Source organism: Poecilia mexicana, unplaced genomic scaffold (genome assembly GCF_051168715.1).
Source record: "Poecilia mexicana isolate PSO_F unplaced genomic scaffold, ASM5116871v1 scaffold_2, whole genome shotgun sequence".
Classification (NCBI taxonomy): Eukaryota; Metazoa; Chordata; class Actinopteri; order Cyprinodontiformes; family Poeciliidae; genus Poecilia; species Poecilia mexicana.
The window spans coordinates 40,578,548-40,722,726 of NW_028263371.1; the positions used below are offsets into that span (position 1 = coordinate 40,578,548).

At 39.2% G+C, this 144,179-nt stretch overlaps 7 protein-coding genes and 1 pseudogene across 8 annotated transcripts; 4 read left to right on the top strand and 4 right to left on the bottom strand.

Annotated features, from left to right (window-relative positions):
- The first annotated feature begins 1,500 nt into the window (after positions 1-1,500).
- cog3 (component of oligomeric golgi complex 3) lies at positions 1,501-19,800 on the top strand. Its single transcript, XM_014990106.2, has 23 exons — positions 1,501-1,712; positions 1,967-2,113; positions 2,197-2,258; positions 2,496-2,661; positions 3,064-3,138; positions 3,371-3,463; positions 3,674-3,799; positions 4,552-4,632; positions 4,724-4,767; positions 4,880-5,006; positions 5,850-5,941; positions 6,117-6,256; positions 11,929-12,089; positions 12,699-12,807; positions 12,897-13,015; positions 13,155-13,244; positions 14,089-14,209; positions 14,499-14,587; positions 14,736-14,870; positions 15,207-15,282; positions 15,423-15,550; positions 17,776-17,874; positions 18,042-19,800. Exons 1-23 carry the CDS (start codon positions 1,545-1,547, stop codon positions 18,069-18,071), a joined length of 2,478 nt encoding a protein of 825 aa, XP_014845592.2. The 5' UTR covers positions 1,501-1,544; the 3' UTR covers positions 18,072-19,800.
- A 24-nt stretch (positions 19,801-19,824) lies between these two features.
- Positions 19,825-27,967, bottom strand: LOC106919617 (uncharacterized; annotated as a pseudogene).
- A 2,338-nt stretch (positions 27,968-30,305) lies between these two features.
- LOC106919600 (uncharacterized) lies at positions 30,306-41,888 on the bottom strand. The gene is made up of 14 exons (XM_088016452.1): positions 41,614-41,888; positions 41,460-41,511; positions 39,177-39,179; positions 37,668-37,789; positions 37,481-37,554; positions 36,463-36,558; positions 36,177-36,335; positions 35,834-35,991; positions 33,564-33,610; positions 33,332-33,447; positions 32,625-32,704; positions 32,354-32,509; positions 31,200-31,428; positions 30,306-31,024 (listed from the first exon to the last, which is right to left on the bottom strand). The coding sequence occupies exons 1-14, from the start codon at positions 41,879-41,881 to the stop codon at positions 30,788-30,790; spliced, it is 1,797 nt and encodes a 598-aa protein (XP_087872578.1). The 5' UTR covers positions 41,882-41,888; the 3' UTR covers positions 30,306-30,787.
- Positions 41,889-42,790: 902 nt separating this feature from the next.
- Positions 42,791-47,079, top strand: ednrbb (endothelin receptor type Bb). The gene is made up of 7 exons (XM_088016456.1): positions 42,791-43,216; positions 43,365-43,477; positions 43,691-43,895; positions 44,095-44,235; positions 44,329-44,462; positions 45,722-45,830; positions 46,447-47,079. The coding sequence occupies exons 1-7, from the start codon at positions 42,800-42,802 to the stop codon at positions 46,600-46,602; spliced, it is 1,275 nt and encodes a 424-aa protein (XP_087872582.1). The 5' UTR covers positions 42,791-42,799; the 3' UTR covers positions 46,603-47,079.
- A 7,676-nt stretch (positions 47,080-54,755) lies between these two features.
- cnmd (chondromodulin) lies at positions 54,756-62,218 on the bottom strand. 2 transcript variants are annotated; one of them, XM_088003967.1, is made up of 8 exons: positions 62,116-62,218; positions 61,791-61,934; positions 61,500-61,580; positions 61,241-61,381; positions 61,000-61,113; positions 60,736-60,889; positions 59,482-59,651; positions 54,756-56,619 (listed from the first exon to the last, which is right to left on the bottom strand). In XM_088003967.1, exons 1-8 carry the CDS (start codon positions 62,158-62,160, stop codon positions 56,392-56,394), a joined length of 1,077 nt encoding a protein of 358 aa, XP_087860093.1. In that variant the 5' UTR covers positions 62,161-62,218; the 3' UTR covers positions 54,756-56,391. The 2 variants fall into 2 exon arrangements, with proteins under 2 accessions (XP_087860093.1, XP_014845574.2); XM_014990088.2 differs by lacking the exon at positions 61,500-61,580.
- A 2,708-nt stretch (positions 62,219-64,926) lies between these two features.
- pcdh8.2 (protocadherin 8, tandem duplication 2) lies at positions 64,927-68,889 on the bottom strand. Its single transcript, XM_014990111.2, has 3 exons — positions 65,729-68,889; positions 65,419-65,617; positions 64,927-65,240 (listed from the first exon to the last, which is right to left on the bottom strand). The coding sequence occupies exons 1-3, from the start codon at positions 68,180-68,182 to the stop codon at positions 64,927-64,929; spliced, it is 2,967 nt and encodes a 988-aa protein (XP_014845597.2). The 5' UTR covers positions 68,183-68,889.
- A 21,270-nt stretch (positions 68,890-90,159) lies between these two features.
- Positions 90,160-91,144, top strand: LOC148160871 (ADP-ribose glycohydrolase OARD1-like). Its single transcript, XM_088016459.1, has 4 exons — positions 90,160-90,493; positions 90,593-90,651; positions 90,736-90,848; positions 90,946-91,144. Exons 1-4 carry the CDS (start codon positions 90,301-90,303, stop codon positions 91,067-91,069), a joined length of 489 nt encoding a protein of 162 aa, XP_087872585.1. The 5' UTR covers positions 90,160-90,300; the 3' UTR covers positions 91,070-91,144.
- A 40,761-nt stretch (positions 91,145-131,905) lies between these two features.
- On the top strand, positions 131,906-134,940 carry pcdh8.1 (protocadherin 8, tandem duplication 1). The gene has a single exon (XM_088003968.1). It carries the CDS (start codon positions 131,938-131,940, stop codon positions 134,380-134,382), a length of 2,445 nt encoding a protein of 814 aa, XP_087860094.1. The 5' UTR covers positions 131,906-131,937; the 3' UTR covers positions 134,383-134,940.
- The last annotated feature ends 9,239 nt before the right edge of the window (positions 134,941-144,179 follow it).

Genomic DNA, 144,179 nt, shown 5'->3' on the forward strand with positions numbered 1-144,179 from the left:
TTTTTTTAATAACAGCTTTGGAACTATTTAGATTTAAGAAACTAAAAACATTTGTCACTACATGTTTATTTAAAAAAACAAAATATACCTCTGAGGCAAAAAAAAAAAAAAGAGGCACATACAAAACTGAATTTATGCTGCACATGTTTTTAAAATGTGCAGAAATGCTGTTTCTCATAAAGTATTTATTGGCGAGTATTTGTTTCTCTTCATGAGACAAAAGGATGTTCCCGCATGAAGGAAAAAAAACACTTAATGTTTTGCCTTTCAATGTAAAAGACAGACCAATCACAGACTCAGCAGCTTTAAAATCTAGGGCAGTGTGTGTTGATATCAGAAAACCTTAAAATTACATTTTCAGAGAGACTGAGTACATAAATGGCCCAATTTCTATGACGAATACGTGAGAAAAATTTCCCAGGGCTCCACCTACTGGATTTTTTTTTTGTTTTTTTTTTGTAATAGATACTGTACATGGCGAGAGACTCTAACTGTGAGAACAATTCTATGACTATATAACAAAATTAATTAACAGTATTAATAAAAACATGCAGAGAGAAAAACAACTCATTCAAAATATGGATTGAATGATTAACCAAACAACTTAAAGTGACAAAATAATAGATAAACAAAGAGGACTGTGTTTAATTCTAAACTATTTTCCTAAATCTGGAAAGTCTTGCTTTGGACAATTATGTATAATACTCTGTGGGGTCTTGAATAGTTCAAACAAACAAAAAAACAATGGATTATAAACTTTGAAACTGTGAAGACATTGCACATAGTAAATATTGTGACACACAAGTGAGTCTTTGTTACATTTCTATGCAAATGTTGATTGGAGTGATGGATTCTGTAGATGTGTCTGCTGACTTTTAAGGTTGTTTGAAAATTGACCAAATTTTGTTTTTGAAAAATATAAAAAATATTGCATGTTACACACTGCTTCCTACTTAGAAGATTTTAATGTCCAGCATTAACGAAAAAAAAAAATCTTGATTTATTTTGCTTACTTTAAAGTGAGTCTGTAACTTAACTCTAGGTAAGAATTAGAGTATAAAGTAACTTATTTTCTTCAAAAATATTTTGTGGCGAAAGTAGCTCAGAGTAAATTAGCCCACACTTCTTGATAATACTATGATTTTCCATTCGCTGGCTCTGCACCATTTACACGCCGGAGAGGCGCGAAACCGGTAAGCGGAGTTTGCACTTCGTACGGCGTGTCGAACAGCTTTTGTCACACTCAACAACGGCAGCCGGCAGGGGTGTGTGATTGATATAAAATCAATAGAAATGTTTTCATTTTAGTGACGGATGCCAACTGTCAGACAGTCCCTTGATTTCAGTTGATGCATTCTGTACTTAGGAAAGCAAACTACACATGACCCGACTTTTTACCGAGTCACTTGCCGACTGACTGGAAAAGAAGAGACCCACTTTCTTCTTGAAGCCTATTGGTGTTGCCTTTCACGAAGCCCCGCCCAAACTCCCGGAACAGGAACCTGTTCGTTGTTGCTGCTGACGTTGGTGCTGTCTCAGTGACGATGGCGTCCACAGATCTGTCGCTTCTGGATCTAACAGACAGGGAAACCCGAGAGAAACTTTCTTTATGGGACCGCCGCACGGATGCCACGGCCCCCCTGACGGAGAAGCAAATGGACTCTGTCCTGGAGATCCGAGCTGCGGCTGAAACGCTGTCTGTTCCCTCGGAGGTGAGAGGAGACTCCACACAGCTAGCTGGCTAACATGGATGCTAACTCCACTCCTAAATGCCTGGAGAAGTTAACTTTACAATTACTTTGCATCTGTATGAGACTGAATTAGTTCTCGTGTATTTTAGTGCTGCATTCAGTTGACTTTAGCTTAATTTAGCCTATCTGATAGCCTGCTTTAGTTATTGTTTTTGTACCAGGCTATCCTCCAAGTTAGCTGAAACCTTGTCAGTGACTCCTGTATTGTTGTGCAGCTGCCCATTGAGGACCTGTGCAGCCTCTCGTCTCGGTCCTTGCAGTCCCCGTTCACAGCAGCTGTGCCTGCTTCAACAGAGGACGTCCTTCTCAAAGGTTTTCAGATGCTCGAAATGGAAAATGACAGGATAGAAACTGCACAGCAGGTAAGTTTAGCCAGTTAAACTTTCCCTGCGGAACATTGTCTATATTACTATGGTGTGATACGACGCTGTTTGCTTCCCTCCAGTTCTTTGCCTGGTTTGCCAAGTTACAGACGAACATGGACTTGGATGAGAGCGCAAAGTACAGGTGCTGAAATACAAAAATTTAAGATTTTATACAGACCCTAAAACATAATCAACATTATTAAAAATATTTAGTCCTTATGTGCATTCTGTATATACTCTCGTTTTGTTCTTGAAGTGCAATGTATTTGTAAATTCTGTAAGTAACACATCACAAACTCTGTTAAACTACAATGAGTGTAACCCACATAACTTTGTCTACTTTTTCAGAAAACTCACAGCGTTCTTTGTTTTCATTTAGGAGAACCAGAGATGATTTGAACAGCTACCAAGAACAGTGTGATGCTATTCTGAAAGATGTGAATGCAGCTCTTGACCATTTGGATTCTCTTCAGAAACAGTACCTGTTTGTGTCCAATAAGACCGGGGCATTGCATGAGGCCTGTGAACAGCTGCTCAAAGAACAAGTAAGGGAAAATCAGTTGTTTTCACTGAAACCTTTTAAATGGATCGCTTGCCCATAGAGTGTCTGTAAATTGCATTTCAGTTGTTTTTCTACAGTTTTTGAAGCTTGAAAATCCTAGTTGTAAATGTATTATTACGTGAATAAAACTGAGCTGAAATTGTGTAAATGAATTGATGATACTCAAAAGGTGAAGTCTTGAAAGTACTATATGCTGTGAAGATCCACAGTGTCACATGGTGAAAGGATGAAGAGAAAATGTTTTGGTCTGCTGTTCTGAGATCTTATTTCTAATCTGTTTTCAATATAAGTTTCAACATGCTTCATATTTGTATGTTGGTGCACAAACTAAATAGGAAGAGCACTTTTCCTAACCTGTTTTAACTGTTTGTTTTTCACTTTGCAGTCAGAGCTTGTTGACCTGGCAGAGAGCATTCAGCAGAAACTGTCATACTTTAATGAGTTGGAAAACATAAACACAGTAGGCTGGGCTTTTTTTTTTCCCTTTCTGCATATTGCAAAAAACATACACTGCATTACACAGATCATATTTTAGTTAGTCACTTAGGTGTGTAATACTCTTCATTAAAAAAAATTAAGAATATAGTCTCTTACCCTGTTTAATCTCACAGACAAGACTAACTGCAATAACAGTACAAATACTTTGCATTTAAATGACTTTAATCTTTGCTTATTTTTTTATTGTTTTGCAGAAACTGAATTCTCCAACTTTATCTGTAAATAGTGAAGGTTTTATACCAATGTTGTCCAAATTGGATGATTGCATAGAATATGTTTCATCACACGTAAGTAATGTGTAGTAATTTATATTTATAAAAATCCAGAATCGTATGCTTTAATCCATGACTGCATGTAATAGTTGGTGTTTCAGTGGTCTTGTGTTACATAGTAGATGTATTCAGTGATTGTGTTCAAAATCCATATTTTAACCAAAAATGTCTATTTTTAAGTGATCTACACAAATTAATTCTAACTTTTTTTTTTTTTTGTTACAGCCAAATTTCAAGGATTATCCAGTTTATTTGGCTAAATTTAAACAGTGTCTCTCTAAAGCTATGCACTTCATGAAGGTCTACATCGTAAACACTATGCAATCTCTTACAAGCCAGTTAACAAAAAGGGTAAGAATAAATGATTAACTTAAAAGTGATCTGTGATTGGAATGTAAGCCTGTGTGTTTACCTCCTTAGGTGCTTACTAGATTTTTTTTATTAAGTATCTTTTTTCTTGTAGACATTCTAGTTTTGCTTATACTTGCATAAGATCTTCTTTTTTTGAAATGTGGACGATGATGCCAACAAATATAAAATATATCGGTTTCCTCACCTTTTTTTCTTTTTAAAAAAGGACTATTTAAAAAAAAAACAACTATTTCCTTATTGTTATCCATTCACATATAAGCACTGTTTTTTAATCATATGTAGGTTTTGCAATCTTAAAAAAAATCCAAATTTATCAATTTCATTATAAGGCTTTAAAGAGTTTTTACTTATTTGCATCTTAAAGTTGAATATATGTTTGTTGCCAGCTTTTTGTCCTCAGTATAAAAAAATTAAACCTTTTTTTTGTTTTTGTTTTTGTATATTCTTATATACTGTGAGGTTGTAGCGTAAATGTGCCCTGTCTTCATAGTTTGACACTTGGTAGGTTTTAGCAAACTCTGTTTATTGCTACATGTAGTTTGTAACAATGACAGTGAAACGGTTCAAGTTGTGTAATATTTATCTTGTATGAAAATGTTTTTTTTTTTTTCTTTTTTTCCTGTATAGATGAATGCAAATAACTTAAAATGTTCACTGCTGAAACTTTAAAGGTATGCAAGTTTTAGGACATTATTAGTCATGTCATACTTTGTTTGTTTTTGTTTTCTTAGGATCCAATGGGTCTCACTAATGCAGATAATGCATTTACACTTTATTATGTGAAATTTAGAGCTGCTGCACCTAAAGTTAGAGTGAGTATATTTATTTCCTGAATATTTTCAGCCTGTTATATTTGGTTATTTTCTATAAATTACATTTTACTTCTACATCTCCTCCCTTCAGTCTCTGATTGAACAGATAGAGCAGCGAGCACAGAAGATCCCAGAGTAAGTATTACTATTTGTTTATCTTCATCAAAGCAGTGGCTTCATGCTACCTTTTATAAACATATTTTCCTAAGACTCTAAAATTGACTTCTCTGTCTCCTAACCTGAGCAGGTACCAGCAGCTGCTAGATGAAATCCACCAGTGCTATCTTGACCAGAGAGAGCAGCTGCTCAGTCCCTGCATTACATCCACCATTACTGACTTGACCAAGCAAAACAGCAAAGACCACTGCGCTCTGGTAAGGCATGGAGAGTTCAAAGCCAGAGGTGCCCTTTAGATATTGGAAGATGACATTTTAGTTTACGTGGAAAGGACAGCATGCGGCCCCAGGGACATTTTCTGGAGTGTTTGAGGAGGCAGAAAGCCACGCGCCGGATAAATTAGCATGACCTCAGATTGTGTACAGCAGGTGTCAAGAGAGTTGATCTTTTCGTTCAAGTAAATTTATCAGCAGAAACACAATCCTGTTAGAATATCCTCCAACATATTTAATTTTCAAACTGTGAGTGAATATGCCTGACCTAGAACTTGGCACAGAAATAGATTAAATATATATTTTTTTCAATTTGCTTAGCGCTGAATGCCTTTCAAAAGTACTCGAGTTATTTCAACTCTTTTTTATACATGTCCTCACATTACAACAACATATTCTAATGTATTTTATTAAAATTTTACCCAATAGATTGGAGAAAAAAAAAATAAAATAGGCAAACACTGCAGCTTCTAGATGTGAAGAGCAGGTTCACTTACAACTGTATTTGATGCCAAAGGTGGCCCTGCAAAGTATTGAGTCAAGAGGGTGAATACAAATGCAAAGCACATTTTTTTTGTACCACATTTATGGTAAATGCCTTGTACTGGCCCCTCTGACCACCACCAGCAGGCAAGGCAGGTGAAGTGATTTGCCCAAGGACGCAACGACAGATTCAGGCAGAGGAAGAATCGAGCATTTTCACCACGTGTTATCATATAAACTATAATATATTGATGTTTTTGCTTGTAAAATATTTTAATAGGGCATCTATGCTTTTGCAATGACCTGTATTTGGAGTTTATGAACATGTGCTAATTGTGTCTACAGGTCCGAAGTGGCTGTGCCTTCATGGTTCATGTGTGTCAGGATGAACATCAGCTGTTTAATGAGTTCTTCACCAAGCCTACGTCTAAATTAGAGTGAGTAGTAGCAGCTGAACATGGACAGCACGCTACAGTAAGCAAGTAGGCAGGAACTGTGTGTTTGCTTAGGGCGGGAGCTCTTTAAAATCCACTCTAGAAACTTGAAATTGGTGATTGAGTGTTGAAATCAACGTTTTAATATTTCACTAATGTAATTTTTAATCTCTGACAGCGAACTTTTAGAGAAGTTGTGTTTGTCGCTGTACGATGTTCTCCGGCCGCTGATAATCCACATCATACACCTCGAAACCCTGTCTGAGCTGTGCAGCATCCTAAAGAATGAGATGTTGGAAGACCACGTTCAAAACAATGGTAGGTTCGAGCTCTTTCTCTTATTAAAACTCATCATTAGGCATACTGTGCTCACGATTTGGACTTAGCTACCTGCATGTAACGGGAAATAGAACATAAACATGAGGGGGAAACAACCTAACCAGATTTAAAAACAGCCTTAACCCTCCTCTGATGGTGTTCAGTGTGTTCAGTGCATCAAGCGTCACCTAATCAAACAATTTGTGCTGCTGCAAGTGGGCTAGCTGAGAGATTTGACATATTGTGGCCTATTGCCTCTGCTGACTGCTTCACCACAGCACTTTTCTGACCTTTGAGGCTAAAATTACCAACCGTACCCATGTCTGTGATGTTAAAATTTCTTGAATGTGTTCCATGTCCACAAATGAAGAAACATTGCTAAGCAAAAATATAGACCCTTGTACTTCTTTCAAAGAAATACAGAAAATTAAGACTTAAGACAACTCAAAAGCCTTCAACTTTTGAGTCGAAGACAGTCTTTTAGCATTTTTACAGTTACATTTAAACCTTAGTGTCATCTGCATAGGATAGCATTCTTTTTTTTTTTTTTCCTTTCTGAGTCTGGAATTGAGGGCAGCAGGTACAAAGCACATTATACAAAGGAGAATCTGAAAATTATTTAGAACAGTGGTCCACAACACTCGCCCTGAAGGCACACTGTCCTGCATGTTTTAGAGGTGACCCTGCTCTGTCACGGTTGATTGAAATGATTGCTTTACCTCCTCTGCATGCCATCAGCTGCTGCAGAAGCCTGTTAGTCACCCATTCATTTAAGTCAGGTGTGTGGCAGCAGGGGAAGTCCTCAAACATGCAGGACAGTGGGCCCTGAGGACCAGGGTTGGGGAACACTCACTAAGAAAAACACCAAAGTTTTTTCCAGTCAATGAAAAGGACAGGATATTCAACAATAGATTTGATGAAGGACTTTTGCTGTGATGTTAAGTCTTTAGCAGTTCTGATATGTTTGTTGTGCTTCTTCAGTTAATTGCTTTTAATCTTATGGAGAAAATTGACGTTTTTCCCCCAAACTTTACTGAGTTGCTCTGTTTGTATTTTGTGGTGTTGTTTTGAACAAACAGAACACAACGTCTAAGAAAAAAACATCAGATGTTAGTCAAGTTGTTTTGAATTGTCAAGTATTATTAAATCTTCACAAAGAGTTTTATTTCTGGGAAAATGAAAACATTCTTTATAGCAGAGGTATTTGTTCTTCAAAACTGCAGTCCTTGAAATCTTTATTTTTTCCAGTTTTTTATTTCAGCTAAGTTCCAACCTTTAATCAACCATTCTTAACAACTTTTCTTAATTGCAAATAGTTTGCTCAGTAGTTTCAAAATTATAGTTTTGTGTTCTTTTTTTCCTGTACATTGCCATAATCTATTTAAAAGTTGTTGCTGCTTGATCTAAATTAGGTTGGATATTATTGATCATATTACATCCAGGCAAATTAGTTGAAGAAACTTGTGGAAAAAATAATCAATGTTTGTCACACAATTTAAAAGATAATTTAGGAGATGCATGTAAACGTTTAAAGTAGAAGAATGTAAATTGAAATTAAATGTTGGTAACCCTAACAGACCTAAAACAGGAAAAGTGTTTGTTGTTCGACTGGAAGGGAAACAAATCTGACATTTTATAAAGCATATCTAAATGTAACTCATGTTAACAAAAACAATACATTATCTTGAAAAAAAAAATGGTTATTACCGTTTTGAATACCATTTTTATGGACATTCAACACCCCCCTAAAATGAAATGATTCAAATTTATGGGCTGCTCTGATAATTCCCTGTCATACCTCTTCATAAATTTTAGAAATAACTGTTGCCAAAACATCGGCGGGAAGGAATATTATACTGCTGCTGAGATACTTTACACATATAAATCCCACTTCTTCCTCAGCAGTAATTTCAGCTATAAAACACCCCAATACTTTAGTTGTAGCTTTTTCCTTTTTGACTTTTTACTGAAATACCATTTTAAAAGCTGCAGGGAGATCAAGTTGGTCTTTCCGACGCAACTCCCTCTTCCTAGCGCAGCAGATCGATAACTCTTGAGGTCTCTGTAGTCAAGCCAATATATTGGACATGTTAGACATGAAAACCACAGGTTGCACTGGTCTTGCACACATTAGCCTTCCCCCCCCCCCTGTTTTTCCCTATGTAGTAATAATAATAATAAATAGTTGAACATGAAGGTTACCTTTAACTGCCGTGACATACAGCTAAGACAAAAATAATGCAATTTCATCCACTACTTTATATTCCAATATATATTGTATGTAGAACAATTTTATTCTCGCAATAAACCTCGAAACTTGATTTCATGTTACAGGTCAACGCAAAAGATTATTTTTGAATTATCAGTGCATTATTATGAAGTGGAAGGAGAGGCTACATAGTTTCTTTTTAGATTTTGTTCAAATGACAATGCAAAGCTAACTATAGATTTGTGTTGCTTTACTGCTGAGTCTTTACATATAAATAATACCAACTGTCCCTGAATAAAAAGCCAATGCTATATCCCCATTATAGGACAGTGTAAAAACTTTTGAGCTTCAAGAATTTCAAAGTGTCGTGAAATTTGTCTCGTTTATAAAATGTTTGGTTCCCATAGTTGCCATGGGGAGTCCCTCCATCCTAGGAGTGAGGGATGATGAAGGGGGCTGTATTTTACTTGCTTCCTGTAAATAATTTTCTGCTACCATTTTCTTTTAATTAAATGTACTTCAGGAATAGATGGATTCTTTCATGATCGTTGTGTGTTTAGCTTCCTGACCCGAAAACATCTCCACAGCATGATACTGCCACCATCATGTTGTTTTTAATATGTGGCTCTTGACGTTAGTTGGTTGCACTGGAATCTTAATTAAGTCTAGCAGGAAAAGGTGCTTTTTAGACCTTCCTGAAAAAAAATTGCAAGTTTTGTATTATTTTCATTTCACAATGACATAATACTTTGTATCAGTCTGTTGCGTGAAACTCCAGATAAGATCCACTGAAACATGGCTGTGAAGTTGTAGCTGCTCACTGGGGTACGGGAGCTTTAATATGAAAACTGAGACATAATTTACTTAAATAATTTACATCTACCTCATTTTCACTAAACAATATTGCTGCTGGTGCACCCTCTAACTCTGAGCCTGGAAGCAAAATAATTTTCACACAGACGCTGAACTAAACTCAAAGAAGAGAACCAAGGGCTCATTTAGTTTCATCCCTAAGAGATATTAGTCTAAGCAAAGGCTTCCCCCATTAAAAGCCATTAAGGCACTATAGATTGAAAAAAAAGAGACAGCTGTATGACTGTTTAAGCCACTTCAACGTCTTTGTTGTAGCTTCCTGCCAGAGTGGCGTGCATTTAACTACACTTTGCTGAGGATAAAGACTGTAATACCCGATTGCTCATTTCATATTCCACATTTGCTCTGCACAACACTTTGCTCAAATAAAACACCTCTGTGGCAGAGGAATCTAAAGTGTAAGTGAGTGTAGATTTATCAGGTTTTCTCATGCTGCTGTCACAATTACCAGTATTCCGCCCGCAGCTATTTTCTCAGTTTTCAAAGCTCTGTGAGTGTGTGTGTTGACACGGTTTAATGGTTGCACCCACATCTTTAAAATCGTCCCTATTTTTTTGTGTGTGTGTTGCGGCAAATTCAGTAAAAGCGACTGTTTTTCAACATTTACCTCATTGTGAAGCACTTAAAGTTCTGGGAGGAACATGCTTTAGAAAGGATATTTGTTTGTCTCTTTGATTTCCATAAAAAATATTTGCATTTATACTAGAGCAGAATATAATTTTAATGCACAACACCATAAAACATCCAGCTGTTTGCAAGTAGATTACTGGCTACATCTACTACGATCATTGTTAGCCTAAGCAGTTGCAATTATATTATAAACAACTTAATTCAATACAAACATTGATTAGGCTGCAGGCCAGACATACTACTGTCAGAAAAGTCTTAGTTTAACCTGTACAGGAAAAAAAATTAGAGGGGCATGAATGTTTACTGCTGCTGAGAACAAACTTACCAGAGACAAGGGAAAAGTTAAACATTGGTCAACTAAAATATTTAGCAGGTACAGTCTTGACAGGATTGCACTGAATACCCTACAAAATGCCCAGAGAAGTAAACACGTATTTGATAAAGGAAAAAAAAAAAAAAAAACTTTCGTAATGCTCTTGCAAGTCTAAAGACTCTTGTGGGGAATCTTTAGAGTCTAAACTGATACAGAGTCTAAACTGTTTCAAAAAATACAGTTTAGCCTCTTTTTTTTTTCCTTTAGAAACAACCTCAGGACAGACTACCATAATATATTCAAATGAACCAAGACTGTGGGATTTGTTAGACTTGGCTGGTTACACTGAGCCATGTTCTGCTGGAGGTTCTTTCTGTTAAATGGTTTTCTTTTTTCCTCAAATCCTTATTCAGGTAGAAAGATCTTGTTTCTGGTTTTATGTGCTGACAGACTCCTCACATTTTAAAGACAGAAGTTGTTTAGTCTTTGATTAACTGTATAACAGTCATAGTTTCAATGTCATAAGTGACTCCTAACATAAGACTTTGTGCTGCAACAATAGGAACTGGGTGGAGTTTTAGCTTGTTGGAGCCCAAGGGTTCAATTAATGTTGTTGCAGTTCAACTAAGTAGGAAATTGTTATGGAGAAGCTTAAAGCCAGGGAGCAGCTGAACATCACTAATGACGAGTGACGTACAGAGTAGACAGAAGTCTGAACTACACATTCACAATGACACAGCAGTCAACAAGCTTTTACCTTTGAGGGTAAATGTCACAGCTTTGGTTCTACATGAAGAGATTAACGTTTATCCCGAAAGGTTCTAAAATTACATCTTTAATTCACTATTTGGCTGAGCTCTGTTTAACTGTGCCACCAGGAGCTGATCTTAGTTCAGTTTGGTCATGTTAAAAACGGTATAAAATTGACAGCTCTCTTAAAGGTTAATGCCACTCATAAATCTTTCTTTCTCATCATTTGTCTAGGCAGAAAACTTCGATTTGCATCACAGTCTAGTGAATTTGATTGTTTTGCTCAACATCCATCCATCCATCCATTTTCCTTCACCCTTGTCCCTCAGTGGGGTCGGGAGGGGTGCTGGTGCCTATCTCCAGCTCACGTTCCGGGCGAGAGGCGGGGTACACCCTGGACAGGTCGCCAGTCTGTCGCAGTGTTTTGCTCAACACTCAGATTAAATTGTACTGTATGCAATTGGATCAAAATCTGAACATATTATTGGAGTGCATTTGAATAATCCGAACTGAACACCAGCCGGCTGGATTCTCCTTGATTGAATATAATGTTTGTTTTAAGTTCCTAGGCATCATGTGTATCGAAGAAATGGCAATAAACCTAATTGACTCTGAAGATGAGCTTTAGAATTCAATTATTATATCATATTAGTATCGTATTGGGAATTTAAACAGCTTTTATAACAGCTACTTGTTGGAGAGAAACATTGCAGTGTTTTATTTTACGTTTGTTAGTGAATGATTACATTTTGGCGTAATCTTTGGTCTCGTGATGTGTTGCATTTACATTTTGATGCTTTAGTGCGAACCGAAGCTGGCCTGCAACTTTTAAAATGTACATACAAATTTGTTGTGGTTTTGCTGCCGGCTAAACTGACCCCATGTTCTGTCTTGTAGCTGCTCAGCTGGGCGCCTTTGATGCCGTGGTGAAGCAGATGCTGGAGGACGTTCAGGAGAGGCTGGTCTACAGGACTCACATTTACATCCAGACTGATATCACAGGTTACAACCCAGCTCCAGGTGATCTGGCTTATCCTGAAAAACTGGAAATGATGGAGGTGAGTCTTGTTTTCTGAAATGGGATAGCCTTTATTTATTTATTTATTTATTTTAAACGTCTTGGCCTTAGGCCGTATTGGAGGCAAACATAATTCATAAATGCTGTGGTCCATTTCATTTCTTTTTGATGAATAGAAATGATTTTAGCATTTATGGAAGCAGTTTTATGAAACTCTGAAATGAGTTGGGCTGCAAAGCATTTTCCCCTTCTTGCCTCTGTGGTATTGTGATGTCTGCGTGGTTTATTCTCTGTCGTTTTATTTCTCTCAGATGCATTTCATTTTATGTCAGTTTTCATGAAGAAAAACTGACATCAAGATGAAGAAAAAGAAGGAAAAAGAATTCTAACTCCAACTTCTGTTTCTAGTTACTTTTTCCTTAAAACTCTTAACCCCTTATTTAGGTTGGGAAACCTCAGGAGTGAATATCTTCACATTTCACGCGAAAAACGTTAGATTTTGTCTTTGACTGCTAAAACTTACATGGATTTGATTGCAGACGTTTACTTTGGTTAGCTTTAAAAAGCCGTTACTGACTTCTTCCCAGAACTGTATTTTCTTGTGTTCGCTGTATCGACGCTTGTCTTTTGCTCTTCTCGTCAACAACAGAGAATTGCCCAGAGCTTGAAGGAAGAACAGATGAAGCAGATGTCACAAGAGTCTGTGTTTTCTGATGTTCAGCTTGAAGACGCCGATAGAAGAAGAAACAGCAATGCAGGTCTGTTTTTTCAGGTTGTGATATTATTTTCCCAATACTGACTGCTATAATTTACCTGATGTTGTCTTCTCATTTTTGCACCAAAACAGGCAATGTGGAACCCTCCCGACTTCAGACATCTGTGTCTCCCGCGGATCTGCACGGCATGTGGTACCCCACTGTCAGGCGAACCCTGGTTTGTTTGTCCAAGCTCTACAGATGCATTGATGTAAGACTTCCATGTTTATGGGAAACTAATTTAAAGTGCTGCAGGATTTGTAGTGTTTACTTTTAGTTGTTGTTTTTTTTTTTCCATTTCATCTACTTGTTTTTTTTAACACCAAGTCTTTGTATTTTTTTTTTTCTAGAGAGCAGTATTTCAGGGTTTATCTCAAGAAGCCTTATCTGCCTGCATCCAGTCGCTGCTTAAAGCCTCTGATATCATCCTTAAAAACAAGGTTGGCATGTTCTGTTAAGTTTATTATGTGGTTATAGGTTTTTATAATAACATCAGCTGACGAAAAAAAAAAAAAAAACTTTTTCTTTCTGTGAACTTTGAAAGTTTGATGATGAATGTTTCACTCATAGCGTAACCTTTAAAATAAGCTGCTTGTGAAATCATTGGATTTAGCTACTGTGTAGTAAAATCCTTTAGATTTAGTTATTTTACGTGATTTTATGTGGTGCTTTGGTAAATATATGTTTCATATCACTTTATTTAAATGTTTGTTTTATTGATTTTTTTATATACATTTTTGTCAGAATTTTTGTTTATTTTGATTTTACTTAAATGTTGCTATATTTTAGTTTGTTTACATTTTTGATTTTGCTCATGTTTTTGTTTTAGCTATTATTTTTTTATATAAAGGAAATTATTTATGTGTTTAATTTAATAATTTAGACGTTCTGAAGCTCCGCAGAGAATTCAGCAAACCCATCCTTTATTTATGGGCTTTTCTCACCTCCAAATTTGCTGTCAGTATCTAGTGCTCAGTGGCATTTCAAAATCTTCCACTTTAAATTAAAGCAGCAGCATTAATCTCAGGGGACATGTTCCCACCCAATATTGTTGATGTTCCTTTTTTTTTTTTCTTCACAAAAGCTTTACTTGCTGACTGAGCAACAAGTGATTTTAACCCCCTTATTTGTTGCAGTGATATTCATATTCTGGCTACGGTTAATCACCAGCTAATGATCAGCCATTTTGCTTATCATCCTGTCTTTTCATATTCCTGTGTCTTTTTGTGTTCGCCGTAGTTCAGACAGTCAGCAGATGTATCACTGTGCTTTCCCTTCCTGCAGACTCAAATAGACGGGCAACTTTTCCTGATCAAGCACCTGCTGATATTGCGTGAACAGATTGCCCCATTTCACACTGATTTTGCCATCAAGGAAATCTCACTGGACCTGAAAAAAACGCGAGGTAAGATAATTAAAGGCAGAGGGGAACGTTGGTGTTCAGCTCCATAAAGCCAGTCATTACATTTTCACGCTCATTAAGCAACTTGTGCCTATCACATGCACCGGTGGCAACAATTAATGCGGAAATTGTAATCCAGCAACATAACGTACATTAACCGATGCCTCTCAGGGCAAGAGTGGCTCCTCCTATCGCCCTCATCTCCGTCAACTGGCTTGTTACATTTCCCGGCACTAGATGGCACTCTAATTCTGCACCAACTCAGATTTAATCTCTCTTGCTTTGTTCTAAGATGCTGCCTTCAAAATCCTGAACCCCAAGGCTGTTCCTAAATTCTTCCGACTCAATAGTCACAATGCCATACTTGAATTCCTGTTGGAGGTAGAGTAATTTTTTTTTTCTTTTTTTATGTCTCCCTTCACCTTTCATACTAAACATACTATTCATTTTATGTGCTTTGATAGCACCCCGCCTAAGGGAGCTCCTGCTTGATAGCACTAAATCCTTTTTTTTTTCTATGACCCCCCAGGGAACACCAGAGATAAAAGAGCACTACATTGACTCAAAGAAGGATGTGGACCGACACCTGAAGTTCAGCTGTGAGCAGTTTATCCAGCAGCAGACTCAGATCTTTGTGGGGAACCTTGAGGAGTTTCTCACCAAGGTAACAGTTAGAGCGAAGGCAGACTTAGCCTCAGGCTAAAACACCTCAGTTCGACCTTCATTTTTTCTCAGCTTTTGATTTATTTATTTATTTTTTGTAATCATTTGTTTATTCACTTGCCACATAAGGTCTTAATACCTAAGTGAAAAGCTTCTAAAGAATGTTTCTGCTGTTGTCAAGGTTTTCTAATTCAGCTAAGTGTGAAATAATGCCTTTTTTAAAATATGTCTTTTGTTTAAATTGGGGTAAGTGTTTTATTTATTTCCAAACAAAAACAGATGAGTTGACAGCTCTGCTATTTGTCAAGCTGTAATGCTTTGTTGCGGCTCTGCTCAGGTTTCAGCTCTGAAAACGATGGCCGTCCAAGGTGGTCCCACCTACAGCCTGTCTCAGCAACCTTGGGCTCAGCCAGGTAAGATTTGTCTCAGGAAAACACCATGAAGCAATTCATCAAGGCCCATATGGCAAATGCTAGAGGTTATGCCAGTGTTTTTCTTTGTCTTTTTTTTCAGCATATACATTTTTTTTTCTTCCTCTCCCCTCTCTTTTCAGCAAAGATCAACGATATAGTGATGGCCACATACCGAGTGATGAAGAGCAAGCTGCCGAGCACTTTACAGAGCATGTCCTTGTACTTGGCCAACAGAGACACAGAGTTCATCCTTTTTAAGCCTGTTCGGGTGGGTGGCAGAAAAGCACGGGGTTGACATTTACTGGATGACTTGGTTTCTTTTTAAGTCATTATAACGGCTTAAAAAAAGTTATTTGCTTCGTTTTTACTGTCCGGTTTTACCCTGCTGTCACAGTTCAAGTTTAATTTAAATTTCAGTTAGCTATATAAGATTATATTATTTACAGAGCGTCATCAGATTGCTGAAGTTACAGTACTTCTCTCTGCGATTGTAGAGGACACTGTTGTGGTTTTTATGCATTCATTGTGAGTCAATAGTTGATCCAACTACAGTCGGATGTACAAGTCAGAATTTTCTGTGGATTTTCTTAAATCCATGCAGTAAAAAATATACTTGCAGGCTTTAATGTGCATACGCACAGAGCAATATTTAGCAAATGTCCTTTAGTTAATTGAAGATAAATCACAGGTGTTTTGTTGGCCAATCTGGGTCCTGGTTCAAATGTTTGGCCACACTTATTCAAAACAAGTTGGTTTCCAGAGATAGCCTTGGCGTTTAAACAAAATGCATTGAGGTTGGAGCCATTCTAGAACATTAACGACAACAGAGATCAGCCGTGTCGGTCATCTGCCAAGAAAAATGTGCCCCATTCTTTCCCATCAAACAGTCCACTTTGGCTGCATCTCGTCGCTTGTCAGCACCCAAGGCTATGAGGCAGAGCGCCCAGCGATCCTTTCTGAACCTGTTCTGTTCAGAAGCAGTGATGCTTCACATTGGACTATCCGAAGCTGGAGTCCAGTGATTTCTTTTTTTTTTCTGCAAGCACTTCAATGCAAAGCATATTAGGTGTGTTAAATGCACCACTTGATGCACATCAACTGATAAGATGCATCACTTTGCTCCCAAAATGCCTCCTTCTTTATCCTGCTTCATAGGCATCATTGAGCTAATAGTTTCTATAATCAAAGGAAAGGAAAATCTATAAATCTTAAGATGGAACACCACTGTCACTGTTTATAGTGCATCATGTTTCACATCAGGATGAACTGATAAATGCTCACCAGAAAAGATGCGTCTGGTCTGAAGTTAAACTCTTAAGCTTCACTGCAGTTTACACTTGCCCACATTGGCAAACTAAATGCCTTCTGCTGTAGTTTCAGACAAGAAAGGAGTATACTTGTTTCTACATGTAAGTCTGAAACAAGTATACTTGTTTCTTGTCTGAAGAAACAATTGTTGCAGAAATGGCAACAATTAAGTCAAGGAGGCCATGGCGGTGGCAGAATCATACTGTGGGGTAATATGAGGTTGGACACAACTGGATGTTCCAACAGGACAATGGTTCTTAACAGGAACATTGGTCTTTGAATAGAAGAAGCAGGCTAACATTAACCCTCTGGAAGCTCTTAACCTCAAAGTTATAGACCCTGCTTTCAGGAATCCAGCTAATTTAAATTAACTCCACCAGATTTGATGAGAAACAAGGTCAAATGTGGGCTAGAAGCTTGATGATTGCTATAAAACATGTGGTTTCTCTACACCTTGCTCAAGGGCATTTATTCAAATATTTGTAATGATGTATTTTTATAGTTAAGCTCGTATGAGTAATTTTGACGCACGGTCTCTGCGGGTTATATAAAATCGAGTATAAATTCAGTCGTGGGCACCCTTAGTAGACAAGTCTTTATGCCGAGTCTATAAAAATATTATTTAAGGTGGTTGGGGGGGGAGAAAAAAAAGAACTGTTTAAATGTATCATTAAGAGCACACAAATTAATATGACATTAATTCTGAGTGTTTTTGAAGCATTTACTGGCACTATATATAATTCTGTTGTTGTGCAAATCTTTCTGTCTTGTAAACAAACCTCTTATAATGTTAGGTCTTATTCGTGTCCTTATTCATCCATTCAATCGTGGAAATTAGCTGCTGAGATAAGAGGACCGTTGTTGAATTTTTGGAGAGACGGCGACAGCAGCTCTTTGTTTGCCGTCGACTCTCAGGATAAGTGTTTTTGTTTTAATGTGGCACGGAGATGGAGCCTCTCGCCAAAAATTTTGTCAGTGTGATTGAACTCTAATAGAGAAATATTTGTGCTGCCTGTGTACTGTTCATCAAGGTGCCAGGTGAGGCTGAATGAGAGAAACAAAATTCACTGGTTGACATGGAAACAGGGATAGTAAGGGGACAGAGGCCAGATGGAAATGTGGTTTAATTTCCCTCCAGCACTCAGTAATAGGATGTTTTTTTTTTTGTTTTTTTTTTCCACACAGAATAACATCCAGCAGGTTTTCCAAAGACTGCACACTTTGCTTCAGGAGGAATACAGTGGAGAAGACCTTCAAATCATTGCATGTCCATCTATGGAGCAGGTACAGCTCTGTGGGATTAACACAACCTTTAGGGGTTTTAGATATTTTAAATAATGATGCTCCAGCTTCTGAAAGTGCTTCAAGCCAACTTCAGGAAAGATACATTTAATAAAGTGCATCAGCTCAGGCCCAGCGAGTGCTCATCACTTTCCACGGCTTTATTTCAGATTAACCTGCTGCTGTCTGTGAATAAGTAATGTTCGGTGAATCGATGCACCCTCTCGATGGCGGCGTGAAGCCGGCGCTTCAGTCATGACCGGGAGGCTGAGGGGGCGGAATGACCAGAAAAGACCCTGCACCTGTGCTACCTGCTGGGACGGGAGTGCTGGATGGATGTTTTAAAAAAAAAAAAAAAAAAAAGTATCAAATGAAGGTTTGGGTACTCATGTTGAGAAGGACTTTTCAAGATCAGCCTGTTGTGCAAAAAATTACAGGGGCTTAGGGTTACTCCTGCTTAGAGTGGTGGGTTTATTATCACGGTTGCATCTCTTAATGTGGAACAGTTTTGGTGGTAATATAAAGATGGGGTATGGATTTAAAAATGAGGACATGACCGACTTATTAAAGTCAGTTAGCAACTGATGGTCAGTAAGTCACGGTCATATGCCCAGTTCCCTTCTGTGGTTTGGAAGGAAAATGCTGCAAAAATATTTTAGTTCTTTATTTTACCATGCAAAAGTCTTTATACAACGCCTTGCATAAATATTAATACATGTTTAAACATTTTCACATTCGTCACATGGCATCTACTGACCTTCAAATATTTTGTTGACTGAGACAAGGAAGTGCATCACTGTGAAGTGGAGGGAAAAATTATACATACACAACTTGCATATTTTTCTTTAAAAAAAAAGGTAAAAAGCAGTAAAATCCACCATTTAGCTGCTTCATAAATGTCATTTATAAAGGAGCTGCAAGAACACCAAAAGAAGTCCTGTACAGTTTGTTTTAAGACATGGTAGGGATGCACCAAATCTGTATAAGCTATTGTGTTTTAAATGAGCGCAACAATATATATATATTTTTTTCCCCACTACATGCAAAATATCCTAAATACTCAATCCCTACCATGACTCATAGCGGTTGCAGCATCTTGCTGTGAGAAGACCCGAGAGGGGAGGCAGAGTTTCGTCTTCTAGCAAAACACCAACTTTAAACATCTAGCAGGGCCAGTGGTGGAATAGCTAAGAACAAAGCATCTTCATGTGTTACTGGAACTAAATCCAATGTATAACCTATAGCTTTAAAATACAAAAAAGAACTGCTCACACATGCTCCTGATTCAGCTTGAACTACTTTGTACAGAAAAATTGGGTGAGAATATCAGTATCTGTATGAGCACTAGTGGTAGAAATTACAAAGGGAAAATAAATGCTTGTCATACATTTCAGATTTATTCTTACAAAGCATGTTGATGTCTTTTTCCTTCCACTTCACGATTAAACAGAACTCTGTTGGTGCATAAAATCTGTTTAATGCCCCAAAGTTTGTTGTTACAAGGTGGAAAAAAAAACTGTGAAGAAGGTGAAGGAGTATTGATACTTTTGCCAAGGCATTGTTAGTCTCCTTCTGTGTAGCCAAATGATGACCTGTACCATGGGTGAGTCAGGTCCGACAAGTTTGTTCTCTCTAATCAGAGCAGAGACGGATGTTTTCACAAACCTTCTCACCTGCGACCTCCACTTTGAATGTTTTTGTTGTTTAGTTGCACATTTGGAAAGCAAAACTGAAAATTTGTGTTTTTATACTTCTTTTATAACTTGGTAAATTCAGCATTTACTCTCACACAGTATGATATTTTGCCCTTACATGAAGAACGGATGTGTCATCAGTGTACTCTTTGCTTTGGTTTGTCCCATGTAAATTGATTTGTAGAGGTCTTCTATTTATGGACATTCTTAATAAAAGAAGAGGTTATTAATGTTACTTGGCTTTATTTCTAAAAAGCACTTAGACGTTAAATTCAAATTCAAGGGACGCCGCGGCTCAAGTCGCTTCACACAAATGAGAAAATCCTATTGAAGGACATCGCCAGCTTTGGGGGGTCTTCTTGGCAGTGTTGCCGTTTCACTGGCAGCTGCTGCCTTTCCATCTGCAGGATGAGGGTCGACCTTCGGTGGAGTTTCACTGCTTTGATAGGTGGCGAGGGACTGGATGTTCTGGAGCAGCGCCTTGATCTCTGGACTCTTCTGCTTCAGATAAGACTTAAGCGAGTCATGCACTGGCGCTGTTTGCTTGCTGACATGTTTTGTCTACAAAAAGCAAATAAAAAAAAAAAACTAAAAAATGCAAAAGCAGAAGGGGTGATTTAGATCTGAAATTGGGGTCACGCAACAACTTACGATCACACTAGCCTCTTTGATGACCTCCACGCTGTGTTTATTGGAGTTGAAAAGAATGCTGATATCTTCCTGGGATTGGATGTGGACTTTAAGGAAAGGGCTTAGGGTGAGGTGGAATGGCTGGCAGGGGGGAGCATGAACATGTTGCTCATTCTCCTGCCACTTCCAGCGTTTCTTCACATCTCCCGTTTCACTGTACAACGTGCCTCCTGTTGAAGTAAGATTAACCCTAGCGTAGAAAGGGAATCGCTTGAAAGATCTTAGTGACTCATGGATGCAGATTTTTCTGCAAATAAAATAGAAAATCTTACCAAATGTTGCCATTCTCATGAAAGCAGGTCTGCTCACTGCTGGTAAAAAGCGCCTTAATCTGTGGCTCATCGACTTTGTTCTCCAGGACCACCACACAAGACAAGTTCTTTGAATGCGACGTTGCCGCGAGGATGGCAAGTCTTCCCGATGGGTAGCTTTCCAGGATGATTAAGGAGACAACGTTCTACTCGTATCAAAGCGGCACTTTATCGCCAGGCCTCACGTGAGAGGATACCACACATGTCCAGTTCCATCTTGAAAAACCAAACAGAAAATGTTGCCATTTTTGTAGCGTCTGATAAATGGCACCGTCTGTTGATGCAAAGAAGGAATTGTCACTCATTCTTAATTTGTCCATATTAAGAATAAGTATAAATACAGATGTGTGAAAAGCCGTAGGATAAATTCATGTTCAGTTGGAGATGCATAGAACAGTAACAGTCAGAGGGATCTTATTTGAGTGCACTGTAAAATGCTGTTAAAAAGTATGCGTCTTTTTATAACCCCACCAGGGCCATAATTGTTTGTACCCCTAACAATCTCGTTAAGGTAAATGCAAATAACACATTTCTTAATTTTTCACTCTACTTTTAGATTGATCAGAATGTCTAACTACTAATGCATCTCACATGGCAGCCCATATGCTTGTTCCTACAAAGCACCGCCTATTTCACAGAGCTTGCAGTCTCCGGCCGAGATTCTGCCTCACAGAGCAACCCAACCCCCCACTCAGCTCCCGCAGACTAGCGGCAGCAGCGATTAGCAAACACCTGGTGGAACTGTTAGTCTGCTGAACTTATCAGATGAACTACTACTCAGCGCAATGCTCTTAAGAACGAAACATTATTGTGATGATGTGCTGAAGGCAGTGTGTTGAAAAGGGCAGGAGCTTCTTAAAGAGACAGAAACCCAATTTCAAGGCGTGACACTACAAAGTAAAATTTTTTGTAAGTCATCTTTGCTACATGCAGCATTTTTATAACAACTGAAGGTGGTTACTTGGCTTTGCTATAAAATGCCACCAAGCGCCTGGAAAATACATAACACCATCCCTTTACGGTGTGTTAGCGTGAGATTGTGCTAGTGCTACAACAGATACATTCACCTGAAGGCTTTTTACACATTTTTACTGTGATTTGAACATTCAACATGTGACATCACCTTTAGTCTCTCCTTCCTCACATTGAAAGAGAAGATGCTGTTGTAGCTCATTTCTCTTTCACCCTCCAATGTCCCCTCTTCTGTGGTGGACGACTCGAAATCCAAAAAATCACTTGAGGTGACATAACTGTCTACGTGTCCTGTAATGTTAAAGATTTAACAACACAGATGAATTAAAGGGAATGATGGTAAAACCTTAATCTGCTTGCAATATGGTCCAGCAGGGGTCACCAACACAGTGCCCGTGGGCACCCGGTCGCCCGAGGGGACCTTGTCAGTCGTCGGTGTTCTGTCCATCTGTCATACCTCATCAATCCAGCATACCTCGTGGTAATGCGCATGCGCACATCAATGTTACGTTTCTTATAAATCGGTCATACCTATAGAAGTTTCATTTTGTGTGTTTAATTTCTTGGAAGTTTACGGTAAACAAAATATTAAAACTAAGAACTTCTGATCACATAATAGCAATTAACCATATCATCCCATGGTAAATCATTACTGATAACTATTGTGAGTAGTCCCATTAACATGATTAGACTGCATGCAATCATATGTATCATTGTTTTAAAGGACAAGATAGAAAAATGTCAACAATGTCTTGTTTGATAAAGACAAGAACATTTGTCTTTATCAAACAAGTAGCCCTTTGTGTTACTCTGTACCTGTGAAGTGGCTCCCAGTCTCAAAAAGGTTGGCGACCCCTGATTCAGAGTATGTGTAACGGTCTTCATGTGAACCCTCTTTCGACTTCAGATCATGCCGCCTGGGGGTGTGCCATGGAAAATTGGAATTCAGATACTGACAGGTGTTGAAATTTAATTGAAAAACAAGTTTAGTCACAGAAGGTAGTAACAGACTAGCAGTACTGACCTTTGATCTTCCTCTTTGTCTGACTCTCCATCAATCACCCCCTGGAAAAAACACAAGATCTTACTTATGGTCTAGTTTCTAGTGCAAATATCTTTGTATTTGTGAAATAATACAAAATTAACTTACAGGTAACCTTTAAGCAAGGCATAAGAGCCTGTTTTGAAGTTGGTAATTTCGTAATACTGATGAAAGAGCAGTAGCTCAAGTGGCAATTTTTTATCACTTACGTGAAAAATGTGGAGTTGGTACTTTTTTTAATTCAATATCAAGCGATTATTTACTTAAAACAATTTCATGTTTCTTGGTGAAAAGTTACTTGTAAGTTAATGTTGTCTTACTCTAAGTATTGTGTATTATATTCACAATATAATTTGCGCTTGAAATTACACCAAAAAATACTTGCTAACATTTTGTGTTTTTGCAGTGGAGCTTCATGAGGCATTTTTTGCCGCAGAAAAACTAATGAGAAAAAAAAATGATATAAATATCCTAAATTCTGTTTTCATGCAAAACTTCAGTCAAGGCTGGCCAGAGGCACAAGCAGATTTTGTGGTGGGTTAGGGTCCACTCCTGGCTGCGGGGCCAGTGGGAACTTAACTTTTGCTCAAGTTCAGGAGCGGTTTATACATTCACCAGCAGTGCATAAATTAGATATTTTGAATAAAATCTATGTATAATTTCATTTTATTTTTTATTATAATGCGACATATTGCATTTGTTTGATTCTGATTAAGCGTCACCCTTTGGCAACAGCTTAAGTTATGCTGCTCAAATGTTTTGACGCGTGGGCCACAATAAGTAAAATAATATTCATTTCTTGTTAAACAATAAACATGGGGTGTTGTAATAACACAAGTTTTTTTTTGTTTGTTGCAATAAGAACAGATTATGAGTTTTACTTTTTCTTTTAAAAAACATCCTGAATTTAACTAAGTGTAATGAATTGATAGATTTTCACATTTCTGTCATACTACAAAAATGGCAGAACAGGGTGGAGTGGAATGCTCTGTTATGAAGTGCCTCATTTACATTTAAAGAGACAGTACCAAAACGAGTTGGAGTTAAACTTTATATAGGCCACAACTGAACGATTTAAATGTAATGAAGGATTTTAAAGCACGATGTGTCCACTTGAAATGAACTAATGTGACTGACAACAAAAAAATCCTGTCATCCAATAAATTAACTCTTCAAAATTCTTATTTTCCAGGTTCAAATTTCAAGATTTGTTTTCTTCAACGTTTTTAATTAATTCTTTTTTTTATTCAGAAAATGTAATTACAGAATATTAACACAGTAGTTTGTTCCGCACTGTAAAGTTCACAGGTAATGACGTTTCTTACTTGATACATTATATTGATACAAACATGTCTTATCGTTGTGTTTTACAAATAGTGTCTGTTCAGTTTTAAGAATAATCTAACTAGTTGTGTATAAATAGCCAGTCTACGCAGGCCCCCTTTTCCATCCTTTGAATGCATTTACATGTGTAACCTTATTCTGATTTTTTCCAGTCGGCATTTAATACTCATCCTAGAATACCTGAACTCTGGAGTTCTGAATGTGCCAAGTCATGAATAAAATAAAATATAAATACTCAAAGAGCTGCCTGAGTTCTGGACTCTGAAGCTGTTACTGGGCTCAGTGTGACCTAAATACTGAAACTGGGCACATTGACAGTCTCAACAGTAATAACGAAAAGGATTTTTTTTTCCTTTAAATTTTTATCTGACACACCATTTCAGCTTAAAGTAGAGCTGAGGGTGAAATGAATGTTGTTAATTTAACCCACATTTGTTCCTAAAATAGACTGTGACACAAAAACTTTAACAACGCAAAGGCAACTTCTCTCCTGTTTTTTTTTTAACTACAAAAGTGTAGATAATTTAAAGCGAAGTACCAATTTTACTTTTGTAAAGGTGCTATCGGAGCAAGTGCAGGAGATCTTTAAAGTCCGTCTTGTCTGTCCTCTGCTGACTTTTTAAAACATTTCAGATTGGTGCAAGTAATTGACTAAACCGACGTTCCCATCCCCTGGAGCTTTGCTGCAAGCGCGGACAAAATGCTAAGAGGTTTGAAATAGAAGGTCTGGGATTTTTTTTAGAGATTCTACTCATTTCTCGTTGTAATACCTCACAATAATATAAATTCTGCTGTATATGTGAACGTTTCATTTCGTCTGTCTGAATGGATAAAAAGTCAGGTGGTGTGGATTTTAATACTGCTGACTGTTCCCCCCCCCCCCCCTTTGTTTTAAAAATCAGTTCAATTCCAAGTTGCACACACTGACAGGAGCTTTTGTTCCTTTTATCATGAGTGAGCCTCCATGTCAACAGTGGCCTGAGCTGCACTCTCTCACCTCTTTTAGCTCAGCACTGTAGGCTATAAGAACACTGGTCACTGGAGGGTTTTTTTTTTCTTCCTTTTTTTGAACTGCTGACTGTTCTCTGAGCAAAAATACCTCCTTAGTAGCATGGTGGTAATTCAGGCATACATATTACCACAAGACACAAAATGTTTTGCTCCACTTTCAGCTTGACAAATGGTGTAAAGCTAGCCTTGGCCATGTCCTTCCTACTCTACTCCGCTTGATTCAAATCTCGCTTTACAGCTCAGTCTGTAAGTGTAAGATTTTTTTTTTTTTTTAAGTTTGACTCAAAGAATACAGTTTGTGTACTTGCATTTAAGAATTTGAAGGACTGTAGCTGTTGTTTTGTATTTGTGAAAGACTAAAAAAGAAACTAACTAAAATTACAAAACTACAGGCTTTTTTCTCTCTGACTTCAACTTTACAGTCGCATCAAAAATACCTCCGTACTACACAAAGTAGCACATATCTGTGAAATGGAAGGTAGATGAGTCGTGATTTTAGCTGCTTTTTTGCAAATTAAATCTGAAATGTGTGACATATTCAGTCTGTCTGAGTCAATATTTTGTAGTATAACTACCTTTTTCTGGCAGTTGCTTATGAAACGACTAACAATTTTGGAGATGACATCAGGCAGCATCAGTTGGATTGAATTTTATTTTATTTAAAGAGGGTCAAATAGAAATGAAAGAGGATTTTCAGAAATTGATTCAAAGGAAAAAAACCAAACAAGTAATTTTGTTTTTCCTTCGCAATTTTCCCTCAGCTTGGTTTTGATGACATACATACAAAATAAAACACTCCTTTTTTTTTTCTTGTTATTGTAATATCCCGAAACGTGAAAAAGTTAACAGCTATAAATACTTTTACATGAAACCGTGTTACTATGCAATTGCAAATCAATTAGTATTAAACATCTAATTCAATTTCTTACAGTTCTTTTGTAGATGAATAAGTGATGAAAGGGCTAATTTGTCACAAAACAAATCTGAATTAATTGCCTGTTCCACAAATGGATTCGTATTTAAACCAGAAAAGGAAAATGAGGAGTTTATAAGTGACATTTTCTTCTATACCTTGTCAAGATTAGTTAAGGTCTCTTCTGTTCCTTCTTGGCAGGCTGTAGGAGAGTGGGGAGTTCCCTTGCTGTGCAAATCCAACATTTCATTATCTGGGGATATCTTCAGCTCACTCTGAAGTGAAAGGAGAAAAAACAAAGACTCTTCATAATTTATTAAATTCTTTGAGGTCTTTAACTCGTGCTTCATGAATAAATCAGAGCCGCGAAACTCCTTGTCTCTGGATACCATGTCATATCAGCTTTCAAAACATAAAACTTACAATGTGACAAGGCTGTGAAAGCTCAAGTTCAGTTTTACTTTGGCAAAAGAAGAAAATGTCTCTAAACAATACCAAAATATTTCAGATATGGCAATAAAGCCAAGATTTTTTTTTCCCTCTCCGGCTCAGGATGTCCAGGCAAATCTTTGACTCTGTCAGTGACATTCGCAGGCAGACATATTTTACAAATCTGAATACCTCATCATCAGCTCTCTGCTCCAAACTGTCATAATGATCTTCTTTACCCTTAAGCAAAACATATTTTGGTTTATAGTCTGCAGACAGAAAAAAAAATAAAAATACTAAGCATCTTTAAAAATGTACATTCATTTACCGAATAGGATTTCTAAGACAGAAGAAAAACTTACCGAGGTCCTCGTACGTCTGTGTGCCAACGTTGATTCTGGTGACAGTCCTCCCATCATAAGTGAGGATTGTGAGAATGTCTGATGAGGTTTCCCTGGAACCAGTTCTTCGTTATCACTTTTTTTTTTTTCAGGCCAACAACATTCAAAGCATAACTCAAGGACCCATACAATAAAATGCAGTTGTTTATTCTGTAGATTCAGTCAAAGTAAATTGATTCACTTGGGGATGAAAACAGATTTAAAATTGAAGACAAATACTGTATTTATATACACTGTCTAAAATTATCCTTAGTCATGATGTTGTCATGGGTTTGCAAGCTTCTAATAACTTTACTTACATCATTTTATGTAATTGGAGTCACACCTTTGGAGACACCTCAAACACACTGCTTCCTTTTCTTAACATCGTGGATATTTGGCAAGATGCATGGGAAAAACCATATGCTATCACAATTTTTGTGTATGTATGTATATATATATATATATATATAAATAAGTTTTGCTGTAACAGTCGTCATTATATTTGAAGAGAAAGTAAGGAAGCTTGCAAAGCTGACAGCACCATCCACATTACAAAGTAAGGAGATTATCTGTGTTTGTAGGGTGTGTTCATAAAATAGATGCCATTATGAGAAAAGAATATTATATGGAAATGTTGAGAAAACATCTCGAGACATCAGGAAATTAAAGCTTGGGTATAGATCAATCTCCCAAAGTGACAGACCCTAAGAATCCCACAAAGCATCTTAGAAAACAGCTCAAAAACAAAAAAAAGTCGTTGTTTTGTAGTAGCTATCACAAAGTCCTCATCTTAATCTTAAAAAAAAAAAAAAAAAAAATGTTTGGCCAGCGCTGCAAAACGTGAGTGGGAATGACGTCCTGCATACCTGACTCTGTCAAAGACAAGTTCTGTCAAGATAACTGAGCCTATAATCCAGCAAGTTATTTAAAAGGCTTAAAGTTGTTCAAAAATGTTTGATACAGCACATAGTACAGTTTAAAATGACATTTTTACTAAACACTAGGTCAATATATGTAAACTTCTAAAAATGAAGAGGTTTTAAAAACTTCCAAAAATATTCCAGGCTTTAGGAAGCCTATTGTTATCCTCCTAACTCATGCCAAACAGGAAAAGTGTAGCCTAATTTAATGTGAGAGTGAGCAAAATATGATTATGGCATCTCTTTAAAGCGTGTACGTGAGTATCTGTTTTAGCGACTCATATGCAATAGATAACATAGCATGCAACTCTTGCTTCACTAAATAAATAAATCGATTTAAATCAAGCCTCATCACATGTCGTCTGACCTGCTCGGGTTTGGCTCCATATTAACTCTCGTGCATTAACTCTAGATTTGGGTCAGTTCTCTCCAGACGTCTGTTTGTTTACAGGTCCAGGATTTGTTTTTGTCTCCATCTCAGTTGATTTGCCTGGCGAGCCGGGTGTTTGCATCATGTCTGTGATAGTCTTGACTCATTGTGAAGCAGGGGTGAGCAGAGAAACCACAAAAAGTTGCATCAGGCACAATACGGTCAAATAAAAACAGCCTGTTTTGCCCCCTAGTGTAACTTAGCAACCAGAGAACAATAACGGAGCTGCGTGAGTGTGTGTGAGTGTGTGTGTAGCAGACACAAAGAGAAATGCACACAGAGGTTCCTTAGAGTAGACTTCTTTTACCTGAAATCTCATCATCCTGTTGTGGATTACCTTTGCACCAGTGGTGCCCTGAAGCCTCATGTAGGTATATAAACATTTGGAATAAAATTACTGTATATTCAGTTCTTTGAAGGATTTACATTTTACTGCTCATTATTTTCGGTTGGGCTCAGGTTTCTGCCATCGGTAGAGATCCACCTCAAATCCATATAACTGTAACGACAAAGATGTCGTAAATCAGGAATACATCATTGGTTGTTAGGGTGATGGTGGTGTTATTTAATGTCTAACACATTAATTAACAACCCTAACCTGACCTAAGGGAGGTAAAAATACCAGAGTTATGGATAAAAAAAATTCAGTTCCTCTAAAGTGGATCACGTCATCTCTGAAACTCCCATAGCTGTCAATGAAATCTCCAGTTAAAACAATCGTTTTTTTTTTTTCTCTTCAGAGTTTCTTAATTTTATTTTTGAAAAGTGTCTAAACGAGAATGGCAATCAAGTGTGTAAAAACAATGTAAGAGTAAAGTGTAATAAAGTGTAAGTGGGTTTACATAAATGGTAGACATTACGACTAGCCCACGAAAACTTCAGAAGGATTTCAAAAGAAAAATTGTTTGCGATTTAACGGATAGTCTTAAAGACTGTGCCTTTCATGTATTTTCCTCTAGAGTTGGGTCGTGCAGCTGTGAAAAAAGCACACCCTAATTAAGTTCTAGCTTTTTTTTTTGAGACGAACTTAATTTTTCAGAAACATTTTCATTTGGACTTCATCTTTGTTTAATAAATAATGACATGGTGTGTGGTTTTTGCACACTTGAGGTTAGCATATCCTTGAACTTATCAAGGGTGTCCTTTTTTCTAACCATTACTGTATATGTGCTCACCATCAGTATTTGCGTAAGCTTAATTATTTAAAGAGTCTGGGAAGAAAACTAATTACCAATCTTTCAGTGAGTGATGTAAAATATTCATTTACAAAAGCCAGTTGCGTTTCGTCAAACTAGTTCTGCAATAATTAAATGAGATATTGCTCATATTTAGCCTCTTTCCATCTAAAATTGCCATTTTTAATCAGGTACTTCATTTTATTTATTTTAAAGACGCAGCAATATTAATTCAAGAGGGTTTTTATCTGTCTTCCTTGTAAAATGAGTTTTTCACACTTCAGCCTTGTTAATAGAAATGACTTATCACCGTAGTCTGCCTATAACAAGACAACTGAAACGTAATACAGTGAAACAAATGTTAGCAATGACTTCAGGCAAATTAAAAGCGCACTACAATTAATTTAAGGCTGATCTTTTAAAATCTTAATCTGTCAGTGCAAATTTACTGGAATCTTTAGTCACAATATAATTACAAATTGAGACAAAAAAACCTGGTGTGCTGAAACTCAGGACGTGCCTGTTTTATAAAATTATATGATGTTAATAACATTTTTATTCATCAAAAGAATCTCTGTTTTCATTTTGTTCTATGATGAAAAATACAGACATTGTTGGCATCTCTTATAAAAAAACACTAAAAGTCAAACATAGCAATGAAGGAAAGGGGCATTAAACATTTGGGTTATTAAGCAAAGAAAATGGAAAAATAATTTCTCATTATAGTTATGTCTTTGCTGATTTCTTTTGAAGTAAAATTGCAACAGATTGAGCACAGTAAAAAGCAGCTCAAAACCGGTTTTGACAGGTTTTTACAGTTGTCTCATGTAAGGAGATCACTTGTTCAGTTTGTGCCTTACATTGTTTATTCTCTAAAAAATGTGAACTGATGTTTTCAAACTGAAGACTCGGCTGTAATATAAACTGAACCTCACCTGACTCCGGTTAAGACTTGCTTGCATATTAAGCCATCGTGCTTGTCAATTTGTGCAACTCTACGCTGGAACATGTTACAGAAATAATTAGAAAACCAATGTTAGCTGCACGCTGTTTGATGCTTACCAATTTGTGAGTTACGTGAATTTTGTCAGCAGCTTTCTTTTGTCTAGAAGTGGTAGAAATGAGCATTACTTGATAAATTGATAGCAGGAATTAATTGAGCAAATTATTTCCTACCATACATACCATAAAGTATAGTGTGTGTGGTATTTACATATTATACACTAAATTGTAAATATCTTGTTTTAACTTTACTATTATGTTAAACAAAATGCCATGTTATGGCAAAATGGTGAGTCTCATCCAGAACGTAGAATGTAGATGTAGATTAAATAAAAAGACAACTGCTTTTTCATTTAAAAAACAGAAAAAAATGCAGTATTTTAAACAATAAAAAAAAAACAATTGTGCTTTTTAAACATATTAAATTAATTAATACATAATCAATAGATTTTTATGTATTTGTGTGATTGGTGACATTTTTGCTTTTGTCACTATGGAGAAAAAAAACACAAACACAAGATCCTCAAAAGATTGAACGTACTGAAATTCTGTAAACTCTGGCACTGTCACAAATCATAAACCGGGTTTAGTATTGCTCCTTTAATTTGCACTGGGCTGTGTGTTTTGAAGTGCCTTCTTTTTTTCCACTTGCTTGGTAAGCTTCTCCAGCCGGGCGATGAAACGGTAATGTGGCTTTATGTTCTGCATGTTTGCCAACGGGTGGGACATGCAGGTTTGCATCTGGTCAAGCAGACAGTAAATCCTTGTCTTCTGCATTTGGATTTCTCTCTCCAAAATGCTTTGGCCTAGCTGTGCATGGCTTTCTGGGCAAGTGAGCTGTATTTAAGATTAAAAACAAAAAAAAGAAGAAGGATAAAAAACAACTTTTTCTTTTAATGCACTGTTTTTTCATCAGTAAGCCATGGCTGCTGTGCCTTCATCACACATTTCACAGTGAAGAAAACACCTTATCAAAACATGTACAATGTGTTTTGCATCTGTGCTGCCCCACCTCGAGCTCCGAGCCAACGCTGAAACGCACATGGTTTTCCTTGTACATGAAGTTAACATACACACACTCTTGTGAATGTATGTGGATAGAGATGCATGGCCCCATGGCGAAGATGAGGGGCTTGAATGGAAGGTTGTGCACATGTGGGTCAAAATACAGCCAGTTCCAACGCCTCCTCAACTCGCCCGTCTCCCCGAAGCAGAAACCTCCACTAGAGGTTATGTTCAACCTTTAAGAACATATAAAAGCAAAATCAGAACAAAAAAAAGCAGACTATCTCTCAAATGTGTAACTATTAACCAAATGCCAGAAGAAAGATTCCTTACAATTATAGTTTTAGTCTGAAGTTCAGCACAAATATCACAATGTCAATGATTATGTCAATCACTCTTTTATCCTCCGTGGTAACATCGTATCACCACTGAGTTGAAAGAACTGGACACATGCAGGCTCACATAAATTCCTACGTCCCAATCCATATTTTGAGTAACTTCTTGACTGATCGCTTGGCAATAAAGACATTGCACTTGAAACACTACTTGTGGCTGCGCTTTTAATAATGCAAATCAAATTAGCAGCACACAAAGAATCGAGACAAATGTGGCTGAGTAATCAAAACGTGAGACCACCACCAAACCCCTTCTTAAGAAAAGTCGGAAAAATCCAAAGCCCACTGCTGGAGCTACAACTAAGCCCCAAAGAAACATCAGAGGATTAACAACACCAGTGAGAGTGAATCATGTATGGTTTGGGGGTTTTAGAAGTAACACATTATCTGGGTATATCCTTTCATGATCAATAAGTACTTGTTACTAGATGATATCTTGATTTTTACCTCCCTAACCTCATTGTTAACAAACCACATACAGTTCCCGTGAATGTGCTTTCATTGATTTAAAAGAATAAAATTATAAAAAGTCATTCCCTCAGATTTGAAAGAATAAGGGAACGGTACAACAACCGTAACCCATCGAAGATGTAAATATTTTTTTTGGCCACATTTTTTTTTTTTTTTTTTTTGTTCACCTGCATTTGTTCTGTAACAGACTGTTTACATGTAAAGATACCACAGCAGAAGTTGGCAGCAAAGCACATTTTGGAAGTTATGTAGAAGTTAATTTATGCTTCAAAATAATTAATCAAGAAACAGTTACCATATCAATCCATTGGAACGGTAGCACGTAGCGCAGCCTTTAGGTGTGAAAATGCCTATCATTCTGGGCTTCTTGTCCTTGTCCTCAAGGATTACATAAATGAAGTGAGGATATTCTGCTGGGGTTATTACGATGGCTGGATTCCCAGAAGGATAACTTTTTTTTCCTATTAAGAACCATTAACAATGTACAAACTCTTTCTCATAGGTAATTTATCTTCTTTTCCTTTTCCCTTTTTTTTTTTTTTTTTTTACCAGAACGCAAAGGATACAAAACACCACCTGATCCATCGGCATACTTGATCAGGAAAACAGGCCCTTCTTTGTACAATTTCTGTATTACGCTGGTTGTCTGCAACACAATACACAGTTTTAGTTTTCTAAATATTTTACAATATGACAATCAAAATTCGTATTTAGCCCTTTCCCTCATTTTGATTTTTTTTGTTTTGTTTTGTTTTTTTCCCACAAATTCACTTTTGATTAGACACAAATTACTGGATAACACTTTATTTGAAGGGGTGTGCATAAGACTGACATGACACTGCCATAAACATGACATAACACCTGTCATGAACATAAAGAAGTCTTTATGAATGTTTTTGACAGTTGTCATGAAGTGCCATTCGGTAAATAATTACAGTTTTAATGCAAAGTTGCTCTAAAAGTTGCATTAAAAGTCCGGTAAAAGTGACAACTTTGCATGATTTTGTAAATTATGATAATTTAATGTAAAGTTGGCATTTTTAATGGACTTTCAATGCAACTGTTAGAGCGATTTTGCATTAAAAGTGTCATTATTTACCGAATGACACTTCATGACAACAGTCATAAACATTCATAAAGACTCCTTCATGTTCATGACAGGTGTTATGCCATGTGTATGAAGGGTCAGTCTTATGCACACCCCTTCAAATAAAATGTTACCAATTACAGTTTTGGAAAGACTAGAGCTGTAGCATACATACAACATACATACCCTTGGCTCATCAGTTAGCTCTTCTTGCGACCTTGACACAATAATGCTAGATCCCTGCGTTTTCTCTGGAGAACTAAGAAGGTCGTATCTTACATCCTTTGACATTGGAAACGTGCCTGAGCAACAAAAGGGGAACATCCATTCATTGTATTTCTTTAGTAAGAGGTTTAGTATGCAACGTGCTTCACAGAATCTTGTTGGCTTCTTTTTCTAAAGAAGTTTACTTGTATACCTGGGGTCTCAAATCGTCTTTTTCTCTGGTGATGCAAACGTTTCATCCTACATTAGAAAATCCAGATAGTTTACACAATAGATGTAACAGTGCAATATAAGCGACTACTGCATACTGTAAAAAAATAACAGCAACCACTGCATGGCGGTGGTAAAAGATTTACCATCACTTGATGGCCTTTATAATGTTTTGTGGTAGATCAACACATAGTAATGCATAGTAGTGGAAACAAAGGAATAGGATGCACAGTTTTGCCTTTTAAAAACACAAATCTGAGATGGTCAGTGTCATGGGCGTAGGTTTGGGTAGGGACGGTAGGGACATGTCCCGACCAATATTCACGGGATATGAAAAAGTCCCGACCAATTTTTGCCATATTGGCTCAAAGAACGTGGATCTACGATCTTTGATTAGCAGCAACAGGCGGTGCGCGGAACGGAAGCTTCTTAGTTTGACATTTATTATGAGCCTCCGAGACCGTGTCGGAACGGTGCTGTCGGGGGGGTGGGGGGAGGGGGAGTCAGTTGAATCGTCGGACGTTCTTTGATTAGCTGCAAAAGGCGGCGGCTAGCTGGGCACACGCGTCTCCTTCTGAGTCTCCGAGACCATGTCGCCACCAAAAAAGAAAAGGACAGACATTAGAAGTTATTTCGCTACGTCGGCTGTAAGTACAGTGAGTGGACCCATAAGTTAGATATCTATCACGCAACGCATTTGTTGTAAAGTCCGGTGTTTAGTAAGGTCAGCACTGAATGTGAGGTAGAATAGGTCTGTTAATTATGTAATATTTTTTCTTTTTTATTTTATTATTGATTTCTTCTTATCTGCAATTGTGTTTGCTGTATCCAGAGGATATTTCTTTTGATCTTACTTGTAACGTTTGCTGAATTTTGTAAAGGAAAAAGTAAAGTGTTCTTGAACTGATCTGCTGAGTATGACTGTATCTGGTTGTATACACAAGATGTATGATATGGTTATGGTTGGGGGGAGGGGGTTATTAAGCCAATGTGGTTTGCTCCCCCTTCTCAAAAATGTTCGGTGCTCTTGGGCATTTCACTGTGCTGCCTGGGGGGCGGGGGGGTGTCAAGGTCCCCACCAAAACTTAGACCAAACCTACGCCCTTGGTCAGTGTGTATTTTTATTCAACATCCTTTCAGTTAATATTTTGTTGAATCACTTTTTGCTAACGTTACAGCTGCCAGTCTTTTGGGGTGTACTTGCACCAGCTTTGAAACTTTTGCCTGTCCTTCTTTGCAAAAAAAGGTTAATCTCACTGAAATTGGATTGGCAAACTCTGCTACAGATCCTTTTCTAGATTTAGGTCTAGACTTTGGCACGTTCAAACACAAAATTGTGTTTTGATCAAAACTATTCTCATTCAATTCTATAAGTATAAAAATCATTGTCCTGTTGGAAATGTAATCTCTGGTGCCTGTCTCAAGTTTTTGAGTCTCTGGCAGCTCAGCTCCATCTATCAACTCTGACAACAGCATAATCCAGTCACCATCTAATATTGGTCTGATGTGGAAAAATGCCAGTCTTTCTTGCTAAACCAACAAAATGGCTTTTTTTTTTTTTTTTGCCATTCTTTTAGAAAGGCTGAATTTGTGGAGGAAATTAATAGTATTAGTTGTGGATCTCTATGGTGCAGTATTAAAGCCAAAAGTTTAGATGTTTTCTCTGCGTTTATGAGATGCAACCTATCACATGTAACTTGAAAGAAAGTTATGTGTAATAACTTCATTTTGCAATTTGACTGCTTTGAAATTGCCCCCTGTTCTCTTTAAAAAGCTCCCGCTCTCTCCCTTCAGCTCAACGCCCCTCCATCATGCCGTTTGTAACTGCTCTTAAGAGCTTGGGACTGAGAAGCAGTTTGCATGAGAAGCTCAGCAGATACTCATTTCCACCAGGTGTTTGCTTGCTGCTGCTTCCACCAGTCTGGCAGAAGTGAGTGAGGAAGGGGGTTTGCATCTGCAAGTGTTTATGAATGCCCTGCCATGGGGAATTATATATTGTGACGTATAGCTCAGAAAAAGTTGATTTCACAGAATACCCACCGCAAAGGCCACCCACCCTCTTGAAAAAAATGTAAACCCATGTTGGCTTATCACATCAACTCTCCGAAAAATGCATTCAAGTTTATGATTGTAACATGGTAAAATCTGAATTAAAAAAAAGTGAGGATTAATAATTTTTTAAAAGGTTCTGTACGCTCTGCAAACAGTACCGTCTATTGAATTGCAGTATAAAGAGAGTGCTGTACCACTCACAATCCTCTATGTTCTTCTTCTTCAGTCTCCCACTCCTGTCTGTTCATAGACATACATTCATCCACCTCAAACGGTATACCAGTGTATTTCCGTTCCAGTCTCTCCTTTTCCTTTTGCAAGATTTCTTCAAATTCTTTAGCTTCCTCATAATAGAGGTCCTGGATAAAACAATTTCAACAGTTTTTTTTTTTATTTTATTTTTCCTCATTTTTTCCACTGCTGGTGCTACTCACCAGTGAACCTTGTCAAACAACAAATGAGGCGATCCTGTCATTTTGTAAAGGTTATCTGCGGTGTAATCATTTCTAATGAATTGATGTAAAGTAAAACAAGGCACACTCACTCTGTCTAAGAGGACCTCCTCTTTCTGTGATTTGATGATTGAAAGGGACAGTAAACGCTGATAACGCCGATTCTGCTGACAGAACTCACACAGAGGTTTGCTAGAAGATTTTTTACGAAGAACTTTCTTCTTCCTAATCTTAATTCCTGGAAGCTCCAGCTAGAAGAACAGATTCACAATTACCTTTCACCTCTGATATTATAGCCTCCACACTATCACTGAGGGAAAACAACAAAAAAAGAGACTGCAGCTGCTTTTTCTAAGCACTAAATTTGCTTGGCACCACCTGGAAAACACGAGGAGCGAACTTTGGCTCTCGCCTGCATGCTATGACACGAGGGAGTCCCAGATGAAGACCATCATACTCCCCCTCTCCTGCATCCTAATGTGAAACAAAAAACTTCAGCAAAAAAATCGCACATTGATTGCTGATCAAAAATGACAACTAATCTGAATCAGTGATGTCCAAACGTTGTGCAACATGGGCCACGATCAACAACTTGACAGTAATCAAGGCCACAAGGCTGTAAGAATTTTTAATAACTGAGATTGTAAAATCACTTTTTTTATTTTCAATTACCTTTATTTTTACCCATTCGATATTTAATATTTAAATCCAATGAACTAATCAGTCTGATGTTAATATAAAAGGTTATTTGTAGGTCATTGTGGAGCCAAAAAAACAATAATAAAAACAATATCTTTGCCATTTGCATTACTAAAACACATTTCCAACATATTTTCTGGGTTTATGTGTTTTGCTTGATGCATAGGTTTAATAGACAACTGTGCTGAAGCCTGCTTTGAGTGTGGTTCTGCTAATTATCGAATTAAACATAAATGACAACAATTTGGTAATTAAAAGATGTACAATGCATACATTGTGTATCTCATTTTCTAATTTCAGAGAAAATCTTGCCCTGAAAATTAAAACTAAATGTCCATCTGCATCAACAGCTTTTACAAGTGGGGCAAATTTGTATCATTGTTGAATCGCAATCGCTGGTCACAAAAATTCATTCCAAGGTCTGCAAATGGTCCATGGGCTGCACTTTGGACATCACCGATCTACATCAGTAACTCAAGCGGAAGGTAAAAAAGGAGACTGTTGTTAGGAAGAGAGTAATTTTGATTATAGTGAACTAAAAACTGAATAAATACAGAAAAAAAGTACCGATTGATCTCAAAATACAGAGGATTGCATACAGATCTTATTTATTCATGCATGTTTATGTGAACAAAAGCATGCGCTTTTGCTTGACTTGTTTACATAACCCAGATATCTTTTGATTTGAGCAGCCTACCTCCAAATACACCATGACAGCGTCCCTGTACATTTCATCTTGCCACATCTGGAGAGTCTCCGCTTTCTTTTGAACTGCACCACGGAGAAATAATTAGGAATCTGACAGATGTCTATAAGTCATGGGAGGCAAAAATGGGGGTAGGAACAGGTGACCCATTCTCACCAAAACTGATGACACAGCTTACCTTGACAGCTGCAAGAGAAGCACTGCTCCACCTTCTCCCAATCTGTCTGCGTTTCAGTGCTCACCAGCGTAATAAATCTTCCATCCAGTGAGCAGACCTCCATGAAATGCGGTGAGTCTGGGCTGCATGGAAGAACAGAGGGATAAGATTCAGCTACAGTTTTATTCAACTGTCTGAAATACTTCTGAAGCATACAAAGTACACCTTCTGCTGATACAGATCAGCTGCAGCGGTCACTAATGACGTGTTCTGTCTACCTCAGAAAAAATAAACATCTTGAATGTATTTGATCAAACTCAATCTATTTTCTACGTTGATTTAAGTCTGGTCACATAGAATTGTTACTGGTTAAAATTGAGACAAAGCTAAACTACATGTCATTTTTGTTATTACTATATTGGCCTAGGAGATTTCAAAGTGTTGCAGTTTTTGTCTTTTCACACCAAACTCTTTCATGTCGTCCACGTGACATTTTCAGCTGATTATGCATGAGTCCATACCCTTCTGGAAAATTTTTCTAGCCAACTTTGACAAACCACCAGTGATATAATGTGCTCAGTCTGCTTAGTTTCCTGTAATATTTTTTTTCTCCTTTCTGAAACGTCAATAAACCATATGCACCAAAAGGAGGTCAGTTAAAGTTATTTTGGTTTGACCCAGGAGCAGAAACATGGTCAATGAAAGTGCATAGACAGAAAGGATATCAGTTTTCTTTATTTATTGGAGTTCAGGGACATATTGTATTATTTCAGACATGGGTTCCTTCTCTATTTGCACTTTTGCAGTTTGATCTGTTTATCTCAGACTTGGATATGAAAAAAAAAGGCAATTGCTACAAAACATTTTGTAGCCTTCATGTGTAATCTTATAAGGCCTGGAAAAGGGAGTGTTGTACTCATTTAAAAACTAGTTATTTTTTTATTTTCATATGTAAAGAACTTTGTTAGTTCACGTTGACATTATGGGAGGATATTTTCAAAAGTCCCCTTTGGGGAATCAGAACCTCAATAAATGAAAATAGGACATGTTGCAAAATTTTCTGAAATAAGATACACTTAAATTAAGTAGATATGTGTTACTTTCATCACATTGAAGTATCAGAGGCCAATGTGTGAAATATTGGGACAAAAATAAGGACATTAAAAATATGAGATATTATTAGTTTTTATATAAACACTATAATATAAGAATAGAGTATTTGTGTATTAAACTCTTAGCTACAATAGTTGATCTCAGCAAAGTTCCAATGGTTTAGTAAATAGGTAAGAAACATTTTGAGGTCAAATCAAACATTTACAAAATTGTATCTGCATTTTTTTTACCAATATATGGTAATTTTGTTCTATCCTACTTTCTGAATATTTTTACTTGAAAACCTAAACCTCTATATAACACTATAGATTGACTGAGATTCTGATCCTTGTTTGGACCTTTCTCTTCAAAATAAAATATTAGAATCTTTGATCTAACCAATGTGCAGGTCAATATTATTCATTGGACTCAATCAACCTCCTTTAAATGTAAAGTCAGAGAAATAAAGTGTTAAAACATTAGTTGCCAAAGGAGGCACGTATGACCTGTTGCACCATTGGTAAATACACATACCCAATAAAAAATAAAATCCTAAAAAGCCTGTTTGAACAAGCAGTAAATGACTACCAGATAACAAAGAAAGGCTTATAGTTCAGGTAGAGTATGGGGGATGACTAAAACGCTGGTAAAGGACTATTCACATCTTGGAACACAGGTGTGGGCAAATAAAAAAAAATGAAGACAAAGCCAATGTGCAAGAAATGAACAAGAGAAAATACAGTACAACAGAATGCAAAGCAAAACAGAAGTAAAAAAAAAAAAGAAAAATACTATCTTTAAAAACTACCATAACTATATCTTTGAAAATTTACAACAAAAAAAAAACAACTTATTTTCATTGTACCAGACACATCACTCATTTAATCCTGTATTTAAAGCTACATTCAACTGCCAGCTGTCAGCTGACTGGGCGCTCCAGGTTCGGTTTACCGAGAGAGAACGCCTGACTCCCGGCACATCGTTTTAAAAACTACCGCCAGCTTTCCCCAATGAGTGGATATTACACTAATATTATTCAGTCTAATTCTAGTTGTAAAACACTAAATGTTACTAAAGTATTAAATCTATTCCTGAGAAAATTAATTTTATTGATTAAAATTAGGCCTTAAAACATAATAGTTTTATTTAAATGTAATGTCTTATCTGAAATCCGAAGGCTATATTTGAAAATGAATAACTTATTTTATTCATTGCTTGTAGAAATGTGCTACACATGTTTGGAAGTTTTAGAATCAAACTAGCAGACTTTTATTTTTTATTTTACTTTTTATATTTTTTACTATAGAACAGCCTTTACTACAAAAGGTGAAGAATAATACAGATTTCTGGAGTAACCTATATAGCTGAAAAACAAACTACGGCTCCGTTTTTTTTTTTTTTTTTTTTTTCCTTTGCCGCTCTCTGAGCTTCACTCTGTTACGGTTGCTAGGCAACATGAGTTACGCTGCGGTGGAAGCGAGACAGCTAGCTGAAGGCTAGACCTGTCTGAATTCACAGTTTTTCTCTTCCGGTCGTCGTTTATTCTCGTCGGTCTTCGACGGGTCCTTCGAAGGATGCAGACCCTGAACTCTCCTCTCTTTGGGCTACAGCCAATCACCACCAAAGAAAAACAAATGACCCTCCTGGATTGGTTAGCCAATAGCATGCCACGTAGCATTGCCCAGACGTATTATGCCCGCAGTTCCAAGACTTCATTTTCTTTCGAACATTTTAGATCATATTCATAAACGATTTTAGATATGGTGAATGAAAAAAAATCATAAATAATGTGGTGTCACATTCCAAAGAAAAAATATGTGAATAGGTGAATGCACAAACACTGAATCTTGAATTATTATTATTATTTTTTTTTACAAATTTCCATTTGCTAAAATAATTTATTTGTCCTGAAAATGTATTTTCATGTATCCTTAACACACTTACTAAAAAGTTTGAAAGTTTAGTTCGAGAACACATCTTCAACTTATGGTTTATTTTTACTGACGGGCTGCACATTTCCTTTTGCACTGTACCATATATTCAATTACTAAATTTATGGATAAAATTTGTTACAAATTTGTATTAGTACAACTGCTAGTTTTTGCAGCTGTACAATTAACAATTTAATTCCATGGCAACTCATCTAGTTCAGCTAGAAATGATTTCTAACTTGGATCTAAATTCCACCAATAAGTTTGATCTTTTATGGCAAATGAGACGGTCATCTCTTGAACAATTAAGAAAACTACGTAAATTAAAGTATCAATTTTAAGATACTTTTTAGTGATTCAGATCCTTCTTAAAAACCTGTGGAAATAATCATTATTAGCATTCCAGCAGTCAAACTCGTTAAAATGGCTGAGCAGGGTTCTTTTTTGCATGTCTCCATTGGTATTTTTGTGACAATTCTTCATAATAATGAGCTCAGGTTTTTGATTTTAGATGTGAAGAATTGGGATCATGTGTAATTGCAGAACAGGTATCTAAAGCCCTTTTTGCAATATACAAGACAATTTGAATGCATTTCACTCTGAGTGTTTCTTAGACTTTATAACTTTTAAGGATTTTTAAAAAAAAGAGCAGTTTTAAACAGGTTAAAAAAGTAAATCTAATGGTGTTTAAAAACAGATATAGGAAGACGACAGTAAACAATACATATAGCCATCAATGAGCAAAAGAGAAAAAAAGAAAATAAATATTTCTACATTACTACTTTCTTACAGTTTCTCTTCTAACAACGCTGTACTTGAATCTTCTGGTTCTCTTGAGTGGCCTACCCGCCAAAGAAACAGAAAATTAGATTCATGTAGAGCATAAAGACAGTCTGACTCCATATATTTGTCATATTTTTTGCCCCCCCCCATTTCCAACTCACTTTCTTCAATCTGCTCCTCGGAAGAAATGCCAGCACGTACATTCTCAAGGTCATTTGTCACCGGCGAAGCACAGATCTGAGCTTCGGAAGGGGAGCTGGAGTAGTTGTCGGCTACGTTATTAACAATGGGGCCTCTCTTGTCGTCACATGTCTCATGCTCCTCCAGGCTCTCCGAGTTGTCATAAAGCTGTCGAGAGGAGAAGTCACCTTCTCTGGGACTCTCAGGAGAGGAAGAGGCAGCTTCTTCCTGGGACGGAGACAGACTCATGTTTTCAAAACGTGATATGTCAAACGAAGCAGAGTCTCCAGAGAAAGCTGACTGAACACGGTACAGTTCCGATCCCCTATCCTATTTGTTTTTGTTCAAGCGCCGTTGCCTGGCAGTATCTGTGCATCAAGATCATCAAAAATGTCACATATAGTTTCAAAAGATTATTTCCCCCCTTCTGTTCGTTACTTTAATCTACAGCGACTTGAAAGAGTGTGTGGAATGCTTTGTAGCTTGAGGACAGATTTCTCGCAAGGTTGAAATACACATTTTGGAGCACTTTGAGAAAATTAAAGAACTTTATTTCAGCGAGTATTGGACACCGAGTTCTCCAAAAAAAAACAAAACAAAAAAAAACAGTAAGATGGAGAAACTGTACAATTTTATACCCACTGAAGACTGAAATGATCTCACTCCTGGATAACAGACAGTACACTTCACCACCACCCTTTCATTCAGAATGATGCATCAAGGGGAGTAATTACAGTCACTACTGACAGATAGATGAGTAATGCTGACAACAATACTTTAGTCTATAAAACCCTGATTTCTCTCAGTTGGATATGAACGTTCGTAACAGGCACGGCAACAGAGCGTCGTCTTTTGTGTTAAATATAAAGTCTATTTTTTCTTAAGGTTTTACAGCGGCTTGCTTCACACAGAGTGTGTACAACCGAAGGTAGGCTGAAATAATTCACTGTATCACACTATTTCAGCTCCGTTTGATCATTTCTTTCTGCCTTTTGATCAGGAAATTAAATTAATCCTTTTCCATTACCTCAATGGCTTTGCTGCAAATCTAAAGGCAATATATGCTAATTATTGCATTTCTTTCTCTCTCTCTCTCTTTCTTTTTTTTTTTTTTAGCCCAGATTTAGCAAAAACCCCTTCAGGATTTTATTAAGGAAATCAGAAACAATGAGGACCGTGACTCTCCTTCTGTGTTTTGGAAATATATTTGTAGCATTACAGGCCAGTGATCAGCATTCAGACCCACTCTCTGTAATCACGGCGTATGAAACAGCTTCCCCCAGTCTTTCAGCACTGGAAAAACAGCAATCCAACATCTCGGTTCTTCCAACCCAAGCAACGGGAGGAAAAAGAGCACAGCCCCCCATGTGCTTAGAGTCTGCTGGAATCAGAGGCGCCTTCAAATATGTCAACATTATGGTCTCTGTGGTGGTGTTTGTCGTTGGAATAGTGGGAAATTCTACTCTGTTGAAAGTCATATATGCAAACAAAACCATGAGAAGTGGACCTAACATTATCATTGCGAGCCTCGCCGTAGGGGATCTGATCCACATTGTGATAGATATTCCAATCAACTCATACAGAGTGAGTTATTTGCCGTATGCTGTGTAATAGCATTGAGAAAAACACATTGCACCCTTTGCTGCTTTTCTGCATTCTGTTCTGTTTGAAGACTTCGATCCTGATATCCTTCTTCTTTCTCTTAACCGAATTGTCCTCGTCTTTGTTGCAGCTCCTGGCAGAGGATTGGCCATTCGGTTTAATAATATGCAAACTTGTCCCCTTCATCCAAAAAACTTCTGTTGGGATTACTGTGTTGAGCTTATGTGCCTTGAGTGTTGACAGGTAGGGAGATAAGCTGCGCTGTTTTGTCGCCTCCGTGAGAAGAGTGTTTTGAGGCTACAATCTGCATTTCATCAAGCAGACACATTTTGTTCAGCTGTAGTCCTTGAAATGCTCTTCAGCTAGAAAAAAATGGAAAAAAAAAAAAAATAATTGTTCATTGCCGCAGACAAAAAAAGTTCCCCAAGCCATGACATTTTCTCATTGATTTTGCAGATACCGTGCTGTTGTATCCTGGAATCAAATCAAAGGCATCTGGGTTTCTGTGCGGACAACGATTGAAATAATCCTGATATGGGTTTTTTCCATCCTGCTGGCTGTCCCTGAAATTGTCGGCTTTGATATGATAACAATGGACTATAAAGAGAAGCATCTGAGGATATGTCTGCTTCACCCCATCCAAACCACACAGTTCATGCAGGTAATGCCGTGCTGTTCAGCAGCACAAAGTAAACAGAAGATTTCAAATTTTGTCAAATGCAAGCCTTGAAATGTCAAGTATGCTTTTATTGGTGTCCCCGTTGACCTATAAATACGCACGTCAGTATGGTACTGTTGGTGCTGTCCCGTTGCCACGGACAATGACGGTTTTTCTGCCATGTGTCTTGTTTAATTTACAGTTTTATAAATCTATAAAGGACTGGTGGCTCTTTGGCTTTTACTTTTGCATGCCACTAACCTGGACTGCAGTTTTCTACACGCTGATGACCAGAAAGATGCTGAGAAACACAGAGAATACATTAAGTGATCACATTAAACAGGTTATAAAATTATCCTCTAGTTTCAATCTCATTGTGTAACCTATAGCAGCATCCATTTTAATTTGAATGTGTGTTAAATCTTTCCTTCCAAAGAGACGAGAAGTCGCCAAAACTGTCTTCTGCCTGGTTACCGTGTTTGCGCTGTGCTGGTTACCCCTGTACCTCAGCAGAATCCTGAAATGGACCATTTATGATGAGAAGGATCCAAACAGGTGCCAGCTACTTAGGTGAGCATTGTCATTACTTTTTTTGAAACTTAAACTCTAATGGAGTCACTCACAAAATTATTCATAACCTATAAAATGTGTCGCATTTTGTCACACAACCACAGAATTAAAGGTGAAAATAATGAAATATATACATTTATATGACAGAACAACACTAAGTCATGCCTAAATTGGAAGTGGAAGGAAAATGATCATTTGTTTTCAAAATGTTACAGATCTAAAGGGTGTGGCAAACCTCCATAGGCAATGCAATGTTTCCTTTAGAGCTGTGTCTCACTGCTTTAGATATTTAGACTGAATGTTTTGCCCAATGTTCTGTGCTCAGTCTTAGCTACAGATTTAAATCATACCCATAGCACGATGTTACCACCACCATGTTTTACCATGTCATCTTTGAACCACACATGTATCACACTTTACTCAAATCTAATATAAACCCACTACATAACTGAGACCAGATTATTTTAGAAGGTCTTTGCAAGAATATTTTCAAAGCCATTCGCAGTAACGCCTTCAAACTTGAATACACATTATTTCATAGTCCAACATAATCTAGTAGAAAACTGTTGAAAGTAAATAATTCATAGTTGTTTTTTTAACAAGTAAAAATCTGAAAAGTGTGGCATACATTAGTATTAAGCCCTCTTTAGACTGATACCCCTTAAAATCTAAGACGATCAGAAGTCACACAGCCTGTTTAATTTGAACTCAGTGTAAATACACCTATTTTGAGATACTGAAAGAAACAGTATCATGAAGACCAAGGATCACAGCAAGCAAGTTGGAACAAAACTGTAATAAGGCTCCAATGAAGTTTAATCAGGAATAGGTCATAAGATGACATCTCGAGGTCCAAACTTTTCTTAGAGTAATGTTCAATCCATTATTCGATGAAGTAAAAGGTATGGCAAACCTACCAAAACATGGCTAAACTGACAGACCAAGCAAAAACTGTACTTATCCAAAGAAGAACCAGGAAACTCATGATAACTCTGAAAGAGCTCTAAATATCTACAGTTCAAATATAAGAGGAAAGTGTTTTGATTCGCTGAAATCTTTTCACATTTAAAACAACCTATTTTATTTTTCTTTCATGTCTACTCTGTAATTTATGTTGTTTATTCCAAGCAATCTCAATAAATACTGTTTAGTTTGTGACTATAGCATGAAAACCTACAGAGCAGTTTAAAGGGATATGAAATGAAATTCTCATGCAAGGTACTGCAGGTCATTTTCCTAAAGTATGCATTCCGTTCCAGCGCCTTCCTCATCCTTGACTATTTCGGCATTAACATGGCTTCGCTGAACTCCTGCATCAACCCTATTGCGCTGTACATCGTCAGCAAAAGATTCAAGAGATGTTTCAAGGTGAGTGTTGCCACGGTTCAGACAAGACTTCTATATGTTAAGAACATCGCAGGTGTCTGTTGAATGAGCTGTGAGTGTGTCTGTGTGTGTGCGTGTGTGTGTGGGGCATCGTAATGGAGTCATGTCTGTAAAGACTGCTGCTAGACTGCACACCTCAGGGGGTAATAAGTGAAAATGACCTGGAAAAACATTATCAGGGAAAAAAAAAAAAGAAAAACGTCACTTGGCAATCTACCAGATAGTCTGTGAATCAAACTGACGCGCTATGAAGAAGAAAATGTGACTTGCAGGCATTTTTTTAAAGATGAGCCATTTAAAGCTCTTTATTGTACTACAAGCGCAGAGGAAGATATTGGAAATATTCACAGATTCATTTTGACTCACATTAGGTTACCACAACAGTTCACATCTAACATTTGTTTTTTTTGAGGGGGGTTGCTACACTGCTAGTGTTGTAGTATAACTAAATAAATAAAACAGATCCATTTTATTATAATATCCACCTCTCTAAACTAATTCAGTTTTGTTTTGTGGATCAGCTCTACACGACAGGAGTAAGATGTTCTCCCTGTGATGTTGACGTGTGCTAGCTGAATTTTTCCATGTGGTCCTCCAGGCATGTCTGTGCAGTCTGTGTCTGCCTCTTCAAGCCCGTGCCAGCGATGAAGCGCAGTCTGTTTTGAAGTCCAAAATGCAGGATCAAGCCTCAGAGCAAAGCAGCAACATCAAAGCTCACAAGGAGCCTCCACCTGTTAACACCTTACTGTGTTAACAAAAGTCCAGTGGAACCGTGAAAATACTTTTTGATCCTGTCTATAGTTCTTCAATAAATAAGTGTGGCGTTCAAAACAAATACCAAGCCGGGGCCTCCTGTCTGCAGCTCGACAGCCTCCGACACGCCAACCCGATAACGCAGGGAGCCTCTGAATAACGCGGGGCACTGTCTTTTGTAATGCTGTCGTCAGCTGAACATCTGCTTTGGCGTGAGCAACCTGGAGTGAGACTGTTCGCACTATTATTTGCCCCTGAGGCTTGACTCGCTTCCAACCATTACATCAGGCTTCACCTTGTACCTTTCCTGTATCATGCATCACACTCCTTAAATCACTGTTTTGGATGCAGTGTTGACTTGGCACCCATCAACATGTATCCCGTCACAGCTTAAGGCTTGCATGCATGAATAATAATATATGGATATGTATATATGTATGTTTGTGTGTACGTTAAGAGGGATGTGAATTCAAAATGACTTCCGAGCTCTCTAATCACTTAAAATGCTCCTTTCATTCCAGTGTTATGAGCAGTATGTGAAAAGTTTACCGCTGTCATTTCCTCCTTGAACCTGGAGAAAAACATATCAAATTGGTGCCACGAGTAGATTCAGTCTCTGCCACTGAAAGAACTGATTGATGGTGGCCTATTTTTAATACATTGTTAAATGTGTAATGCATGGAGACACTTTACGAAAGACCTGAGAGTGGGGAGGAAGGAAAACGAAGATGACAGAATGAGGTCAGGAGAAGAGAGAGCGAGAGAAGGAGGGATGGTGGTGGGGGAGGGGGGTGGAGGAGTTAGGGGGTCGGAGGAGGTGGGGAGGGTTTAGCACCTGATAGGTCTTCCTGTCACAGGACAAGGCAGGCGCAAACAGCGCGTCGCTCCCCGAGCTTATGCTATATCAGTCTGCGTGCAGGAATGCTGATTAAAAGTTTATCACGTCTCAGTGAACTCTGCAGCTTGAATAAAAATGTGTGAATACTGGAGATGTTTGTGATGCTTACACAAAAGTGTGGCTTGTGATTTTTCTTTTTCTTTTTTTTTTTTTTTTTTTTTTTTACTGTAAACTGCATCTAAGCTTCTATTGAAGTGCTTTTTGATTAAAATCACAATTTCAAGTCTGCAAGTTCGTCTTAGAAAAAAAAAAAAATCATTCCCCTTTTAATTCTTTATTTCTCATGAAGTCACATCATGAAAAAATGAAACTGTCTGTTTTATATTTATATTCAATATGTCTGGTCCTATTCAATTAATTTCTCTGTGTTGTTGCCATAACTCATTTATCTGAGTTTAATCTCTGAGTTTATTCTCATGCTCTGTTCCTTGTGTATTTGAATTTATGTCTCCTGGATTATTGCTGGACTTTTTCCCTTTGCTTTGTAGATTCTTCGAGTTTGAGTTCATCTTCTTTTGTAATAATTAAACTCTTTTTCCTCAGTTTCCCTGTTTTCTTCCCACCACACATGTTCCACTTTCCCTCTGAATAGCTTGTCTGGGTCCTTTGTCATTTTGCACACCTGCCTCAGTATTGAAAACTGCAGAAATACACAGCCCAGTCTGAAACAACCAATCAGAACCTGAAGGAGGGTCTTAGCACAGTCAATTAAGTTTGTGTATGCGCTGCTCACCCTCTCCCCCTGGCTCTCTGCAGCTCTACAGCTTCTTCCGACACCTGAGCTTGTCTTGAATGCTCAGGCTTGTTAGGATGGCCACCAATGATAAATGGTTTTCATATGAATTACTTCTCTGCCATTAGCACATTGAGCAGCGAGTACATGTGGATGACCTACAGCGCCAAGACCTTCCTCCTGGCTCTTTATTGGTTGTTTCTGACCGGGAGTGGCGCATTTCTGCAGATGGCAATAGTAACTCAGGGAGGAGATGGAGGAGCTCAATTTTTTTATTTATACATTTATTTATTTTTACAGATTATCTGTCTCATAAAATATAGTCATAACTTAGGGACAGCTTTAACAAATATTTCAGAAGCATATTCTTTTCTAAAATACTCCAGCTTTCAGCTGCTGTTCGTATTTTGGTCATAATGCTGTGAGAATCTCACAGCAGGCCATCTGGATATTGATAAGGGTTCTTATTTATACAGAAGCAAATCTGTGTAATTTTTCAGCCTCTGTACACTGACCGCATACCACAAGCTCAAAATACGGTCTAATCTTAAGGCTAGTTTCAGGACGATGCTGTGAAATGCTCAGCTTCTCTGTGCTAGCGGAAACGTAAGCTGGAAATCCACACATGGAGCCGTGTGCTATCATGTCCCCGGCAGAAAAGGCTCACAACTGCAAGATGACATTGACACAATCAGGCTCTGGTATCCAGAGGGTGACGTCAGCGTCAACATCAGCCAGGGAGCAGGAGTCTCAGACCCTCTTTAGTAATCTCTGTACGCACAAGGCTCACATGCGGCTCCCCGTGGTGCTGCCCAGGCTCCCCAGACTGTGGATTTAATTAAACAGTGTGAAATTAATTAATCAGCGGGGTGGCAGGTAAAAAAAAAAAAAAAAAAAAAAAAGAACTTCTCACTAGAAGTGCTCACACAACCAAGACAGGCATTTTATGTGCACTGACAGTTATTAATTTGCTGTATGTTTTATTATAGTGTGGCTATAAAGAGATGCCGAAATTCCGAGAGATTAAAAAGCTTGGCATGGGAAAAAAGTCATGCAAATTATCAAAATAACAGCTCCCCCCCCAAAAAAAAAAAAAAATCAAAGTGCAAACCTGTGTTTGATCTGTTCTATCAATTAATTAAAAAATTCACTCCTGTATTATAATGCAGTGCAAATTAGATGGAAATGAGATAAAATATTCATTTAGTTATCTGGGGAATCTGCCTGGAGGGCTTTTTAGTCTTCAGTCTGGCTCCAAAACGCTGTCCATATGGCAATTATGTACAGTAGTGTTGCAGGAGAATTGGTCTGATGCCTGGTGGCAGAGAGGAGCCTGCCTGTGACAAACTGCTGCTAGGATCTGATGTGAGTTGAGGGAGATAATGAGGCTGTTGTAAGTCTTAAGTATAGAGCCTGCCCCGGGGGTGACATATCTAAGCGTGCAGGCTCCCTCATTGTTGCATTTGCTGCTGAGGATTAAAAAGACATTTACTTTCTTCTTCATAAACTTTGTCAGTACTTCCTGCGCCTCTCAAAGCAACTTTTACTTTCATCTGGCAAACCTCTTGACATTGCTTTGTGAGTGAGCTGTTACGTTCTTCCCGGCAGTTTGTAGATGTGAAGTCCTCATTTGATTTTGCTTTGAGCTATCTATAACTTCATTTCAATCTACTCTGGAAAAGGATGATGTGCAACTTCTGGGAAACCTATTTGAAGGATTTAAGTTGAAATGAAAGTCACCGTTTGATAGCGAGTCTCACAGCAGTTATTTGTTTGGCATGTTTTAAAGGGATAGTTCTGGATTTTCACAGTTGATGGGTAGATTATCCTCTTGGACAACTTCATTTGTTGCAAATCCAGATGGGTTGGACACAGAGGCTGAAGAGTTGGAAAGATTGGTCAGGTTTCTATCACTTAAAGGGATTTTTTCAAAGTGAGTTTGGTGTCCAAACTATTTGCCACAGAAGCCAAAACAAATAAGTTTATAGTTCATGTGAGCCACAAAGCGTGAATTTTTTTGTCATTAAAAATCAAAAAACACAAATTTTGTTGACTTCTTACTTCTAAGCAATAAACAAAACATTTTAATTAAATTTAGATCTTTGTAGAAAGGTGATTTAAAAGTGTTTGTAGCTGTTAAATATGGAAAAAGTCTTGTAGAAATTGGCATTGCAGCACAATTTCCACATTTGTGCTATTCCTGCATTGTATGGACATGAAATCTGTTTCCATTGGGAGATCAGAGGTGGAGCGTTTCCCTTTACTTGCATTTTCTGTATGAATAGTCATAAGTTTGCAGAGGTTTCTGCCTAACATAATGTTTTGCAATAAGACCAAATGATTCAGCTTTGGTCTTATCTGACCAGAGCACTTCCATGCTTTTACTATCCCCCCTGCGTGGTGTGGGACAGTTTTATCTGTGAGATGTCTGCTGTGTTCCTGGGTCTTCTTTATTCTGGTCATGCACTTAAAAAAATCTCTGACCTCTACTTGAATGTTCACACTAACCACTGTGACAGTTTTGAGACTGAATGTTTTTCAGTATATTAAAAGTAGCTTTCGATCTTGGTTCCTCTCAGACTAGCTGGCAGGTTTCACTTCTGGGGCCATCTAATGTGGATTTATACAAACTGCTTATTACCTTTTATCAGAGACAAATTTAAAATATCTCAAACTACCCTTTCAATATTATTTTATGATTTGGACATAATTTTTCATTACAAATGCACAATATTCTCCCGTTATCTTCTCCAAGACCACATCTCGTGTTATAATTTAAATATAACTGCCTTACCTTATTTAGTACAACTCTTGACATCCGCTGCAGGTTGCTGCAGCACCACCACACTAACTGTCACACACACAGAGTCTGTCCTTCGCAGAGCAGTGGTGCAAATTCCAGTACTGTGTCCAATTTACACCCACACCACAGTACAGGTTTTCTATTTAAGTGTAACAAGGACACCATGCAACCAAGTGCAATACGCGGAGAGGAAAAAAAAAAATCCCTGCAGTGTGTGCAGAGTAATTGCCATAATGTTTCATAACATTGACAATAATTCACTGAAGTCAGGCAGGTCTATAACCAGTATTTGGAATTTTAACTCTGCGAAATAAACAAGTCACGCCTTTTTTTTTTTATGCAGTACTAGCAGGCGTTTGATTAAAAACCGTTTGGGACTCGCATACAAAACAGGAGGTGGGGTGTTGAGAGAAAGGCAGAGAAAGGCGAGCAAGTGGCAGAAAAACTTCAGAGGGACCTGCAAATGGCAGGCAGAGTACTGGGCAGAACTGCAAGTGGTCACTCAACCATGGGATTAAAAAGCATTTAAGCCTTGTAGCAGAACAACCCTTCATCCAGCCATGTATTTCTGAGCATTCAGGAGAAAAGAAAAGACAAATGTTCCCTAGCTTGGCTTGTTTCTGCTGGTGCAAAGCTGCGGGTAACAGGTTCTCCAGTGCCAGCATCTATAAATGTATTGCGGTGCTTTTTCACAGACAAACATAATGAGCAAGCCTAAAAGGGTTTCTGTGTTCATCGTTAGGGTGCAAAATGGACTGTCAGTACTATTTATTGCATTCATGTCTGGGTGTAATGGAAAACATGCAATCAAATGTAGGACACGTCGGCTAGAGTGGTTCACTTCTCACTCCTGTTCACACTTTTTGTGCCTCTTGGGCAGCAACGCTCAAATTTATGACAGACTACTGACATATTTACACGGAGCTCTCGTGACTGCATGGCTGTGATTAGCCCTAATTCTTCCAGCAAAAGATCAATTCCCCCAAATATATCCTATTCGGCGTTAGTGGCAGGAGGATGGATAGGTGAGGAGAGGTTTCACCATCCACAACGCACCCCGCCTGCCCATGTTTGTTATGATGGGCAATGATGAAAGCACAGGTGGATGCGAGAAAGCGCCCCCTCCTCTGTCAGCTGAGCGCATTCCTCATCTGTGGCGTCTTATTAGCACAGGAGCTGAAGGTTTGCAGTGTGGCTGCTGGGCACAGTGGGTCGGTGCTCACAAAGCTCTGTTTGTTCCCTGGCCTGCAGGGCTCCCAGGGTAAAGCTCAGCTCCAGAGGGAGAGACAAAGAAAAAGGCACCACTGTCTCGCACACTGAAGCCGATCTCCAACACATTCGTCTTTCTACTCAATGGGGGTGCATTTCTCCTTTCAGGAGACAGAGGGATGGCAAAAAGAGACAAGTTCTTTCGAAACAGGGCCCCGGGATAAAAAAGGAAAAAGAAAACTGATGTTGTTCAGAGCATTTCTTTTCTTCTTTTTTTTTTTTTTCCCTCGGTTTAAATGCCACATTGAGTTCTTGCTTGTGGTGTTGGGATCTGTCTTTCTGATTTTTGTTTTCCATCTCCTTTTGTCTAAAGTTAGAGCTCTTTGTTCTGTGCTGCTTTGCCAACAAATTAGGAGTGAAACTGAACACCCCCCCCCAAAAAAAAAAAAAAAAAAAAAATCCACAAAACAAATGTTACTCTTTGGCAAAATTCAACAAACACAAAGTTTGATGTTTTTTATTAGAAATTTGCATGATTGACTAGCATAACATAGTCTACAAACATAAAGGGGAAGGTAAATGCTTTAAAGAACCAACTTTTGCTGAAATCTTTTGGGTTATTAGATTTGCACATCAAGTGACTGAATATTTTGTTCCTTATTGTTTGAAATGTAGCTGAAGCACAGTCAGATTGAATGGGATCTGAACAACATATTTCAAGTATTGCAACAGATCCTCAATTAAATTTAGGTCTGCGCTTTGACTTGACCTTTCTGTTGCATTACTATGGTTTAAGCTAAACTATGCCATTGTAGCTGTGGTGGCAGATTTAAGGTTTTCGTTCATGTAAAAGGTGAACTTTTACCTCAGTCTCATATTTGCAGCCTCCATCGGGTTTTCTTTTCGGATTGACCCTTTTATCTTCCCATCAAATCTGATCAGCTTCCCTGGCTGTGCTCTAGAGAAGATTCCCCACAGCATGATGCAGCCACAACCAACCACTCTTAGATAAAAAAAAGGCAGGTTTGTAGATTGCATGAAAAATAGCGGTCGAGATTCTTCCAATTGAGCTCAGGATTTTTGCAGCTCCTCCAGAGTTACAAGGTGTTGCTATTCTGATTAATATATAATCAGTTGTTGGCATAGTTTTGATGTCCACCTTCCCTTGTTAGCATGTCAGTTCTGTGGTTCAAACATAGTTCGTGCTACTTTGACTGTATTGTTAAATCAGTTTTTTTTTCTAAGTGTTATTTTAATCTCTTCTCAAAATTAATTATTACAGTTTATGAACCTCTGAGAAACTAAGGATGGTACAAAACACTACTTATTAAAACATAAAAAATGGAACATATTAACTTAAATTTTATGGTCTCCTCTCTGCTCACAAGTTCATTTTAGGGTTAATTTAAGATTTTACTCCTGATCCTTTAGGCCTACTCTGGGTTTGTGCCAAATTCATCTCTGATCTCTTAACACCACGGCTGAAACCTGAAGTCACAAGGCATAGCTCTTATGACCATACCACGGTCCCGAATAAAGACTAAAGGGAATGGAGCTCCTTTGGTCAGATCACCAATTTAGAAAAAAATATTCTCCCTGAGAAGATCAGATCGGCCAAATTCACTTTTTAATCCCTTTAAATTGTTTTTTTAAGGAGACTCTTTCTATGGACTTATAACTGTTAGGATTATTTTTTTAATGTAATTTGGTCACAGTGATTTTATTTCTAATAATCAAATATTTCATTGCATGATTGTATTTGATCATGTTTTCTCAGCAGGTTTTACCATAACCTGTTTTCTACTCAGTTGCTTCTTTCTCATGTTGTGAAACACTGTGACTTCTGTTTTTTTGTTTTTGTTTGTTTGTTCTTTTTAGGTGTAATACAAATAAAGTTTGTGATTATTAATATTGTTTATCAATGGTTTCCTGTTAGTTTAAGTGGATGTTCAAAGCTTGCAAGATTGTCCTACAGCCCTAACTCTGCTTTAAACTTCTCTATAACCTTATATCCAGTCTGTCTGCCATGTTTTATCTTCGTTGATATTCTCTGATAAACCTCTGGGGCTTTCACAGAGCACTTGTGTTTATACTCTGAGTCTGCTCACTGATCAGGTGACTTCTGATGTTGATTGCATTGAATTTTATTTAGGAGTACCAGAGTAAACTCTCTGAATACAAATGCACGTTTTAAGGTTTTAAGTATAAAAGTGTAGTTTCCTTCCACTTAACCGTGGTTTATATTTCTCTATCACATACAATTAGAAATACGGACATTTGTGGTTATAGTTTGACAAAATGGGCTAAAGTTTGACAGTAGACAGTGCAGCACAGTAAATGTCCATCCATCCATCCATCCATCCATCCATCCATCCATCCATCCATCCATCCATCCATCCATCCATCCATCCATCCATCCATCCATCCATCCATCCATCCATCCATCCATCCATCCATCCATCCATCCATCCATCATCTAACACGCTTATCCTTGCAGGGCTGCGAGGGCGTCTGGTGCCTTTCTCCAGCGGTCACTGGGTGAGAGGAGAGGTACGTCCTGGACAGATTGCCAGACCAAAGCAGCACAGTAAATGTGTTTATTGTAATTACTTTGTCTTGTTAAACTTGTTAAAAAATATAACTACTACACAATAAAGTTTTTTTTTTCTTTTCTTTCTTTTTCTTTTTTTTTTTTTTACATTTCCCCTCATCCTCCTCAGTTTTGAGGAAAAATATAATATTCCGGTTAGACCTACAAGTGATGTGAGGTCAGACGTTTTACTGTTGTGCTCCAATCTGCAGTCCAAGTATAACTCCATTATAGAGGAGCCTTTAAAACAGGAGCAGTGTGACACACAGCAGGATGATTTAGTTTAATGACCATGGCAGTGACAGCACTGTGATGGAAATTGGACTCCCCTTGCAAATTTACATCACTTGAGGGTACTTGGGGGCTCTTTTAGCGGCTGCACTCGAGAGCACGAGCCATCAGGAGGTCCTGGATATGTCATGCTTGTCACCTTCCTTTAAGTGTATCTGCAGACGTGGGAGAGGGATTAATATTATATAGCCTACGGAAGCACGGAGGCCGCCTTATCAGCACTGCAGATGTGATAAGCACCTCTACCCGCGCGAAAACCAGGAAAAATCTCCAAGCAGAAAAAAAGACAAGCATCTCTTTTGTGTTGCCTCCTCGCACTGCTTCAGAGTTTCAATGCAGCTTTAGAGGCAGATATGGAGCAATTTCACATCTGTTGTAATTTGATGTGCCTGGATAACCCTGTGTGAAATCAACTTCATCACAACGTAGCTGCGTTTAGTTATTTAAAAAGTTGGCGTACGGCTTTAGAGATAACAGTCAGATCACTTTTGATTGTGAGCTATTCACGCAAGCAGTTGTATTAACAAAACCAAAAGAGAGACCAAAGAAAATAGAAAAGAAAACTTTTGGGGATCGTAATTCCTACCTGTTTTATTTGCAGTCGCCTTTTAGCAAAAAAGAAAAAAAAAAAAATAAATAATTTATTAAATGAAACTGTCATTTTGATGGAAATGTTTTCCATCACTGCCACAACACTCAGCCCGCATTAGCACACGTCAATGCAGATGTCGGCACACAAAAATTGTGTTGCCCTCAAACTGAATCGGAGCTGTAAATGGAAGTTACGGCAACTGTTGCTGTCACTTCAGTTTTTATCAAAATAAAAGAAGAAAACACCCGGTGGAACCATGGAAACAGCGTGTGACACAGAAAAACATCAACATCAAAGCAGGCGTACTGTAATTAGAATTTATTGAAAGCCTGCTCAGTCAGAAAAAGGGGCATGATCTTGCTGAGCATTTTAGATTTGGTCCCAAGCTTTTCCACTAAACACAGTACAGTGCACTACAGCTTTAGCATGGAGCTATGAAAAAGATGTGCTTGTTCGTGATTCTGGAGTCGCATCTATAGTACGTATTCAAATTTTACAGAACAAAAGAGGAGAAGTATGTCTAGGGAAGTAGAGATTTCTAACATTTACTGAAAACTTTTTTCACAGTATGCAAGTGGCGCTGTCAAGAGCAGCTCAGAAAAGCAGTAAGGTTTAAGATTTTTGGCAATTGGGAAAAAAAAAAAAAAAGACACTTCTCTTTCTGAACAAGAAGGCTACACGACACCCAAAATGCGTGCCACCCACCAGCGACAAGGCATGATCACTCGACAGGCCACCTGGCACCCTCGGTAGTTGTAGGGCCAAGGCCAGTAGCCTCGCAGAGGCTCACACACTCGCTGACAGTGAGTGTAGCTGCGCTGGCATTCTGAGCAGCAGATTCCCTGGTGGTCCAGCATGCTATCAAAGGTCATGGCGCTCTCCTCTCTGGCCTCTCCGCTGCGCTGTGGTTACATGAAAGAGGATTAATATACAAGAGGAGCACATCAGATTTTTAAATCTATATTTCAATTCAAACAAGTTCTAAATATTTTAATCATCTCAAGAATGCAGACTGTTTTTTGTTTAGTTTTGTGGAAAACGTTAATTTTTATAAACGGTGGGAATTTTCTACATCGGTTCAGAAGCTCATTGAGTTCATTTGAGTTATTTGCCTTCAGTGGATGCTGACCATGTATGCATTTGTATGTCCAGTTCATACAAAGTCATACAAAGTCATCTTCCTCAGTCAACACATTAATGTAAAAAACAACAAAAAATAAAAACAACAAAAACAAACATTAATTAAATATTTCATATCCTGCTTTATTTTATTTATACGTTGCACCGCCTATCAATTCTTACTGGTTTGTTCTAGGCAACCCTATGAAAATTTTCTCGAGGCGTCACAGTTTTGCCTTACGCAACCAAGTGAACCTGAATGGTGGCAACAGAGCATTGTGGGTACAGGTTTTACAACGTTACATCTTTGTGCCAGAAGCTATTGCATATGCTTTAATGCGTTGTATTTATTTTTTTCTTAGGGATCCACTGCACTGCAGTTTTTTATGCACTCTAGTTCTGTGACATTCGGTTTACAGTGTGAGATATATAGTGTTCTCCACTCTCATTCAATTATTGTTATATCCCAATTATTATGTGAGACACCTACAAATAGTAAGGCTACTCAGATGCAAAAGTAGTACAGCATGAAAAATAAACATTCTCACAACATCTCATCTCACTGTGCTCATCAGAGGACAATTGGAAATGGGCACTTCATGATAATGTTCCAGCCAGCTAGAGCCAGTTTTCACACAAACAGTCCCCACTTGGGTCCATTATGGAGTGAAAGTAGTTTCCAAATACCTGTGTGTGTGTAAAAGTATCAGTGCATGAGTAAAAATATCTGTGTGTATGTAATACTGGATTTGTAACTTGTGTAAGCATCTTTGTGATTAACTTTGGATAGTTGTATCTGTGAAACATAATTAGTAAAACCATGAAAAGAAAGTTTGTGTGTAACTCCGGGTACTTGTAAATATGTGGTCACAAATATGAAGAAATTACGAATACAAAATAAAAGTACGCACACACACAATTAAACAATTTCTACAAATATTAAATTTCTGCACACAAACTTTTTAACTACAACCTACACAAATCTGATAATTACAAATCCAAACCTTCTCCTACGCCTACAAATGTTAAATAAGTACACACGAATCGCCTGGCACACACACACACAAACCTGCATTTCCGCACAGATCCGGTTACGAATGCACAAGGATTTTTGAGACTCATCTCTTGCTTTAGCACAGCCCAGATTTGTGTGTAAGTTGTGTGTTTAAATGTCACATAAATTTTGTTCGGAGTCCAGTGTTTTCTGCTCTTTCAGGCTCAAAACTTGTAAATTTTACTAGAATATAATTTTTCTGCTTTCATAACACTGGCTTGTAGCATGTATGCAAATGATCCAAAACGCCAACATCCAGCTGATGTGGTTTACAAGTCTTGTTTTCAAATCCAACATGACGTTTTAATGTTCAATCTTTACAGCTGAACAATGTTTCAGTCAGCATTCAGTCAGCCTGAAGATCTCTCAGATCTACAGGATCTTCAGACTACAGAGGAGACGATCTGTTTAACAATCACAATTAGCTGCAAGGTTGACATTAGCATGTTAAATTCAGCATTGACGTGGAAATATTTGCATTTGGCTGATGACGTTTCTTTTGGCGTTATAAATCAGCCCAGATTGCATTGCAAAGTGTTGAGTGAGGTCTCTGTACTACTTTTTTATGTATCAGGTCACTAATTTCAAATGTGAAAAAAGTGGAATAAAAATATATATATATAAATATATTTTTCATTTCTACAAATTTAGATCAATTATGACGCATTTAATGATTCTTACAAGTGAGATTTGTGAATTTTGTCTCCCTCAACTTAAGAGTCTTCCATGTTTGGATTGTAAAACTTCTAACAATTGCAAATTGTTGTGTAATTCTTATAACTATCACAAGATGAAGCCTGAAACAATGTATTTCTTTGTATATTCAAGGGCAAAAGCAATATATTGACCTACAGATGTTTCAATATGCAAAGTTCTTTGTGCCCTTCTTATTGAAAGATGACCAAATGATAATAAACAAAGACAGCTTTTCTTTCTTCTAATTTGACTGTGTTTAAGATAGATGCCATCCAGAGATGCCCATATGGGGTTTGAAATAAGGACTGGAAGTTGGGCAAAGTATTGGGGCGTAATAATGGATGGCATAAAGAAAACAGAATTTGATGAGCAAAATGTTATCAAACATCATTTTTCATCCTTGCCATCCTCAGCCAGGGTTTGGGTTATCAACAAATGGAACAATGAGTTTGAGAGAAAACCGGAAAGTCTTTTTTGGAGTTTTAAATCAATACAGAACATACTTTGTGGTGTAATAAAACAGAATATTAAAAACAGAACACAGCACTTTCTATGATAATTTAATGAGGAACATATTCCATAGTAAAGTGCCACAGGAGCTAATTCTTTGATTTCGGACTACAGTTAGAATACACTTTAAGACTCCTGTCTCCTGCTGGTGAAATACCGACTGCTGATAACTGCCACACTGAAACCCACTTCACAACATCTAGAACCGTCCTTTTTAGCACTGCTGTGATGAAGTAATTTATGAAAAGCAAAAATTCGTTTCAAAACAACACTTTAAGGATTGCTCCAAGGCCTTGGATATGCCTCTTGATACCTTAATCAAAAATTAACCAGCTGTGGAGACTTGTTCGCTGTAAACAATGTTGTTGATGAAAGGATCACTCACATGGTAGGGGTTTTCAGGATTGTACCCTGACCCCATAGCGGACTGTCCTTCGTCCACAGCTTCCTGCTCACCGCGCCTCTCCGGGTCCCTCTCCTGAGTGGACGCCTTGATGTCCTGCATGTCCAACTGCCGTTTGGCTCGTCGCACGCCTCTCTTTCTCCTCTCCCCATCTGTTACTCCGTCCACAAGAGGCAAGAGTATTGGGTCAACATCCGCAAGATGCCATACATGTCCTCAGAGCTCAATCCTACATAGCTGGAGCTGTCTCAGATGTCTTAAATAATTCACTTAGAAGCAGAGATATCAAGCAGTGCTGCGTGTTTCAATTTCATTCTTTTTTAATACGAGACTTTGTTATTCCACTCTAAATTTAGTGTATGTTCAACATGTTCAAGTGTTTCACTAGCTTCTAAGCTAAGGCAGGAAATATTACAAGTGTGTCAGCAGATAAGAAAAGCAATCACAGCTAAGATTTTAATGAGCTATGAAGAAAAGTAAAACGGCTCAACTTAAAATAGATTACAGTGTGTTTTAGAACGGCAGTTTTTCTTTCAGTGGGATCAGGTCAGACTCTGTGGCTGCCTTGGGGCCCCTGAGAGCCTCCAGGTTTCAAAAATGTTAAAAATACCCAAAGGACATGTTGACGAACACAGATATACAAGCTGACGCCAATAATTTAGAATATAAAGAAAAAAGTTCATTTCTTCTAGTGATTCAATTCAAAAAGTGAAGCACATTTAGATTCATTTCATACAGAGCAATAGATTTCAAGCGCTTATTTTTGTTAATTTGAACTATTATGGCAAATGATAACCCAAAAATCAAATTTATCAGACAATAAAAATCATGCAACACAGCAAAGAATGATCTGGGGTTACCAGGTCACCTTTTTCTACCACACGTTTTCCTTCCAGTCATCTCTTCATAAATTTGGTTGGATACTGCACCCTGTGAGCAGCCAGCTTCTTTAACAGTGACCTTTCCTGGATTATCGTCTTTGTGCAGGGCGTCAATGACTGGAAAAGTCTCTCCATGACTGCGTAGGCTATGACAATTTGTTTTCCCCTTCTGTTTCCTTCTTTTATTGATCTATAAAAAGATTTAATGTCCTAGGAAACTGAACGTGGGATTTTAATTTGCTGTTACCCCCCATTCATCACAGTTAACAGAAATCTACCACAAATTAAATCCTGCTTAAGGCCTCCTACAACCATAAGCAGAATCTGGAAAAAAAAAAAAATAAGTAGGAAGAACCTTTGGGATAAATGGGTTGGAGCCAGAAAACGGGAAGTTCCCCACAAAGATCCAGAATTGTGTTGCTCAAAAATGTGGTGTTCTTCAGCGACTGCTTTGCTGCAACCCATATAAGGAACTCCTCATCGAACCTCACAGGCATTAATTCATCTGTCTGACGAGAGAACAAACACAGACTCTCTGAATTTACTCAGATTAATGCTGCAATATCTCTCTTTCTTTCCAAATTCTCAACGTGGCATGTCAAAGAACTCGCACACGTACCAGGTCAAACATCAGCGTGTCTTTGTTGTGTGCTCCCAGGAGCGAGAGGTTTGCTTTGATATGGGATTTTATATAGCACTTGTCTCCTCCGAAGAAGCGGATTCCAGTTATTCCCTGCACCAAATCACAGAGATGCCATGTTTACATTCACAACTTTTGCTACTTGGCTAAGCACACAGAAGGTCTCAGCTGAGCTCTGGGAGTGGGGAGGGGGAGCGAGAACAAGGACAAACTTACTCACAATTTGAAAGTCATGAATCTCCACAGCCTCCCCAGCTTCGCTCCCAGTTTGAAATCTCTGCAGATTGTTGTCAGAATCAATTTTCATGGAGCCCTCTCTCACCTTCCCATTGATGTTCAGGCTGTAGCGAACGCTATAAACCTGGCAGCATTCAAAGCGACATGTTAAAATGACTGATTAGTCGAGTTATGCAAATCTCAAAGTGGCAAACACAAACAGCAGAGGCAGGAGCAAGCTTCATGTCGCTTGTGTTATTTACCCCCTCGTAGACATTTCCATGGAACAAAATCCTCTGTAGTTTTAACACACTGAGAATTTGAGTAAAGCACCACGGGAGATGCTGTTGCAGACCCCAATGAGGTGGTTTGCCCCACATGTGAGCTCATTAGAACACAAATAAACATTATGCTGTTGCGTATAAAGTGTGGAAGAGCACAATGAATCAATTTGAGCAGCCTGTGTGTTGAAGTCGGAAGGAAAGATTTAATTTTACAGTTTGAAATGCCGCACACTTGTCAACATTTTTAACATATAATCCCAATTCACTTACGTTTTTATCGCTGGCTTTCCACGTGCAGAGGGAAACCACAAACGTGCACAACATGAACGCTGCACCAGCGATAAGGGCCACAACTCCAAATCTCAGCACATGACTGACTCCAGCAGAAGGTGGTGCGCTGGATGTGCTGCGACCCTTAAATTCAAGAGCAAACAAAGACACACACACACACACACACACACAGCAAATGCTGAACAATGACTGAGGCAAGACTAACACTGCTGGGTAAAACTTAAGACTTTACAACGTTGACAGCTTAACAAACACGTCAAAGATGTCAGTAATGGTTTTGATCAAAAACCAGAGCCTGTCTTACCGCAGCGCAGCAGGATCCACCAGCTGAATTCTGCACTTTTTCCATAATCCCTCTCTCTCGTGCCTCTGTAATTCCCTCTCTGGTTGCTTCTCTTTATGGAAGTTGGGTTATCCGCCAGAAGGTTTTCCGACAGGTATGTGTGAATGATGTAAGGTTAATATAAAATTGCAAAATTCTTCATCAGAATGTTACTTGGGTCCTCAGGTTTCCGCAAAGGCAACAAGTAGCCAAACGTCTGGTGCCAAACGTTTGAAAAAGAAAAAAAGAGATACAAAAGAGCTTTGACGAGGTTGAGAAACATATATAAATAATAAAAATTATACTCTACATTTCTTAAAAATAGCATACTCCATTAAAGAGAAATGTGGAATTGAGTTGGATAATTGAACAACATGACAGATTGTGTATTTATATTTGCACATATCGAATAACAGCAGACTATTCAGAAAAAAGTGAAGAAACATGTAAACAGCAGAACTGTAGAGAACTGTGAAGCTTGTTAGACAAACTGAGAATTGTAGAGTCTGACAGCTCAGGAAGGACCTGCAGTAATGCTGCTTTGTACATCAAGGATTCAGCATACTGTCACCAAACAGAATTCCAGTTCAATTATACTTGCACATCTTTTTGAGTACTTTTTGAGTAACACAAACCTCTAACAAATTATTTTTCAAGATTTTGACATGGTTAGCTTTATCCATCCCCGCTCTGCCCAGCTTCATTGTTCCTGCTGAAAGAAACATTCCCACATCAAGAATCCACTTCCATATTTGTGGAGTGTTTGACCAATAGTACTTGCAACAGATTTGTGTCTGAAAATCTGCAGCTCCTCCAGAGTTACCGTCTGCTCTTGGCTAATTCTCTGATTAATGCCCTGAGAAGCATAAAACTGACACCTAATCTTGTCAGTCCAGGTGAACCTCATAGGTTTACAGAAAAACAATCCTTCTTTTCAGTGGATGAATAAAATGCTATGTCGTCTCTGTTCCGTCCACAAAACAGAGCTGCTCTTCTTTGTTTGGCTTTTTTTTTTAGTCACTGGCTCCGACGCTGCTTCCCCAACAGATGGCTAAAGATGAGATTAAACTCACTAGAACAGCCTCTGAAGAAATGCAACATCCTGCTGCAAAGAAAAAAGGACCTAAGCTTCTTCAAGAAATACAGTCTGCTCAGTTCAATTTGGTAGGCAGGGTCACTGCGGTATTTCCAGTATCAGCCAGGAAAACACATCCATATTCCACCTCGTCCAGTTCTTTTCCCGTGATGTATAGGGTGTTCGACGTATTCATGATTTTCCTAAAATCCAAAAAATCAACTCTCTTTTATGTTGCTTGTTTGCTAATGATCCATAACAATTAACAAAATGTATTTTTACTGAGATTAAAGTACACACAATAACTAAATAAGCAAATGGTCAGACGGGATTTCATACAGGTGTATTACTGTAAAGGGTCTAAACAAATTTTCAAATTTCTGATTTACAAAAAAGAAACAAAAAAAAAACATCATTTCCCTACCTTACAAATATGCTGTACTTTGTGTTTGTGTACCTCATAAATACCCACTAAAACACATCGAAATTTGTGTTTCTGACATGACAAAATGTGAAAAACTTCAAGGGTATTAATACTTCTGCAAGGTACTGAATAGTAATCTTGTCTCACTTGCGTGGAAATTAATCTACTTAGATTTGTGTTAAAATGCGATTCAGTTTTATCTGAAATTTATGCAGAAACCAGGAGTGCAAAGCACTACCTTGTCATACATTTTTTATGTGCTTGCTGCATATTTCCTTAAGTTGTTTGCCAAAATGTCAGCAGGAATGGAAACTGGCACTATACCTGTAGTCAAACTTGTAAATATTATTATTCTTAGGTTTATTTATTCAGACAGCAAGCTGAAGACGCTACACACTCTGAATACGTTACACACAAGAAGGAGAGATTCTTGTTTAATTATGAGCTTTCTGATTTCAAGTTTTATGGTCAAGGTTTCTCGGTCTTTATTATAACCTAAAAGCAAGTAAAAATAGCAAAAAAAGAAGAAGAAAAAAAAAAGATTCAAAAGTGCTGTGCTCCTGTTGCTTAGGAACAGATTAAATTATATTTTTTGGATAATTGGTAAGCTGGGAGGCAATCACACAAGGTGAGGGGATTCTTTGACCTTTGAAAAATATGCAATTGTGGGAGAATTTGAACAGCAGTGCCATATTTGCATGCAAATTGGAGCGGCAGACTCACCACATTGTGCACAACGAAAAGACAAGGAGATTGGTTTTCGCTCACTGTCAGTTTAGAACCACATTATATTTACTGCAACTCACAAGCCTTTGAGGCAAATGAACTGCATACAGGTGGTTAATTGAGGTTGTATTACTATAAAAATCTCCCAATTTTTTGTTTTTTACATTTCGATTGCTATTGAACAGCAAAACAGTGTTGATTTTAACTCTTTATTGTGCAACATCATGATAAAATCTACCACAAACATGGCTGATTGTTTTCCACAGCAGAGAGGCCATTTTTCGGCCTAAATGTCCAAAAGTCATGCCCTTAAATAGTAACACATGCTTTTAAAAAGTCATAGTAAAATTCCTCTTTACATTGAATCATTATGAAAAATATATTATCGTTAAAAAATCTTGCATATTACACATGATACAATGAACAGTCATATATGAGCCAAAGGACACACACGACACGCTACTGAACACGTCAACAATCCAACATGGAGTCAATTTGGATTAAAGATCTGTACAGTACAAAGACTAAATGTCTTTTAATTACAGTGTTTGAAATGTTTCATGTCCTTTTAAGAGTTTGTGTACTCGGGGATGGATATTTCATCCGTTTCCTGTATCCTAGCCGGTGTAGGCGGACCGACGAGGATGTAATCAAACTCCTGGTGTTGGACCTTTTCATACACGCTCTGCAGACCGCTGGTTTTAGGGATATGGGGCGGGTAGTAGTTTTCCCTCCTGGCATCCCGGGGAAGCGTGGCGGTCTTGGAGAATGTGGACAGGTGAGGTCCGCAGGCCAGGCTTGTATTAGGCCTCGTGGCTGATGGGCTCCAGCAGCGGTCCGAGTGTCCAAGCACTTTGCATTCACTGGTGCACGCCCAGAGACCTGAGGAGGGGAAAACACAGCAAATAGTTGATGGATCGTCTGAATGTTAGGTCAGGAGAACTCAACTGAAATTTAGTTTGTATCTGAATTAATCATAGCAACACTTGAGTACTGATGAATATACAAATTAGATGCGACGGGTTGATTAAGTTATTGCTTGATTATCTCTGACACTCACTGTTCATTGGCGGTGATTCCTTTTTGTGGACGTCTGCACTGATGTCAGAGTCGCTGTCGTTGAAGTCGCTGTCCCCTTTCCCACTGTCTTTCCCGCTAATCTGGGGGTCCCTCGCTGAGATAGTCGTGAACGAGTTGCCTTTCCATATTGTTATAGGCCTCACGGTTTCTTTCCCATACCCTGGCAGAGTGGAATAACCCTGCAAAGATGTAAATCACATTCATTGTTAAATCAGAAAGCTCAAACAGATAAGGCGGTCATTTTTAAATGTAGGGGGCTTGGGGAGAGTGGGGGAGGGGGGATTTCTTACCTTTAACTTGGCCTCCATTGGCCTGGCGTTCGGCTCAAAGATTCCTGTTGTCTGCCTGCTGTCCTCACTGCTGGTCTCTGTTGTGTTGCTGCTGGCCAGAGGCAGACCCTCTGGAAATGGGTGGGCATCAAACGCTTTGCCTTTGTGATTGACGATCAATGAATCCATATGACTACTTTCAGCTTTCTCCACATCGGGTGTTTCTGCTTTCTCTTCATAACCCCCCTCGCTCGTCTCCTTTTTCCTGCGGCTACAGATGGTCGCGATGAGAATGATAGCCAGCAGGAGAACAGAGCAGCTTCCAGCCAGGACAATGATTATGGCGATGGAGATGTCCCACTCGAAGAGCTCCTCGTTGCTATTTTGAGCGGAGGAAGGCTGGCTGGGCGGGGTGCCTTCTATGAAACTGAAAATAATCATGGCTGTGGACGTCATAGGGGGGGACCCATTGTCACTGACCGCCACCGTGACTTTGACACTGTCCGTGAGGTCATACGTGAGCTTTCGATTCACCAGCACCTTTCCAGTGTCTTTGTTGATGGAGAATCCCAAGTGCCCCCCATCTGTAATCTTAAAGGACAGCTGTGCATTAATGCCCTCATCAGCATCAGTGGCCCTGATCTGAGTCACCAAGTAACCTGCAGGTGCGTCTCTGGGCAGGAAAATCTCAGCCGACCCCTTGTAGAGTGGAGGCTCCACGATATAAGGCTGGTTGTCGTTTTGATCAACTATTTTTAACCTGATGATGGCCGTGCTCTGCAGCTGGGGTGACCCCCCATCGCTGGCCTGAATATGTACATCCAGCTGCTTCATCACTTCATAATTGAAGCTCCTCAGCGCATATATGGAGCCAGACACGGAGTTGAGAGACACAAAGGTGTTCACCGGGGACCCCATGATGACACTGTCCACAAGCCTGTAGGTGATCTTCCCGTTGTTACCCAGATCCACGTCGCTGGCCTCCGCCGTGGTGATGTAGGCGCCCGGGGCGTTGTTTTCCACCACCGACACCTCATAAACGGCCCTCGCAAAGTGGGGGGCGTTGTCGTTCTCATCGCTCAGCCTGATGGTGAACTGGGTGATTTTTCTCAACGGGGGTGACCCGAAATCCTCAGCCATGACTGTTAAGTTATACTCACTGATCCTCTCTCTGTCCAGAGAGGCAGCTGTGACGATCATGTAGCTGTCCTCGTGGGCCTGCCGGAGTTTGAAGTGATCGTGGCCATACAGAGTGCAGTGAACTTGGCTGTTAACGCCAGAGTCTCTGTCCAGGGTGCTGATGAGCGCCACCAGGCTGTCTTTCTCCGCCGCCTCGCTAATGTACGCGACACCCGTTGCGATGGAGATCATCGGGGTGATGCTGATCTCTGGGGGATTGTCGTTCACGTCCGTGACGTGGATGATGATTTTGCACACGGACGGGATCGGATTCGCGCCCAGGTCGATGGCCTGCACGTCCAGCTCGTAGGTGCTTTTATCCTCGAAGTCCACGGGACTCCTGAGGGTCACGCGGCCCGATTTGTTATCCACTTGGAAAAGTTCGCGGATCTCGTGGGAAACCTGCTTCCCGAATCCGTAGACCACCTCCCCGTTCAGACCCTCGTCAGCATCCACTGCGTTCAGGTCCAGGATCACGGTGCCAACCGGCGCGTCCTCAGGGAGGCTGACCGAGAAGCTGTTCTGGTCAAAAACTGGGCTGTTGTCGTTAAAGTCAGTCACTCTCACAGTTATCTTAGTTGACCCGGATCTGTAAGGGCTCCCTCCGTCTTTTGCCACCAACTCTATATTATATGAGGGCTGAGTCTCCCTGTCAAGCTCTTTCATCAGGATCAGCTCCGCATATTTAACCCCATCCGCTCTTTGGAGCACATCTATGGTGAAGTGACTGTTCACAGAAATCTGATAGCTTTGTATATAATTTGACCCGACATCGGCGTCCACAGCGGGGTCCAGGGGGATCCGGGAGCCCAGCGCTGCGTTCTCTGAGATCTCCACCACAGACTCCCTGTTTGGAAACTCCGGAGAGTTGTCATTGACGTCCCTTATTTCCACCTCGACATGGATCAGTTTGTAGCGGTCTTTGGAGAAATTAACCACGTCAAAAGTAATCAGACACTGTGGAGTGTGCCTGCAGATTCGCTCCCTGTCGATTCGCTCCCCGACGCTGAGTTGCCCGTCGCTTTCTCTCACCCGGATAAAGGAGTCGTTGAATTGTTTCATCATCCTGAAATTGATCTTGGAGGAGTGGGACACACTCAAGGACATGTCCTTGGCCAGGTTCCCGATGACAGTGCCCGGTGCGTCCTCCTCCCTGGTCTGGTACCTCACTGTATTTCCCTCAGACTCAGTCCGAGAGGCGAAGAAAGAAAGATGAAAATAGACGATAAGAATCCACCGGTGCCAATAAGTTACATTCATCTTTGCAGAGGTCTTCCCGTCGCTGAGTAGCCTCATTGTGTGCGGTTCACATCTGGAGCGAGCTCTCCATGCAGCGCCCCGCTTTTACGAACTGAACTGTGCTGAAAGTGAAAGTTAGTCCTTCAGTGCGCGCAGCAGCCAGTCAGCCAGATATGCTCGCAGCCTCGCCTTCAACACAGCTCCAAATTCTGCAGTGGCGGGGTTTATACGGCTCCTCATGCTAATGAGACCAAGTGTGACCAATCCCTCGCTTTAGAATTAAAAATACATCCACACAGGGTGAAAAATATAAAAATAAATAAATGCTCCGAGCTCTTTATTCTGTCTTTGCTCAACAGGAAAAAAGGGTAGAAATATGATGGTTTGAAAAATTTTGTTGTGTTTTATTTTATTTTATTTTTTACTTCTTTTGGTGCATCCCAGTATATCATTGAAATGTCAGTTAATTTAGGTTGTTCATTCAAAAAAAAAATGAAACTGATGTGAGGCTTAATTAAATATCAATGTGCTAGAAAATTGCGTCAGACCAATAAAAACGGATTAAAAAAAGATATGAGAGTACCCAATGATATGAAAGTGTTACTGACACGTACTTTGGTTGTTGGGAAAAAGCTGTATCCAGACATAGGTATGAAAAGTTATGTGGAAGGAAAACAACTTTCAGTGGAAAGTAATACAATCTTAAAAGCAAGAATGACAAAGGGAATTAGTCAAGAGTTCATCTTTCTACTTTTGCTTGTCAATAGTAATAGCCTTTCTTGAACAATGGGATCTGTCAATCCCATCTTAGATATGCCAACTGATAACAGCTGAAACAAAGAGATATATTTTTAGACAAACCACCGTTTTCCAACTTACAACTGAAATTCTTTTTAGTAACACTTTATTTGAAGGGGGTGAATAAGACTGTCATGACACTGTCATAAACATGACATAACATGTCATGAACTTGAATAAGCCTTCATGAATATTTATGACTGTTGTCATAAAGCGTCATTCGGTAAATTATGACACTTAATACAAAGTTGACATTATTCAAAATGTCTTTGTTATGACAACTTGACATTAACCAGGAAATCATTACTGTTTAAACTTTAACTTTAATAACATAAAGTTACCTAATTTTTAAAGTGCAATCAGTAATACTTTTATAACAAATTTATATCAGTAATGATTTCTTGGTTAATGTCAAGTTGTCATAACAAAGACATTTTGAATAATGTCAACTTTGTATTAAAAGTGTCATAATTTACCAAATGACGCTTTATGACAACAGTCATAAATATTCATAAAGGCTTATTCATGTTCATGACAGGTGTTATGTCATGTTTATGACAGTGTCATGTCAGTCTTATTCACCCCCCTTCAACTAAAGTGTTACCTTCTTATTCCTTATCATGCTAATGTCGCGATTTACCTAAGATATTTTTGCTTTCCTCATTTTAATTTTCCAACAGTCTTCCGATAGTGTGTTTACAAGTAGAAGTCATTTCCCTAGTTTTGTCATCCATGCTTTATTGCTTGTTAGGTGTGCTTACAGTATGTATGCAGGAACAAATCAGTAATTCAAATAAAAAAAAATATCTAAAATATTTCATGGCTTACACAATCATAGCAAAAACTCTGACTTCACTGAAACCTAGCAGACAGACAATGACACAATCTGTGTTGTGTTTGAACTTTCTGTTTTATTAGTGCATTCATTTCTTCCTTTGTTTCAGACAACGTCTTGAGATTCTTTCCCATAATCACCCTCTGCCCCACCCTAATGTTGCCCACCTGGGTCTCATTATTTTACTTTGTTATTTTTTAATTATTTATACCTCGCCCCATGTGGCTTTCGTTTGTCATGCTGTCTTCGTCCTTTGTATCAAGCATTTCAGCCTTTATCGTAACTTTGTCTTTCAGTGACTTTTTTTTTTTGACCCTGCTTGTATTTTGGACTTGCTTCTGTTTTGCAAGCTTTAGCTTGGATTGGATGCTTGTGAACTGACCTTGGACTTCATTAGAGGATTACTGATTTTATGCCACTGTGTCGAGTCTTGAATTTGAGTCCTCTATTACTGTGCCATATCTGACAGATGGTCTATCATTGCCCATGAAAAAGACCTTCTGACCATAATTTGAGGGTGTGTTCAGTATGATTCCCGTCTGAGGACTGCCTCTCCCATTTCTCTGTATGCCTTGAACATACACTGCCACTTTATTTATTGCTTTCTGCAGCAATTAAAGTGTGAGCGATTTATTTAGCGGAAGTTATTTCCCCTTTCCTTTGATGTAGGTTTTATTGTCTGTCGAGGCTGCCTGTAAATATGGATGCGTGCATTTTGTATATTAATATGTGTGTGTGGACTCCGGGGACTATTAATTGTTCTTTGGGAGCTGAGCGAGGTCTTAGTTAACTTGACAATAACATATTCCTCAAGGGACAAATCTGCCAGAAAAATGTCTCCTGACAAATCAAGTTGCAGCTGATGCTGCTGAATGAATTCAGGTATAATTCTCTGGGTTGGATTGGACATCAGTGCTAGCATAAATATTGTAATTAAATGCTCTGCACCAAACATGTCTACAAATTTGTTATGAGTGTGGACTGAAAAACACTACGTCTTTTTAAGTTTATATATCTTTTTACCTTTGATTGTTTCTTTTTTTTTTTTTTTTACTATGATGTTATTCTAATCGTTCAGTACGTGCCAAGATTTGATTCAGTCAGTCTTGTTTTCTGCTCTTTTTTGGCACCTGATCCTGTTTCTAATTATACTTGCCATGTGGTATTCATTAGCACCCCTAAATAGTTGGTTCTTCTTAGTACCCGTTTGTTCCCTTTCTTGTCCTGCCGTAGTGTTGCTTGCTTTGATTGGCTCAGCTTCTTGCAGAATATTTTGGGAATAAACAGCCTTTAGTCTTTCAAGACATTTAATCTGGGTGTCGCATTCTTCTGGGTTTCACAATGAGGCCTCAAATGAGCACGTGAACTTTTCTATATTTTGTCTCATTAGAACCACAAACTGCAGTGTATTTTGTTGAGATTCTTGATGAAAAAATGTTTATTTCAGTCATCAGAGACTTGACTCTGCCTGGGAACCAAAGGCCCCCACCCTGGACTTGGACTTGCTCAACAAAGTCTTTATTTGGACTTGGATAAAATGAGTTATGGGTATTGTTAGGTAAAACTAATCGTTGTTTCTACTAATCATTTCACTAATCATCATGATTAGTTTCTAACTAATCATTTTATTTGAGTGTTTTATCTAAATGTGATCAGTTACCTAACTGGCTCTGACCAGTTATTCTATAAGGTTTTTTGTTTATCTATGATGTAATTACCAAGGGGTCCATCTGTTCTGTTGTCTCAGCATTGTTCCACTGAAGAAGATCATCATAATAAAATCTAATTCCCAAGCAGAGTTGAGCAGAAGCTCACCAATCTTTGATCCTGAGCGGGTTAGAGGTTGTGGATCTCTCCCTTTGCAAAGGGAGGCATGAAAACCTCATTGGTCTGTTGAGCTAATTTTAAAAATCCCAACAACTACCTCTTGACATGGCACATCACTCTGAACGCACCATAGCAACTGTGAAACACAGTGATGGCAGACTCATCCTGTGGGAATGCTTTTCTTTTGCAGAGACATAGATGATGGTCAGGGTTTATTGGAGGCTAAATACAAGGAGGTTGGGGGGCAGGGGGATAACTGTTAGAGGTTGGAAAAGACCCTAAACAGCCAAAGCTATTCTGAAATTTAGGTCAAAGCATATTATTGTATTAGAATGACCCAGTCAAAGTCCAGACTTAAATCACACTAGGAATCTGTGACAAAATACAAAAATTGGTTTGCAAAGATGCTTCCCAACCCGATTTGACGACAGTAGATGTGCAAAGCCGTTAGAGATACCTGGGGAAAAAAAACAACAAAAAAAAACAAAACACAATAATGCACCTCTTTGTGTTGCTCCATCACGTAAAATATATTAATGTTTGTGACAAAATGTGTGGAGAACCACACAAATAGGTTTTTATGTATTTTTTTCCCCTGATTTTCTCAGCTTTTTAGTTTCAGAAGCAGTAGCTTTGTGTCCCTGATAGAGTGAGCTGTTTGCACCCAGTTTGAACAACAAAGTGCTTAAAAACCCATTAATATATTTAGGGGAGATTTTCCATTTTCAGTATGGCAAACTGCAATGCATTAAAAAAGTTTTTTTTTTTTTTTTTCATATTTCACATTAAGGAACTCTAACCTGCAGAAATCTCTCACACCATCCCTCCCATCAGCTTTGGGATGAATATGGAGTGTCAGATGAGTGACAGACCTTATCACTCAACTTCAGTGTCCGACCTCACTGATAATTGTGCAGCTGAAAAGGATCAAATCCCCCCCCCCTCCTTCTCTTTCCACAGTCTTGTGCCTACCAGGAAGGACACAGGGAGATAAAAGTGGTAAATTAATGCACATGGTCTTCAGTCAAGAACCCGTTATTTCAACAGTGCTCATATCCAGCTGTTGGATTGACATTTCACTGTACTCTGCTCACATTTTCACCGCTCAGGTTGAACACTACAGCACTCCACCCGCAATCTGCAGCCTCAGACGTCCTCCAAAGACTCGGGCCTTCAGTCAAAGCCTTTCCCAGCAGAGTATCATGAGGTTCACCAGTGTTGAATTTGCAGAAGGATAACCCTGTGCTATTGACTCAGTAAAGTGTTGGCAAACACGCCTGTCAACGCTCGTTCAAAATGTGGTATCAGGAACTGGCTGTGCAAACTGCATTTTGGCAGTAATCAAGAGAACAAATCTTTCGATTTTCTCCCGGGATCTGATTTAGTTTCCATCGAGTATGTGTGCATGGAAGTTTGTTCTTTTAAGATGTTCTGTCAGGTCCCCGGTGCACCTTATTGGATTAGGTTTCTGCAGAATAATTATGTTTTTACACCTCTTTGTTCTGCTCCCGCAGCAAGAAGAGGATCTCTGAGAGGCATGGGGAGAAACTCGTCTTTCACTCGGCATCTGGAAGAAGTCTGAGAGCAGTTCATCTCTTGACTATTTGCAGCTAACTATCTGTTCCTCCTTTTTCATTCTGATTCATTAGGTGGTTACACAGACCACAGCTTGTTGAGACTGAAGCACTGCATGGAAACTCTTGTCTGTTAAAGGTTATGGCAATAATGATGAGCCTGGATGTTGGGATAATTGCATAAAAATGTGAATGAACAATGGGGGCTGTGGCAAGCAATAAATACAGGTTTAGTTATTCTTTGACAGACGTTTTTATCACATTGGCATAAAGTAATTTGTCCATCCGTCCATCCATCCATCCATCCTCTCTGCATTAACTGGACACAGCTCCCTCTTGGTATCTTTAGCATTTCTAAGTCAGATGGAAAACATAAGCCCTCTAGCTAATGTTTGGTTGATCCCAAGGATCCGTTGTGTTAGCATTCTCAGGGTAGATCTTGTTTGTTCCTCCTCAGCTTGATCTTTTGAAATGTAATTCAGCAGCCTGTCCACTTGGTCTTTAAATCACTAACCTATTTTCATAATCACAAGTAACCCTTGAATGAAGACTTATTCATAAATTAATAGCTTCAACTATGTTCATTCTTCACACTCAAGATGAAGAGCAGCAACCACGCCACCATCAATTTGAGGAAGTATACCGTTGTTTAAAATCCAGAAAACTGATGTTTTATAAATGTTACATTCCAGATTGATCACAAGAGACACTTCAAATAAACCATTAAATAAATACCAGACACTTTTCTAAGCATGAAGGTTCATTTTATGTCTCTTATGTCCATCCATCCCTCAATCTATCCATTGTCTGTATCCACTGATCTTGTAGACATTTGATGCAACTTTTGTTTCTCTGATTTGGACATTTAGAGGTTGACCAAAATTTAAAAACAACAACAACTACCTGATTTACACATGGAGAAAAAGTAAGAGGTAATGTATATCTTGAAAATTGCTTCATAGCAGTTTCCAGTTTTGGAATTCACTCCTTCAGGAATGACAGATCTGCAATCTAACAATTCTTGCCACTGATAGCCTCTTTAAAAAATGGCAAAAGAGAATGATGAGAATCATGAGAGGTATATTTTTAAGATAAAAAAAGAACTTTACTAAAATTGGTCATTCATAACTGCTTAAATGGTATTTAAACTTTATCACTTATCAAGTATTTTGTGTATCTGTTTGCAGGTTTGGCCGATTTCTCTAGACAAGAGTGGCATAACTCTATCAAGTTTGTAGGCCATTTTGGCCACACCTTCTCAAATCTGCCAACAAATTATCTATTGGACTGAGGTCAGGAATTTGTCATAAACAATCCAAAATGTCTTTGTCATCCTTAAGCCTGCCTTCTTGTACTTATTATGTGGTGTTGATTATATCATCTATTTTAAGAAGCACACTAGTCATTTCCGCAGAAAACCACCCAAACAATATGATACCATCCTTTTACATTACAGTCATAAGACTGTTTCAGCTTTGCAAGTTTCTTGTTTTCCCCTCCAGATAAAGCAATGGCCTTTATATTTAATTTCAGTTTGATCAGATCACAGGACATGTTTACAAAAATTAAAGTCTCTATTCTTTTCACATTTTTAAGCTCTATTCTGACATTTAGTGTTTCTTTTATATGGATTTTTTCCCCACTGAGTGGTATTTTAGCCCATCTTGGTGCAGATTTATATCATTGTGTATACAAAAAAAAAAAAAAAAAACTCTTCAAAAACTTTACAAGGTATTTTGCTTTTGTTCCGGGTTTGGTATGCACTCACCAAAACACGTCTCTTTTTCCACTGTCCAAAGGTGTGACTTGCTACTACTGAGCACAAGCCTTTTTTTGAACCATCCATTCTGAGCTGTTTCAATAAGCATGCTCAAATACGTCCAGAGTTCCAACATCATTTTCAAATTACACTTACCTTTATTCCTAAAGCATGCCTGCAGCTCTTTGATGTATGTAAGATTAAGTCATTTCATGGAGCAACGAAAGCAGCCGAAAACTATGAAGCATTGTTTATTGAAATTGCTGCTGCACAGTTATTGCCTCTTTTAACATGGCGTAGAGTCGCATGCTCTGCAGGCTGAAGTTCTCTTTAATGAGTACGAAGGCGATTGTAGATTCAGTGTGGGCGGGTTATCTTTGGATCGCATTAAAGCAGGTCAAATGGCTGTTGTGGAAGATGGATTATGATACTACAATGCAGCATTTGTTTCAACTGGGACACGGAGGAGTTAATGTGAATTTATGATAAGTAAATGTTTATGGTCGAAAAGGGTTATTTAGCAGATGGTTGCTTTCACTGTGGTGTGCAGAATTCCTAATTTGCCATGGCTTCATTTACATATAGTGCATAATTACTTTGCTCAGAGAAAACATACTTTTTGTGTGCGTGTGTGTGTGCGTGTGCGTGTGTGTGTGTGTGTGTGTGTGTGTGTATGAAATGATGAATTTCCAGCTCATTATAACACATTTCAGCTAGATATCTGAGATTTTTACCCATCCAGCAGAATATAATTTTATTCCAATATCTGAACTCAAGGTCACCTCCTCTAGAGGAAGAAGACAGCAGTGAAAGGCTATGAAGTCAGGCTACGTTTTACATTAATGGCTCCGCATTTACATCTTTTCGCAGGTAGCAATTTATAACTATATTTATTCAGAGTAAAAGCAATCAACTGTCGGAATCATGAGTCACAACAAATGTCCACATTTTGTGATTAATGTTGTATAATTACGCCGGGCAGAGCTACTTCCATTAAAGTTACTGGCAAATTATTCACAGCCTCAAACACATTCGCAGAGAGAGTGAAGGATGCGAGCTGCAAACAAGAAACATAAGAAGGGGGGAAAAATGTGGCAGGGAAAGATATTTCAAATTTAGTGTTGGCCCACAGACACAATTCCATATTTAATGGGATTCTAAATGCATTTAGTTTCAAGGGATGCCTTTGCATTTTAAGTTCTCTAATCACTCTGGTCTATAATGTGCCTGAAGAAATGCCACAATTGGGTGAATTTGTGCAAGGCATTTAGCTTTGCATTCTTTTTTACAAAGATTAGGAATCAGAGGCAAATTACTGTGTGGTGGGGCTCAGTTCAGCTGAATGTTGCCCTGGTGGGAGATCTTTTGCTTTAAAGAACTCCGTGTCTTTGAGAAGCCTTGCTTTTCTCTCTTTCTACAAGTCTGTATTTCCTCTTCTCACTGCATTTTAGAAAGAGTTGCTCCCGTCGACTCCTATAAGATACTCATTACCCTCCGGGAAGTTAGGCAAGTTAAATCTGCAGGTAAACATTGCAAAAAACTGTCCAAAATAAACCCATCCGTAGCCTAATTAATAACACTCGTTGTGCCGCTTACTTATTCCACGCAAGTGTAAAAATTGCACATTGTTTGAAAATAGTTTGCCACATGACCCTCCGTGAAATTTTAATTAGTTGTTGCGGTGCTTTAAAAAAAATGAGAAGAAATGTGTTAATTGGTGAACTTTGCTGACACAATTTTCATATTTGAACAGAGCTAATTCCTGCAAATTCATTTACTGAAAGTAACTTCACATTTTGGATGGTTGTTTTTTTTTTCCCTTAATAAATGAAACCAGTTAAATTCTGTGCTTTGCATTTATTCTGGCGACCGTTTTCTGAAAATAAAATGTATCTGATGGTATGAAACATTTAAGAGAGAACGGAGGCATCCATCCATTCATCCATTTTCTTCCACTTATCTCAGGTCGGGTCGCTTGGTCACTTGGGGAAGGGCGACATATTAGCATACAGAAGATCTGTTTTAAAAGAGGTCACTTTTCTCTTAAAAGTCTCCTAGTCAAACGGACAATGAGCATTTCCTGCTCTTACACTATTAGACGCGGAGCGCTCCGAAAGTGCACGTTTGCCAGAAACTGGCAAAAATGTTGCTTCTTTCTTGTTTTTTGTATTTACAGGGAAATGGGATGATGTCCCAATGGTGTTTGAAGGAATGGCTGAGAGCCCTCACTTTGCTGAGCCATTATGAACAAGCAGGGCAGCGAATAAAATTAACAGTTCTCATGGCTTTCTCCATTGTGTATCTAAGGTCATCTCATAGGCTTTCCACATGTAGCCGCCTAATGGATGAAAAGCAAAAACTGCAGATGTAGAGCCATTGTTAAAAAGTTCAGGAACCAGTGTATGCACTCATAGCTGGAGCCCCATCAGTAACCAGCCGACCAACTCGATTTAATGTTCATTAAAAATTAATGGTGTATTTTTAAAATCCCTTCACTGCCATGTGTACTTTAAGCTAAGTCCAAGAAGTTTCTCCTCAAAACTAACAGCGTCAGAAAACCTCACGTGGATGCAAAGCTGGGCTGTGTCGGTGCATTCAAATAGTTCTCTGTCATCACACTTTTGTTTCAAAGTAAACACTCTGGGTTACAATTTGCTGCTGTTGGCCAAATCATCACATGCGTTTCTGTACATTTGCTCTGTAATTCTTGATTTTCACAATCGTTTTCATTTTTCTAGTCTGGAAAAGACAATTTGAATATAGTTTATCTGGCTAATAGTAACTTTCCTCTTTGTTTTTCTTTGTTTTTTACTGTCAATGCTCAGGTCAAGCAGGTGATATTTGTTATTGATATAACCCCAACAGCGATTGTCCATTGGCCGAACGCACACTCCTCTGAAAAAGTGTATCGATTAGGAGTGTACCAAATGTACATCCTTTGACAAATTACTTCCAGGACAAAATAAACTTACTTGTGTCTTCTAAGCATGTTGTGGAAGCTTGTTTTAGTTGATTACAACATAATAGCTAAGCAAATGGATGAACAGAGCATGAAATGATGCATGAGTGACAATAAGTAAAGTGAGTTTGACAGGTTTAAGGGAAATGTTTAGGTGGTAGAATAAAAATTGTACGTGTGGTTAGTAGAATTTTATAATCATTTACCTGTCTGCAGCCCCTTGTTTTTGTTTTTTTTACCCTGTATGGAAAAGTTTACAAAATTTGTTGTTGGGTGACAAATGCTTGCTGGCACCAACACTTTTGCCAAAAACATTTACACATTTACATGTCTTTGTTCTATCCTCCCACAAAATCAGTTTGCCAAACATAAAAAGAAAAACAGTACATTTTACATAAAGAAAATATACAGTGAGATTTTGTTTCGGAAACAAAAGATTATTTTATTTCTAGGCATGTTGCAGATTTTCTACAGGAGAGCCAGTGATTGTGGGAAGCGCTATGCTGTATCTGTGAGAATGAAAAACAGACTTTCTTGAGATAACATACTAATAAGGTTGCAGCCCCTTTCTATTTATCTGCATCCTTTGTCTTCTAATGGTGCCATCAAATGTTGACCTTGTTCGGTATAACTTCCTTGTTGTAAGTACTGAACGGAGACGCTTCACAATGCATTAACCTCAGTGCGAAAGTTGCGTAAAAAACACGTTTTACTGTGACTTTGTTTGAGTCAAATTTATTTTTATCAACTCTTTGAAGTTCTTCGGTTTTACTCACTCAGAAAATAGAGAATATTTGTATTATGTTGCCGGGGGTTGAGGGGGGGATCCATGTTTTGCAAACCACAAACGGGAGGCACTACAGCTTGTCGTAGCCTATTACGAGCTGCTGAGACGCATTCTTCAAAACGCGCCTTTAAATACAGGCTGTGGAATCTCAGATGGCCTTGGATCCCAAAGGCAACATCATGTCTTTTTGTTCTGAAGATGGTCTCTGCTGATTAATTCAACCATCAGACTAAAGCTCTGGTGTGATTTTTTTTTTTTTTTTGCACAAGAAGAAAGGCTCTGTAACGTCACGAGGGGCTTTCAAACCCCACTGGAAGTCTTAAACTCGGAGAGAGAAGCTTATGTTATGTTTTATTGATTCTTCTCGAGGAGTTTGGAAACAATAAGGCGGGTGAATATTTCATTACTCTCTTTATGTTTGGACTGAGAGCTGCATCCCACTGTTCAAGGTGTCTCTCCAGACGTGTCACACGGCAGACATAAACAAAGTTATTAGATGAGCAAGACGTGGTTCGGGAGGAAATTTGGTTCCTGGCTTTGGGGGAGCGTCAAGTTTTATTGTTCTGTGGGGAAGCGTTGACATTGCTCACTTGGTGTTGTGTCTCATTTGCAAACATTGTACATGTAAATGAGGATTTATGTTTTGGAATGAGGTTTTGCATCTTTTGAAAAAAAAAAAAAAAAAGATCAACATAAATATGTACAGAAAGTGCAAAGCATCGACAAAATGTAGGTCATCTTTCCCAGGCAGTGAGATTTTCTGTCTTTGTGTGCGTGTTTAACGGTAAAGAGTGAGCTTATAGCCATGTGTGTGTGTGTGTGTGTGTGTGCGTGTGCGTGTGTGTGTGTGTGTGTGTGTGTGTGTGGTCCTGTCTGTGAAGCAACGAGGCCATCACGTCTCATACAATGCAGATGGAGAAACGGAGCTGCAGCGTTTAGTGTTTCCTTGCCACAAGCATTAATATGGCTGTATTTTTCCCCCTCATGCGGTTTTCCCGGGAGCAACATGGTGTTTGAGGCACGCGCTTCAGAGGGTTGGATGAGGTATAATTATGTAAATTGCATTCAAAGGAATCAGCAATAGCTCATGTGGAATGGATGTGTCAACAAGGTGTCCACATTCACTGTAAGAATTTGCTAATTAAACCCGACACCCATTCTCCCTCAACACATGGGCACAGCGAGACGCTGCAAGATTAAAAACACACTGCGATGTACGTTGCATCGCTGGCTGACAAATAATCTTCTTGGAAGAAGGAAAAAAAAAAAAAAAAAAAGAAAAAAGCTTTTAGTTTGCTACGTGAAGTGTAACAAAATTTGCCCCCAAGTTTACTGCGTGACCATTAAACTTTACGCATGTTGTTGACGTGTGTAATGAAAGTGCCTAAACTTCAAACAACCTGTCCGTGCTGCAGCTTCTCTGATGCTCCACCAGAGAAAAAATGGATGATTTATTACACTGGTTATTTGTCTGCCCCCACTAACTGCTTGAACTCGGTTTGACAGCAAGCATAGACATGGTGCACTACTTGAATGTCTATAAAGCACTGTACCTGTAAGGGAAAGATTAATTCAGTCCATCACAAGCCCAGCAAAGTTTTGTGTGTGTGTGTGCCATTAATCCCAGGTTTTGCTGTGAAGTTTTAAGGGTGTTTTTTTTTTTTTTTTTGTAAGATTTTTTTTTTCTCTGACAGGAAAAAAAAAGAAAAAAAAATTGTCTCTACACAGGCTCTGGTGCACAAATAATAAAAAAAAACCTCTGATACTAATATACCAGTGGTAATAATGCATTTTGAGGATTGGTAAAGCACTGAACAGATTTTTAAAAGCCTGACTGAACTGTTTCTGTGGTTTCAAGCTCAGAAAGCGATAGAGGGAATGGATGAAGGAGGTCGACAGATCCAGTGTCGGTTCTTGCATGAATATTGCCGTTGGAGCCATTTTTTTGATCTAAAAGGATGATGACCCACTTGCCACAAGACCCTTTTTTTTCATTTAAAACTTTTAATATTTCTGTGATGTTTTATGTTTTATATGTCTTAATGTGAGGCTGCTCTGGGTGATGAGCTGCGTGTCAAAACTTCTGTTGGTTTTGTCATTGTTTCTAATAATTGAAAAAAATATCTTGATTTTTTTTTTAAATAGATATTCATTTCAGAAAGTTGTTTGCATGTGGAATAGATGCAGCATACTAATTTGTTTTCTATTCATTGAAACTGGCTCTCATTTACTACGCATCATATTTGCCATATGTAAGTCACTTCATATTTTTAGTGCATCTATGAGATGTTTTAGAAATGGATACACATTGACTCACTCCACAAGAATGTCTTAAGCATTCTACTTGGTACATGAATGTCACCGTATTTCATAATTAGCGCTGTGCATTCATCTCAAATAAAAACCAGCAGGATGCGGCAGATTGCACAGCAAAGACTGAGGTGATGGACAGCATTACTGTGCATATTATAGGGGGAAAAAAGACTTTTCATTTAGCTTTGTCTCTTTTATTAATTTAACACCCAATTTCATGAGGTAAATCTGTTACCAGTTATGCTTTTATTCACTCACATAACCATCGACTACAGCTGTACCATTTGCTGCATGAATTCTATGTGAAAGTCTGAATTTCTGAGTTATTTAGTCAGCATGTTCGCTCAGTTCTGTTAACACAGAGAAATCATCTGTTATTTAAGTGCAGATAGTTTGTGATTTGCACTGTTGCACTACAGTAAGAAGTTCTTGGGAATGTATTGCTTTTTCCTTTGTCAGTCAAAGAAACATGTGACTTAGGTTGATCTCCACTTTAAATTGTGTTTAAGGGGGACATTTATGAGTCTTTGTGCTGGTACTGTAATGGAAAAGAGGCCTGAGCTCTGAGTTTACTGAGCTTCTCACCTAATGACCACTCAGAATAAGCAGGTATAGAGAACATTTTGTACCTCCTCTGACAACCACTGTATCAAGCTGAGTCAGTCTTTCAGTCATTGACTGAAAAGAAACATGGTTATATGACTTCAGTAAATAAAACTATGCCACAGTTAGTTTGGTTTGATCGAGGCTCATCACCTGTCATATTTTGCAAGAGTCTGTTGGGCCAAACAGGGATCAAGGCTAAACTAAGTACAAAACTGGGTAAAATACTAAACTTTCAGTTAATGTAGAGCAATTAACTGCTGTTTGAGATGAGATTGTAACATTTTCATAACTTATCCCAATAATGACAATATCGAACTATGAAGAACAACAAACTTATACTTAATGGTTTAGCAGTAAAAATAGTTTGTTGATGGTTACAAAATATAAGTAGGGAGTGATGAAATACCAATGCAGATTTGCAAAATGGATGCTCGGCATAATCATGTTAAGATGGCAATATGTCCCGCCCTGCTTCTTTTAATGAGTTTCCTGACAGTTTGCTGCTCTATTGTTTTTGCTGCTAAATTCAGTAAGAATTTTGCAAATTCTGTGTGCCTTTATCACATTTTGAATTTATCTTGGAGGGACGGGCCGAGGCGAGATCTCTCTTCCTTCTGCACTTGTAGTCAAGGCACGTGACTTGTGCGAGGCACTGAGACAATTAATGAAGGGGAGACAAAGTGTTTAGGGAGGCTGTGAATGACATTTGAGTGCTGGGAAGGAGCGAAAAAAAATGAGTTTTGAAGTCCCCCCCACCCCCTACCCTTACTCCCTCCTCCTTATGCTTTTGCCCAAGATGAATTGGCTTTTCAGATTTAAGAAAGTGCATGGCTGAAATACAAAGAGAGGCTCATCTATCAGCCTCTGAATAGTGAGAGAAAATCCTGTGGCTGTGGGGAAGGAGTGGGGGTGCTGAGTGGGGGTGCGTTGTTGCTCTCTGATTAGACCCTGGGCCAGTTCTACTCAGGGGCTTGCAGCGAAAACATCAATCCTCTCTTCTTCCACTTCAAATCCTTTGAACCATTTGAGACAATTTCTCCACTGTAAGCCCAATTTTAAAGATTTTCTTTATCAAACGTGCCAGAATATGTGTCAGCGAACACTTATTGCTGCCTGGTTGTTTATCATGAAAACTCCAACTTGACAGAGGTAAACTCTGGGGGATCAGTAATGGAGTAAAAAAAAAAAAAAAAGAAAAAGAAAAAAGATAGAAAATGCTGCACTTTCATCATTCAGATGCAAACTGTCCAGGGTCCACTGAGTGAGTAGATGAGGCTGTAGCAAGAAAAAAAAAAGTGTCAGTCTGTCATTCTAAACTGAGATTGCAGAAAAAAAAAATACTGATAAATTTTAACAAGGCCGCTATCGTCCTCGCGCACACACTCGGAGAAAGAGCATCTCCAATTACACACAGAGTGGCATTACAGAAAGCTTTTATAATGTTTCCAGGGCGTCAAGATCTTAATTTTTGATGCTGCTTCATGTGCATCCAGAGTATAAATTGGCCTCCCCAGTTTGCTGAAGTGATAAGAGGTAAACACCAAAAACCAATAACTGTCAGCTGAACGTTAAATCAAACTGACGTGTCTCTTAAAAGGTACAGCCATGAAAAATTAACCGGGGAAGTTTTCAGAGGCCTTAAAAACGCAGGATTTTTTTTTTTTTTCATCCATCTCTCCTAGTGTGATCCACTTTTTTTTTTTCACACGATAACTGGCTTTCGTCTGAGTCTGGATTACAACCACTTTGCATTGCAAATGCTTTATTCAGTGTATCAGCAGCAATAAAGCAACATCCCAAAAAGAATGAAAAAAAAACTTAATTCCAGTCTAGAATATTAAAATTGCATTTTAACAGTGTTTCAAGAGTATTTCTACCCCTTGAAGCTTTTGTCATGTTTTCTCACATTAAAACTACATATTTCCATTTATTTCAATGAGATTTTGTGCGTCAGGCTAAGAGAAAGTAGTACCTAATTGTTGAGAGAAAATTGATGCATTTAACATTTAGTTCTTGCAATAAACTTTGAGCAGTTTCTCTGTTCCTGCAGAAGAGAAGGATCATCACATCAAGATACTGTGACAGTCCTGTGTCATTGTGAGGCAGGTAGGTGTGTTCAGGGCGATAGGGTTCTGTCAGTGCGCTGGTATTTTAAAATAAAACTGCTCTCACAAGCCGGCCAGCAACACCAGTGGAAATAAAAAGGTTTATTTTTCTTAGCCAGTAGTCCAGTGCTAAACAACCAGCAAATCAATATTGTGTTGGATGGAGAACTCTGCCCTACATGCCTTGTGGTAAACTGCAATTGAAGCTTCTTGTGGCTTTCTTTCGACAGTGACTTTGTTCTTGCAACTGCTCCAGAAAGGTCAGATTTGTGGCGCGCACAACTAATTGTCTTCTCGACAGATTGTCCTAGCTGAGGTTTTGGCTCTGGACTGCATTTTAGATTAAGTTTGAATTGTGCCACAATCCTTCCTGTGTTTTTTTTTTTTATTATTATTTTTACAAAGTTTACAAAACACCTTAGTTTTGTAAAGGCTTCAGGTTCTACAGAATTTGCTCATTCAGTGAGACCTGAAAGGAGTCATTGAATTCTACTTTTTTCAAGGCTATCAGAAGAGTTTAAATATATGCACATCTCACTCTTCAAAGATCATCTCACAAAAAAATAAAAAAATATTTGTGATTTTATGGGGACAACAAATTTTAAAAACATTAAAGACGTATGAATACTTTCTCAGGGCATTTTGTAAATACAAGATTTCTCCTCACATGTTTTTGTTATATATCACCCAAGCAAGTGAAAGGAGGTCGGTTCGACACGGATTTTCCAACTTAGGTGGAAATGGTCACCCTGACTTTCTGTTATACAAGATCTGAACATCCTGCCTCTGCTGATTCTGTGAACCGTGAGAAAAGACTTTTGAGATTTTATAGGCTCAGTCAATCTCCGCCATGTCCAGAGCTGAGAAAAAAAAAAACAAAAAAAAAAACTGGAGTGAATCAAGTAAACCCCCTCCCAGAAGAGCAGGAGTGACATTAAATCCTTAATAGTTATTGGTGAGATATTAAGGGATTACCACACCATCGGATCCAGTGGCTGAATGCGGCGAAGCTCTCCGTCAAGCATCCCTTCTTGAGATTATCATGTTACAAGCTGATGTGTCCAACAGCATTTCTGTGTGTACACTATAAATCTCATCAAAATGTGCATGTAAGGCAGTTCAGAAAAAGTGGACTAAAACAAGGAGGAGGGGAGCGCTTTATTGCCCTGACACATGTAGGTCTTCAGTCGCTCAGCTTTGCGTGGTTTCCGCAGCAGAAATCGCACAAGGACTGAGCAAAGGTATGGCAAATTTAAACATGTCAGCCAATTTCAAATGTGTGAAGCAACAGAGTACTTCAGCAGTGCTGGCGGCTCATGGCCTTGGGCCCTGGGCTGTCTGGATCTGAAATTCACACTTCACAGCACACCCGGAGATGGAGCCGTAGAATCCTTGATGCCCCGCACAATGAGGCCATTGCATAGAAGATCACGATAGACTCTTGCTGGTGTTGATGGGAGAGGAAAAGCATTTTGACAGGCCAATGAAGAATTCATTTGAAGTGTCTGGTGGTGTTGGGAAGATTTGCATGGACTTCGAAAGCTACAAGCGAACACATCAGAGAGCGCGCAGATACGAGTTCATACAAACTTTTCGTCCAATCCCATTTGAGTATTTTCTAGATATTTTAAACCAGCGAAACCTGAGGATGATCGGCCCCTTTATCCACATGATCTTTAACGTCTTTTTTTTTTTTTTTTCCAAGCCCACATCTGAGCTGTCAGTTTGATTCGGCACATCACTACTGACAGCATGTCCACACAGCCGAAGCAAACTACAGAGATTTCATGGCATCTAGCTGCGCGCAGCAGTTTGTGTGGAAACAAGCTTCCAAGAGAGAAAGACAGTGAACATGAGGAAGAATCAGAGAAAAAGATTAGGCCTGACAAGAGACTTCTCTGGTTGATGTTGAGGTAACAGGCTGTGACAGTGCTCAGAAAATACAGGTAGGAGGACACAATAGTGGAGACACTTGCTTAGAGAACATGTGCTTTTTGCTAAATCTAAAAATGCAGAAACAGTTCAAGAAGGTTGCTTTTTTTCCCCTCTCTGTTCCTTTAAAACTGATAACTTCTTTGTGCTTTTGTTATCAATCTGTATAAAGAAAAATCAACAGCTGCATTGATTGAGAGGCCGTCCCTACAATCAGTTTAATAACAGAGAAATGTGAAATTGTGACATTTTATGGTTTATTTTTTTTTCTCCCTGTTGCTTTTGACTGTCATGTCTTCTGACTATCAAGTCTCGTCATGCAGAAGGAAAGCCCCACAAATCCAGCGTCAACACTTAGCGTAGCGGTTGTTTTTCTCAAAGAGGAATTTTGTTTTGTTCCATTAATTTAATCTGAATTTACTGTTTTCAGTCACAGTTTAGTGTCCTATTCCAAAGCTGTGTGATTTTATACACCAAATGATTTGTCACACACGACTGTCTTTCCCATAACATCATTACCAAGTAAAAAGATGAAGAAGTAGCTGTGTTAGCAATGTTTTTTTTGACAGATTTCCCAATGTTTTCCAGGAATGCACATTACACGAGTCACATTTTAGCTATGACTCAGAACAAAAGAATAATGATGAATTTATGAAACATCCATTTATTGTCCATGCCAACTTATCCTCACAGAGCTTTGGGGCCTGGTGCCTATCAGGTCACCATTACATTACAGAGCAACACACAGACAAAGAGAATAGAAAACCTAACACAGAGACACTCTTACTTGAGGGCTATTTAGAGGAACTAGCAGTCATATTATTGGATTGTGGGAGTTGGATTCCGTGCATGGATGGGATCACCAGGCAGAAAAACGCCAGGCCGGTATCTGAAACCAGGACCGGTTTGCTGCAAGGCAACTGTGGCACCAAGCATGAAAACCCCATGTGCCCAGTCTCTTCCCATCTCTGACTGTGTCCAAGATGGCAATTTGTGACTTAAATGTCCTTCAAATGAGGTGGAAAAGACGGGGTACAGCCTGATCAGGTCACCATTCAATCACAATTTGTAAAATGTGTATCCATGTTTATGCATGCGTAACCGATGACAGATGATCCATGCTAGAAGGTGACTCCACAACTGAGCGCCAAATTATGTTCAGGATTGTTTTTTTTTGTTTTGTTTTTTTGTTTGATTGTTTTTCAAAACAGAAAAATGTATCCTTAGTATTAATTTCACATTTTTATTTATATTTTTTATAAAATAGCAGGTGTCAGGACCCTGGATTTCACTGAATATCATTAATACCAAGGTTTGGCTTTGACATTGAACTAGAGTTTGTCTCTCACAACGTTGCAGTTCACATTCATATTACTCGCAATGCTTCCAGCGTGTCTCTGGCTAATCGACAAGCCTCTTCAAAGACCAGCCTACTCGATCTCTAAGGTCAAGTGGATCAGTTGTACAACATGTAAAAGCTGAGGTGAAGAGGACCTTGTTTCTGAGATACAACCAGTTAGCCTAGAACCCTCAACGCATGAAGAGAAAAAAATACCTTTGTATCAGTTTATGGAGTTATAAAAAGCAGCGACTGAATATTGAATTTACATTTTTGTTCCTAGTAGAAGTCTTTTATTTGACACAGTGCTCCGTGTTGAGAGCAAGGCTAAAAAAAAAAAAAAAAAGAATCTGGGGTAGCTTGTTATAGTCTTCTCAGTGCTTGTTGTAACAATTAGTTTTAAAGGCTGTGAGGGTTTAAAGCAATAAAATAGATTCAGTAACAAAAAGCTGAGCAGGTCAGGAGCTAATGCATAGAAGCACGAGGCCGACATCAAGCACTGGCTACTTTATTGTTTTGTTTTCTTGTGTAGTGATTTGTGCAGAGCAGAGCTGTGCCTTAGGGACACGGAGACCAGCGACTGCCTGGACCGAGTGAAAATCTGCGAAACAGACAGTATGTACATGCCTGAGGGCATGTGAAATAATTTACTTTTGTGCTGTACTCCTGTCTAACTGTCAGTGTCTTTTTTCCAGTCAAGTGCAGATCATTATCGGATTTTTTTTTTTTTTCAGCACTGCTGTATTTTAATATTTTAAAAGTGGCTCTTCTTTTGCGTTTCCTGTTAGCAGACAGCGTGTGCACCAGAGACAGTTTATATGTTTGCAGTCGCACAGTGCCTTGCAAAGACTAGTCAGAGCTCGACTCAAGAAAGTTGTTCAAGTGTTCGAAACTTACAACTGCAAATATTAAGGAATGTTGTTGGGATTTTATTTGAATGGTTAAAATTTGTGGGATGTGGAATGAAACTATGGTTGTAAACATTTTGTGGGAATTAAAATCTGTGTGTGTGTCAGTACTTTACAGAACTAACTTTCATCCCAATTACAGCTGCAAGCTCCCTGCCAGCTTTGCACAACTATAGATTGAAATGGCTGCCAATTTATCTGGCTAAATAGCTCAACCACTGTCAGATTATGCAGAGAGTGAGTCGAAATATCAATTTCCAGCTTTATTTATTTATTTTTTTCTAAATTCTTAATTGATTTTAAGTATGGACTTTGACAGCACAATTTGAAAGAATGCATGTGTTTTATTCTAAACCATGTCTCTGAATGGATTAGCATTTTGATTAGCATTAAAAATACATTAATTATCTTTTCTTGTTGTATTGTTTCTCCAGACCACTCAGGTCTTCTGGTTCAAGTCTACTTTGCAAACAAAGAAACCAAAGTCCAACATGGAGTAGCAGCATTCGGTTTTCATGATTCTCTAATTTGGAGGATGATGGTGCGACATGTCTTTTTTTTAATAACGTATTGTGTGAACAGACTTATTCAACTGTGATTTTAATTACATTTTTTTTACATAATGGAAACACTGCAATTGCAAAATTGTGTGTTTTCAACATTAACAGAAGAATGACAGTTTTGCACACATTTGTAATGGAAATGCATCTACTGTCAGGCTGTGATCACAGTGTAGCATTCTAGCCTGCAGTCACTTCTACTTGGAAATCAGATTTTTTATTTTTTTTTTTCCCCCATAGGTACCAGTGACATGTGGTGAGGTTCATGACTGGTGAGGCATTGACTCCTCTGGAGTCACACATACAAAACCAAACTGTAAAACAGAGGCTTGTTTTTCAATTTTGTACAGATTTGAATTATATTAATGCTATATTGCTATATTGTTCAAAATCGGAATATCAAATACAATAAAATATTAAACATATAGCCATGTTTGATTTTAAAAATGTACATTTTCTTTGGCTTATCTCTCTTTTTTATTCAAATCAAATATCATGTATTGTCTTACCAATATTTGCATATGATGTCAGGGTACAGCTCGTCAACAACCTTCGCAGAAGGACTTGAAGATTTCAGTTTTCATCGAATCAATTTACGTATTGGTGTTTGCGTTCTGTGATCAGGGACAATATTATATTACAAAATTTTAAGACTAAGCTTTAAGCTATCCTCTGCTTGAGAAAAATACTCACCTACAAACCTATGCCATCTCACTTTCAGGACTAAATGGGATTTTTTTTCCCCTGGTGTTTTCTTTTTTAACAGCAGAACTGGATGATAGTAGATTTGCCTGCTTTACCATCTCACACATACACTTACACCGATGCAGACCTGCTCACTCAGAGGTTAATTAGGCTCCGGTTTTCTTCACCGACCTGCCAGATTGCTGGTGGCTCTTTCTGCAGCTTTGTCGGTGCCCTGCTAGCCATGAAACTTTAACCCCGAGACACCAACAAGCAGCAAAGACTGAGGTGGCAGCTGAAATTACTCTCTGCAAACATCAGATTTTCCCAAGAAATATAGCTGTGCCGCGCAGCACCAGAAACTTTAATAGAGCTCCGAAAATGTAACTCGTGCTTTTTACTCTTTCATGCATGTTGCAGTTAACCCATCCCTCAGTCAAATTTACACAGTAACTGCGGGGAAGTCAGAATAAATGAATATTATAGACTCCACCATTGTGCATTCCATTTCATGTGCACAGGGATGATAATTGAAAGAGAGTTTGGATGGATCTGACGCCGGTGTAGCTTCCCTGTCAAGCTGATTGTCATGTCATGCCACCATTGTGTTGTTAACATAAAGAAAACAATGAGAATTTGAGCAATATACTGAGACCTCCAGAGTAAAAGAAGGCAGTTTAAATATTAAAGCATAATTCTTCCTCCTCTCAGAACATTAAACAGATCCCCCTCTGTTCACTGTCTCTGTGTGATGTTGAATATATTCATGTGGGCTGTCTGGCTGCTCTGATGGCAGGTGCATGAAAATTGAAAGTTTCTGAATGACGGATTTGAAAGAAAGGGAGCAGTTCAGATTTCGATTTAATAAGGCGAACACAAACGATCACAGTACTCTTGCTTGGGCTAACATCTTGGGGGCTCGGCACGTGGTGCAAAACATTCAACTGTGAGAGAAGCTAAGTACACCCTTCATCTCAATCAAAGTGACAGGTAGGCGGGACTTCCGGTTAAGGGGGGAGGGGGGTGAGTGTGAGTGGGGTAGGGGTGGGGGTCTATATGTTAATGAATTTAACACCTCTGACAGCAGCGGGTGGTGGCGCCTATTGTAATTGCCCGTCTGGGGCTGTTATAAAGTTGTCAGCTCTAGTTTTTATAGTTTTCCCCAAGTAGTTGTTTAAAAATAAACAGTATGAAGATGTGCAAAACTAAAAAACTTTACCGATCAGCCAAGTGGTCATTGAAGTATATGACTGGAGATTTGTTCTCCTGCCCGCGGTATGAATCCATGGCCCATTGCATCAGCGAAGACTGTCGCATGGGGCTCGGCATAGCAGTGACGTTCAAGAAGAAGTTTGGACGTGTCTCAGCGTTAAAGGAGCAGAGTAAGTCAGACTAGTTACTAAAACAGTCTTTGTTAAAAAATAAAAATAAAATAAATAAAATAACAAAAAACAACGTTTCATGTTTATGTTTCCTAACAGAGAAGCTGCCAGGGCAGTGTGCTGTCCTGACACACGGTCAGCGCTTCATCTACTATCTGGTATAGCACGCTGTAGAAGCAAAAAAAAAAAAAAAAGTTGTTTTGTTACGCCATCTTGTAACCGTAGCCTGTTATGCGTTTCAGATCACAAAGAAAAAAGCCAGCCACAAGCCCACATACATCAGCTTGAGACAGAGTCTGGAAGATATGAAATATCACTGCTTACAAAACGGTGTCAACAGGGTTTCAATCCCACGGTTAGTAGAAACTATTATAATAATAAAATATCCCTTAACTCTTCTTTAGCGGGCGGTTATTAAACCATGTGTTTTATCTTGTCTCTCCCCACCACAGAATCGGCTGCGGGCTGGACCAGTTGGAATGGTCAAAAGTGTCAGAGATCCTGGAAGAGGTCTTTAAAGATGCTAATATCACCGTCACGGTGTACAGCCTGCCAGGGATAAAGCTGAAACCTTAGCTCTAATTGTTTGTACTCAGACAGCAATATACCTGTATTCTGCACCTTTTGTCAAATAAATATTTTACTCGTCAACCGGACTTTTGTCTTTTATTGCTCCAGACTAGCGGTACTCAGCTGTTGATATGTGTATTCTGTACCTTTTGTCAAATAAGTGTTTTAATTGTCTTAGACCCCTCACCGCGCGACTTGCGCCTGAAGTGGTCCAGACTAGCTGGCTCCTTAGCGCTGATTGGTTGAATTCAACCGCTATTCAGATCCTAACACACCCACCTGTCCACGTGGGTGGTGTCGTAGCATTACGTGGCGTGGTTTAATAGGTCGACAAAAGGTGGTGGGTGGTTCTCCACACCTCTCCTATTTTGTAACGGTACTAGTTTCTTAACTATTTCACTGAATCCCTACCAGCGTTTACCGACGGGATCCTGCTGAAGGTACATTTGTGTTTTAATTGTCTTCTTTTATTTATTTTCACTCTAAGAAAATAAAATCTAAATAATGGCGGTGCTTTCTGATTCTCAGTTCAACGATATATTCAGCAATGGTAAGTAGCAGAACTTTTCTTTTTTTTTTTTTTTTTTTATCTCTTTCTTAAAGCTGTGGGGGAGTGTTTGGATGTTACATTCGAGCGCTGTAATTTGTCTACAGATACATCCAGCAATGCAGCAGATGCAACCATCCTAGCCCAACCCGATTCTCAGTTCAGCTGTATATTCAGCGTCAGTAAGTACCGCAGCTTTTTTTTTTTTCTCCCCCCTGAAAGCATGTTTAAGACCGGGCGGAGGTGTGGGGTTTGGGGTGTTACGTTCACGTATTGTAATTTGTCTACAGACCCGATTGCTGAGGTACCGGATGACGTCTTCCTAACACAATTTCTCACCGGTCAGTATACCTGTATTTTATTTTTTTATTTTTATTTTTTTTAACAAGTTCTTAAATCAAAGAAGGTGACTAATCATTTTAATATGCAGATTCACCGGCCCCTCGGGTTGTTTCCGGAGATGAGGGGAGGGCTCGGCCCAGGAATCGTCTGTCGCTAAGTAGATCAAGACCGTATGATCGTGTTCTCAGCAATATAACAAACACACAGCACAACCCGACAATCACCATCAACGACTCAGACGTCAACGACTCAGAAGACGACTTCCTGCCACCTCATCAGAGTGTTCGTTCGAACACAGCTTCACCGGCTAACGGGGCTAGCACACGTGCCGCTAGCACACCTCCAGCCGCCGCAAGACAACGTATCGCTCCACGGGGTACCCAGCAGCGCAACGCATCTAGTGGCGGTGGTACACGCGCCGCTAACACACTCCCAACCACCGCAAGACAACGGGTCGCTCCACGGGGTCCCCAGCAGCGCAACGCATCTAGCGGGGGTGGTACACGCAGCGCTAGCACACCCCCAACCACCGCAAGACAACGGGACGCTCCACGGGGTCCCCAGCAGCGCGTCGCATCTAGCGGGGGTGTTACACGCAACGCTACCGTCCATCCCCCCAACACCAGCAGGCGACGCGCATCTAATTCTACAGATGCTAACGCAGCTAACCAGCATCGCAACCCAGCTAACGGGGCTAGGACACATTCTGCGAACAACGAAGCGTACAACCCCCACCAAGCGGTAAGGGGTCTCGGTAAGTTTATTTAATTAGCAACCTGTTAAAAAATAAATAAAAATAAATAATTATCATTACCATGACGCTAAATGTACTAAGAATGTTATTCTGTTTTACAGCCTTATCTCCACGAGCACTGGACAGAGCTTACCTCGCTGATGAATTAATTTCAGGTACATTCTACCTTATTATTTTTCTCCTCCCTTCAACTTCTTTGTGTCAGCTATAGATGTTAATTTTTTCTGTCTGTTTTCTATCTTTTCAGAGGCTTTGCTGTTCGTGAATCAAACCCCAGCCAGAGGAAGCGTTCGATCCAGGAGTGGTAGAAGAATCCCTACACGACGTTTGGACCGGATTAATAAAGCACGTGCCACAACACTTCTTGAAGCAAGTCAGATTCTGATACGACTATTTCCAACGATGTAAAAGGTGATCGTTAAATGTGTACCATAATTCTCACATTGTTTTTTGTACTCACTATCTGGGTAAATATGGGTGAACGAGTTGGTAGCGATGATCCCCAGGGAATAAACTTTGTACAGGAATCATCAGATTATGCAACATTAATTCAGAACTCAATCTGTGTTTTGAACAGACTTGCTTTAGCGTTACAACCTTTACAAAATACAGACAGTCCTGCGCATAGCCCGCCTCACAGTCCTTTAAGGTCACCCGTTTCAAACGAATCTGAAGCACCACACCCGTTCAGTCAAATTGACGAGGCGGTAAACGGGTTAAATGAATACACAACATTAATTCAGAACTCAATCTGTGTTTTGAACAGTCTTGCTTTAGCATTGCAACCTTTACGAAATACAAACAGTCCTACACATAGCCCGCCTCACAGTCCTTTAAGACCGACTGTTTCAAACGAACCTGAAGCACCAGACCCGTTCAGACAAATTGGTGAGATAATAAAACGGTTAAATACTCAACAAAATGGGTCATCAGAGGACGCTGCACCTGCCTCTACACCAGAGGATGCTGTTCCATCCACATCAGCTGCTAGTTTTCAGACTTTAGCTGCAGCTACCTCTGATGCAGAGGACGCTGCACCTGCCTCTACACCAGATGATGCTGTCCCATCCACATCAGCTGCTAGTTTTCAGACTTTAGCTGCAGCTACCTCTGATGCAGAGGACGCTGCACCTGCCTCTACACCAGAGGATGCTGTCCCATCCACATCAGCTGCTAGTTTTCAGACTTTAGCTGCAGCTACCTCTGATGCAGAGGACGCTGCACCCGCCTCTACACCAGAGGATGCTGTTCCATCCACATCAGCTGCTAGTTTTCAGACTTTAGCTGCAGCTACCTCTGATGCAGAGGACGCTGCACCTGCCTCTACACCAGATGATGCTGTCCCATCCACATCAGCCGACGTCACCGCAGCCGGTGTAGGTGTTCAACAGGGTGGTAATCTGAGTAGCCAACTTTTACCTAACCACGCTCAGAATGGGTCAGATCACCAGCCACCAGTTGAGCGCGAGCGTTTTAACAACGTAGAAATAAGGCGTCCCTTTAGCATCCCACCACCGTGCCCAGGGTCTGTACCAGACCTTGCCTCATTTTATACAGATGTTATGCATGTCCTTATTGATCTAGCTGATGTAGCAGGCACGTTAGCCAGACGTAACGACGTTGTCCAGTTAGAACTAGTTGGGGATAATGTTGCACAGAATGTAAATATTCGTGTTACCGACAATGATGTAATAGAACCAACCTTTATCCAATTTTTGGATGAACTCATACAATCAAATGGCGGCTTACTTTCATTTGGAAACCTTGAATTTGTTCTTCAGGTCGTGAGGGATCCTTCTGGTGGTGTTAAACGTAAGGCAACAAAAACCTTAGAGTGTGAGCTGATTAATAAGAAGAGACGCCACCTGTATATTGTAGATAACGGTGATAACCAACTTTGTTTTGCCATCAGTCTGGCACATGTCTATAATCAGAGTTTTACAGATAGACAGGCTGTAGAGCAGGGGAGAGAATTTCAACGACAGGCAGGTCTTAGTGAACAAACACCTGTCACATTCAGTGATGTCAGTAAATTTGAGAACATATTACAAAGAAAAATTGTAGTCTTTCACAAAACATCAAAGAATTCAGTTCTTTCTAAATTTGAGACCGGGTTCCAAGATCGTTCAAACCCCTGCTTCTTACTGCTGCACCAGAACCACTACTACGGTATTAAAAACGTGAAGGGTTTCATGGGTGTGAGGTATTTCTGTAATTACTGCTTTAAAGGTTATGAGAATTCCAGCACGCATCAGTGTAAGGGACATTGTTATATCTGCCGAAAATCCCCGTGTGTTAGTCAGGAGTACAAACCTGTACACTGTCCTGACTGTAACAGGACTTGTCGTAACGCTTCATGCTTTGTTAAACATAAGGAACCCCATTACAAACCACGCGCTCGTGTTTTTAAAAGTGAATGTGACACGACCAAATTTTGTACACTCTGTAAAAGAGTGTACTATGTCCCTATGACAAAGGAGGAAACGCCACATGTCTGTGGAACAAAATGCATTATATGTAGTGAAAAAATACCTCCAGGCACAGATGTAACTCTCGATGAACACCTGTGTTATATCCAACCTGTAGCTAAACTCGGCGAATTAGATGACAAATTAATATTCTATGACTTTGAATCATTTTTTGATGAAAGCGGCGTCCACGTCCCCTTTCTAGTGTGTAGTAAAACTCTGAAAGGTGACCTATGGTTTTCATACGGTCTTGATTGCGCCCAGAAATTTATTCTCCATTTCAGAAGGCCGTTGTACAAAGGTTGCACATTTTTGGCCCACAATGCCCGCGGTTATGATGGGTATCTTCTTTTGAGTGCCATGATACAATTGGGAATAAAACCACACATCATAATGCAGGGAGGCAAAATTCTTTGTTTTACAGACCCTGATTACAGTTTGAAATTCATTGACAGCCTTTCATTTCTTACTATGAAGTTGAGCGCGATGCCGAAAGCATTAGGCTTCACTGACCACACCAAAGGTTATTTTCCCCACTTATTCTCTTCAAAGCAGCATTTAAAGTATGTAGGGCCATTCCCGCCACCGGTTTGCTACGGTGCGGTTTCCATGAATCCTTCTGAACTGCAAGAGTTTTCAGACTGGTACAGAGAAGCGTCCAAAGAGGTCTTTGACTTTGCAAAAGAAGCGCTTCATTACTGTAAAACAGATGTTGATATTCTTTTTCAAGCCTGTGTTAAATTCAGAGATGAATTTTTTAAGGAAACCAGTGTAGACCCTTTTAAATCTGTCACCATCGCGTCGGCGTGCATGAAAGCTTTTGTAACCAATTTCCTGCCGCCAAAAACATTAGCAATACCATCTCCAACCAACTACAGGCGCAGCTCAAAGACTTACTCAAATGCATCCATTCAGTGGTTGGAATGGATGATGGCTGATAAAAACATACATATAGAACACGCTTTAAACACAGGTGAAAAGAAAATCGGTCCTTACTACGCAGATGGTTTTGCTGTTTTAGACAATATACCTACAGCATTTTTCTATCACGGCTGTTTCTTCCATGGATGTTCTCAGTGTTTTACCCCTCATGAAAAATGTCCTTTAAGAAATGTCACATTTGAACAGATTCATGCTGCTAGTGTTGAAAAAGACAGGGTCCTGCAGTCTGAGTACGGTGTTCGTCTCGTGATTCTGTGGGAGCATGAATGGGTTGAAATGAAACGATCTGACCCCGGAGTTATTAACTTTCTCAAAAAATTTAACGCCCCAGAACCTCTGGTACCACGACAGGCGCTTTTTGGTGGGAGGACTTCAGCTTTCAAGTTGAGACACACGGCAGCCCCCGACGAAACTGTACATTATGTGGATTTCACTTCATTATACCCTCATGTCAACAGCACCTCCTCGTATCCCCTGGGGCACCCTACGATAATATATCGAGATTTTGACCACCCTAACGCTTACTTTGGTTTCATAAGAGCTGTTGTTTACCCACCTAGAGGTCTCTATTTTCCAGTGCTACCATACAAAACATCACGTGGTAAACTGGTTTTCACCCTCTGTCGAACTTGTGCTGAAAAAAACAATCAGACAACTTCCTGTTCCCACAGCGATCAGGAAAGGGCTCTTACAGGTGTCTGGGTGACTGTCGAGTTTCAGAAAGCATTACAATCTGGTTATCAAGTGGCGAAAATCACAGAAGTGTGGCATTTTGAAAGAAGTAGCAACACAATCTTTCGGGAATACATTCATACATTTCTGAAGGGTAAGCAGGAAGCGTCAGGGTACCCAGCTGATGCAGTTGATCAGGAGAGTAGAGAGAGGTATGTGAGGGAGTACAAACTTCATCAAGGTATCCAGTTGGATCCGTCCAAAATTGTATATAATCCAGCAAAAAGACAGATTATGAAATCTATCCTTAATAATCTGTGGGGGAAATTCGGACAAAGACTTGACCTGTCGCAAACTAGTATTGTAACAGATCCTGACTTGTTTTTCAAGTTTTTGTTCTCAGGCCAATACAACGTCAAGTATTTCCACTTTCTGAACGCTGATGCGTGCATGTTACAGTGGAGCTACAACAAACAGTGTGTCACTCGACCGAACAAGGTAAATAACATTTTTGTAGCAGCATTCACCACAGCTTATGCCCGTTTGAAGCTTTTAAGTTGTATGGAGCTGTTACAGGACAGGGTTTTGTACGTGGATACTGACAGTCTCATCTACGTGGTGAAAGAAGGTCAGAACCCTCTGCAGACCGGGAATTACCTGGGTGACCTTACTGACGAGCTTGCTGGTGATTCAATTCAAGAATTTGTGGCTGCCGGACCCAAAAGTTATGCTTATCAGACAAAAAGCATGAAAAAGGTTGTAATGCGCGTCAAAGGGATCACACAGACGCGTGAATGCAGTGAGCGGGTGAATTTTGACAGCATCAAAGAGTTGGTAGAAGGTTACTTGGGTGGGTCCAGAGATGGTGTTATAGAGGTACCACAGAGCACCATCAGACGGAATAAAAAGGGTTTCACATTAAAAAATGCGACATTTCAGAAAAAGTTTCGGGTGGTTTATGACAAACGGAGGCTTTTTCCTGACGGGACATCCCTACCATTTGGTTACTGATTGTTCACCCATATACCCAGTGGGGGGAGAATTTTCTGGTACCTTGTTTTTTTTCTGTTATCTTGTTTTTTCTGTTATTTGAGTTTTAAAAGAAGAATTTTCTGGTACCATTTTTCAGTTATCTTGTTTTTTTCTGTTATTTGAGTTTTAAAAGAAGAATTTTCTGGTACCTTTTTTCAGTTATCTTGTTTTTTCTGTTATTTGAGTTTTAAAAGAAGAATTTTCTGGTACCATTTTTCAGTTATCTTGTTTTTTTCTGTTATTTGAGTTTTAAAAGAAGAATTTTCTGGTACCATTTTTCAGTTATCTTGTTTTTTTCTGTTATTTGAGTTTTAAAAGAAGAATTTTCTGGTACCATTTTTCAGTTATCTTGTTTTTTTCTGTTATTTGAGTTTTAAAAGAAGAATTTTCTGGTACCATTTTTCAGTTATCTTGTTTTTTTCTGTTATTTGAGTTTTAAAAGAAGAATTTTCTGGTACCATTTTTCAGTTATCTTGTTTTTTCTGTTATTTGAGTTTTAAAAGAAGAATTTTTTCTGGTACCTTGTTTTCAGTTATCTTGTTTTTTTTTTGTTATTTGAGTTTTAAAAGAAGAATTTTCTGGTACCTTTTTTCAGTTATCTTGTTTTTTTTTTGTTATTTGAGTTTTAAAAGAATTTTTTTTCTGTTTCAGTATTGTTTTCAAAAAAAAAAAAAAAAAAAATGTCACACGCGGATAGTGTACAAGAGACTTTATTCGACATCCGATTCCAGACTCCTTTCTCATGTCAAATCGTCGGTCCTAGCGGTTGTGGGAAAACATACTTTGTACAGAAAATGTTGATGGATTGTGCTCATGTAATGAATCGTGAACCTGGAGCTGTTGTGTGGGTTTATAATTCTTTCCAACCTATGTATACTGAATTACAAAAAATGAATAAAAAGATCAAGTTCATCAAGGGTTTACCTGACTCTTTTGAGGATGAAGACATGTTTCCGGTGAATAAAAACCTTTTAATAATTTTGGATGATGTCATTTTTCAAGCCTCCGATCACCCCGAAGTGGTCAAATTGTTCACGGAATTTAGACATCATAGAAATTGGAATGTAATAATGTTGACTCAGAATGTATTTCACCAGGGGAAATACAGTCGCACTATAAGTTTGAACAGTAATTATATGGTGTTGTTTAAGAATCCGAGAGACAAATTACAAGTAAATATTCTGGCGCGTCAAGTCTACCCATCAGCAAAGCGGTTTTTCTTAGAAAGTTTTGAAGACGCAACCACAGAGGCTCATGGTTATTTAATCGTCGACCTTACACCCACCTGTCCAGAACACTACAGATTGAGATCGGGCTTACTACCTCAACAGTGGCCGGTCGTGTACGTACCTAAAACAAAGTAAGTCATGTCAGCAAGAATTAAAAGGAATGTTCCATTACTACGGGCTTTGTATCATTCTACTCCTCAGAAGAGAAAAGACATCCTCAGTCACTGCTCACCTGACTTTCTAAAAACTTTGTGTGAGGTCGCGCTCAATATATTAAAAGGCAATATAAAATTGTCACCTTCTCAACATCAGAAACTGAAAAAACAGAAGAAACTCATCAGACTACTGGCCGACAAACGAACGGGTTTGAAACGTAAACAGTTAGCTCTCAAAAGTCAGAGAGGAGGGTTCATTCTCCCAATTTTAGCAGCTCTTGCACCCTTGATCGGAAACCTGGTGGGTGGGATTATCAAGAGATAAAAATAAATAAAATGTCTCAAAAGATGTATCTGATCTCCCAGCATCAGTTCAAACGTTTGAATCAACCTGAGACTTCCATCAGACGAACGGCTGAAGAGGAATTGGATTCGAAGATGAGGGCGATACTGGACGAATCGGGGCTAACTTCGTATGAGAAAATTAAAAAATATGATGCTCTGCTACAGAGATATTTGACTCTAATCAAACAGGGTGAGTTAGAGGAACCTCAGTTAACCATCAATCTACGACGTGACCGCGATAAGGACGACCCAGTGATTGAACCTGGAGCTCGCACGGATGATTCTATTTCTCAAGATGAATTAGACGACACAGCAAATGATGTTGTAAACGCGCTTCCTGAAAGAGATCGTAAAAATGCTGAATATATTTTGAAAAAACTGGCGACGCGTAATAGTGGTTGGACATCCAGAGGTGAATTTGTTCATCAGGGACATGTGATCGACGGATCTCATTTGGTTGATTTACTAAAAACACTTTTGTACCCGTTTAAAAGAAAACACCGTGCTTCCCCACCCGCAGGTTGGGATGATTTTCTTCACACGTTGAATGATGTAAATATTCCAGTGTCTATAATTAATAATCCACACGCACGTGAAGAATACCTACTTTTCAAGACAACAGGTGAAAAAAAGAAAAAGAAGAAAATTAACCTTTCTCCAAAATTTGACGGATACGGTGAAATCGCAAGTGGGGAGCGGGTACCCAAGAGACCTTCTAAATGGATTCATTTTTCCCCATAAGGTTTTGTACAGAAAAATACAGATTCTTTTTTATTATTATTTTAAATAAAATATTTATTGAACAGATTTCATGCGTACATTTTTTTCTCACACAATCTACAGTGAAAAATAAAATATTTCACAAAATTACACAAACAACTTGTGACAATCCTTAAACATCTGCATGGAACATGTGCCGTGATTGAAGAAGCAGGTGGTGTTTTTTCTTATACACCGTTGATACTTTCTTACAAAATTTGATACCATCACATCATTTTTATGCACATCGTCGTGGTAAGAGTCTAATACTTGATCCAGCGACAACCCTCTAGCTCGTTGACAGAGGTAATATACGCAGTGCTGGCCGCATGTAGTGGACATGGTGTCTTGAAGCTGTTTATTATGATAAAATATTTCTGAAGAACGTTGTCTTAAAAATGTTACGACGCTCGGTGGGTAGAAATCAAAATGCGGTGGAAACCCGTATGAATCAAAAAATGTGGCTTGCTTATTGTCTTCCAAAGTCATCGCCAACCAGTGTTCTCCAGGCATATCCGACGGATGCGTGTTGACCACAAAGTAGGCAGGTCCTGTGTACTTATGTGTTAGTAAAGACAGTTGGTCGCATGCCCAGACGCCGCAAAACAGATCTCCTAAGAGATGGTGTAGCAAACTCTCCAGCTGGTGGTTATCCATATTTTAATAGAAATCCACCAAAACCTGTCTTCTTGAATTGATTTCCAGAACGGAGTCGTAAGACGCATACACGATTAGTGTAGTGGTGTGCGGGAGAGGGACTCTAAAGCGCATTTCCAGCCTCAAATTCCCGCTTGATACAACCGATAATGCATCACTGTCATCACCGGCGCTTAAGTTAAATAAAAATAATGTGTATCCCGAATTGAATTCCTCACGTGTGAAGCTCAATGGTGAATCTTTTAAATGGCGGCCTGTCGCACTGAAGATGTTGTAATATTCTCTGATTGATAAGCCGTGATTAAATTGGGGTTGGAATGCTTTTGCGGGCACTTGTCTACCGTCTCTGCAGAGAGCTAAATATTCCACATCAAGGTGTTTAAAGTTAAAAGGTGACAGATCCCGTCTTCCTGTGAAGGCATCATGATGAACCATCCCTAGCACAACATATTTTGGCATTGTTCCTAAAAATAAATTCTCCTGGGTACATATCCTTGAATGCTCGGGAATGGAATATGATTTAACTTGGACGCGTGAAATAGGATAGAGAGCATTACCTCTCATCAGGGCTGAGGTATGACCAAGACGAACAGCTGGGGAAACAGAAACCTTTTTCACAAAAAGAGAGGCTCCTAGTATTTTCAGTCGAAAGGTCGAATCGTTAGCACCCATAAGACAGAAAGCATCACTAGCTCTTGTTAATTTAATTCTCATATCTACAGAATTAAGTAACAATCTTTCACAAAAAAATATATCAGAGTGAATAGGACCGATCAGGTGTACTTCTCTGGATTCAGCCGTGAAGGAAGCTCTTTTATTTAATCCCGCATTTGGACCGTTGACCACCACTATCGAGTCCAGTGCACCTGCACTGTCTTTGTAAAAAAGTCCGGCACTAAATTGAGTTTTTAACGCCTGTTCGGAAAAGTTGAGTAGCGTCTCTATGACAGCTCTATACGGGTGTGTGGAGCTTGACTGTGAAATCAGCCGATCTCCCAGTACAATGTCGACCTGGTTGAAAATTGAATTAAGGGGATAATTCACAAGTCCCACTGCCGCATCAGCTGCTAGGTTACTACCATCCGCATTGGTAATCTTGATCCGAAGATGAAGCAGAGTATCATTTAAGTCCATATATTTTTCACCATCGCCTGGAATAAAAAATTCAATCGGTCCGGTATCGGTAAGAGCTGATAGCGGTAAAATTTCTGAATAGATTTTATCCTCAATGGATAGCTGGGTCATGGGAGCTGAAAATAAATCCAACTCTGCTAAGGTACATTCGCGTGACTTTTGGTGTAAGAGAGCCATACTTCTTCAACTTTTTTTTTTTTTTTTTTTCAGTGAAATATATCCCTGCTCCGAGTAGACTTCTTCCTCTTAGCCTTGCTTCTTCCTTCTGATTTCTTTTTTTTATGTCCCTTGAGTATTTGTGAGATTCCTACACGTTCTCCCGGAGGTCGCTTTCTTGCCCTACGCGACAGAACCATAATCCCAGACCCTTCCTGGTTGGGTGTACCTGTGATTTTATTCATGGCTTTGCCCATGACGTCTGAGGCAATGTTTGTGGCGGCCTTTTTCAAGTGAGGTCTAGCGATTGCAAATCCTGACTTAATGAATGGTGATACAAATCGGAATAATTTTGAAAAAATAGATCCGATCCCTCGCCCATACATCACCGGTGCCCCAGAAAACCCTGGTAGCGCTCCGCCAACCTGGTTTTGATAATAGTGTACAAAACGGTGAGGGTCATCTCTCGGGTTTATCAGAACCATATTTCTCACAAATTTATACAATATTTCCTCCTCTGATGTCTCCTTATATGCTTCTCGCACACTGCGGTGAAGAAGTAGTATGAATGATATCTTTTCATTCCTTGTGATATATAGGTCTCTGCATAATTAGTCGGATATTATCTCACTGCACGTTGCAGTAGCGCTGCTCGGAAATGTAATTTCACGATCGTCTTTCCGTAGGTAAAATTTATGGGGACATTCTGGTCTGATTTAAATTGTATCTCAATGTTTTCAATGTGTTTTCGTGATACAGGGAGGTAGTGGGGTGGATTAAAATTTTGGGTTATTATGTCACCAAACTTACCTTCTACTTTAACCGTGCGTAGAAGGGGGGCATACGCATCCCCAACTATTTGCTGTTCAACCACATCACTGTAACAATAAAGCTGATAGAAACCTGCTTTCATATCCATCGGGTAAGGAGCCGTCTTTTCATCAAAAGTGATCCACTCACCGGGTTTCACCCCTAACATATAAGCAATCGGTTCGTGAAAACACAGATGATGGTGACCATCTGCTTGAAAGTATAATCTGTTTTCAAGCGTATTCAGGTGAAAATAAATATTAGTGCCCATTTGTCTGAGATGTGACTCTATCTCATTTTTTAGCTGCATGAAGACCTGATAGTGTCCAGGTGAAATATTCCGACGATAAATAGTTCCCCTCTCTGCTTTCCTCCATTCAAAATAGGCTGTTTCTTTCGGGACATTATACCAGCTGTGTGGATAAGTCACCTCTGTTAAAGCCACCTGCCATAGTCCTTCTAAATTAATATGTCTCGCTAAATTCACGCGGTAACTTGAAATGGTGTTATTTTTAAAAACATTTAGAGCCGCATTGCTTGGTAAAGTGACATAGAACCCGTCATCTTCTCCCGCTTGCTCCATGGTGCTGTTCTGTGTGAGGTGTAACACTGCCCCCCACATCCTTATATATCTTGAAGCTCATCCTGTCTGATCCAGCTATTAAATTTCTCTGGCCAATTTTTCCAGCGTACAAAGACCTGCTTAATTCCTCTCACACTACGCCGTTTTAAAATTTTTTCCACTTGAAACATCTTATCTTTGCATAGTTTCACCTTCTGAAGTTCGTATGAGTAAAACGTACCCCGAATTGGTTCATCATCCAAATCTCTGAGTTTGTACACGGGCGGAGATCGTGGTATCTTTTCAGTGACTGTAAATACTTCATCCGTGAAGCTCTGCTCGTACCGTTTTTCAAAAACACAACGCGTCCTGGATACTCTAACAAGATCTCCCTCTTTAAATGTACCCCTCGATGGTTTGCAGTAGGTGTTGGTGGGTTTAAGATACAGATTCTGGAATACTTGAAAGGCGTTTTTCTCGTTCACCTCCATAGGTGTCATTTTAATACTGGAATGATAGCTGTGGTTGTAACTTTTCACCAAGTCCTGCAGGACATCGACGTAACGCCGTGTGTTGTTAGCGGTAAAAAATCTCCACATACGTGTTTTAAGGGTGCGATTAAACCTCTCAATCACTGAGGCTTTTGTCTCACTAGCTGTGGCAAAATGCACAATATCATATTTCTTCATTAAGGTCATAAAGTGTTTATTAAAAAATTCCCCACCTGCATCCGTCTGCAGTTTCTTCGGAATCTGACTGTCTTTAAAAACTGATTCAAAAGCTTTCACCACCTCAGTGGCAGTCTTCGTCTTTAAAGCACGTACAAAAGCTCTTTTTGAAAATATATCTATGACCGTTAATAAATATTTGAAACCATCATTTTGTTCGGTTAAATTTTTCATGTCACAAAGATCCGCTTGAAATTGTTTTAAAGGCCTGGTGACAAAAACTCTGTTTCTCGGGAAATTTATTCTCGCTGGTTTATGAAGTGTGTAGGTGTCTTGCTCCGATAAAAAGTCTCGAACTTCTTTAATTGCGACCCGCTTTCCGGTTTCATTCTGCACGCCCCTTTGTAGCCTTTGAACACCACCAAAGCTACCGGGGTGGGCCGGGTTGTAATAAACATCATCCATTAACTTTCTCTCTGCCATACCCTCTTATTACGATGATCGTTGTTTAAGTAATGAGAAAATCAAACTCGTGGACGCTGAATTTATTTTATTTTTTTTTCTTTTCTTTAATTCCATTTAAAAGTAATAGAACATATTCAAATTTAAGACACCACATTCAAAGTCAACCATTTAAAAAATAATAGCTAAACTATATGAAGATCAAACATTTAAAAAAATAATAGCTAAACTATATGGAAATCAAACATTTAAAAAATAGCTAAACTATATGGAGATCAAACATTTAAAAATAGCTAAACTATATGAAGATCAAACATTTAAAAAAATAATAGCTAAACTATATGGAAATCAAACATTTAAAAAATAATAGCTAAACTATATGGAGATCAAACATTTAAAAAATAATAGCTAAACTATATGGAAATCAATACATGAATGGTTAATTATCATCCTGAGAGTAGCACTCTGAAACAGAACGGAGCTCTTTCAGTTTTTGATCAGTACTCATGTCTTCATACATTTCTGTAATTGCCGTCTGGATCCTGAATGCCGATTTCACTTCATGTAAAAGTGTCTCTGCGATGATCTTGATGGTCGGATCCTCTGCGTGTATGTTGTGCTGCCTCAATAGATTCTGAACAGCTGGAATGAAACGACGCGTCAGGAGCCGTTGTGTGATGCGGGGGAAATGGAGTTGGTAATATTCTTCCTCTGGCATTTCCAAACATTGGTGCTGTTTTTGACTCGGGTGGTCGGTTATACAACCATGACAGGTTTCTTTGAGGTGTTTCAAACAGGTGAGGTTGAATAAGTGGAGAAGAGCTGTTTTTACAACGCTGATGAGCGTAGTTGAAAACCAACCGTCAACTTCATCTTGGTGCGAAACTGGTGAAGCTGGTGATGTCGGCGGCGGCTGCGGCTGCGGTGATCCGGAGAAGGTGCTAGCCTGCTCAGCTAACGGTTGAGGGGTAGACTCAGACAGTTCGCTCGTGCTAGCATGCTCAGCTACCGGCTGAAGGGTAGACTCAAGCGGTCCGCTCTCTGTACCGTATTCATGTATGGAGGATACCGATGAAGTTCCGAAGTAACCGCTAACCAGCTCTGCTACCTCCTCCTGCTCTGCTGTCGCCCGAGGGGTAGAGTGAAGTGGTCCGGTCTCTGTCCCATAATCCGACATGGTAGACATTAAAAAACATGTTGGAGACATCGTCGGAGACGAGGCTGTAGAGGAGTACAAGACCGGTGAAGGTGGGTAATATGGTTCCGTGTAGTAGTAGCCTCCTGGGGGGCTCTCGGGTGAGAACAGACTCCCTGGGTATTGAGAGCATTCATCCCAAAACGGACCCCACGTCGACGGCGTCTGTGTACCATCCATTCTCGCAGGTCGTCGGCGGTAGTCTCACGCAGGAAGAAAAATGATGGAATGAGCGTCAGGATCCTCGACTCATATATATACAGTAGGGGGCGTGTCCTCAACAACTCCAACCCATAGGGGCGGTGTTTGTCCTCAGAAGAGGGTGGGCCCCCGTGGGACATCGGTGAGTTCAAACACCAATTTTTTCTTCAGCGATAACGTCTCGCCCCAGGAACGAGACTTCTCAAACAGTTCAGAAATACGATCCCCGACTTCAATCATTTTCTGAGCCCAGGCATCATATGGTAGAGCCAGCATTGTCCTGAATACACCGACGTCTAGATTGATAGCTTCCAGAACAAACAAATCCGGTAACTCCGGTTCGCTGTTCTTTCGTCTGCTTGCTCGCAAAGTCCACCGTCCTGTTGAGGTACTCCTTGACTCCCATTTAGCGCTGATGAGAATAGCTCCTCTGGCTATTTCACCATCGCTCGGGAAACACTGTTTTCTACTTCGTTTTGCAGGTCGTGGTCTGAATGGGTTTCCCCCGTCATCCTCGTTATCATACTCCATGGCTGACTCACCGGCTTCAGTAAAGTGGGGGAATGTGTACTTTAAAACAGCCCAGTCGTTGGTGGTCAGGCTGCACGTGGCCGTTAGTGGCGCGAGTTCTTCTTCTTTATCCAATTGGTACAGGTAAAGCTCACCTCTTTCATACTGGAAAACATAGCCGAAAGACCCCCAAAGTCCATAAGGCTCCAAAGACCACTCGTCCTTCAGTCTCATGAAAAAAGGCGCTGTCTGCACCCGACACACATAAAATGTAGATTTCTTAGGAGCATCCTGTAGACGAGGTGAGTACTCAGTGATCGTGACCGGGGTCTCACACAGGAAAGATGTCCCGTTCGTCAAGAAGTTCCTTGAAGACGTTGTCGGCGCCGGATCGGGGTCATCAGAGGTCGAACAACCCTCGACGTCATTATACTCTGCACGGTCCGACTCCGGGTACACAGATATAGGGATTTCATATACGCGTCGCTGTGGTCCTTGATCCTCAGTAAGAGGATGAGTTTGTTGATCTCCATTCATTGCTTGACTCTTCTGTAGAAAACTATGCAAGTAGCGCGCTGTATCCTCAAACTTAGCAAGTAGCACTCTGTATCCTCTTACCCTATTTATAAACCTAACTGCATGCCCCTCCTACACTATTTCAATTGGCTAATGAACCCAGACGGGCAATTACAATAGGCGCCACCACCCGCTGCTGTCAGAGGTGTTAAATTCATTAACATATAGACCCCCCACCCCTACCCCACTCACACTCACCCCCCCCCCTCCCCCCTTAACCGGAAGTCCCGCCTACCTGTCACTTTGATTGAGATGAAGGGTGTACTTAGCTTCTCTCTACTGTGGCCGATTCTTTGGCTTGAATTAAATATTTAGAATGTTTTGTGAGGAGGGTCATTTCAATTTTTGCCCCTGTGGTCTTCTCTCATGTCGCCCCACTGCAGAGCTCACCGTAGAGGAGCTAACAATGGTTCATTTCCTACTACTGAAGTGCCAGAAATGTACTCCGCTGTTACCTGGTTTCCCCCGTGGAAGTGGTACGCTGACTGACCCCTGCTTTTTGTCAACAGCCTCCATTTCACTACACAGCACAGAAGCGCTAAAAGTGCTAAAAAACCCGGTGAAAAAAAACAGAGATAACGCAGTGCTTATTATTTGGGGGAAAGCAACTCGACGCAGCTACAATTTGCATCTCAAAACTATGAACATGTTCAAATCTTTAAGTCTTGCTAGAGATAAAGGCCTGGGCTTCGTCTGGGTCATTCCAAAACCAGAATACGCCTTTTTCTCGACTGGAGTTTCTTGACCTGGTCCTCTGGGCCCTCTGTCCTGAATGCTTTATGTGTGTCACTTCTGCTGCACACCTGACTTAAATGAATGTGTGACTAAAAGGCTTCTGCAGCACTTGATGGCATGAAAAGGAGCTAATGTAATTATTTGAATTAGGTGTGCTGGAGCAGAGACACTTCTAAAACACGAAGGACAGCGGACCCTAAGGATCAGGATGAGAAACCCTTGTTTATATCAAAGCAGATTTGAGTGTTGGAATGGCCCAGTAAAGGTCCAGACCTTATTCAATTCAATTCAATTCAATTCAATTCAATTCAATTCAATTCAATTTCATGTCATCTCAAATCACTGACTGACAGCAGTCCCATACGGAGCATGCATGTTGCAACAGTGGAGAGGAAAATCTCCAGCATAACTTGGCTCAGTAAAAACAGGAATCTGCCATGACAAACAGGGGGTTTGTTAAGAGACATGAAGGAAACTATGCCCATAACAAAAAGTAAGAAAACATATATATTGCAGGAAAAGAAGAGTGCTATTAAGAATCAGCGATCAGACTTAAAAAAAAAAAAACCCTTTGATTGCAGCTCTGGGTGTAAGTAGGTTGTTGCCCTGCTTGGTTATCGAAACTTCGCCTCAGTCTTTTGCAAACTCCGTCAGGATTTTTTTTTCCAGGAAGCTCTTTTGTACTTAGCTCCATCTTTGTTAGCATTAACTCTGAACAGCTGATGTGACCACCGCCGAGTGCAACTGGGTATTCATATTGATTCACAGTGTTCGTTTTTCACTTGATAAAGGCCAAGAAAATTGTCTTTTGATCTGATCAGTGCACTTTGTCTCCATGTTTGCTTTGTTTCTCACTGAACTTGGGGTAAACAGCAAAACTTGACAAATAAGCCAAGCATAAACAATATTGATTCCCTTACTTGAATATTGTAAAAATTATTCAAAGAGCGTCAATTCTTTGGCTTGAAAAAAGGATCTAAACTGCGTTCTAAGGGGGGCATTTCAAATTTGTCACTGCAGTCTCCTTTTTATGTCTCCTCTCTGCGGAGCTCGTAGTTGAGGAACTAGCAATGGTTCATTTCTGCTCCTAAATGACCAGAAATGTACTCTGCTAGCACCTGGTTTTCCCTCATGAAACCAGGACTGACCCCCTGCTCTTCAGAAACACCCTTCACTTCACTCCACTGCTTGCTGCAAGTCCTATAACCTGAGAAAAAAACGAAACAAAACACAGGAGCCAATTATTGCCTGTTTCGTGGAAGAAAAGGATATGAGGCAGGTACGGTTTGCATTCCTAAGATGTAAACAAACTCAATGTTTAAATCAGATTTCAGAAAACAAATCATGAGTACACCTACATTTCCTGATTTGTTCAACAGTGTGTTTTTTGTTGTTGTTTTTAGCTCAGGATTCAGCATCCTAATTAGCCCCTAGGAGATTCATCCAACAGTTTGTGATTTTTCCTGATTTTTAATCAGTCTAATTTTTCTCTCCGACACACAGGCACGTTCAGCAGCATACACACAAAGCCTCTGTTTGCATAATGTGTTCACTGTCTGATCCTCTGAGACTGAGCAATGTTTGTTCATGCCTGCTTCGAAGTGTCTCCTCTTCTGTTATATGTGTGTGTGTGTGTGTGTGTGTGCGTGTGTGTGTGTGTGTGTGTGTGTGTGTGTGTGTTTGCGCATGCACGGGCGCAAGATTGGTCAAGTTCATTTGTATGTGTTTTGGAAGGGAGAGGGCTCACATCCCTCCACCGCCTCTACGCCAGCCACCCTACCACCCCCACTCCTTTTAGTCTGATGCCCTGGCTGTGGCTTGGCCATGATTGCTCTGACAATTCAAAGGAACGAGCAGGAAAAAAAAAAAAAAAAGAAAAAAAAAACGTCTGCCAGACTGTTTTTCTTGTTCTGTTATGGAAATTAGATTTTCTATCTCACTTCATCTTCTATGCTTTACTATCTCTTTGCCGAGAATAGGTCTGTCTCGGCTGTTAACACATTTCCTCGCTTATAAGTGCTCTGTTGTTCTCCAAAGCTTAGTTGAATTTCAGCTTCTTAACTTCACAAAGAAATTACTTTTTTTTTCTCATAAAATACGAGCTGCCCTATAGTGTCAGTTCTCTCAATCACTCTTGATGTACAGTATATTGTCTAGATGGTAGACTATTAAATATAATCTTTAAAGCAATTTTTTTCTCAGAATTACTCCCTTCTTTGTTCATTGTCCTAACAAGTTAGATCACTAGGTGCTCCTGGTGTAGATATAAAGTCTTAAAAGAAATTCATCTTTTATTGCTGTGCCAAAATCTCACTCAGTTCAGGAAAATTTAGTTTTGTACATGTGCGGTGCCTGTGATGCCTCGATCACAGGCACCACAGCTGTTAAAAGTTTCTCAGCATCATGGTACTTAGTCTTCTGTAACATTTCACAAGTTGATGTGTGCAGAGCAAGAAATCTCTTACGCTTTCTTCCCATCAGTTCTCTACAAAGAATAGGGTTTAGGTATGCGACGTGTGATGGCCATGGAAGAAGGTTGATTGCATGTCCAAAGTATGAGGGGCCGTTTAGGACAAAATTTACGTTTTGTCTCTCACACACTACCAAAAACTCTCGCACACTCAAAAAAATTACGTTTCGTCTCTCACACACTACCAAAAACTCTCGCATACTCCAAAAAAGTAGCCACGCACACTCAAAAAAATTACGTTTTGTCTCTCACACACTACCAAAAACTCTCGCATACTCCAAAAAAATAGCCTCGCATACTCAAAAAAAATTACGTTTTGTCTCTCACACACTACCAAAAACTCTCGCATACTCCAAAAGAATAGCCACGCACACACAAACGTTAACTTTCTCGCTCACATACACCACTACCAGCTCGCTCACATACACTACCAGCTCGCGCACACACACAAACGTTAACTTTCTCGCTCACATACACTACTAACAGCTCGCACATTCACAAACGTTAACTTTCTCGCACACATACACTGCTACCAGCTCGCTCACATACACTACCAGCTCGCGCACATACACACAAACGTTAACTTTCTCGCTCACATACACCAGTACCAGCTCGCTCACATACACTACCAGCTCGCGCACATACACACAAACGTTAACTTTCTCGCACACTACACTACTAACAGCTCGCACATTCACAAACGTTCACTGTCTCGCACACATACACTGCTACCAGCTCGCACATTCACAAACGTTAACTGTCTCGCTCACATACACTGCTACCAGCTCGCACATTCACAAACGTTAACTGTCTCGCTCACATACACTGCTACCAGCTCGCACATTCACAAACGTTAACTTTCTCGCTCACATACACTACTAACAGCTCGCACACACACACAGACGTTTATCTCTCACATACACAAGACTAAAGTTGAACACACACACACAGTACTAAGACTCGTTTTTTGAATGTGTGAGAGCGAGACTTTTTTTGAATGTGTGAGAGTTGTCACGGAAGAGGCGGGGCATAATTTTTGGATCAAACTGCGCATGCGTAGATCCTAAACTATAATTTTCCATTTTTGACTCACTGTATGTTGTATTACTTAGTATATTTGTGTTTTTAAATATATATAAATATATTGAAACTATCTTTCAATAGCTACCTTATATTAAACTATGTTAAGGACAAATGTCAAACATAGTGGAAATATTTTGAAAACAAAGTAAAAGATCTTGCAGGTATATTAATCTCCTTCCTCCTTCATCAGAAATGAAAAATTATAAATGCACACTATGTGTTGGGAACCTGTGTTTGTTGACTGACTTTTATTTGTCAGGCTTACGAGACAAAAGCTGAAAAAAGATCGATTTTCTTCGCTTTCAAAATAACACAAAACAGCGAAAAAAGACCTCCACACCGGACCTCGTTTATTTATGTATGTATTTTTATTTTGATAGCTGCCGATTAAACTGAAAGTTACACATTGATATGATCATATGAGTAGTTTTTACCGAGAAATCGATCAGAAGCGCCGTGAAAATGGTCAGATTCACCGGATCCACGTCTCTGGCTGCAATGCGCGCTCCCGTCACAGGGGGAACAGATTTTCACGGGGGAACAGAATTTCTCACAAGACCTCTTAATAATTCCTGTAATGCTGGCACCCAGTGGACAGATTGTACTACAGCAATTTTGCTATTTTTAATCAATCAATCAAATTCATTTATTTCTATAGCACATTTAATCTACAAGAAAATTAAACGTTCTATATATATTTAAAATATATATAGCACAAATATACTAAGTAATAGAACATACAGTGAGTCAACAATCGAAACTTAAGGTTTAGGATCTACGCATGCGCAGTTTGATCCAAAAATTATGCCCCGCCTCTTCCGTGACAACTCTCACACATTCAAAAAGAGTTTCGCTCTCACACATTCAAAAAGAGTTTCGCTCTCACACATTCAAAAAGAGTTTCGCTCTCACACATTCAAAAAACGAGCCTTAGTACTGTGTGTGTGTGTTCAACTTTAGTCTTGTGTATGTGAGAGATAAACGTCTGTGTGTGTGTGTGTGTGCGAGCTGGTAGCAGTGTATGTGAGCGAGACAGTTAACGTTTGTGAATGTGCGAGCTGTTAGTAGTGTATGTGTGCGAGACAGTTAACGTTTGTGAATGTGCGAGCTGTTAGTGTATGTGTGCGAGACAGTTAACGTTTGTGAATGTGCGAGCTGTTAGTGTATGTGTGCGAGACAGTTAACGTTTGTGAATGTGCGAGCTGTTAGTGTATGTGTGCGAGAAAGTTAACGTTTGTGAATGTGCGAGCTGTTAGTGTATGTGTGCGAGACAGTTAACGTTTGTGAATGTGCGAGCTGTTAGTAGTGTATGTGAGCGAGACAGTTAACGTTTGTGAATGTGCGAGCTGGTAGCAGTGTATTTGAGCGAGACAGTTAACGTTTGTGAATGTGCGAGCTGTTAGTGTATGTGTGCGAGACAGTTAACGTTTGTGAATGTGCGAGCTGTTAGTAGTGTATGTGTGCGAGACAGTTAACGTTTGTGAATGTGCGAGCTGTTAGTAGTGTATGTGTGCGAGACAGTTAACGTTTGTGAATGTGCGAGCTGTTAGTAGTGTATGTGTGCGAGAAAGTTAACGTTTGTGTGTGTGTGACATTTTAGTATTTTTTTAGTGTGCGTGGCTATTTTTTTGGAGTGTGCGAGAGTTTCTGGTAGTGTGTGAGAGACAAAACGTAATTTTTTTGAGTATGCGAGGCTACTTTTTTGGAGTGTGCGAGAGTTTCTGGTAGTGTGTGAGAGACAAAACGTAATTTTTGGAGTGTGCGAGAGTTTCTGGTAGTGTGTGAGAGACGAAACGTAATTTTTTTGAGTATGCGAGGCAACTTTTTTGGAGTATGCGAGAGTTTCTGGTAGTGTGTGAGAGACGAAACGTAATTTTTTTGAGTATGCGAGGCTACTTTTTTGGAGTATGCGAGACTTTTTGGTAGTGTGTGAGAGACGAAACGTAATTTTTTTGAGTATGCGAGGCTACTTTTTTGGAGTATGCGAGACTTTTTGGTAGTGTGTGAGAGACAAAACGTAATTTTTTTGAGTATGCGAGGCAACTTTTTTGGAGTATGCGAGACTTTTTGGTAGTGTGTGAGAGACAGAACGTAAATTTTGTCCTAAACGGCCCCTCATACCAAAGAGCCATTTCACTGTTGGAATGTTGTCAAACGTATTGAATTCATATGTATAACATATGAACATCCACCAGCACCTTTGCGTTTGCTTCTACAAATATTTGCATAAGAATAGGTCACTCACAAGAGCTCAGCATAGTATCGTGATAGGGTGCCACTTGAGAAAGCTCTTTGCTTAGTCAACTCTTTGTGCTAAGTTGATGCTACGAGCACAGACTTAGCCAAAACTGTACAACGCTAATAGATTCAGATGTAGAACCTTCATGTGGCCTTCAGATCAGTTCAAGAACAATATCGAAAACTTCATAGGATGGGTTTCCATGATTTGCACTGTTGCATCAAACATGCAACAGTACAAACTATGTTGCCACTGGACTCTATAGAGCGATGGACTTGTGTTCTCTGGAGTGATGAATCATCCCAATTCATCTGGCAATCCAATGGATGAGTTTGAGTTTGACAGTAGCCAGGAGAACAGCACTCATATGAGTTCACTTTGCCAAGCATAATGCTTGATGGAGGAGACATTTTAATGTCAGAGTGTTTTTAGGAAATTGAGTTTGGCCTCTTAGTCCACCGACTAAGAGGCCAGCCCTCAGCATCCCACCAGACATTTTGATTGGTGAGTGAGATTTAAGATTAAATTAGCATTTTATCAATTGTTTCTTTTTATCCAATGCTTTCAGTGGTTTTCATCATTTCAGTCTATTTTATTGTATTGCAATTGCTTTGGATTGTCTTGTGTACAAATTGTGCTATATAAATAAACTTGTCTTGCCAATTTGATGCCCCTAACTCAGTGGGAACAGCTTGGGGACGGCCTCTTGCTGTTCCAACATGACTGCTCACCAGTGCACAGAGCGAGGTCCATAAATACATGGATGAGTGGGTTCAGTGTGGAAGAGCTTGACTGGTCTGCACAGAGTCCTGACTTCGGCTTAACAGAACTCATTTGGACTGAATTAGAGCAGCAACTATCAGCCAGGTGACAAGGATAAATTACATTTCAAAAGAAAAAAATAAAAGAGACAGTGGTGTCACTCAGTAGGCATGTGCCTTATTATAAGCCAATAGCATTGTATTACTAGCCGTTTTGTGCATTCAAACTCTAAAGGCGCATTATCAAAAATGCAACTTTTGTCCCATTTTTACTTCCACTGCATATGTCCAAGTGATTTAATAATAGCAGAAGTGCTGATAAAAGCTTTTAGCAGCAACTTTCCTGATGTTTTAGATGGGGTGTTTTTTTAATGTTATTTCTGCTGGACGGTGTAGGCCATAACCATTCATCACTGTTCATTACCTTCCCTGGGTGGCGGAGGCAGCAACCCAAGCAGGGAGGCTTTCCTCTCCACAGCCACTTGGGTCAGCCACAAGTGGGCAGCTCCTCCAGGGAATCCCAAGCCGTTCACAGGCCAGCCGAGATGAGATGCCGGATGGTGGAGGTTCTCTTTGAATTCCTCCCACTACTGAGTTTTTGCCTCACAGACCACCTGACATTTCACTGGATCTTCCGGTGTCCATCAGGCCAAAAAGACCCAATGAAAATCTTGGGTCTTTTTCAGCCCGACAACATCCCTCACCACCGGTGTCCACCATCATGTTTGACGGTTTCCACTGCAACAGGGACCAACAACCAGCAGCTCCAGTCTGCCGACTTGTCAATGGAAGCACGGAACGTGGCCCACTCGGTCTCAGTGGCCCACTCGGTCTCAGTGGCCCACTCGGTCTCAGTGGCCCCCCATCTTCGTTCAAAGCTCTCCCAGAGGCGGGTGTTAAAGCTCAGTCTGATGAGAGACATTCCCAGCAGACCCTTACAATACGGTTGGGGCTGCCAAGTCTGACTGGCATCTTCCCGTGACGACCACAGAAGTCCAATAACAGCGGATTTGCTGTTATTAGGCGGATAAGCACTAACAACAATCAGAAACCCAACAAACAAATTCAGGGAAACAAGTATCCTCAAACTCCTTCCTGTATTAAAACCTTCTATTATCTTAGGTCATATTCTATATTTCAGGGGGAAAAAGGGGATTTCACTATCTGTGAGACACTGTTATAAAAATTAACAGAAAACAAACACTAGACGATATATCGCTCTGTGTAATAAATCTAAATACGTTTCACTTTTTGAATGGAATTACTGAAACGAACAAACTTTTCAAAGACATTTAATATATTGAAACGCATCTAGGCATTTTAAGGTCATTTTTAAAGCGAAAAGAAAGTCTGGTGTAGCATTTCTGCATCGTCATCCCGATAGTCATCAGTAGTTTATATTCTGAAATGTTTAGCATATAGGACAGCACCCATGTTATAACCAATCTGCAAGCATCACTATCCAGCTGCCTCCTAATCAGGGAGATTTTCAGCTGAGTGTGTAAGTGGAGGTAGATGTTGCTGGTGTTATCAAGTCAGTGCCTAGCTTATCTGATACTTTCTCGAGTTCAGCACACAACAAGGCGAGGAAGGAAGCTAAATTGTGCCTTTCAGCAAGCTGGAACTTGCTGTGTGTGCTTATTGCGGAGAAATAAAAGGGTTAAATGTAGATGTAGATAATGAAGCCTGTCAGTTTTCTTGAGAACAGCTCCCCACATAAAATCAATAGAATAACTTAATAAAATAGATGTATTCATCAACAATGAGGCAAATAAAATTAGAATAATACCCTTATTAGTGGAAACAAAAGAGCCCTAAAAGAGTATGTTTTGAAACGTGTCCTTTTTTTTTAATGAGGAGAGGCTGATAACATACAAGCAGAATTTGTGCGAGCAGACGTCATTGACTCACAATGTGAAATTAATTTAATACTTGAAAAATCAATTAAGTTAATCTGCCCTTAACAGCAAACAAAGACACAGCTGCAGAGCTGCAAGAGAATTTCTTAATCTCAGATAATTAATAAGCAGGCCTCCATAAAATGCTCATTTGATTTTGCTCCAGAGGATGCAAAATCACTTCAAATGTACACCAACATGATTCTTTATCAGGCCAAAAAAAAAACAAAAAAACAAAAAAACAAAAAAAACAAACAAAAAAACAAAAAACAAAAAAAAACATAAAATACAAAAAAAAAAAAAAAAGCTTCCAGCCCAGATTCCTTTCTACTAGAGCTTACAGTTTTCTATTCATAGAACTCCTTTTGGAAATACCAAGCAGTCATAATGGAGCCAGGATCTGATTAACCTTCTCGCTTCCCTGCACAATGGCATCCTACCCTGAGACTCAGCCCTGTAATGGAGTCCGCTATCGCCGAGCATACTCCAAACATTCTTCGCACCGCAGGACTCGACGACCAGATTGGAATCCCTTAACTCCTCTCTGCATTCGGCACACAGTGGGGGAAACAAAGCACCCTCTAAGCCGATGCCCCTCAACATTAATCTATCTCTCTGCTCCACTTGCACACATCCACACACCACAGGCATCCTATTTAGCGCCTTTGTTACCGTTTTGCATTCATAATCGCAAACTCTCATGAGTAAAGACAGCAAAATAAGAGGGTATTGTCTGCTTGCGGAATCTTTAAGAGCTGCTTCTTTAAGGTATAGCCCTGCATCATATACATACTAATGATAATTACTCTTATTTTATCCACTTGGTAAACTAACTAAACTTAATTGGACCATTAAATAGGACACAATTACCTCAATACAGCATGATAAGCATCACTAAGATAAAAGCTTTTCTTAGTCTCCACACATAAGGGTCACATAAGCATTGTAAGAGCAGAGATGCTTTAAATCAGCATGCTGCCTCAATATTGCCATCTTCTGGTCTAACAGCATTATGCACTTCTTTCACTCAGGGTTCTCTGCTGTGGAGCAAATGGATTGCTTGTGCCAAAACTGTCAGAGGGAGTGATTACACTCCTCAGTGGCCAGTTGGCCCAACAGTCCGCCCCCGGTGGCCAGGCCCGTGGGTGCTGCTGGGACCAGGAGGACCGGAGCTTTGGTCACGAGCCAGTCCCACGTTTAACAGCCAGCTCCAGCTCAGCCCAAATATCATCTTCAACTGGCAATGGGAAACGGTTCTCACTCATCAGATAATGGCTGAGAGGGAAATTGCTTCGAGGAGCTGACATTCTGTGATGACAGCGCGGAGATGTGATGCATTCGAGGAGCAGGAGAGGGACCCCGGTCCTTGAAAAAGCATCAAATTAGCATCAAGGCTACATGCACATGGAGGCATATATAAATGCAATCATAGGAAAACCCACATGCAAGGAAGATACACTTTATCTTCCCTGCGTTGAACAATATTACTTTCTCACCGACTATCTGGTTTATTTACAGTGTGCCTAAGCAAGAAAACTCTTTTTACCTCAGCAGCCATAGTGGATTGTCAAACTATTTAGACCTCTTAGACCTTTCACGTCAAATTTCAGTGTATTTCATTAGGATTTTATGTGATAGACCAATGCAAAGAAAATATTAAGTGGAAGTGACAGAATGGATGGTTTACATTTTTTTTAAGTAAGTGGCATGTATTTGTTTTCAGGTCTGTTGAGAACTTTGGATTCTATTGAAGAGGTTGTATTTTATTAAGTCTTTACCAATTTTGACTCAGATTTGTGCCCATTCTTTTAAGTTTTTCCAAGGGTTTTCAAACAAATATTAGATCTGCGCTTTTTCTGGGCATTTCAGATACGGAAACATGCTCTGAACAGTTTTCCATTTTGTTTGTTTTTCACTTTAGTTTGGGGTATCAAACAAAGTCAAAGCCTGCCACACTTTTCAGATATGTATTTCTCAACAAAAAGTAAACCATGTATAATTTTCCTTCTAATTCAGAATTCTGTACAACTCTGTAATTTGAAATATAATATTTTCCAAATAATATGAAAATATGTAAATAATATGAAGGCCCAACAATTTTATATTTATGGTTATAGCACTACAAAATGACAAAAAGTAAATTGGGGTGAATACTTTTGCCAGATACTAAATTTACTTATACGTTTAAACACGTTCATGTCTTTTTGCACATAAAGACACACTGAACGAGTAACATTTTGAGTCTTGTTCAAGCTACAGCAACCACTAAAAATGTTTGAAAAGGATGTGCATCACACTCAAATAATGTCTGGAAGCAACCATCGGGTCTTCAGTCATGTGGCTGAAAAAAAAAAGCATACATAAAATGTAATGCAGTCACCATAATTGCAATACATTGTATAAGGCACATCTTCGCTTCAGATGTAATAGAAGTCGAAGCAAGTTGTAAATTTCCAATTTTTTTATGTTGCCGTCTTTACTCACTGTTAGAAAAGCTGTCTCTTTCATGAGGTAGGCAGAACTTTTTGTGTGTGTATATGTCCCTTATTTGTGTGAAACGTCATGAAAAATAGTGCTGAAAGCCCTTAAAATGTTGCAAGTCATCTGTTTGAACACGTCACCTGTAGATGGCACTCTCATCCCTAGTTTTAATCCGACCCTGCAGGGTGACTCCCCATTTTGAGATGACTGGCCTCAATTTCAGATACCTCTTTTTGCTTTGTTTGTCATTATGCTCCTTTGCCAGGTACTTTTTTTTAAGCAGTGATGAGATAGAAAATTGTCTTTCCCCTCTCTGTCCCTAAATTCTAATGACGGGTATCATTCTGCAGCCGTGCAGTTGTACTCCGCTTGTTTTTTTTTCCTTTATTTTAGATCTTTTTTTTTTTTTTTACATAAGGTCAGTGCTTTTTCAGGAATGCTCATGCATAACAAAATGCAGCTAGCAACTGTTGTTCCAATCGTTGTGAGGCAACAACCATTAGTTACTACACAGGAGGGAATGGCTGGAGTTGAGAGGGGATAGAGGAACCTCAGCCAAACATGATTTGTCTCTGCATACTAATGCCTCTTTTGATCTGCCTTGGCTTTTAGGAGATTTAAACAACAAAATCTGTCTTTCAAAAAATGTGTTAATAGTCTCAGCCTTTTGTGGCCAGCATGAGGAAATCTTGGAAGCATTATTTTATTTTATTTTATTTTTTTTTTTGGCTGTGCATCCATATTAATGTTCTGCATTTGTTTAAAACATGTAGAGTCCGTTGAGATCTAATTACAAGAAAAGTCTTTATTATTCATGCTTTGCCCTAATAGACTAATTAATTTATCGTGAAACAGAGAGAATTTTCTTTCAGATTTTCTCATGTTGTGCATTTATTTCCATAAGCGTTCTTTGTTTTACAAATATGTCTTTTTAAGTTGGCCCTCACTTGTCCCAAATTCAGTGTCAGTCTGTGAAGGGATTTTCAAGCCCTGCTGAAAAAAAAACAACAAACAAAAAAACAGAAATATCAGAGTTTATAAGTTTCGACGCAAATAAAAGAACCAAAACCAGGAAGGAAGGACAATTACCTAAGACCTAACAACATCTAGCCTACACACAAATGTGATTTATACGACCCTGAGAGCTATTTAGTGGCATGTTGCGGCAGCACATTAGGTGTGACTGGGGACAGTGTGCTAAACATTTGGCCAGTTGTAATCAGTTGGAGAGATGTGAGGATAGGGGCGGTGGGGGTTATCTGTGTCTGTGATGCTGCAGGAGGTGCCAAAAGCAACAGAGACCAAGAACCGGTCTGAGTGTTTGGCACCTTCGCAGCTGCTGCTCACATGCTTCCATCCTCTTGTCTCACCGAGGGCCAGCACCAAGCACGAGATAATCTTGTTTTATCTGCCTCTCAGACAGCCCAAATGGCTGAGATTAAACGTTCCACATGACCCTCTTGGCCAGGCCACTGACATGTATACCACCAGTTTATTAGAGCGCCTAAGGTTAAAGTGAGATGAAGAAACTGATAAGGGGGTTGGTTCTGAAATGGCTGGATAAGTCTCCAGCCAGAGCAAAATGTCTCTGCCTATCTAAATTTAAGCATGCTGTGCCATGAATATAAATCAGAGAAGAGCTCAGTGAGGTATTTAGCAGAAGAGGATAAAAAAAAAAGTTGCAGCAACCAGTTAGACTGTTTAATCATGGCTAAAAATACCAATCAACAGTCTGGTGTTGTGATTAAATTTCTGACAGCTTTCCCCAAAGCCTAGTTTTAAATTATAAGCACTAAGGCATTTTTCCTATAGTCATTTCATGATTCGATCTCGGTGCTTAAGAGCTTGCAAACCTTTTATGTATTTCAGCAAAAAAGAGACGTACATAATCATCTTCAGTGTCTTGCATAAATACACTTAACCTTTCTTTTTTATAACCACGAATAAGCTACTTTACTAGGATTGTGTACGACAGATTGTCACAGTTGTGATGTTGGGATAAAATGATACCTGCATGCATAAAAGTGTGCATTTGTTTCCAGTCCTTCAAAATGTAGTACGACATTTAATGCAAATGTCTCAACAAGTTTTGCCAACCTAGAGTGAAATCTAAACCTGTTCCTATTTGAAAATTGGCTCCAGCTCAGATGAGATGGTGAAGATTATCAGGTTTCAATTGGCTTTAGATGTGGACTCTCCTGCTCCTGCTGAAGAAAAGCATCTCTACATGACGATGAAGAGTCATGTGGTGCTACTCTTGTGGTTTTGAGACCTTCTCCGCGTGTTTATATGTTCTTTGAAGTTAATTGGTTTCTCCAAATCTTCTAATCTCTCACTGTGGCTTGCTAGAATCCCAAAGCATTAGAAAAAAAAAAAGTCTGTAGACCTTTTTACGTTTCTAGATGCATGTTGAGATCTCTGAGCGTGCTTCTTGTCTCCAGCCATGTTCTACATCCATTATATCTCCATTCTACAGGTCAGGCATTAATTAGAATGAGTGAGTAGTAAAATTCATCAGTAAAAATATTTTGTTTTATCACAATGATCTTTTTTATTATTCGGTGAAAGTGAATTTATTATAGTGAATACTTTTGCATCCCACACTATTTCAATTATTTGCCACAAAAAACAAAAAAACATTTGTATTATCTGCCTTCTCTCCTGGATAATGTGCCACTCTGCGCTGATCTTTCACACAAGAACATGATAAAAAGACTCAAGTTACAATTCCTAACAAAAAAATATTGAATACTTTTTCAGTGTGAACCAGTATTTGGCAAAAAAAACTTCAATTCTGTACTATCCAGTCGCTGCCTGTTGCTGCAACAAATGAAGGTAAACAAGTCCAGTAACTGTTGATCTGTGCTGAACATCAGCTCAGGGCATTGTCTCCATGTATGACCCACTTTCTCTTCTCAGATTCGCTTTACAGACAGCTGCAAGGATATTATTCCGAGTTCTCTGTTTCATCAATAATAGTAAGGCATTCTGGCCCAGAAAAAATAGCCACGGGCCGTGATGTCACATCCAGAATGCTCCACTTACAAGGTACCTTTCTGAAACGGAAATATTGTTTGTGACAAAGAGGCTCACTCTTCAAAACATCTGAAATGATATTAGTAATTTGAGAAATTTTAGGATCTGAAGTTTGACAACCGCTTTTTCAAGGCCTCTGAAAGAACAACCTATTATCTAAAGTGGTCCCGTAATTATTTGCTGAATTAATAAGAAAGCAGATCATGTTGTTAGTTTCACTTTCGCTTCAAGCTCATGTCATTCCAACATGACTGAATCCTAATCAGCACACACACAAACTTTGCTTAGTATTGTGAGTTCAGCTGAGTTAAGGTTTGAGTCAGTTCATTCATATGGTGTGCCGTCACAGCAAATGTAATCTAACGGGACTTTAACAAGACAAACAGACCCGACCCATAGTGAATTCGATCTGATCATAAAGACAGATCAAAGTAAATGATATACGTACATTCCAATCCAATGCTTGTGACAAACGATGAGGTTGAGTTTATTTCAGGATGCCAATTGGTAAAACGTTTTCTATACAAGTAAACGCAGCTGTTTACACATACTGACTTTGCTGTAATTCCTCCTTTCTGAACAAACATGTGCGACCGAGTGGGGGTTTGAGAAGATAGAGCACATACGAAAACCATAGAAGAAGCGGTGGTCCAGGAGTATTTTCTATGTTAAAGAAAAAGATTACAGCAGCAGAAGGTCGTTTAGTGGCTTCATCTAGCAGAGAAAAAGTTGTGTAAGATCTTAGCCAGGAGTAAAATCTAAGGCATGAAAACCTGAGTGCAAATTGTTAGTCACAGCAATAGCTCCTTCAATTGCTTTGTCTGGGAAAGAGAGAAAGTTAAAGACAGAAAGAGAGTGCTAAGTCTATCATCTGCAGAAAGAGAACTAGAAGTTATTGGCAGCAATAGCTCAGACAATTGCCTCCTTCAGGAAAGTGTCACAGCCAGCAGGAATGCCTGACCAAATGTAACTTCTATACAGAGAAATAAAGAAATTGAGATCATAAAGAAAATGCAGCAATAATTGCAGATAAATGCATAATAGGCTTTGTAAAAAGAAGGGAACGTTTTAAACCTCCTCTTTAAGGAATTACTTTACACGTTTTTATTTATAAAGCAAATTGAAAACCGTGTGTAATTTTCAATTCATTTTGAAAATGAGCAATAACACATTAGTGTAACACATAAAATCTAAATGAATACATGGATGTTTGTGGCTGTAACACCAGAAAACATAAAAAGTGCTATACTGCATATGCAATGTTTGTGTCAATAAGCAAAACCCTACAGCTGCTTGGCACTATCAGCTAATTAAGGAATGTCAAAAAAGTTCACAATTTCATTTGGCGTCAAGAATATCAAATTAAATATGCTGATTTGTGTTTTCCTGTTGTGTTGTCACATTTTAGTTTCTGCACTGCTTGTACTTCCACAATTGCGTTAACTCCTTTTGTTTAGTTAGTTTCATTATGTCCCTGCAAGTTTATAGTATTTATGACTTTTATTGCAGAACAAACCCAGTGCAAATGAAAGTTACATTGAATTATTAATGTTCATGGTTCAGTGCTGATGACTATTAATGTGTTCTGGAAAAACATAAACACAACACAGGCTACCTTAAAATGGGAAAGCCACACTGAAAAATAGACACTTTCTGCAGTTTATTTTGCTTGAAAACTTATTCCTGTGACAGAAAACCCAACAGATTATTCTGTGAGTGAACGACCTGGTGGCCCTCATCCAAAAGTTGGGCTTTTGAGACATTTGTTCCTGGTGACATATGCCGGGATTACTTCACAAAGTGTTAGCAAATGGCATTGCTGTCTGCCTACCTGTTGAGGAGAGGAGACACAGTTTCCAAATGGCTTTGGAGGCTGACGTTAAAGGCCTGGGCAAAACCTGGCTGATTTCTGAACACCGTATTGATTACTGTGATGCTGACGGCTGAGGCAAGATTAACAATATTCTTAACATTAATTAAAATCCCCACTGTGAGAGAACAGATGGCCAAGCCCATTAATCTGCTGTAAGGCTCTTACTGCCACCACACACGTCTTAATCAGGCCGTGATCTGCATTAATCACCTGACTTAAGTGGCAAACAAGTATCACTCGTGTGTTAGCCTTGCTTTTGTTTGTGGCTCGGCCTCTGCTGACCTTGTAGTGATGTATTGATTGGGAAAACATTTTAGACAAGACTGGATGCAGTTTATTATTAAAGCATATAGCTCAGTTGCACATGCAAGCCATTAATGAACACATCCACCTGAATCCCTGCTCCTTTAACTGACTACGTCTGCTGCAGACAAACGTGTTTTACCACCAGCTGTTGCGTTAAAACCTTTTTTGCAACTCAAAGTGGGAAGTGTGAGACAGTTGATAAGATTTGAGCATAATCCTCTTACTGGCAAACAACTAATTTGGCTGATAATTCTGCATCACCTTCTGACTCCACATTGCAATACAATCTTGGATTTCAACTCACAGCCAGCATGGGACTATTGAGGGAAGGCTTTGTGTGTCTGTGGATAGTGAAAATGTGTCTGATGTTTGGTCCCCCGCTGGTCCCTGTTCAGCATGAGCCTGATTATAAATAAAAAACGCATGAAAAATGCAACAGAGGACAAATAAACATTTCCAAGAAAAACAGCAAAGTTGAGTTTCACCATTATTTTTAACCCCAAAAGATAAAGACGACACAGTGTTAAGTGGCACAAGAGGACGTCATCCAGCTGAGATTAAGGACTTAGCTTGGCTTTTGCCCCATATGCTGTTTGATGTTATATTTTTTGATGTACAGAATCTTAAAAAGTTATTTATCCCTAAAAAAAAAAACAATGTCACATTTTGTCACATTACATTACCATTAGGTGTAATAGTAATTATTATCATTTTATGTGCTAGGCTAACACATGCATAATTGTGAAGTGGGAGGGGAATAATACATGTTTTCTTATTTATTTTCCAGTTTTTTATTCTGATATCTCTGAATAAGGTCCCTGACAACCACATGCCTGCAGAAGTTTACATTATTATAAAATAGAGCCTGCCGGAGTCTAACATAATCTAATTGTTCTGTTAAGTCTTTTCTATGCTGCAGATCACCTTGAACACATCATACTCTTTGTGAAACACAGCGATGGCGGCATCAATCTCTGGTGCTCTACTTCTTCAGCAGGAACAAGTTCAGAATTGATTAGCAGATGGATGAGCTAAATGCAGGGGAATTGTGGAAGAAAACTTGTCAGAGGCTGCAAAAGACTTGAGACTGGGCCAGAAGTTGACTTTCCAGCAGGACAACAAGCCTGAAGGTACAGCCAGAAAGCAGATTGATGTGTTAGATTGGCCCAGTCAAAGTCCAGATATAAATCTTATTGAGAATCAATATAAAGACTGTTGGGAAGGAATACTGGGAAAAATGTCAGTCTCTTTGTGTAAATTATGAAAGTCGTAAACTTAAACAATCCCAGCAGAATTTGCAAGAAATGATGGTTCTACAAATTATTTTTTAAGGGGCTGGATACAAATGCACTTTTTGTTGTTTATTATATGTACCAGAATTTTTAAAATCTATGCATCATCTCCTTTTCATTTCACAGCTATGCACTTTGTTTTGACATGTCGTAAAACAAATCCCAGTACAATATATTGATGTTTGACAATATATGAAAAAGCTCAAGAGTGTTGCAAGGCACTGTAATATGAGAAAATCACTTTTTTTTAAAATTGGTGCTCATAGACTTGAGAGCAAACTAAGTATCCACTTCTGCTGTTATGCCATCCCACTGAAGCTTGTTCCAAATTCAATATGGAAATGCCTTAGCTTAAGCTCTAAATTGGCTTGCTCTGCTACATTGTTTGAGCATTTTGTTATTGTTTTTTTTTTCTGTAATTCTGCCTCGTAGTCCTGCCAGTAACAACAGACGCTGGTATTTGAAATAGAAAATCAAATTTTTTTTTGCATTTAGCACACAAGAAAATTGAGCTTCTCTAACATTTAAACATGGCAGTACAGAGCTCCTTAACACCCCCAACGCTTAAGGGTGACTTTGGCCGCTTGGGGGTCTTCACTGTGTGCAATTTTACACCTTTCTGTATGCGCCCACATGGGGGCTCAGACAGACTTATCCTAAACTTTTGTGAGGTGTCAAGAGCTTCTTTGAAGAGCCATAAAGGGCTTTTAATCAGCACAAGCTAATCAGCCATATGGTTGACAAAGGTCTGGTTGACTCGTGCTCTTTTGTTATCTCCAGGAAAGCTCTTTCTGATGTGTGTGTGTTTGTGAGAATGCAATCTAAGTGGGAATCATTTCAGTCTTCGTTCTTTTAACTTCCAAGGCCGCTGTTACAAAACTATGCAGAAAGGAGTAAATTAAGTGCAACTGGGTTTTTATTACAACACAGATGATCTTGATTAGGCTGGCAGGTTTTCCAGCTAACTAAGAGCTACAATCATATCTTGTGTGCAATTAACATTGTGGGTGTCCGAAACACAACACTAATCAAATCACTTTTGTCTGCCTTCGTGAATTTTTCTCAGCTACGCGGCACGGAAAATTCCTCCTCCACTATTTGCTGAGATGAGACAGTGTCTGCAGCTGCTCATTAGGAAAAGAGACTCATGCTTATAATTTATGCATAATATAATTCATCCTTATGCATGGGATTTACACGGGATGCTTAGACGAAATGAACATGATGTTGAGGGGAAAAAAAAAATATTGATTGGAAATAAATATTTATGTTGTTTATGGTAAATTTGTAATCCTCAAAACGAAAAATTGAAGGAGCTGGGATGATGTGCAAATGAACAACTTGTTTATATGGAAATATGTACAGAAACAGTAATGATAATATTTAGCATTGTTAAAATGCAGTCTTAAAAAATCAACCTTAAAACAGATGCATGTTTATTGGAGCAGTAAAATTTCTTTTTTTTTTCTACAAAGAGTAGAAAACTCAAACCTTTGATCACAAATATATAACAATCCTTTTAAAAATCCAAATTGATAATGCAGGATTTTCTGTCTTCTGGGCTATGAATATGACATGACATAAACACCCATTTCTTTCAGGGCTTTATATTGGACAAAATTCTCTTCACAGCTAATTGGAAGTTAAGGAGGGTACAGAAAAAATCTCCAAAGCTCAGTTTAAGAAAACTGTAGCAATGAGTGGCTTATTGTGGTCACTATGTCTCACTGACAACCAAAATATGCTGTTTGAATATGACACTGTTTTTTGGGAGCCATGTAAGAGTTTTGCTGTCCAACTATGAAAAACATGAACTCTTACAGTTTAATAGACTCTACTGGGATTTTAACTGGAACTGTGTGCTTTGGCCAGTTGAGCGTTTGGTAAAAAATCTCACTTGTGTCTGGCATGAAGCCAAGGATGAATATGTGGAAAAGAACATCATATCCACTCAGCAAAAAAAAAAAAAAAAAAAAAAAAAAAAAAAAAAAAAAAAAAAGGAATGAAAATATCTTTTAGTGCTTACGTTCTAGTTATTAGAAGTCAAAACATAGATCTCCTATAGATGTATGGGTGCGGTCACACTGCAGCTTTGACGTAATGCAACCTGTATCGATCTTTTCAGGGCAGTGTGAACAGCACAGGTCAGATTCTTTTTCGAATGTGACCCATATCCGATACCTATCCGATTCAAATGCGACCTCACGTCCAGGCCGCATTCATTCGAACTGAACGTCACTGATTCTCAACAAATCTCACTATTCTGCGCCCTGATACGCGCAAGCGGGAAGAAAAACAACAACCATGACGGACAATATGAGGATTACGTTGTTAATATGTTGCTGGACAGCAACTTCAAATATGTAAGCTAAGCTCCACCGTTAGCCTCCATGTTTACTTCCGCAAACACTGAGCACTTCTTCTTTTTATGGCAGTTGGCAGAACACTGGGGAACGCTGACGCTATTGCGCCCTCTACTGCGCATGCGGGGCACTTTCAGGTCGTTTGCCCGTTCACACTGCAGAACACATACAGCACGCCATTACTGGCAGTGTGAACGCCCCGGCAAAAAAATCGGAATTGCCAAAAAATCGGAATTCGGTCACTTCAGGCTGCAGTGTGAACTCACCCTATGTTTATGAAAAGAAAGTTTATGAAAACAGAGTGTCTTGAACTTGGGGCATCTCTTGTTACTGTGACACTGCATCTGCTATTTGAATATTTACAAACTTTTTTGAATTAAATTGTGTCTTTTCATTCCACAATTATTACAAATATGTAAATATCTTGTCTTTCTTACTATTTTCAACTGAATTTCTGGCTCCAAAAGAAAGAACAATACTGTCTTTTTTTTCCACACAGAGAAATATGAAAACTGAGAAAAAAAAAAGAAGAAGAAGAAGATGTGGAATTCATTCATATTGAATCAAATAAAACTGTCTTGGAGTTTGAGTTTATCCTTCTGGGCATTTGTGCATGATTCACAACTTTTTTGTGGTCCTTCTGAATTTTTAATTCTACATCTAACATAAACCAAGTTTAGATAAAGCAATATAGCTGTCTCTAAACTTAAAATAAATATATTATGTCCAAATCAGACCTAACATTGCCACACTTGTGAATGAGATGTGCAGCCTTGATGTTGGATTCTGGTACATTGCTCTGTAGGCAACGTAAACGTGATGCTTCTGGGTCTGTTCCTCTTACAAATGCCGCAGGAACCTTGAAAGTCATTGAAAAACATTTTTACATAAGTATATGGTGGAGCAGAAAATCCAAAGTTAGTCATCATTGAATCTTTCAACAGGATAATGCGTACAAAACACATCACTATAGAAATATAGAAAAAGTTAACTAACCACATTATTTTTCCCATGGCCATCTTAGTCCCCAGATCAAAGTCTCATTGAAAACCACATCTCTCTCCTTCTCTCTCTCTCTTTCTGTTTGCCCCAACCTCATGAGAGGCTATAGAAAAAGTGTTGTTGTCTTAGCACAATGAGCTGTACGGTTTATTAACAGAAAGGGTAATAACATATTTTAGGGTGAGTTTATGCTACTGCAATTACAGATTAATTTACTTAAAAGCTTTTCACACATCTTCCCCACGGGTGCCATCAAATTTGTTGCCTCCTCTGTACATAAAATAGATCTACTTCTAGCAGCAAGATTTGGTAAAGAGGCAGACTCACAACTGAGCTCTGTCACAACACCTTCTGTAGTTGTATGTGGGCGCTCTTTTGTAGCATATCTAAATTTCATAGCATTGTGTGCATACTGCTTTACCACACATCTCTGCTCCTTTATACTGAATATGTTCTTGAAGGATCTTTCTGAAATACGCAGACCGTCCATTCAAGTCAAAAACTTTGAACGTTGGGAATTACTGACATATTTTGGATGATATGGTTAACTTTTCAAGGAACATTAATTGGTGAAACTGCTCTTCTTTTTTTTTCATTTTCAGCGCCACATTATAGAAATAGGTTTCGAAATACCATCAGCCTTCAGACTCTTAACTTACTTCACTCTATTCATACTTTTTAAGGGCCTTGTAAGAACTGCTCTTATGGAAACTTTCACTGCTTTTTACAGTCAGTGGAATGTCTTTGCTTTAGATGGTGTGATTCTGTAAGTCCTCTTCCCATATTTTAACATCTGTTTCATTCCATAGTGTAATTTTACTCAACATGTGCTCTTTCTTAATGCTTTTGAATTGAAGCTTTTTATATAAGCCTGCTTCCTGTCTCTTGAGCATGATTCTCTGAAATAATGTTTATATGCTAGCTTGTCAAACTTCACTCACTGAAAGAAGAATGAGACAATAAAGATAATGCAGCCTAATATTAGTATTTCATGTGTTGGTTTTTGTGCTTCATGTCGATAACAAACCAGCCATTCCCTGTTCGACTGAGGGCTCAAGAGATTATTTCCGCTACATCCAAAAATGTTTATTTCTCCAGTATCTACATTTTTTACCCACTTCACCCTGGAACATTTTTTAAATGATTCAGTTCTTTAAAAAAAAAAAAGGGAGATGTATTTTAGGATATTATACATGATATTTTTTTTGACAACCAGAAGTGTTTCTGTGCAGAAATGTGCTTGTTTTTGATGTTGTTCAGCCCGAGGGCCTGAGGATCTCTGCCGTTCTGTATTGGTTTTCAGCCTTGTTCGCTCTGTGGAGAGGATTCTCTAAATCTCTTAACAATATTATGTGCCACAGATCATAAAATCCCCTGATACTCTTGTCTTAGCTTTTTTTTTTTTCTAAGCCTGTTGTTGGTGTATAATAAAAACAATTCTTAGGGTAAACACCTGATATATTGTTATAGTGTCAAATAAAGAGGGCCAATTAAATTCAAATACAATTCCTGTCTGTATCAACTTACATTTTCTATAGCATATATTTTTGTTAGTGAGCCTCTAACGTAGGAATATTGTCATATCTATATCTACCTCTACAACAATATTCTGTGCCATATTACAAAATGTAGATTGCTAACGTAGATTACTTAGAGTTTACAACATTCAGTTTATATCTATCATTTTCTTGTTTACTATGTTTAAGATTCTTTGTAAGTTTGCTCATTTTTAAGTTTCAAACTTAAAAACAGTGACAACAGGATTCTCCTTCATATTTGAGGCACTGGTATTTAAAAAAAAATTTACTCGGGGAAAAAAAAACATTTCATCACTGAGTGTAAAATTTTGCTTCGACATTTTGTAGTGAATACCACTGAAAATACTACTGCACACTCACAGCTTTCTAATGACGCTGAAGTTGGTGTCTAATTTGGATCTCATGGCTTTTTGTCCAATCAAAGATTTATTTTGGTGTCTGCTAAGGAGTCTGGACTGCATTTAAATAGTCCAAAATCCCAATTATTAAATAACCGAATTGACTCTCTCTCTCTCTCTCTCTCTGTCTCTTTCTGTCTATCTTTCTGACGTTATTCTTGCTGGTGGAGTTTCTATTCATTTGCTTGTGCACGGAGAGGCAGTAGAAACAACCTGCCTGGGGTATATGATATATGCTTGAATTGCCACTGGAGACATATTTAAATTTTATGTCGCCTTACACTTAGATTTCTTAAAATTGTCTGTTTTATATTTATTGTCCCTATCTCACTGCTGTTGTCTGACAGTTTTGCACTTAACATTAATATTTTACAAGCCAAAACATAAGTTGGCATTTTTTTCACCCACTCAAGAGCCATAAAAGTGCTGAAAAATTACCTAACAGTGCTGCTTATGAATACAAATAATAATAATAAAAAACCCTAATATTTCAGGAATGCAGTACTCAAAGAAAAATGGTTGAGATGTATTCTTCCCAATCATAACCTTACCTTTAGTTTAATTTTAACATTCTATCTGCATTCCATTGGTTATATTTCTACATGCACAGCATGACTTTCTTTGAATATCTCATTTTTTTCTTTCTTCTTCTTCTTCTTTTTTTTTTTTTTGCCTTCAGGACTTTTAAACTTCTGCGCATGGCACCAATCATTCTCCTGATGCTTTCCACAGCCGTGTGCCCTCCTTAACTTTTGGAGCACTTCTAATAACGCTGCCATGTGTCTGCTTCCTTCTCTCGCTGGGTGAAACTCACCCAGCAAATCCTTTCAAAGCTTTTAACAGGTAGACCGGCACCCTCCTCCGGAGGAGTGTGTTCTTATTATCCTGTCCCTTCCAAGTAATTTAGTTAGTTAATTAATTAATTGCCACGTGCAGATTAATTTAAGGAAGCTGGTGTCTGCCCGATTAAAAGCTCTACAATCTCTACAATCAGTTTATCTAATGAGCCATTTGCACCCAAAACAATAAGCTACAAATTGGTGCAGCGCCAAACATTTCCATTTGGTGCCCCACTGGAAGGCCATTGGTCGACTGGGCGGGCAATTTGCATACAGTGGGGCTTAAAGTCGGTCTGCTAACTCGGAGTTGGACTCAGACAGGAGAAGTAGTTCCCGACTTGCATCATCTGAATACTTTTTTTTTTGGGGTGGGGGGCACTCAGCATGGCGTTTTGCAAAGCTGCATCTGTGGCGCTTGTCTTGACTCTTTTTTCTGTGTTTCTACGCACTGTGCACTGCACAACTACAAGGTACTTTACTTATGAAGAGGATGCACCCGGGACGGAAATAGGGAATTTATCCCAAGATTTAAAGATTGATCCGTCTGATGACCCGGACACATCTTTCCGCTTCATGCAGGAGAGCAACACCTCAGTCATTCACATGCGGGAAAGTGACGGACTCCTGACCGTCGCGGATGTGATCGATCGGGAGCAGCTCTGCCCCAGGTCCCCTCGCTGCTTCATCGCCTTCAACATCGTGGCCCACTCCAGGGAGAAGTTTCAGCTCATCCACGTGGAGATCGAGGTGAAGGACATCAACGACCACTCTCCGTACTTCCCACTCAACGAAACGAAACTGGAGATAGTTGAAAACGTGCCCCTGGACTCTAGGTTCCCGCTCCAGATCGCTCTCGACGAGGATGTGGGTGATAACTACATCCAGAGCTACATCATCTCCCCCTGCAGCCACTTTGCGGTGGAAGTGCGCGAATTGGAGGACGGAGTGAAGTTTGCCGAGCTGGTTCTGGTGAGTGAGCTGGATAGGGAGGTGGAGGACTCTTACACTATACAGGTGACTGCGTCTGACGGAGGAGCACCTCCAAAGTCGGGATCTATGACTGTGAACATCAAAGTGTTGGACTTTAATGACAACAGCCCGGCTTTTGCGCACAGCTCCCTGAAAGTTGAGTTGGAGGAAGACTCCCCGGTTGGTCACCGAGTACTGAAAGTGCACGCCTTCGATCCGGACCAGGGCATCAACGGGGAAGTAGTATATGCGTTCCCGGATGAGCTGTCATCCGAAGCGGCCCAAACTTTCCACATCGACCCTTACTCCGGGGATGTGACCCTGAAGGCGCTGGTTGATTTCGAGAAAAGGAACTCATACGAGCTGAGAATCAGAGCCTCGGATCAGGGCGAGAGCTCCGTCCCGTCCACCTGCACGGTCGTGATCGAGGTAGTGGACGTGAACGACAACGCTCCGGAGATCAGCATCAAGCCGATGACCTCCAGCAGCGACTCGGTGGCCTACATCACCGAGGCTGCGGCAGCGGAGAGCTTCGTGGCGCTGATCAGCACCTCGGACAGAGACTCGGGCTCCAACGGGTACGTGCGCGTCAGCCTGCTCGGGCACGAGCATTTCGCCCTGCAGCAGGCTTACGGGGAGACGTTCATGATCGTTACCACCGCTACTCTGGACAGAGAGAAGATCCAAGAATACAACTTGACTGTAGTGGCAGAGGACCTGGGGAGTCCCCCGTTTAAGACGGCCAAGCAGTACACAATCAGTGTAACAGATGAGAATGACAACCCCCCTCTTTTCAGTAAGTCTGTGTATGAAGTTTCAGTTCTGGAGAACAACATTCCTGGCTCATACATTACCACCGTTGTTGCTCGAGATCCTGACATGGGAAAGAACGCAAAAGTATCCTACAAGCTCCTAGATTCAGAAATACCGGGGGGATCCCCAGTGTCCACCTATGTTTCTGTAGACTCAATCTCGGGGTCCTTGTACACTTTGAGGTCTTTTGATTATGAGACGCTCCAACAGATTGAGGTGGTCATCCAAGCAGAGGACAGAGGCTCCCCCTCTCTGTCCAGCACCTCAATGATCCGGGTCAGAGTCGTGGATCAGAATGACAACTATCCATATTTCACCTTCCCTGTCCTGCTGAATAACTCTGCTGACATCCTTCTTCCCTACACTGCCCCCGCAGGCTACCTTGCCCTTCAGGTAGTAGCAGAAGATGCGGATGAGGGGGTGAATGGCGAGCTCTCCCACCAAATTCTGGAAGGCAACCCAAAGCTGTTTACCATGAACAAAAACACTGGAGAGATCGCTTTGAAGCAGTGGCTCACAGCCGAAATAGGGGACGTGTTGGAAATTAAAATCACAGTCAGTGACAACGGAAGGGCCCCTCTGTCTAGCAGTGCCACTATTAGGTTTGTGGTTTCAGATACAGAACCCCCTGAAGACCAGGTTGTCATTGTCCTACAGTCAAGTGAGGAAGAAGGCTCCTCGTTCGATGGCTCACTAATCATCATCATCGTGCTCAGTGGGGGTTGTGCCTTCCTGCTAATTGCAATTGTGGCCGTTGCCCTCACGTGCAAACTGAGCCGTGGGGGAAGAAGAAGCCGTGGCAGAAAGAGAGAGGTGTGCCAGGGCCTGTTTGACGGCAGGGCCCACGCCATGCTCAGCTCTGCAGAACCAAACATTTACACGGGCCAGCAGGGGTTCTTCCATGAGAGGACATCTTTGTCTCTGGATGATTCCTGCCTCTATGAGGAGAGGAGCAGAGACTCAGAATCGAAGGTGAGTCATCCAGTGTGTTTTTTTTTTTTTTTTTTCAGCATTTTTCATCTTTTTAGCTTCGTGATGTTGCCTTGATCTATGTGCCAGAAATGGAAACTAAGCGCTCTACTGTCACTCTGTTTGCTCTCTTAGATCTTCCTGCCCTCCAAGCATTTTCAGCCAACGTCTGTGTGGCAAGGTGACAGATACTGCTTGCAAGTGAGGTAAGTTAACTGAAAAAATGAGAAATTTCCTTTCGCGTGTATTGCATAGCAGTGAAACTTGAATGAAAAGAAAGCATGCTTTACTTTTCACCCATGCATGCAGTTTATTGATTGTGGCAATGTGTGCAGATTGAGGTTAGATGGACAGCAAAGATCTAGTTTTTGCATATGAAAGCACATCAATAACCAAGCTAATGTGGTGTGGTTGTGGCTCATACTGTATTTTGTTGACTGCAGCGGCCTCAGCAACAACGACCAGCTGAGCGTGAAGGACAGTGGCAAAGGGGACAGTGACTTCAATGACAGCGACTCAGATGTCAGTGGAGATGGCGGCAAGAAGAACTTCAGCACCTTCCAACCCAGACTGAAAAGTACGTTTTAAATAAATATTCCAGGGTGCCTAATTATTCAATATCATTTCACATTCCAAAATGTTTATACATCAAATTTAAAAATGTTTCAAAAGTTTCTTTGAAGTGTACTTTTTTTAGTTTATGTAATAACAACTAAAATGATGATACATAATTATTTTTTGTATTACATGCATGATTTACATAATGGCATCACATATTAGACCTCTCTACTATTTGTATTTTGCATGTTAAGTTTAAGAACCACAGTTTCTGCTTATAGATTTGATTTAAAATGGCTTCAACAGCCATTTGCAGGCTTTGGGAAAATGCTCATACGTGTCGCATTTCTATTAGAATTTGCAACATTTTTTTATTGGGATTTTGTGTGAAACCAAGGCAGAGTTGTGTGTATTAGTGTGAGACAAATGACACATACTAAGATTTTGATTTGCAAATCTTCAAAGAGTAGTGTGTATATTTGTTTAGTCTTTAATATCATTCATCCATCCAATGGCTATGTCCTTGCAGTGGGTGGCCGGTGACTCACTCTAGCGATTCATGGGATAAAGTCAGGGTACGCTTTGTACAGGTTACCTGTCCATCGCAGGGCAACATAGAGAAATGCAGGACAATCAACTATGTACATATTTACAACTACAGAACATTTTGTGAGGCCATTTAACCTGATAGTCATGTTTTTTTCACTGTGACAAGAGTACCCAGCAAGAACCCACTTATGCACAGGGAGAACATGCAAACTCCATGCAGAAAGAACCCAGGACCTTCTTGCTGCAAGGCAACAGTACTAACAACTGTGCCCCCATGCAGCAACCACATAAAGTACAGCTTTTATGTTTTTTAGCTGATATGCAAAACACTGTATGTGGATGAAAGTTACCACTGCACTATAACCTGAACCTATGACTGCACCATGAAGTTATTGCTCCAGAGACTGAATTCCTAAGCTAACGTTTCAGATATTTATTTGCTAATCTTTTTTACAAACTTGAAAAATGAAGACAGTGTATCATTATCTTCCACTTCCCAGTTGCACAATAGTTTGCATTAATTTATCACATAAAACCACAGTAAAATACATTAAGGTTTGTGATCGAAACCTTCATGTGTTTGAGGTTTCAAGCAAAAACTCTGAGGTGTTTGAACCTGCATAATTGAAGCGCCTTATACTTAAAAGCAAAATATTGAAGTCTACTTTTTTGATGTGGAAAAATCAAAGTAAGGCGTATCATTTAAATATAAATCAATTAAATAGCCTTATTTTTTTAACCAAAGGTTTATAACTTTTTGAAAATGTAAATAATTAATAATGGCAATAATTGTTAACATTCTGGCCACACTCAGTTTTCTTTGTACTCATTCAGACCTGGATAGCAACAAAAGTACCTCTACATATTTCCCAGACTTTGCAAGACTGGATTGAAAAAAAAAAAAAAAGTTGACAGGTTAACATTAAAGGTGGTTACATAACATCTACACTTACTGTATCTAATCTGCAGTTTTGTTTGTCTGACTTTGTTTCAGGTACTAGTAGCAGCTTATCTAGAGACTGCCAAAGTGCCTACTGTGTGATACCACAGAGGAGCTACAGGAACTCCAGAGAAAATGCCTACACAATAGGCTTCTCCCCCATGCCTGTTTTCAACAATCCCCACAGCATTAGGAAGGACTGTGGATACAACACAAACCAGCCAAAACCAAGAAGCAACATGCAGACTTTTTCCAGATCCGGGACTCTTCCTTCCTACTTCCCCCAGCAGCCGCATGAAACTGATGCAGGACACGCCACGGTCCACCAGGAGACTCCCAACATTGTAACGGTGGCTACAGAATCTGAAGTTGCAACTATCTTTTAATAAAATGTGCAGGTAATCTTATTTAGCCGCACATTGTGGATGAACATGTGTAGAAGTTTGTATCATATTCTTAATTAACAAGTGTACATATTTGTTTATGAGGAAAAAGTGGGAGAATGTTTATTGGATATGGACTAATCGAGCTTTTCCTGGCTGGTACTGATTATTGTGTGTCTGTGAATTGCCTGTTTTAATTTTGACAGGTTATTTTTTATTCTATATGTAATAATTATGACATATAGAAGAAAAAATGTGCTGCACGTTTTTTGATAGAGGTAGTAATTATAAATCAAACAGGAAATGAAAGCTTTACTAGCTTACCACAATTTATGAATCAATGCATAAACTTTATCTAATTTCTCCAAGCAAATGCTGATTTGAGGGTCATCGACCAAAACTGATCAGACCTCATTGTATTTATTTATTTAATGAAGAGGGGAAAAACACATATTTTTTTCAGCATTTAACTTGCTAATCACTGGTCATAGCCAATCAAGGGAAAATTGTCCAATTCCACTCTCTGGAAAATTGGTTGGTGCATCTCTTTTGTGTATTTGTCTTTCATTATTTGAGTTTCAGTATATAGTTTCCTGTGGTGTCTACTGCTGTGTTTCTGTTCTTTTTTTCCCTCAAATAAAATTTCTGAATTAATACAAAATGACAGTAAGCAATTTTTTTTTTTTTTTTATACAACGATGTGATTAAAATTAATGAAGCGTGACAAAGAATCATTTTAATTAAGGAACATTAGAACAAAAGATGAGAATCCCTCCCCTGCTTTAATTTTCTGTAAACATTTAAAACTCCTCCTCCAGTTTTAGATCTACATGATGAAAACTCCAGTCAGAGCTGATCAGATGTGCAATCCTACGCTCCCCTCCATTACCTGGGAGACCTGCTTTGAAGACTCCAAGGTTGCTCCGTTTGGTTTCTGGCATGCAAATGAGCACAAAAAAAAAAAAAAGGATCTGGTGCTCCTGAGGAAAAATAAGGTATAAAGCATTATACCGACAAAAAAAAAAAAAAAAAAAAAAAATCTTGCTGGGGTGCTGTCAAATCAACGCCTGTTCTTTAAAATAATTTCCATCACTATACACAACACAGCACCATGTATTAGGCTGTCTGACAAATTCCTGGCTGTCAGTTGTTGCTATGAGGGGTGAGCCTTTTAATGAATTCCTCTGCCTTTGCTGTGAAAATGAAAAGAAAAAAAAACTACCCATGTACAAAGTGAAATGCAATTTTTTATGCAACTCTTTGAATCCTCTGACACTTACAAGACACCTGCTTGCTGTGCTTTTACTATAAGCTTTCCCAGAGCTGGTTACTGTTTGCTGGTTTAATTCGAACTGCGAACATGCAGGGCAAGTGAAAACTGTTCCTGGTCCTAAATGATTTATCGACGAGACACAGATGAGTTTGAAAATCTATATCCAACCCTGCCGGCAAGTAACACCCTGGATTCTGGACACTGGTTGTTTGTAGAGGTACAGATTTAAAGAACATTGCTGTTATTTATTTTGTTTTTTTTTTTAGTTGAAAAGCTGGTGTTGTTTTTGTTTTCCCTTTCAAACACAGAATAAAGGGTTCTGGGACATTTCTCATGTCAAAACACTATACTTAGTCATACACAAATGTCCAGAGTTTCAAATACTTTTAAAATACATGTATGAGTGTAAATACAGAACCTGCAAAAAAAAAAAAGAAAAAAAACAGAGGCTGACTGACTAGAAGGATGGATATAACCAGATCAGAGAAACACCTAAATCTAATTCCATACTTTTCTATACTGCATATGAACAGTGCCAGTATGTAGCTGCAAATTTAGGACACTCAGTCTGGAAAAAGCTGAAGGTTTGCAAATAGATGAAGCAAGAAAAAGATCAATTAAACATACCTCTCAATCAAAGGACCATGCCTATGGGGAAGGTTGTGTTTCTTCACCAACAACTTCAAACAGACAAGCTTGCTTTAATATTGCTTTTTATCAACATTTCCAAAACTTGAGATATGCATTTCAAACGCTATTAAATACCTGAAGACAATCATCTGTTCGCAAACAACCTTGTCATTGCATTGTTCCGTCCTCATTATTTTCAAAGTCAGTTTAAAAGAGTGCTTGATTCATGAGAACAAAAAGGACAAGAGAAGAAAGCTGTTACAAATTACTAAACAGTCAGGTAAAGAAGAGTCTTCGTGGGGAAATTAATAGATTCTAAATCTTTCGGAAAAGAAAGGGGGAATATTAGTGGATTCAGATAGAAAGCAGAACCATTTTTTTTTCAGGGTTTTTTGTTCCCCTGAACAAAACGTGGGCTGAGAGCTGCCCTCATTTGCATGATCATAAATACTTGCTTTTTTTTTTAAGCTTTTTGATAGCTGTGATAAAAGCTGGAATGGAGTGGATTAGACACCTTTTACATAACCGTGCAGCACCAAACACAGTTCTCACATATTACAATGTTCCTCATGAATAAAACTAATTCCATATCTAAGCTGTCCTGACCACTCTTTCAGTATTCAGAGCTTCCTTTCGTCAGAGTCGCCACAGTTTTGAAAATTGCAAAGATATTAACTTGAGGATTCAAGGCCACGAAGTACAAAAAGGCAAGCAATAAGGAAGAAGGTCATATTTGTGCTCCTGGTGATGTTCACGGCCCTGACAGATAGCCAATTGTACACAGAGGGAAAATGCATTTATCAATCAATACAATATGGCTCCCTCTGTCATTGCTTTATATTCATCTTGTAGGTCAAACAAGTTGTGCACTGACCTGACAATTTATGCCACGAGGTATATTCATTTGCACAGTTTGGGGTGAAATGTGTGTCCGCTTTATTTTGAAATTGACTTTCTATCAGTGTCCAGAAGCAGATATCACGAAACATTTCGAACCTCCACAGCTTACAGTGCATAGTAAAAGTATTAAAGCCCTATGAACTTTTTCAGAGTTTATCATGTTACAGCCACAAACTTCAATGTATCTTAAGTCTCTAGATGTGCAGTGCTGGCGAGGACATGCCACACAAATTGTCCAGTTGTAATCGGACCTAAGGGTTGCATTGCAAATATGACTCATATTTTTATTTTGAAAAAAAAAAAAAATGTTTTAAAAAAGTTATTGTTCTTTAAAATAAATGCTAACAAATAACTGTGGCAATCTATCGCAAAACATTTCCACAAAATATGTAGCTAAATATACACATATTAACATTTGTGGAAGTGCAGGCAGAGCATATGAAAACATTCAAGGTGTATAATTACTTTTGCAAGTCTCCGCAGAACTGCTTCTCATCTCCACAGCTACTCCATTAACGAATGAGTCAGATCTGCCTGCTGTGTCTCTTCTGCACCTGTGGTGTTAAGTTGATTTTTGAAAAATAGCAAAATATACGACTGCGATTACGTTGTTATGGCCTGTTAGCATATCAGCTTTGGAACAAACTCTCCCGCATGTAAAAGACGGGGCCTCTCTGAATCGATGGCATGTGGCGCTTCAGGCCCGCTCCAGACTGCACCATGTTTTGTACTTCTCGCACCTCGTCTTCATCTTTGTCTGAGCTGCCAAGTGTGAATATTGACTTTTGGATGCGTTGGATTGTGGGGCTTACGCTGAAGAATAGCAGCATTTGTTTTTTACTTGACAGTTTGTCTTGAAGCCGAGGCTTTGTTTATGCTCATTTACCATTAAGATGTCAGCTGTGTCATTATTCCTAGGTTTGAAGAGAACGAGTTTGCTCGTGCCGGTGGTGTCTGCTGGTTTAAACTTGAGAGACACAGTGTGGGTTTGGACACAGGCAAAAGCAACAATTTTCACTTAATCATAGGATGTTATCAGAAGGTTTCTGTCATCCCACTGTAATTTCCTTCTGTGAATACAGTATGCCACAGAGGGAACGTGTCCCACATCTGGTGTTTTATTTCAGTCTGCTGTTGTTTTATCATATTCTTAAGGATGTGGGAATTCAAAGGAGTTTATAGACATCACTTTGGATTTGAAGCCTAATCCTTTACAAGCACCAACCTAAAGGAAGTCCGCCACAGACATTAAAGAGTAAAAAGAGTGTGTCATCTTTTGAAACATGCGTGTTTGTTATTTTGCTGAAAGTTGTCAGAAGTGAATTATTCTGCCTGTATTTGCGCAGTCTGAACATGGACCAAGCCAATCTTTAGAGGTTTTTTTCTGAGGCTGTTCCTCACTTTCAAACAAATTTACTTTATCTAAGAAAACTGCCTGCTGGCTAGAGCGCCACATTAAACGGACAAACACGAGAGTGGTATCAATCATTCCTCATCTGCCTTTCAACAGCAGAGCAAAGGCAAGCATATTCCCTCAACCTTGGATGATGTGCAATTTTCAAAACGTCACAAATCAACAGAACGCGCCATCGTTTCGAGATCTCTTGAATCATTCAAGAAAAAAAATAATTCAATATTTATATTCTAATCTGAGAATCTGATTTTCACTCTATGCATCGAAGCTGTTTTAAAAGAGCATTGTTTTTGAGTGGTGAATCAGAACCACAGTCCAATTGGGACATGATGAGAGAGATAGCCCTCTCCTCTAACTGAACACCTTACTTCTTTAAAGAAAAAAAAACAAACACGTTTTGCTCTAAAAGTGTAAAAAACTATAGTAAAAGATTAAACTTAAGATGGTTGGAAAGGATAAAGAAAGTTTTGATGACCAGCAAATGCTGGCTGTTCCTATTTCAAATGTGTAAGGAGACACTTTATTCCATTCGTAATTGTCAACATACTCACGTTTCTGCAAAACCTCCATAATCTCAACACAAAACACATTAGAGCTTCACAATATTTTGAACCACAATCTTCAGCACAATACCAATACATATGTGCCACATTGCTATGACAAAAGGCGGCTTGATTGCAATATATGACAGACTAGCCCTATGTTAAAGATCATTGATCCATGTTTTTCATCTTCAAATATGTTCAGTTGGATAGACCTTCACTGCCCTTGATCCATCCACCTGAATGAGATGCTTCACTGATGCTAAGGCTGGTGTAGAGGGATGCAACGCCGCCTTGATGAGGACAAAAGAGAAAAGTGCAGAAAAACAGTCCTGAAACAGCAATGTTTTACAATGATGCAATTGTACATTTTCCTAATTTAGGTCCCATTCAGTGTAGCAGAAATATTGCCAGGGCATTTATTGATATTCCGAATAGTAAGCATGACTTTAGGACTTATAGGGCTGTAACAATTCAATTAATGATTTGAGTTCCTCAGTTATTCAAATTTCTTGTGGCAATTTATCTGCCTTGAAGCTTTGTTAAATGATGTTTTACTGTTTAGCACCTTGTGTGTGTAATTATTTGTGTTGCACAACACTCTCCATTCCACCAGTGAGTCGGTGACTACCGCTATATATTGCTGGCATAACGTCCTGAATAAGGCCAAAGCCCTCTTCCTGGAAAAGTACAATTCCAACACGCCTGGCTGATCTTGTCTCCTGTGTTTTGACTTGATGTCCCCTATCACTGGCTGCATATCCCAAGCAATGAGATTTTCTGAAGCAACTATGTGCTCCCTGTCCTCTGGATTAGACATGACAGGTACTCAGATTGTGATCACAAGAGGCTGCTTTTATTTTACTGCAGCCTCCGTAGGTTTTGGGCAAGCTGTTGTACAGTTGAAATAGGGAACAGAGACTTAAAGAACAGATCAAAATATTATTTTTCATCTGTTTGCTTGTAAACTGGAGCTTGAAATTAACCTCTTTGGCTAAATCCTCTTATAGTTGTGGCTCAGCAGTGGAAGAATTCATCACACCGCATTTTTGGATGCTTACGATAAAGTCGATCTACGACTGAAGTTCCATCATTTCCGCAGGAATCGTGATGGAGTTCAGCTTCAATTCCCCAACACGCCATTTTTGTCACCATTTCCCTCTGTCTCCAAAACAAGCGCATGGGTCAGACTCGGTGTGAGGGATCAAGCTTGTTTATTATAGATTACAACCTTTGTGTGGGAAGGGAAGTATGCCAGCTTCAGGACTTGTATTGTACCAGCTTCATAAAAAAAGACCCCTGGGCACATGTTGCACTTCATTGGTTTTTTTAAGAAATCCGCACAGCATCTATCTATCTATCTATCTATCTATCTATCTATCTATCTATCTATCTATCTATCTATCTATTGATCTGTCTTGTAGTTCTTATAATGATTTACCAAGTAAGTTTTGGGTTTGTTTGTTGTTGCTGCTGTTTTCATGTCAAATATAGTTTGTCATGGGAGTAGGTCTGTGTTTGGTTGTGTGTGGGGTAATAGAAGGAGGCTAGGGCTTGCCTAGGGGGCTGTTTGTGCAAGAACTGATGCTAAAACATTTGTAACATTTGAAGAGCTGCATTTGGCCTCTCGGCTTGTGGGAAAGCCCACGTGTTTGTCAAAACTAAAAAAAAGTGGAAGAAAGTGATTTCACGTTTTCAGGAACTTTTCATAAAATTTGATGGGCAGATTTTGACAACTATTTTTGTTTGCAACGCTTCAAGTAATTACTAAAGATTTTAATTTTACACTAAGCTGTGTTCTGCTCTGGCTATATACACTTTATACTTGCCAAAAATGATATTCCGTAAGATGTATCTTTGAGCTATTTCAGAAAACTGGTTGATCACTTGTTCAATGCTTCACATTCACCTTTGCTGGAGAAACTCAGGATTCACTTGGGAGCAATATAACAATTTATAACAGATTTAGAAAAAAAGTGGAAATGTAATGAAAGGGTAAAGAAATATGTTTGACATGTGACAACTTGTTCCAGCATCTTGCATGTTAAGGCTTATTCGGCACGAGGTCGAGATTATTCAACGGAGACCCATGTAGCATGCTCTGCTAAACACGACATAAGCAATTGAAAATGCAGGAATAAGCAGAGAATTGCACATAGTCACTTGCATGGATGTACAAAAGCATTAGAAATGTGTTAACAGAAATGGGAAACTGTCTTTTTTGATGTGCACAATTGACACAGCGATCTGAAGACTGAGCAAGTAATTTTCAGAATTTCAGTTCTGATCTGAGAAATGCACCAAAGTGACACAAAAAAAAACCCTAATCTGCAGTCACTGCAGTATTCTCAGCCTGTAATGTTCATGTTGTAGGTTTTGCACCACTAGGGGGAAACAACAAGCTGTGGAATTATTAAATATTACAGAGCAGTTCAAACATCATTTGCACTTGTACGCCACTGTTTTTAAATACAGCAATCTGACTGAGATGAAAGCTATCATATAATAAAATAAATAGATTTTTTTTATTTACTGCGTGCTGTTGTGACTGATTCACAGGAACCCAGAGATCTTTCTCTGCAAAAATAGGAGGGCAGCCTTATTCATGAGCTCTTGCTGTGCTTTTACAAAACCTCAGTTTTTAATGGACTTTCAGTGAAGTCTCACAGGAAGCTCGTGTTCAACA

Excerpts from the sequence above, each read along its gene's own strand:
- cog3 (XM_014990106.2), top strand. The coding sequence starts at position 1,545 with ATGGCGTCCACAGATCTGTCGCTTCTGGATCTAACAGACAGGGAAACC. Across the intron at positions 3,139-3,370 it reads AGTTGGAAAACATAAACACA|AAACTGAATTCTCCAACTTT; the intron begins GTAGGCTGGGCT and ends ATTGTTTTGCAG. Across the intron at positions 14,588-14,735 it reads TACTTGAATTCCTGTTGGAG|GGAACACCAGAGATAAAAGA; the intron begins GTAGAGTAATTT and ends ATGACCCCCCAG.
- LOC106919600 (XM_088016452.1), bottom strand. The coding sequence starts at position 41,881 with ATGAGTCTGTCTCCGTCCCAGGAAGAAGCTGCCTCTTCCTCTCCTGAG. Across the intron at positions 32,705-33,331 it reads AGCTAACTGATGAGCCAAGG|ACAACCAGCGTAATACAGAA; the intron begins GTATGTATGTTG and ends ATTGTGTTGCAG. Across the intron at positions 31,429-32,353 it reads CGTTCCAATGGATTGATATG|GTTGAACATAACCTCTAGTG; the intron begins GTAACTGTTTCT and ends ATGTTCTTAAAG.
- ednrbb (XM_088016456.1), top strand. The coding sequence starts at position 42,800 with ATGAGGACCGTGACTCTCCTTCTGTGTTTTGGAAATATATTTGTAGCA. Across the intron at positions 43,217-43,364 it reads TTCCAATCAACTCATACAGA|CTCCTGGCAGAGGATTGGCC; the intron begins GTGAGTTATTTG and ends TCTTTGTTGCAG. Across the intron at positions 44,236-44,328 it reads TAAGTGATCACATTAAACAG|AGACGAGAAGTCGCCAAAAC; the intron begins GTTATAAAATTA and ends TTCCTTCCAAAG.
- cnmd (XM_088003967.1), bottom strand. The coding sequence starts at position 62,160 with ATGGAAAAAGTGCAGAATTCAGCTGGTGGATCCTGCTGCGCTGCG. Across the intron at positions 61,114-61,240 it reads AGATTCATGACTTTCAAATT|GGAATAACTGGAATCCGCTT; the intron begins GTGAGTAAGTTT and ends GATTTGGTGCAG. Across the intron at positions 59,652-60,735 it reads CCAACCCATTTATCCCAAAG|ATGGGGAGAGGAGAAAGAGA; the intron begins GTTCTTCCTACT and ends ACGGAGTAACAG.
- pcdh8.2 (XM_014990111.2), bottom strand. The coding sequence starts at position 68,182 with ATGAGGCTACTCAGCGACGGGAAGACCTCTGCAAAGATGAATGTAACT. Across the intron at positions 65,618-65,728 it reads CAATGGAGGCCAAGTTAAAG|GGTTATTCCACTCTGCCAGG; the intron begins GTAAGAAATCCC and ends ACATCTTTGCAG. Across the intron at positions 65,241-65,418 it reads GGAATCACCGCCAATGAACA|GTCTCTGGGCGTGCACCAGT; the intron begins GTGAGTGTCAGA and ends TCCCCTCCTCAG.
- LOC148160871 (XM_088016459.1), top strand. The coding sequence starts at position 90,301 with ATGAAGATGTGCAAAACTAAAAAACTTTACCGATCAGCCAAGTGGTCA. Across the intron at positions 90,652-90,735 it reads AGCGCTTCATCTACTATCTG|ATCACAAAGAAAAAAGCCAG; the intron begins GTATAGCACGCT and ends TATGCGTTTCAG. Across the intron at positions 90,849-90,945 it reads AACAGGGTTTCAATCCCACG|AATCGGCTGCGGGCTGGACC; the intron begins GTTAGTAGAAAC and ends TCCCCACCACAG.
- pcdh8.1 (XM_088003968.1), top strand. The coding sequence starts at position 131,938 with ATGGCGTTTTGCAAAGCTGCATCTGTGGCGCTTGTCTTGACTCTTTTT.